Consider the following 127,236-nt stretch of genomic DNA (forward strand, 5'->3'; position numbering starts at 1 on the left):
ATATCAGGAGATAACTTATCTCCTTCAGCTATTGAAAGTATGATATGTATACTGTTTTATTTAGTTTTAGAAATATTTTTATAAAAAATGATAAAATATGACATATGTATTGATTTTAGTAGTTGAAGAAGATAATTCTTTTCCTTGCACCGTGAGATACTTTATTCTGAAAAGAAAAAAACTTGGGAGTGTTAATAGTCTCCTCTCATTAAATTATATAAAAATTCTCAAAATAGTCATTTGGGTTTAATGATTTTATATTTCTACTCAAATTGTTTAAGTAAATAAGTATATTTTGATAACAAATTCATTTATTATATATAACACTTTGGAAAGGGTGGAATAAATAAAACTAAAATAAAAAACTTAGAATTAAGTTGGTAAGGAAGAGGGAGGTGTTGAAATTTGAGTGAGATAGAAAAGAAGAGAGAGATTAAGAAAGTGCATAAATAAATAAATAGTGTCATTCTTTCAAGCAATTTTTGAGATTAAAATTAGCTGCAAATTTATCATGGAAACACCATCGACTAGATAATGGTAAAAAAGTTACAAAGTTGATTTTGATAATTCTATTATTAAAATTAAGAAAAAATGTACAAAGTTATAAAAATGCATTAAAGCAACCACTTTTGTAGCTCTAATCCTAAGCCATGCTATGAAATACTCCTCAATCATCATATAAAAATCATACCTCCTTCATCTAATTTTGATTTCAAACCCTATATATATATATATATATAACTACATTATTCTCATTTGAGAATAAAATATCTTATGTTATAATGGGATAAGTTATCTCCTCCAACTACTAAAATCATAACATGTGTTATATTTAATCATTTTCTATAAAAGTATTTCTAAAACTAAATAAAATAGTATGCATACTATACTTTCATTGGAGTAAATTATTTTCTGACCTTTTTTGGGTACACACTATTAATATTAATATGTACTTTCATAAAATGGACATGAAAAAAGAGTACCATAAATCAGAGTCTGGAATAGATAATGATGGAGAATAAAATTGATGTAAAAATATAAAGATAAGTATAAAATCAAAAGGAAAATGAAATGCACGGTACAATCAAAGTGAAGAGGCTTTTTGACGAAATTGAAATATAAGTTTTTTCCTTAGTCCAAATTTTCCCAAGTGGTAATGAGAGAAGCTGCTAACACATGAAATTAGAGTATACCATAAATCAGAGTTTGGAATAGATTTTTGAAATGATTAACTGTTACAGATACGGATGGCACGAGTAGTATTTACCCGCTACCTGTTTTAAAATAGAAGAGTAATACTCATACCTGCCTGTACCGTACGGGTACCCGTGAGCAGGTATTTATGGGTATTTCTGGGTACCCGCGGGTTTCTCTATTATAAATAATTTTTTAAATATTTACTTAAATTGTGTTTTAAATAAGATAAAACTTAATTACTTTTGTACCTTTTGATTGAATATTTGGCAAAAATGCTAAATTTATTGGTGGTTTCCATTTGTGTGATTTTTTGATTTCATTTTTTAACAAAAAATATATATTTTCTTTGTAAAACATGTGTGTTTTTACGCATGTAATAATATTTGTAGGATGTTTCACCACCAAACTCAATAAAATATGTAAACAAAGTAAAAGGAAAAAATATACATAGTGTAGTAAATGTTAGAATAATATATTTTTTATTTTAATTAAATATAATACATTAATTATATAAATAACGGGTACCCGTAGGTACGGGTACTATAATACCCGTACCCTCCCGTATATACTACATGTATTTTTAAAAACCCATTTATAATACCCGCGGGTACCCGTTTATGACCCGTACCTGTGGGTACCCGCGGGTACGGGTTTTTTTGCCATCCTAGTTACAGGTACCAAGTTTTAATAGAATTGGAGATTTTTGGTCAAGAAATTATATGCAACCCTCAATGTAAAATAAATCATTTTAAACTTCGTTGCAATTCTATAGAAGTGTTCATTACTACATCAAAGCTTAATTATGTTTTTATCCCTCAGAATAATCCAAAATTTGATTTTAATTCCCATAATTTATTTTTTCATCTTGATCTTTATATTCAAAAATTTTAATTCCCATACCATTCTAATTTTGGTTTTACTACTAAAACCAAATCATTAAACTGAAGTAATGATTAAAAACATGACATATTTTTAAGAAATAAAAACATTTAAGTATTAAATGAATATAGAAAGGATTATGGCTTGTAATGCTTATAATAAGTAGCTTCAGCACTAATTTATCCAGTACAATTTGAAATGCATGCAAAGTTCAAATACCAAATCTTTGAAGTATATAAAAAAAACATAATTTAGTCAAAAATATTATCCTGCTACATGAGGAATGATAATGGTTAATCTCTTCAACTCCCTTAACTTTGAGCTGATTCTAATTTCTTCTTCCTTTGCTTAATAAGATCATGTTTTGCCTGCTTCCTATCATTAGATATCTGAATCCACACGTAAAAATAAGTCAGAAACTAATAAAAATGATGACTCCTAAATAGTAGTTAAGCGATATCAAATGCATACTACAACAAAGTTCGGTAGCACAATTCGATAGGAAAAACGGCGGCTTGGTGGATGAGATTCCCACATAGTGGGGTTAGGAAGGGCAGATATACGCAAACTTACACACACATCATGCCCCAATCAGAATCGGCCAAGTTGTCTACCCAAACGCAATCTAGCGTGTTTCGGTGAAGTACTTGATTAAACATTTATGGACTAAACTATTTTGGAATAAGTTAAAAAAACTAATTTTCTTAAATTTGTCAGATGAAATTACTAAAATTAACTAATAAGGGCTTATAGAAAGGTTATAAGCTATTTTCATTAGGCTACTTAGATAAGGCATTCTTAAAAAGCCCAAATAAGCTTTTCTAATAATGAGAAACTTGGTTGGAAGATATAGCATATTCAACATCAAACTAAAAATCACTTCAAAGCAATAGCATTTCAACAAATAAACTCAAGAATCTGTGGATCAAAAGAGGTACCTGCATAGCTTCCAAGAGCTTCCTCTTTTTTCGTGACATCAGAAGTTTACCCATGTCATCGACATTTTGTACATCATAACTTGACTCTTCTCCAGTTTTTGTCACTTCAGTAGGTACTTGTTTATCAACGGTGGAATCCGATGGAGTATATGTCACATGCTGAAGCTCCTTTTTCAAATCCTCGTGGTATTGCTTCTCCAACATCATCATCTGCAACCATAGAAATCAATTAACATACTAAGCACGTATTTAGGTACAACTACAATCGTCCAGAACAACTGTTTACAGGCACAAAAGCTGTTTTAGAGTGTAAGATAGTATGTTTGGGGAAATTGATTAAATCATAAAATAGCTTTAATATATATTATAAACTCTGTACCTTTTGTTTTAATTTACTATATATAAGTGATATCTTTAAACAAACCAAAATAATGATAGTGAGTTTAAAATATTAATGAACATAACAAGATCCTCTATACTCATTCCAACATTGTGATGCAAGTTGGTTGCAACATTCTTAACAAAGTAAGCATTACCTTTTGCTTTCTCTGAGCAGCTTCATTAGCTTCGGCTCGATCAATAACACCTTCTGCCAGCAGATTCTGAGGATCTTCCAGATCCTTTCCAACACCTGGAAGCGGTAGAATTTCTTTCCTTGCAGCAGCCTGCAAGTGCTTAATGGTCTGCGCATAATCAGGAACATAGGCTCCTTCTTCCTCATTGTCAACAAAAGGTGACAAGTGTGGTGGAGGAATCCTAATTACAAAATAAACAGTTTAACCAATAACATTTAGTAAGCACACACAAATTGTAACTCATAATGCATAATACATCTACACATACATACCATAATTCACAAACATTAAACATTTATACACACATACATAGGTATTCCTTTACTAGCAAGTGAAAGGTTTACATTGAATTTGCTTAAATGGACGGTCAGTAACAGAGTGAGTAAATTAAACAGACAATATAAAAAAGGATAGTTTGGTATGACAACTGACAAAGGAAATTTATTGAAGAAAATGATAGATATAGTTAGAACTTACTTTCCGACCACGTAATCCATTGTCGGCAAAATGATCCGTGCATTGACACAGTCAAATATCCATTGTGGTTGAACATATTCTCTAGAGAGGAACCTATGTCCTTGTGAATCTCTGTCAACAACCTACACACATCACAGCAGTAACTAAGTGAACTTGAAAGGAAGGGTTAAAAATTGACTTAGAAGATGGATTCTTTGACGCAAACCTGATGTGTGATGCTTTGATCAGATTCCCCAAAAGGACCTCCCTCCCCCTCCCAGGAAACAACCCCACCAAAAGCTGGAATAACGAAAAGCAATGATTCCCTTGGTACCTGAGAGTCGGAGCAAAATTACAAAATTAGTTTTACACTAGAAAGATATAACATCACTTCGTAAAAAATCGGATAAGATATGTTGTGTATATTATAATTCATATGACATCCATCAACTTAAAGTCGATGAGCTGAGTGCTGTTAAAAATTGTTCTTATTGCACTCAAAGTTGAGCCTTATTAAAGCATGAAAAATTAACCATGCCAGGGGAGTACATGTTTAGATTAAATAATTTAAGCTAAGAAAAGCTTATGATCAAAATGCTACAAAAAGAGCTTAAGCTGAGAAGCGGTTTTTGTGCAAAATTGAATCCAAACCAAACATGGCATAAGCAAAGTTTTTTGTAGTTTATGATAGGCACCTCCTTTTCAATAATGGAAACAGCAATAGAAAATATCAAAACAAACAAATATAGCACCAACTGCAATAGCTCTTCAAGGGGCCAACTTCCTCCCACCACATATCCTCTACATGGAACTTTCAGTTTTGACCAGATACCCAAACTAATTACACATTTCCACTCTCTCCCCTAACCTGCCATGTGGGCACATCACAAACCGATTCCCTAACAAATTCTCTCCTCCTTACACATGTGAGTGTGCAAATCCCTGCTGCTCTTCCATTTATGTGCTAAATCTTAATCAAACATCTAATATGCATACTGAACAAAATTAGCAAGAGTAGCCATACTAGTCCTAACCCTATACAAATTAAAATATAAACAGACATTATATACTAATCGTCTATTTCAATGAGACCTCAAAATGATTTTTCAAGTATGTTATTAGCATTGAGTTAAGTATAAATCATGAAGACATTTTGTTACCAAGTTACTAATTAGTTCTAATGTCATTAATCATGTCCTTTTTAAAACGTTTCCAAGACTAATTTCAAAACAACAATATCAAGTGACCAGATTACATACTATTCAAGATACAACAATTCCTAGCTATCACTGTTAACAGTATAAATCGGATTTTGGTCTGACCTCCCTGCTCAAGAAGAATTTCATATTTTCAAAGAGTTTTCTACATTCCCTTGTATCTTGATCCTCCTCCTCCTCATCTCCGGCAGCTTCTTCGACAAGGTGCATTAGTGCACCAGGTCCATGCTCATTAGATGGAAGTTGATGATGAAGTTGAGCAAGTCTAAGTTCAGATTTTTCATCTTCAGACTGTGCCCCACTTTGCTTGGCCTCAATTTGCTCGTGTTCAACTAAATCAACAGATTCAGAATTCACTGCTGAACGTCTGGTATCACGCCCGACATATCTAGATAATGCATATAGATCTGGAATATTTGAAAAGAAAATTAATGCATCAAAATAACAGCTTCTTTGGTTCAATTAAAATGAAGAGAATGGTACCTGCTGCCAAAGCTTCCAAACGAGGATCAAGTAACGGTGGATATTTCAAATTAATAGAGTGATAGAGACGGAAATTCACAAAACCAAGAAGAGGCTGCATCAAACCATTCATTAAATTAAAGAATTTAGTGAAAATTTCAACCAAATCAAATATGAATGTTTGCAATCTAATGATAATGGAGTGCATATTAAACAGTAAATTACTAAGAAACAGAAACGACGCAAAGTCGTGTGGGTAACTAAACGTTCTAATGAATATAAGCTTTTACATGATTAAAACACACACAATTACACTTCAGACGAGTACAAAGCCAGCTACGATGAAGTGAATATTAACGAGTTAAAACTTCTAAAAATAACACTATAGTATATATAAACATGAAAATAAAACTAACCTCATACAATTGCAGAAAGTTTAACATGGTAGGAAGGTCAACTTCTTCAGACACGACTTGCTGCAGGGAGTGAGGAGTTAACCATGTTATTGCCTGACCCTCAATGGCAGCCTGCACAAACAACAAATTTGATTCATAACATGTACAATTAAGATTAATGACCATTACAAATGCATCAATTGATACCTGGTAGTATATGCCTTTCACAGATACAAAAGCTTTTCTTAACTTGTGAGTGCGGGATATGAATGCTTGCCATTCATGTGCCAGTCTAGCATACACAATAAAAAGGAACAAATTAAAGAGATAAAAGATAATAACAAACGAAATTATATATTTTATAAGAAAGCAGGCAAAATATGCTAGTAACAATTGAACAAATCCGTCTCTTCGAGAGAGAGAGAGAGAGAGAGTATAACAAAAGCATATAGATTTCCATCCAGAATTTTAATATATCAAATGTATACCTCCGACACTTGTGGACACACTCCACATCAATTTTTTTGCTCTCTGATGCAGGTAATGCTGCAAAAAGATGTACCATTGAAAGACAATCATCCAATTCTCCAAGTGCGTCTACAAATCTTGGGTACCTATAATTCAAAGAATAATTAAATACATTTGAAATTCATATCTGGCTGTAAGACTTCAATTTAGACACATCTGTCAAACAAACCTCTGGCGGATAATCCTATCAATCTTGGGTTTTGGCGTCTGATCCCTCAACCTGTTTGCACGTTCAATGTTTTTCTTTGCCTCAGCTTTCTTTATCTTCCTCTCGTGCGTTTTTATTGCTCTATGTACTTCGAGCAAGGGTTCATGATGAAGAAAGGCAATATCCTTCACATGGTAATAAGTCTGATGGGTACCCTTGAACTTCTTTTTGGGCTCCCGAGGGGTTACACCTTTCAAAATGCATAGTTTCCTGAAATTTGCAAAGTCAACATTAGAATAACATCATCTTCTTTTACACCAAATCTTTTCCAAAATTTCATAGCCACACTAAAAACTGTGCAATTTCCAAGCAAAATCAAGTCTAGAGTACAACATTTTCACTGCCATTTCATGTCTTGACCGGATAAAGTTGATACTGAATTATATAAACAAATAAGTTAATAATGGAACCTGAAAAGAGGTAGACTGATTTGGAGCAGCTTGAGTGCTTGTGACCTAGTGACAAACTTCGCAGCATTTCCTTCCTTTTTCTTCCCCTATATAAGAAAACATGTGAAACACAAAAGCTTAACAACTTAAACATACCACTAACAAAATAACACAATATAGGTATGAGTTTTTTTTTGTAGTAACAAGGGTATCCCCTCAACTTTTTGGGTAAGGAACTAATCCCTTCCGGGGTTTACAGCTGCCCCTCCCAACAAGTGTCGCTCCCAGGAATCGAAACTTCGACCTTGGAGATATAGTGAGGCCTTACACCACTAGACCAACGTCTTGTTGGTTAATATGGGTATGAGTTAAAAGAGTGAAACTTAAACAAATTAAGCTAAAAACAATAACTTTGAAAAATGGGGCAAATTAGGAAAAGGAAGCATTAAAATGAAAGAGAGTAATCACCGGAGGTCTGTAGTGCTTTCCCACCATTGTTTACTGTTGAGATGAGTGAGAATCTGAAGATGCAATTGTAGAAGAGAATAAGACACTAAATGATTTTATTTTATATATATATATAGTCTAACAAATAATTTCAAAGACACAGGCATATATATACATGGTTTCTGAGACCAACAGTGGCAATAATTTTCAGTTAGCTTATTAAATTTGTCTCAGGCTTTGTATCGAACACCTTGTGTGCATAATGAATACGAAGATAATAACACAGAAACGAATTGAATAAAGAAGAGTGGGAAAGAGATTTTGCAACGAACCTGTGTTAGCGGCTACGTACTTCAACAACAAACTCAGTCCCAACTTTAAATACTAGGGTTTCTTTTTCACCTATGTCACATAGTTATAACATAAATATATACATATGTAAGAGTTTAATAATATCTTATCTATTGACAATATAAAGATTTATATAATATTACTATATTATTTATTATTCAATAATGATTAAATATGAATAATGGATGCGTATAAAACTCAAAGACAATCAATGCATATTATTTTTTTCTTAATCAATGATTCAATAATTAAATAGTGAAATTAGATTGATATATATATATATATTGATGAGAAATTTATTTAAGTTTCACCCCAATGATACCTAAAAGAGGTGATGAATGAAAAAAAGATCAATCTTAGATGACTTTTAAGTTTTATCACTACGATATGTTAGATTTAAGAAAATGAATAACTAAGACTTAATATAATTTAAACTACCCTTCCTCATATCTATATATATATTGATTTAACTTTTTTGTGTGTCATGTGTAAAAATCCGAGTCTACTATCGGAATTTCGTGGTCTGTCTCATTCATCATTCATTTATATTTTTAAATCGGGTCATACAAGGAATGGGTTTGGTCAAAGATTGAATGAGAAAAGCCCAAAACAAAAAGAGAGGGAAACACCTTTTCAACAATTTGATATTCCCGCCAAAGTAAGCTCATACACTATCTTTCACATTCATTCATCTCTTTTCTTTTCTTTCCAAATTCATATTCTTCCAAAAACTCAAAACCCTAATTCCATTTCTCTCTCTCTTATTCTCTCTCTCTTATTCTCTCTCTCTTATTCTCTCTCTCTTATTCTCTCTCTATCGCTCAATGGAAAACTCTTCTATTCCAAAACAATCTCAATCAATCTTCACCCACGTAGCTTCAAGACAACTCAATTCATTCCAATGCCGAAAACGACCTCGTTTCGATGGCTTCGTTTCTGGATTCAATGAAACTGCAGCAATCGCTGTTCAACATAATGCTGAAAACTCTATTCCCCTTTCTCTCTCTTTCTGCAAGGTACTCTATTTCTCTCTATAAAGTTTTCATTTTGATCACACCCTTTTTTTCTCGATCACGAAATATTAGATGGGTAATCCTTGATTTTTCAAATTGTTTCGCAGACTTCGAAATTTTCGCACATACTAGCTTTGTCTGATGAGGATGGATACATGAACTTGTTTGATACTCGCCGCAACTTGTCCAGTTCTACATCCTTCGAAGATAATGCAGGTTTGTTATATTTAATTTTAATTTTTTTATTTATTAGACATTTATTCCTTAAAAAATATGAAAAATCCCAATTCGATTATCATAATATGGTGAGTGTCAAGGTTTTAAATAGCGGTTGTAGTTTCTGAGATTGTAGCGTGTGCAATTGTAACATCTATTTAATACCTTGCTAACAAGACTAATGTCTGTAAAATCTTTACTAAGAAGAACTATTTTGACTTGCATTTGAGATTTTGAAATATCAAAGTTATTATTCTCGTTTTCAAGGGTTAAACTTGGGTCTTTTCATTTTTTTTAAAAATTGGGTGTTTGAAGTTTAATAATATAAAGTAGGAATTAAATTGATTTGCTTGATTACACTCTAGAACTCTTGTATATTAAAGAAGTTAAGGAATTAAGTGTAATTATATTCACATTTCTTTCGGGCTTCAGATGAGATATGTTTAGTGTTAATTGATTTTAGATGAACGTGAGTACATATTTCTAAACAATAGTTGTGTAATTAAGACAAATCTTATAAGAGTTCAATGTGATTTCTCCTATTTACTAATATGAAATTCATATTCTTTTGATATCAGAGAAATCTAAGATTTGCGAATGGGTTACGCATCATAATGCTGTTTTCGATGTCTGTTGGATTAAGGTAACCCACAATTTTGTTACTATTTCAATTTTTCTAGGTATTTGGATTCTTTGTTATTAATTTGACTAAATGATTTATAATACTCTGCAGGAAGATACACAGATTCTCACAGCTTCTGGTGATCATACAGTAAGTGATAATGCAATGATTAACACTTGTCACACAATTTACCATTGCTGACTCTAAGAATACTTGCATTATTGTGATTGTAATTTGGTACATTTTTGCTATATTACAATCAATTTATCCTGTTACTGGCTCTCAATGTGTACTTCCTAGACTTCGACTCTAAAGCACTGTATTCCTATTTTATTCAAGAACAGTAGTTGACTATTATCGTAGCCTTTTGAAAAACATGATTGTATTTCTGTTCATCTTTCATTTTTAGAAAAACTTCTGGTTCATATTTAACTGAGGTCAAGTCAATAGATATGAATTTCATGTGATTCAATTACAAATTTTGTTTTTAATGAATCATGTACCAAAAAAGTTGATGATATGTACCCAAAAAAATTATAGTTGGACAAATATTCACAAGACCTTGTAACTTGATATTAGTAGCTTCCTTCAAGCTAATTTCATTTTGAACATTGTTATGTTTCACATTTGCAGATGAAGGTATGGGATGTTCAAGAAAAGAAATGTATTGGAGTGTTGATGGGGCACACAGGGAGTGTGAAATCTATGTCTTCTCATCCAACCAATTCTGGTAATATTTGAATGCCATTTTATTTGTATCTATGTGTTTGTACACAACTCTGGATTTTCCACAACTGTAAAGTGATATTTTACAAAATTAATGTTCCTTTAATCTGCCAATCTACAGATATAATTGTCTCTGGTTCAAGAGATGGATCTTTTCGTTTTTGGGACTTAAGATGCAACTCCACTGCTAATAGGTTTGGGGACCCTAACATATAGTAAGTATCAGGTTTTCATTTACAGCAATCCTGTAATTTTCATTATCTTGATCTGTCGATCATTAGTTATTTATTTTAATTTATTATTTTTTAAAAACTTATTATCTCGTTGCTTCAGTACTTCGACGGAAGTTGTCAGAGGAGCACATATTTCGTCTCAAGCAAAACGAGTTAGGAAGAGCAAGGTGGGTTGCTTTTAACATATGTTACTTAGCATTTTGCAAGCTAAATCTTTCTAACAATTCTATCTGTCAGGCTGCTTCCATGAGCATTACATCTGTTCTTTGCCTCAAGGATCAAGTCTCCATAGCCACTGCTGGGGCGGTCGATAGGTTAGTTGGAAGCATTTGTCATGAATATAAATTTCAACTTTTCTGTTGTTTTTTTTTGTAGCTGAATTAACTGATCTTTAATGTCTTTGGTTCATTTCAGTGTGTTGAAGTTTTGGGACACTAGAAACTTGAAAACTTTTGTCACGCAGACATGTCCTCATCCTCAGTCGACAGAAAAGGTTCGTTGGAACTGCACTGTAAAGTGGATGTCTTTGTTTCTTTATACAGGCAGGAAGTTGCTAATTAATGGTCTTCTTGTATAAATTGAACCTTGAGAATAAGTTTAATATGGAATTACTAATCCGTTGTTTTTTGCTTTACCTTTCAGCGAGATGTTTAGACTGTTTATTTTCTAACCGATTTTGTTTAGATGTGTGATGACATGAAATGTTATTGTCGTATGTACCTTGACAATATTTGGCATTGTTATTTCAGAAAAGATTACATGGTATATCGAGCTTGTCCCAGGATGACAGTGGACTTTTTCTATCAGCCTCTTGCATGGATAACCGGTATCTTCCTTTAACCTTTTACATTTTTGATAAATTGAACCATGTTTGAGAGAGCACACTAATTACTTAAAACATATTGTTTCTTCCTTTTCGCAGAATATATTTGTATAACATCCTTCAACTTGAAAAGGGACCTTTAAAATATTTTTATGGATCTCAAATAGACACATTTTTTGTAAAGGTGAGAGTTGCACTTGTATCCTCAACCTTAAATTTTCGGCATCCAGTTTCTGTCTTGACTCATGACCTTTCTGATATTTGCAATTCCAGGCTTCAATTAGCCCTGATGCAGGTCACCTAGTCAGTGGTTCTAGTGATGGAAAAGCCTATGTTTGGCAGGTTAAATTTCTTACTTTTAAAAAGCTATTGTAAGCTTGGTACTTATGTAGCAGTCGGAAACAATTTAACCGATTTTTCAAAAATCAGGTTAACAAGCCTCAAGAGAAACCACTTGCTTTGAAAAGTCATGATGGAGAAGTTACAGTAGTTGACTGGTAAAGTACAAGTCTGGAACAACTTTTAAAGATCAAATTTTCAATGTGAGTTTTTAACAATATATTTTTGACAGGTGCCCTTCTGAAATTGGCAAATTAGCAACTGCTTCTGATGATTTCACAGTAAGTCCAACTAACTATAAATATTTTATTCACTCGAGTTGAGACCATAATTGACTTCTGAACCAGATTTTCTTGCGTGTTTTTTGCAATGTCTTCCAGTTCAGCACTGTCTTCTATATCACTTTTTTTGTTAATGTTGTATCATTGTTTGTTTTAGCACTGTAACTGTTTTCGTTTCCAGGTTCGAATTTGGAGTAAAAACAGTTATGTCTGCGATAGAAAGTTTCCATATTCCATCCGAAGAAGAGTGATGGCAATGCCCAGAACAGAACGTAAAGTGCTTTTAAGTAGTGAAGAAATGTGTCTGAAGTCAGAACACAAGGCTTTTTTATCCAATGAAACACTGCACCAACCAATTACATCAGACATTCCAATAACGCCACCAAAAGTACATACGTCTGAAGACCGTAAGGACCAACTTTCTTCAAGTTTCGATCCTACTGAATCATCCGAAAAAACTCCACAATCTACTTTGAAGAGCCCTTCATCTGTTTTGAGCCCTCCATCCTCCCTCAAAAGAACTATAAGAGACTACTTTTTAGCTTCTTCATGAATCTTTTAGGCTTATTATAACAATTAAAATCTTTTATCAACTAACAAGTTATACACATGTTGTATGGAGGGCATGGAATTCTTCAACTATGTTCTAGGGTAAGGTTATTTTTCCTCATCTTTTAAATGCTTCAATGTGTATTTAAATGTTAAACTATACTTTTGGTCCCTGTATGTGACACTTGTTGTATACATACCAATGTGAAAATAAAATGTAGGGACCAAAAAAGTACATGCTTTAGTCCCTATATATGACAATCATTTTCCATCTGGTGCATATAATTTAAGAAATGGTGTTATACTATAAGTAGTAAAGACCAAAATGAAAATAATTGTATAATATAGGGACTGGATTGATATTTTTTAATCTATAGGGACCAAGTTCAAAGCAAATAGCATGTTGTATGAGGACTAAAAGTATATAATTTAACATTATTTTCATTGTAACCTTGTTGTAAAGACATTTGTTATTATTTCTGCAGGTTAATTGAAATATGAAGTGCACAGAAGGGTTTGTTATATAGCTTTGGAGCAAGAACATAATGCTGCATAATTGTTTGCTTCTGGTTTATTTGATGAGGTTAGGAATTTTGGGTGTTAGAAGATTTTGAGCATATAATGACAAATGTGAAATGTAAAGCATTGCTTTTAATAACTGATGATTTGTTTGTTAGTGCATCAAACCCCTCTTGCTGAAGACAATGTACAGAGATTAGAGAGTACTATGATTTGAAACCTAGTTTTATAGTCATTGCATGAGTAGCTACTATAGTGTGCTTTATGTAGTGATGTTGAATGTTTTTCTTCCTTGATGATATATAAGATTAAAAAACATGGGTGAAAGGAGGTGGAACTAACATAATGAACTATGGTGAAAATGACATGTTCTTGACTAACTATGGCCGCAAGTTGGTCATGATATTTCGGAATAAAGTATTTCCTCATATGGAGAGATAATTATTAAATATGACACATGTCATGATTTTAATGGCTGAAGAAGATAATTTATTTTCTGATGATGAGATATTTTATTCTCATTCAATAATCATCATATTTCATTTTGGGAGCACATCTTTTGTCCTAAAGTTTATATCACTCTGTACCGTATGTTTCTCATTATTCAAAAAAATATAAAGTTAATATATATTTTACTTTTTTGACGAAAAATAAAATTAAAATAAAAATTAAAATGAGAATCCATCACTATCAACACCTTTTCATATCATAAATACATGAAAAACATGGTTCTCTAGAATCATGGTCTTATTCTAACTATAGTATACAAACCTAACAACCATAGTATAATATAAAATTATTGGTTAATATACAACTCTTGTTTAACTATGTTGTAGCATCCAATAAGGGTAGTTGGTTCCACAATAAATTGTTCATGAAATGTACCCATTCTCTTGCTACTAATATCAATACCAAGATCCTTAAAATTTGGCAAACCCTCTACTTGAATTCCATCTCCACATATCAGGAACTGGTTACCAATTATGAAGGATCCCGATACCCGGATCGCGACTCCGTCTTCACCGTGAGCGCGGCACTGAAGCTTCTTGACCACATGCACCAACTTTTCAGGAGGCCAATCACCAAATAATGTACTTCTAATACTTGATAGTGTTGTGAAGATGTTGTTAGGACCAATATGTTGTTTCCCTGAGAAACTGCAACATATAGAGAGACAATGTTGGTTAGAGTTCGAAAGAAGGTTTCGGAAGTTCACAAGGAAAAATTAATTGATCATATTCTAAATTGATTGATCATAAAAACTAAGAGTTAAGCAACCTATTTAGTCCCTCAAATCATAAGTAATCATCAAATTAGTTCCTCAGTTCAAGAAATTCATTTTGGTCCCGGAGTTTATAAGTATTAGTCATATTAGTCCGTGTTGACCGACACGTTATAATTTCAGAGACTAATACGATTGGTGTTTACAATTTTAAGAACTAATATGATGTTGATAATTCCAGGGACTAAAATGATTGTTTTTTTTACTTTCGGGACTAATGTGGTAACTAGTAATAATTTGAGAGACTAATATGGTGGTTCCTCTAAAAATAAGGTGCCAAGTTTGACCGATTGAAATTTCGTAACAGATTTCAGGGAAAAGTAGCAGCAAAGTGTTCGAAATGACGCATTTTTCCAGTGCGGAATTAGAACATACGAAAGACAAAATACCTGAAAACGGAGCTTTCATTATATAAGTTCCTTGTATGTTGCCACAAATCAACCGGTCCATCAAATAGTAAATAATAATGTATTGTCAACATCTGAAAAGAAAAATGCAAAGTAAAACATTGACCAATAATAAGAGAATCGATTGTTGTAACATCTCTAAATTCTTGACATAAGAAGCTACCATGTTTCAAAACCAATGTATCATTGTGAAACAATTGATTTAATGTTTTTGGTTTGAAGGCTTAAAATATATAATGCAGACTTAAGACTTAAAATAGGCATTATAACGTTTCGACTTTAGAGTGAAAAAAATTAAATGTATCCTAGAGAAAAAATGTACCCCCAAATTTCATTGCCGAGAAATGAAAAATCTCAACCGAGTCCTCAAGAATCTCGGTCAAATTAGTCATTTTTAAGACAGGTTTTAGAAATTTATTAGTCACTAAATTAGGAACTATTGACCCTCATTTATGATTCTTAGGTACCAAATTATGTTTTAAATTCTCAGAAACTAGATTAGGATATTTTGTTAGGGATGATCTTCGACATTGACTCTAAAATTTATATCATATTCTCGGAGAACTAGTCGACATATGTGAAGTGCAACATAACGCTCTGATGACCACTCATTGCTTGTATGGTTTTCGACTTACAGAACGACTTAAGAAAATAAGCATGACTGCTAAAATAATATAACGAGACAAAAACAAGTAGCTACTTACATCGGCCAAGTCCTTCATTCTTTGCGTAGGGTCGAAAACGCTTCGAACAAATCCTGCTAAATCTACCTTGGCAGTCTCATGCTTTGTAATAAAAGGGTGCAAAAGAAGCTGCAGGAGGACAATAACAAATAATTATGTTCGAACAATCATGTATATACCTAATGGAGTGTCTAAAGAAAACATTCTACTTTCTACAAGGCCATAATGCAAACGACAACAGAAAGTAAATCGAAGGTAATAAAAGCATCTGCACTAATGCATTTGTGCTTTAGGTAGACAAAAAGTTCAATTACTTGTAGGTCCTAAACTTTTTCGGGGTATCCCAATAGGTCCCTGGATTTCAAGAGTTCGTAATTGAGTCTCTAATCTTATATATATTCGTAGAACCGTAACAGATATGAGTGCAGAAACCATTTACAAATTTTAATAAGTTTAGGACCTGATTCCAAAGTTTTAAAGTTAAAGGACTTGGTTGAATTTCCCCAAAAATTGAAGGACTTACAAAATAAATACATGTATACAAAAACATTCAACCGATGGTCACAAAATTCCAAACCATAAATACTATACACCATGCTCATATCATACTAGGGTCTATGCATTTCTCTCACCTGTTCTGCTGTCGGCCTAATATCTGGATCCTTTTGTAAGCATGCATCAACAAAGGAGCAAAATTCGGGTGAAAATGTTTGCTTTGATGGCGACGGTGATGGATCATCCAGGATCTGCCACAAAACCAGGTATAATTATTTGCAGACATAAGAAGTACATGCATTCAATCCGATTACTATAATGGTATAGCATAATTCATCCATAGAAGAGGCTCATGCATTTTGTACATCACTGATCACAATAAGTGTCATGAACTATCGGCTCCGATAGTGTGCAATCATATCAATTATCTCATTCAACCATCAATAAGCATTGGCACATACCTGCAACATAAGATTGACGGGACCTTCGCTCGCCGTATACGGGAATTCTCCCGTCCCACACTCGAGGAGAGCAAGACCAAGGCTCCAAATATCAGCTGGATAAGAATAGCTTTCATTTCGAATTCTCTCAGGTGACATGTAAGTAACAGTTCCAACGAATGTAGCGCACTGCAAAGTTATATTAATTCTATTAGCATAGAATTAGCAGAAACAGTGAAGTTAAAATAGAACCTAAATTCTAGTTTAAAAGTTAGAAAATAGTAAAGGATTTATTTTTGACATAAAATACTAATTCTATTTATTAGCATAGAAATTAATATAGAGAAATAGAATCTTAATTCTTGTTAAAAAGTTAGAAAATAGTAGAGGATTAATTTTTGACATAAAATGGTTATATCTGCAGATCCTGGACTTCGATCTATAAATACAAATACGACTAAACATGAAATTGGAATTTGTAAACAAGTTTATAGAAGCAACAAATGACAATAAACTAAGACCGATGATCCATACTAACCATTGCCACGGAATTCTCTAAGCCAGCACTAATACCAAAATCAGTAATTTTGGGCTCCCCTTTGAGATTTACGAGTAAATTAGCAGGCTTTATGTCTCTGTGAACTAAATGTCTCACTCCGTGCAGATAGCTTAGACCCTTCCAAACGATAAAACACAAAGTCAGCATATCTCGAGTGGTTTCTGTAATGAAAAGTTTGAAATGAAAACATTACGGAAATTTTCCTCACATGTAGAAGCTTTTGAAACATGGATGAAAGGATAGGTTCGGGTATTCTTCTATGCTTTCTCAGTATATCTACAAGCGATCCTCCATCCATGTACTCCAATGCTATGCTTATTTGTCCAGAATCTGGAGTGTAAAATGCACCATGAAATTCTACAAGACCCTCGTAACAAGGTGCTTCACACAACGTCCTTATCTCGGTAAGTAGCTGCTGCCTTTTCTCCTATTTCGCACAAAGAAATAAAACAGTTAGAGGGCGTTTCGAGGAACTTATAAAGGGCTTACTTATAAAGGCCTTTTCTCGAGGTATTGATCTTCACTAAAAGAAGCACAGTTCTATGACACATAAGATTCAAAATAAAATCATAAGTGGTGAATTATAGCAAAATGAAACGAGAATTAAGTTGAAAAAGTACCTTCTCAAAGATATTGATCTTCTTCAATGCTAGAATCCTATGAGTTGGTATATGTATAGCTCTCTGCACAACACTACTAGCACCACTACCTATTGCCCCGAATATTCTCATCTCATTCGAAGCACAATTATATGTTTTCTCACTGTGTTCGCTTTCATCTGATGTGCACTTTTGCAACCCAAGCTCATTGATATTGTACACTCCATATGATCTGCTCAACAAGTTTACGGTTCCACCATCTGATAGCTGTGAAATTCCAAATTCAGATCAACCAATCAGAAATGCGAAAAAAACGGCGTTTGGTGAGAGGACAGAGCAAGATTAAAAAAGGGTATTCAGTTATGTTCTCTTTAGGTGGGACCAAAATGTGTACCAAACACTAACAAAATTTAACATCATTAGTCACAACCTTTACATCTTATTCAGTGTTTTGGATAGGTAGATTAAGCTAGTGTGTTTGGCAAATTAGACGAATAACCGAAAAAACTGTTTTAAGCTAAAAAAAGTAAACAAGAAAAGCTATTTCTGCTCCATCTTATATGATGTATATCTCTATCAGATTATAGATTATTATTTCATAATTTACTATATCAGGGATATTTTTGCAGACAACCCAATCAAAACAAATTATCTTACAATCACTTTTCTGCAAAACACATTTAAACAAAAACTGATTCTATCACAACCATTATAACAATAATCAACAAAAACTGATTCTACCATCATCATTGTAACAATAATTTAATATACTTTTAATTAATTACTGAAATAATCGAGTTTAATAACTAATCTAAACACACTCTTCATATATATATATATATATTATACTCTGGAATCTTCAATGCCTAAAAGAAAAGAGAGAAATAGAAAGAGAAAGGGTTACTAACAGTGTAAGAATCAGAAGGGTCTAAAGTTGAAGTTGTAGAGAAACCCTTATCAGCATCAAACAAAGGTGCAAGCTTTTTTCTCAATTCCTCTAACCCCGCCATTGTTATAACTCTTTCAAAATCAAAATCCAAAAGGGGTTCCAAAAATCAAACACACCCCAGATGAATTTTTCAATGAATGATAGAGAAAAAAAGAGATCTTTTTCAAAAAGGGTGTTTGAATTTATAAGTATCAAAGTGAAATCTTAAACAAGGTTAGTGTTTTGTTATTGTGGAAAGAGAAAAAAGAGAAAGATTGAGTTCGTGAAATTCAAGGTTTTGGTTTCTTGGTGTACTTTAAAAGTTATTTAAATTTTAAAATAAAACTTATAATATTCCAACAAATTAATTTGTTTCTATTTCGCTTACTATTTTTATAATTTTATTCTTATCGTATTTATTAAAAGAATAAAAGTGTAGTTATATTAAAGTAGTAATATATTATATTAAAAAATAATTAATAAAGTAGTAAAATATTACATTAATTTAATAAAAATATATATACTTTTTTTATTTTTTTATTTATCTCTAACAATTTTCAGTTAAATAAGAATACAGATAATACTTTGAGAAACAATTAATTTGTTTTTAATGTATATACATTAAATATCTTGATTTTTTTCATCACAATTCCTTGTGAATGAGATTACATATCCCTATTTTTAATCTTCACTAATTTTTTCATTCTAAATTGCACTTTTGGTTGCTAACATTTTACTATTATGTAACTTTAGTCACTCTATTTTGTTTGATGTATTCTAGTTCTTAAAAAGTATTAATTTGTATATTAATAGGGATAATGTAATATTTTTATGGTTCATGTTTGAATTCAATACTTATCTTATTATTAGTTAGACACTAATTTGCAAATTAAATTGTGTTTTACCCTTTTAGGGTGTAGATGAAGTCATAAGTAAATTCCAATTAAGGCTTCATTGAAAGCCCTTTAGCACAAAAATTGGAATATCATTATTAGTTGAATTTGTTAGTTAGAATATTTGCATTAAATTATATAAAAGGGTTGTTAATATTTATACAGATGAATTTACAACCATTCCTTCATACACTTCATCAACATACCATGATTAGTTTTTATTGGTATTATACTAAGGGTATTTTTTCACTCTTTTCGATAAGGAACTAATTTACGAATTGAATTCTTGACATTTTAATCATTTTAAGAAATTTAATAGAACCTTACACTACTAGAATAATACATTATTGATATATCGATCAGTTTGGGGAGATACATGCATCATGGAGAGGTCCTCTTTAATTTTGTTAATACAATAAAGTTGCATGTGGTATTGCCCCATACATGCCCACATGCATGTAAAAAAGAACATCATGCATAGTTTGGAATAATTAAGAACATCATACATAGTTTGGAATAGCAATTAATAAACTAACTAATTCCAAAATCATACATTATTTATAGCTTTAATTCCAAAATCTTGTGTACCGACACACTTTAATTAACTAACTTAGATACAACAATAGCAATTAATAAACTAAAAAAGCATTGTATTGTTGATGGCTTAATCACAACATATGGGTGGGAATTTGAATAATAATGGTAATGATAACAAAGAATAATGATTAGCATTTGAGTATGCTCATATCATAGACTAACGAACGTTGGTTCAAGTGGTACATACTTGATTTCCCTTAAGTAAGTTCTCGGATTTGATTCTTGTGGATGAAAAAATATTTTCTGAGAGAATTAACCCCATGTACCTATGGATGTTCTCGACTTAAACAAAATTGCCTCCAGTACAAGGATACCTATAGAAAAAAATATTGATTGTATTCTTTTGGGCTTTCGGCAGTATGAGTATGCTCATATGATAGAGAAAGAATAATGCTTATATCACATCACTTCATTATAGATGATAAAATAGGTATTGCATGTGGGTGTCCCTACACGACCCACATTTTTATGTGGACAAAGCATACAAAATTTGCCCATTATTAACAAGCCTACATACATTTACATTGGACAACAATGTTATATAATTTTTTATCTATAGAAAAATTATAATCTAGTGTGATTTATTCAATATCATATAAAATATCGAAGTTTTTGTCATTTTTTTTTTATCTTCAACTATTTTATTTAATTTATTTTTAGTTATTATATTAATTTTTTATTTTTTAATTATTGAACAATGCCCGTAGGCCGCCTACACATTCATTAGCCCATTTTAAAATGGACAAGATATTGAATTTTGTCCAATAAGACAATGCCAGTATATCCGCGTTCGCTTAAATTTTTGCGGCACATACAAAACCGGTCAGGCAGGCCCGTTTTACCATATTCGATCTTGACCCATCTCATGAACACCCTTGTCCTCTACTTAGACTTATGCACCATATTCTGTCTTTCACTAAGTTGAGGAATCCGCGTGCTAGCTGATAGATAAACCATCAATAATCAATAATGGAAGCTAGACGCTTTTTTCTCTGCTTAAGAGGTTCAAGAATTCACATCACTATGCTGTCCCATAATTGAGGAGGACACAACAGTGTATATATATATATATATATATATATATATATACCTTACATTGATTTGGACTGAATGTATTTATCCCTGACACACAGCTTTATGGAAATGAATCCTTAAATGTGGGTTATACAATAGATTATGTTCGAGAAGGAAGCACATTAATAATAAAATAATATGATGTGACACTTTTATTCTTAAAATTAAGGGTAAGAATAATAGCTTTTCTCTTTGATATTGGACAAGAACTATTTCCTTCAAAAAGAAGGGACTCTGAAGGGGAAGAACCTACTAAGCTATGTTGAATTGAAATTTTGGTAAAAAGTTAGGTATCATTTAGTTTAAATTTGACCAAGTTGCACCCCATGCAATATTATGTTGACCACCAATCTCAAGAATAACTTAAATTGAATCTGCTTATCCTGTGTCAATATCAAAAATCTGAAAATCAAATTCAGTTGGCGAATAAGTCAATTTTAATCATGTTCATCAGGAATTTCTCAAACTAATGAGTCAGTAACATATGCACACAAAAAAACATGTCTACCTTAAAAGGTGAGTTAGACTGTTAAAGTAGTGCTACTATAGAGAAACATTTGCATAGATATAGCAATGGATGAGAATGAGGAAGGTTGGAACGGGTTAAGGTTTGTCCTTACTGATCTTAAATGTTAGTTGAGTCATTTTTTGAACCCGGACTCGACCCTAACTCGAAGCTAACCTGATCTTAGATCCGACTAAATATCATACTAATTTTAGATAAAGTATTCTCAATATTATTTATTATTATAAATATGTAATTTGATATATATATATATATATATATATATATATATTTAATCATGTATATATGATAAAACATTTAGAGAATTAATAATATTTTTGATCAAAAAAGTGTTATAACTTTGTATATATTTGAATAGAGACACATACAAATATGATGAGTGAGTGATCATGGGTCGGGTTAAGCCGGGTCATGCTTGATCCCTACCAGCTCTAAATATCGACCAAATCTAATTTTTAAACCCAAAACCCAACCCTATTCGAATTCGATCATGATTGAGTCATACTGAATAAACGGGTAGGGTTGAGTCTTGGACACTACTAAGCAATACACACTACACAACATATATAAAGTAGTAATTATTGTGGTGGATTATACAAGTTAACCTTAACTATTCTTGTATGTATGTATATATATATTATTATTATAAAGGTTGTGTCATAGTCATTCTTTTTGACTTTGTAGCACCATTTATTGCACTCTTGTCTTTTGCTTTCTCACCAGAAATGCTCTCTGCCTCCTTATTATGCTCTCGAGTTGCTTTTTCTATTGTCATATATCACTTTATATTTGCGGGTTTCTCTCATCTTGTCCTACAATTAACTAGGGTTCATCCTTCAACTCTCACATCAAATAGTCTTTTCCAACATTTCTCTCTCACCCTTCTTCTTCTTCCTTTTCACTTTATTAATAACTAGATCTTCAAAATAAGGTAGTCTTCTACCAAAAGAGGGAGAAAAAAGGTATATTTTGATGCAAAAAAACTAGCTTTGATTCTATAAGGTATATGGTTTTTATCTCAATTATGCATCATTTCCTTTTTCTTTTATTGCAGCTTTGATTTTATATAATATATTAATGTTTTAAGGTTTATCACTAAAAAATGTTGTATATGGTTTGATCAGGAATATGCATAGGTTGAACTGAAGTGAAAGGAATCAAACTAAACACAATAAACTGTATCCACAGTTTTTTTTAATAGTTTTTTATATTTCATTTTCATCACTAATTGGTTGATCTGTCCAAAAAGAAAAAAAGACAAAAGAGGAAAGGGTTTAGGTAGTAGTAGTAGTAGTCTTGGAATCTATGAATATTAATATATATTCGGAATCAGTATAGATTGTTTAGGCAGAAAAAAGGTTAAAAATAGCATAACCCTAGTTGTAAAAATGCTCATGGAAAATTAATCTCTCAAATGGGATGAATTTATACATAAATTTTTATATTGATTGGTCATTAATTTTAAATACACTTTTTTTCCAATAAATCTTAGCATTTTCTTAATTGTAGTTTGAAGAGAATGGCATCTTCATCAAGCTATTCAAATTGTCCATGTGCAGCATGCAAGTTTCTAAGAAGGAAATGCATGCCAGATTGTGTTTTTGCCCCATATTTCCCACCAGAAGAGCCTCAAAAGTTTACAAATGTTCACAAGATATTTGGTGCAAGTAATGTGAGTAAACTTCTGAATGAAGTTCTACCTCATCAAAGGGAAGATGCAGTGAACTCTCTAGCTTATGAAGCTGAAGCAAGGATAAAAGATCCAGTTTATGGTTGTGTTGGTGCTATTTCTGTGCTCCAAAGACAAGTTATGAAGCTTCAAAAGGAACTTGATGCTACAAATGCTGATTTGATAAGATATACTTGTAATGAAATGCCAACAACAACAACAATAATTACTACTTCTCAAAGGGGTAGTGAAAGAGGAACTTCCTCTATTGCTCAATCTTCTAGTTTTTATTATCATTCTACTTGGAACAATGATCATCCATGAGGGGATAATTATCATAGTGGTGATAATTAAGAGTATAGAGTTTAAAATCTGTGCACTAAGAGTGTAAAGTTTTTTATACTGTCAACCCATCATCCACCATTAATTTGTATTACTCTTGTTCGACAGTCAATGATGATTAATAAATCAACAGGGGATGATTTGCCGACAGTGTAAAAAATACTTACACATAGTCAGTGTATACATATTAAATCCTCAAGAGTATGTGATTATAAACCTTTTATATATGGACTTAATATGTATACACTGACTGTATAAGTGTTTTTTACACTGTCAGTAAATCATCCCTCATTGATTTATTAATCATAATTGACTGTCAAACAAAAGTAATACAAATCCATAGTGGATGATGTGCTCATAATGTAAAAAACTTTACACGGTCAATGCAATGATTTTAAACTCTTTCTATGTATATATATATGAATTGTCAATGGTATTGATTGATAAAATTTCAAAGTAACCCATTTTAATTTAGGGTTTCTTATTGTTAAGTATTTGATGCAAGAAAGGGTATGATAATCCTCTCTAGGTTCTCTATGTATGGTTTCTAAATTAGTATTATATTTGCATATAGAAAAGGTTAGATACACATTTCAATCCCTCACATTTTCCTTATTTGGATATGTATAGAGTTTGTATAATTGATTGGTTTGATTAGACTTCATAAGTGAGTAGGCTTGGACAATGGAAATAAGTAAAAATGTGCCTCTCATCATATTTTGGTTGAGCTCAATAAAAATTCATGTTATGAAAAGTTCACTCTATCAAGTATAAAAGTAAGTTTGATACAAAATTTATACATTTTATTTTCAACCCATTTTGACTCCGTGTTTTCTTATTTATTTGTAAAGTCAATCTTCGAGTCTAAAATGGGTCAATCCAAGTTGAACCGAACCGAATTTTTTATAATTATAGTTACACTTGTAACTGAATCAAAAGTATATGTAAAAAATTAGGTGGACTAAATAGTCAAAACCATATTACCAAAATTATATAAATATGAAGTAATATGCATATAGTACTCAATTTGTTTCATTATTCTTCCTCAAATTGTGACCAAATCACACACCTTTCTCCTTGGAAACAAGATCAATATTTTTTTAAGAGAAAAGACATCAACTGAAGTATATACCTATACTCCAACCTATTACAAAATGAAAAAAAATATATCCTCTTAATAAATCAATTTTAACTTTTTTAATCATAAGAATATGACATGTATTACGTTCTATCCAAATGAAGTTAACATATATTAATTAAAATGACACATATCACCTTTATATAATTATAAAGATTTTTAATTAGTTAATTGTTAGGAAGATATAACATCATTTTTTCACAAAATATATTCCTTACCTATAAAACTACTTACAATTAATTGAAGCAATTCATATACCCCAGCAAGGCTCAAATCTAAGCACTTAGCCACTTACAAGATTAAAACAATAAAATAAGAACTGAACTTGGTCCTACCACACCTAACACAGCTGGAGTAACAATAGTAATAGTTGGAGTAACCTTATATCCTCGACACAAATTCTCTTACTAATTCTTTTATCCATAAAAAGTAATGTAACTTATATATCAATCATTAAAAATAAAGTATTATTTTATGGTATAAAATAATTAATAAGAAGATTTAGTAAGAATATATATCATTTTGTGTAGAATGCAAAATGCATACTAAATTAGTCTATCTCAAATGGCCCCCACTCATTGCATTCTCATATACCGACTATTGCCATAATTATTAAAGTCTGAGGTTGTTGAATAGAATCTCACATATTGCTATACTTTTTTAATTAAAATGGCTCATTATTTTTATCTTCCAATGACATTTTTATATTTATTCTCACCTAGCTACCTTTTCAAGCATGCATCCATCTTCCATGTATCTACTTATTCCTATTTCTCTAGCTGATGAAGATCTAAAAATGGCCCCTAGCTAGATACCTAGCCACCCATGTTAAACTATCTACATCTATGTTAAAGCTATATATATATATATATATATATAGGGATGATTAATCATTTAAAAAATGTGAGAACAATAAATCTAAGCCTTACAACTCATCATAAATGGTTAGGATTCAAAGTTAGTTATTGGTCATAAGATAGTTATGTGCATGTATATTTTAATCTTAATCATTTAATCAAAATTTAGTAGTCTATACTAAATGCTCTCATTTCTCACTATACTTATTTTTCTCACGGAGTAGTTCAATATATATATCGCAATCAATTCATCACATAGAGGGGGTGTATATAAATTTACCTCCTTTGTCCTCATGTATGTTCAGCTTTACCAATCTTTTTCATCACATAAAAGCATCTACAACTTTATAACTATAGATGATTATTCATTGCTCCAACATAACTTTTTTATATCATTTGATATTTTTATTGACTTAAGCAATTCAACTAAAATTCGATTCAAACCCTATAATGAGCCAATGAACTCACAATCTGAGGGTGAAGATGGAGGATATAAGGAATAGATTGAGGAGATTGTGGGTTCGAATCCCACCATAAAAAAAGGAGTTATAAAGTAGTTAATGAGTTAGGGTGAAGGAGGTTGAAGTGGAGTCTCACCCACAATAAAATATTAACAATCTAACGTACTAACAATTGTCGATAAAAAAAATGTGGAGTCCAATTAATGACTAAGAACTTTTAGAAAATGGAGCTTGAGGAAGCTCATGTGCTTCTCAATGCAACACCTTGCTGATACTCGTCATGATCAATGTGCTAAGAATATGTGTTGGAGTTGTTCTAATTAATTCAGTGGTTACACAAGAATAAAAGAGAGTGAGAAAAGATTGAAGTGCATTTTTAGGATATTCATTCACCTTGGATCAAATTCGGTTGTTTTTGCATAATAGTGTATAGAACATTCGTCTTACATTTTATCTTCATGGAGACATAATAGGTTTCAATTGTAATCCTATTTTAGGAACAAGATCCTCTGTCCCTTAAGTTCATGTTTCTCTGTTTTAGATTAATAATTTGTCAACAAATAAAAAATAATACTTTATTTTAATTTTATTTTTTCAAAAATAATACATTAAATTAACATATTTAGATATAAATGGACGTAAAAGGATCGTGAACATCAAGTTAAGACAGATGATCTTCATCCCTTTTATATGCGGGTAAGTTTCCTTATACTCTTTTAATACATTCTTTTTTGCTTAGCAAAATAAAATATTCATATTTTATGTTTTTTTTATTCTACCTCACAATCAAATTTAAAAAAGGCTTAATGTTAAGAAATATAAGAAGTGGCCGTAGGTGATTATTAACCTACTATATGTCTTATTGTTTTTTTTTTCCAAAAAAGAATTTTACCCATGATGTTTCCGTGAAAGCATATGAATGTCCACTCTGCATTAGAACATTATAATTATGAACATGAAGTATGAAATATGGATGTGAAGGAGAGTTATTTATGTTGAGGAATGAAGCATGTGATCCTACAATTATAGGGTACTATTAACCTATTTTGTCAAGACAAGTAACGTGCATGGTGCATATATACCGGGGAACTTCCTTTACTATTATTTGCTCCTACCTTCTCCATCTCAATGCTAATTTTATTTTAAGTAAATACTCATTTCATTCTTCATATTTTTTTGATATTATCAGTTTGATCCCTTAAAAATTAAAAAACTCAAAATGGTCCCTAAATTTTTTAAATGTGAGTCAAATTAGTCTGTTTTAGCATGTTTTATAATACTTGGTATAGACTAATTTGACATACATTTGAAATTTTTGGGACTATTTTGAGTATTTCATTTTTTGAAGGACAAAACTAGTAAAGTCGAAAAACATAAGGGACTAAAATGAATATTTATTATTTTATTTTTTATAACCAAAATTTATATTGAATAAGTGTGAGGAGGAGTGCTAGCCCCATAAATAAAAATGGGTTCAAACCCAAAGAATTGGAAAAACAAATATGTGGAATTCATATTGACCATATTTTCTCACAATTTTATGCAAAATGATCACAATCGTGACCACAATTTTTAAAATCATGGCCTTGTTGGGTATTCCAAGTGTGAATGAAGAAAATTTCATATTAAGCAAAAAAGGATGAATTAAAGAGCATATGAGTGGATGGACTCATAGACCTAATGTCTTAAGGTTTTTGGTCAAGATGTAGTCTCAAGTTCACTTATATGCTTCTTTCATTTAGCTCAGAAAAAAAATGTTAAAACTCATGGATGAAGATCTCCCAACTGAACCTTTGATATAAGGCGGAGGAAGGACAACACACTCTAAGTTTGTAATACCAGTTCATGTCCTAGAGAATTCTACTTGCAACATTCATGAAGGTCGAACTTGTAGAGCTATTAAAAAATAAAGTTAATAATATGGGATGAAGATATAGTGACATACAAGTTTTGTTTTGAATCATGGGATAAAACGTTTTTAAACATCATGTACTTTAAAACAATGACAATTTCAGTTTTGGTGGAAAAGTCGTCATTTTTTGTGGGGACTTCCGGAAAATTCTTCCATTCATTCCAAGAAAAAGTCGTTCCAACGTTATCAATGCAACAAACAACGACTCATATCTTTAGGATAACTATGAGGTATTAACTTTAACAAAGAATATACCTCTAGAAAATAGTATCCACAACAAAATGAAGTAAAAATTAAACAATTTGCTAAATGAATTTTAGATGTAGGTCATGGAAAATTGTCTGAATCAAATCATGGTTATGCATCAATTGAGATACATAATCAATTTCTAATAGCTGGTTAAGATGATCACATACATGTTATCGCTAAAAATAAGGGTGTTCAAATTCAGACCGATCCAACAAGTCAACAATAAATCAAAAATCGATCTAAAATAGTCCGAAACTGTAAAAACTGAATATGTTTGGATTGTGTTGGACTTATTTTTTAAAGACCGATTGGTCCAGTCCGGATTTTGGTTTCACCTCTTTGATTCAGACCAGACTGAAATAGTATGTAAAGTTTAAATGTGTAATACTTTTAAGATTGCTCTTATTTTGATCGGATTGGACCTGACATCTTAATATAAACAGACCAGACTGAACCAAACAACATGTTAATTACGTGTTTTGATCAGATCATTTTTTGCCTAAAAATCGATCCAAATGGACGTCGAACACCCCTAGTTAGAAGTACACATCCAAATTTAGCATATTGGTACTTGTATGAGAATTTCCTACAATGTAGAGCTATTTTTGCATCAATGTTTGAAACAATTGGTGAAAAAAATGATTATGTTATGTTATGTTATTGATTTCAGGTTAATATTTCAATCTCAAATTCTTTACATACAAATCCATGTTAGTACGAAACCATTAACAAATTCTTTGTAAATGCAGATGAAGAAATGGGGCAATTAAGTTCAGATTCTATTGTCAAATCAAAGTCTAATGGCAGTCATGTTATTGAAGCAAACCACAAAATTAAATTGAAAATTAGAACTTCAATAATGCTATTGATAAATATAGATCAATCCAAAGGATTATAAAACCGAACAATGATGATTATCAATAGGATGGCAAACCATGTCATCAAAGCAATGATAATGACAGATAAAAATTTTGTAAATATTTTTTACATACCATAAATAAGTTTGTCTCAATCACAATCATTATGGCCTTTCAAACTAACAAGGAGAAAATTTATGTTGGTTGTTCTATATGCTATGACAATCAACAAGTACAAGGTTAATCACTAACAAGAGTTAGGTTATACTTATCTCGACCTCTTTTCAATTATGGTCAATTATATGTTGTTTTTCTAGAGTCCATAATATGGAAGGACTCAAAATATTGATGTTTGACAAGGAGTAAAAACCAACTAACACTACAACTAATATTGTGTTTAATATGAACAAGTATATGTTATTTGTTCTACTTTTTAACCATACCAACCTAATTTTCTACATTTACTTTGTTTTCATTGCAGGTCTCCTATAAAGTAGTAAATGCTAAAAATGCATGTACTTTTTTTTTTGTAAATTGAAGTTTAATATGTAGATGTTAAACTACATAGGTAAAGAATTGCTTGACCTTGGTTTTTAATTAAATAGAGTCATGTATTAATTTAATTTAATAAGACAATATAAATATTAAAGTTATATGAGCTAAAACAAAAAATAGACATGTAAGTCAAAATGTTTACAACATAAAAGCATATAATAACTTTGAATCAACAATTTGAAGTGATAAATCTTAACAACATAAACTATATTGTTGATGTTGAATCTCAGTAAATCAAACTTCAGTTCATAATCATGTTCAAAATATTTCTTTTTATTTTTAGAATTATATTTATTTTACTTATTTAGTTAGTAACAATTTTTAGTTAAATTTTGTTTTAATAAATTAATATTTTGTATCTTAATTTTAGATCATTATTTTTATTCTATATACGAATATTTTTTATTTTTATCTATAATTTGCTACATTTGAAAAATATTTGTAAAATGGAATATTTGAAAGTTTTTCAAACTTTAAATCCCTTACACGTTACAAAAATATGAAATAGATAGGATTATGGTTCAGTTCTAATAGTTATTTGATTTTTAAATCCAAATATAATTATTTAAACATTTTGAAATTTGAATAGCATAAAAATAAGTTAGTAACATTTCTCAGACACAAATTCAATTTTCATGATTGCAGTTGTCGTAACCATATAATATATAATCAAACATCAAACTCACCCAACATTATTGTATTACAAAAAAATTATTGGTATATATGTTTAAGTCTATTAAGTATTGTGCAGTATACCTTTACATTCATTTGAATTAATACACATTATTTTAATATACATAATTTATATTAAAATTGAATTTATTGAAATTTTATTGTCTCATTGCTATAGAAATTAAGATACTCATGTATTAATGAAACTAAATTTATTAGAAATTATAGTTCCACCATTATTGAAATTGTATTTTATTTTAATGAATAAAGATACTAGTGTATTACTTTATTGTGCAACATTAAAACCTTAAATCTAATTTTCACATTCTCATTTTTTACCGTTTCTCTCTTCTAACCTTAGCACCCAATCCCAACCTCTATATAAAGCAACATCTGATTCGCAGTCAATTCCGTAATGCCTTATTTTTTTTTTTTTTTTGTATTTTTATATCTTCTTTTTCATTGATTTAGTATTACTTTTTTTTATTATTCACACTATTAGATTTAATCAGAATGCACAAATAATATAAATATATTTTATAATGTTAATAAATCATGTATTGACAGAATTATATTTGTTACTTTCATAATAATTATTATATAAGTCATATATAGAATGATATAAAATTAGTTGTTAAACAGAAAAAATTTTATATTAATAATGTAAAAAAAACTAAACTACATAAAATAGAGAAAAATATTAGAATTATTCTTTATTAATATTTTATTTTTAGTATTATATTTATTAACGTGTTGACAGAAACTATTGTGTCTATCAACCAACTTCTTATTGTTTATAACATATAGTTCTATTATTAGTTTAATAATTCACATTAATATAGTTTTGTTTTATTATACTATAATGATTAGTTGTCATGTTTCACATTCCATTGAGAGAAATAAAAACAAAATAAATTAAATTAACTATTTGTTTGGGGAAAGTAATGATTATAATGTAGGAAATAAGAATAAGTTAATCAAATAACATGTAAGATGTATTGAGTGGAGAAACATATTGGGTTATATATTTTTTTGGAAACCATATATTACACCATAGTAGGTGGTTAAAATGAGTTTTGACTTTATTAACTAGTATAGATTTTATAATTTTACTTATTTTTATTTTCTAAATAGTAACTATTTTAATTAAAATTTGTTGGAATAATTAAAATTTGTATCTTTATTTTATATCATTCTTTTTAACTTTTATATGCTTATTTTTTATTTTTATCTATGTTTTTCTATATTTTAAAAATGTGTGTAGCACATGAAATATTCGGTAGCTTTTTTAACATTGAATTCTTACATGTTATATAATTATGAAATAGATTTGATCATGTTTCAGTTTTAATAGTTATTTGATTTTTAAATCCAAATATAATCATTTCAACGTTGTGAAAATTGAATAACATTAATGACAAAAATAAAATAGTAATATTTCTCCTATGAAAATTAAATTTTCATAATTGTAGAACCATAATTGTGTAATCAATAATCAATCATTAAATATGTAATATATTGGAAATAAAATTACATCAGTTCAATTCTTATCATTCTGTTAAAGTTAATTGTTAATGAATATACCTAAATTAATGATTAAAAGGAAAAAAAAATTGATAGAGTTAAAGTTGATTCCTAAACAAATGCTAATTGTTTGTTACATGTGAGTGAAAAGAGAATAAGCAAAAACAAAAAAATGGAATGGAGTGGGTGGTTGGATCACACCAATTTGCTAATGATGTTGTAATTCATGGTCTTTTTAAATTTATTTAACATAATATGTTTGTGTGGAAAAAATATAATATGTTTATGTAAAAAATAATGATTCCTAAATTAATTGATGGTTAAAAGAAAAAGTTGAACACAAGAGTGCATTGTAACAAAAAACTAACCATCACTAAATTAAGACATGTGTTACCTATGTAGTCTTTTTGGCAAATTGCATTGCTTCCATCACTTCCTTCTTTTACTCATTTAATATCTTTTTTCAATTTTTATATGTTTATTTTTTATCTATGTTTTTACATATTTGAAAAATATGTGTAAAACATGAAATACTTGATGGTTTTTGTAACATTGAATTCCTTATATGTTACATAATTATAAAATAGATATGATTATGTTTCAGTTCTAATAATCATTTGATTTTTAAATTCAAATATAATTATTTCAATATTTTCAATTTTAAATAACATTAATGATAAAAAAATTAGTAACATTTATTTAATTCAAATTTAATTTTCATAATATCTATAGTCGTGTAACCTATAATCAAGCATCAAATATGTGATATATTATAAACACAATTACCTCAATTCAATTTTTATCATAAAATTAAAGCTAATTATTAATAGACATAACTAAGTTAGTGGTTGACTCCTAAATTAATTAATGATTAAAAGAGAAATAACGATTCATATAGTTAAAGTTGATTCCTAACACAACGCTAATTGTTTGTTACATGATTGAGAAGATAATAAACAAAAAATATAATGGAATGAGTAGTTGGGGTTACACCAATTTGCTAATGATGTTGTAATACTTGTTGTTTTTAAATTTATTGAACATCTCCCTCTAGTTAATCCATAATATGTTTGTGTGAAAAAAAAATCCTAAATTAATTTAAAAGAAAAACGTTAAACACAAAAGTGTTAAAAGAACTAATAAAAACATCAACCCTTTCTATTCATATTAATAATACAGTTGTAGATTATATATATCATTCTTTTTTTCAAATGAAAATTGAGTGTTATTAACCATACGGCAAAAAAAATAAAAATGATTTCCTAGTTATATAATAAAAATCATTCTCACAATTTTGCTTGAGCTAGAAAAAAGTTAATATATATCCTTCTTAATAATATAATTTCAAGAAACAATTGCTTCTAATAATATGCCACATGGTATATCAAGAATTTTAAAAATAATTTACTTATATATCTTAATTTTTCAAAGGATGAGTATTCTTAATTTCATTAATGTACCCAAAAAATATTCCTTATTCACGTCAAAGAAATTTAATGTCATTGAAATCCATTAATTTCTATATCAAATGGTTACATAATCAAATTAATTTCTATTTAAAATTATAAACAAAATAATAGTACATCAATCATCATTTTATTATTATTATTTCAAGCCTTATATCTAGAGATGACAAAACTGGTCGCCTGACCCGTTTAACCCGCGCCTACAAATGCCCGCAAAAATTTAAGCGGGCGCGGGCATGTCCATATTGGTTAACAGACAAAATTCAATGTGCTGCCCGTTTTAAAACGAACTAAAGGGCGGCCGGCAGGCAATGTTGAATAATTAAAAAAAATCATAAAATAAATGAAATGAAATTAAATAAAGTAGTTGAAGATAAAAAATTAACAAAATTTTTGATATTTTATATGAAGTTTAACAAATCACATTAGATTACAATTTTTTAGGGATTAAAAATCATATTACATCATAACTTATTTAAAATTTTTTTACTTTTTCCTTAAATTATGTTTATGGGCCGCCCCACATGCCCAACGAAAATGCCCACAAACTTGGCGGACAAAATGAGCCGTGCAAATAGACAAATTTTATATGTTCTGTCTGCAAAAAAATGCGGGCTATGCGGGCGCGCCCGCGGACAATACCCATTTTGTCATCTCTACTCATATCAGAGATTACTAAATATAAGTTAGACAACTCGAGATCTAATAAAAATTCTGTATTTTATATAAAAAAAACATGCAATATTATAAATATGTTAGAATTGTGTATTTTTAAATTAGAATATCATTACTAAAAAATAATAAAACATTTAAGTTTATCTTATTATTCAAATATTTGTAAATTAGTTTGATTAATATGTTTTGAAAATATTTTAAATAATAATAAAGGGGGATATGACTTGATGTTTGGTCCGACTAAAGTTAGATATCAACTTCTCTATTAAGTTGTAAAAATATAATTTTCATATTCAATAACTTCGTATGTATCAAAATTTATCTCATCATAACCGCCTAGATGATGAGTGACACATAGTACAAAGTGAAACAAAAATAAATTAAATTATAAAAAAACTCATTTTGTTTTGTTACAAAATATATCAATAATTATAAGAATGTTGTTTAAATATACAAAAGAGAATAATGATTCCGTAATCAATTTCTATATCGAAATTTATAAATGATCATTTTATTCTAGCTAATGCATAACCATTTAAGAGTTTATTACACTTGCCTCTAGAAGTTTAATTTAAAATTAACCTAATCACATCTTTTCTTCTTTAAAAGATTATATTCATTACTCCTACACGAATAACCAGTGTAATGTATTTATATAAATTGGGGAATTGGGGTAAATATGTGCAAAAAAGATGAGTTATTTGCTTAGTTTCACTAAAATTTAGAGAGTACAAATGTAATCCCTCTTTAAAATTTGGTTGTTTCACATTTTTCAATTTTAACATGATTTTATTTGAATATTTGATTTGATATTTAAATTGATATAATCATTGGATTTTTTTACAAATTTAAAACTAGGTCATATTTTTATATTTGGACACATCTTTTCAAAAATTGAAAACAATTATTTAAGAATTGTTTAATAAATATCAATAAAAATGTTAACTTGCACATTAAATGGGTAAAACTTTAGTAATTAACATAATTGAATGAACCCAATGATTTGACTTTGTTTTAGGATATAGATATAGTAGGTTATTTTGGTTCTGTATAGTTTATCGAAACATTAATTCCTTATTAAAAAGGGTAAAAATAACTTTAGTAGTACAAAAAAATATAGTTCATGATAATCACACCACAATTAAGTCCGTCAAAACCAAAGAATATTAGTTAAATTATATCATGCAATACTAGTCAAAATCGGTTTATTTAAGGTTTATTTCATGCATGGCTTATACCTCATCCCTCAACATTTCACAATATCATTCATCCTTCAACATGTCACCTTATCATTTTCTTCTTCTTATCATATCAATCACATTATCATTCATTTTCATTTATGCACACAATGATGGGTTTAGTGTTGAATTAATCCATCGAGATTCTCCAAACTCTCCACTCTATAATCATAATGAATCTGATTTTCAAAGATCTACCAATATGCTTCATCGTTCTATCAACCGTTTTAATTCATTAGCATTAATACCACAACCTATAATAACCAACTCAGGAGGAGAGTATCTCATGAAATACTCTATTGGCTCACCACCGGTAGAGATAATGGGTCTACTCGACACGGGTAGTGACCTTATCTGGTTACAATGCGAGCCTTGTATAAGTTGTTATCACCAATCTTCTCCGATATTTGATCCAATCGATTCAGATACTTATGAAGATATCCCTTGCTCATCGGTCCAGTGTCGTGAAGTACTAGGTAAAACTAATTGTAGCTCATCGAGTTGCGAATATGGTATCACATACACCAACAATGGCTTTTCAAAAGGAAATCTCGCCTTCGACACACTTACTTTACGTACAAGTGGGTCAAGTTCGATCAAATTTCAAAAAATGTTTATTGGTTGTGGTCACAATAACAAGGGACCTCTTTCACCCGGTTTCTCAGGAGTAATTGGTATGGGGTTCGGTTTGACCTCACTCGTCTCCCAAATAAGTCTATCAATTAACTACAAATTCTCCTATTGTTTAACCCAAACCCAAACCACAAGTAAATTAAATTTTGGAGCAAATGCAATTGTGTCTGGTCTAGGGGTAGTGACCACACCTCTTGCATTTGGACTAGCTCCTACTTTTTATTATGTGAGTTTGGAGGGAGTGACAATTGGGTCTAGAAGAATAGAATATTTCATTACTAAGAAAGAAAATTCAACCACTATTAAGGGTAACCTTAATGGTAACCTTAAGGGTAACATGATTATTGACTCAGGGACAGCATTGACTTTTATATCAAAACGTATATTCGATGAAATACAATCAACAATAAGATTGTTATTAAAATTGAACACTGTTAGAGATCCATTAAACCTTGGGAGACTTTGTTACAACAATCCATCACTTGTACTACAAAGAACACCATATGTTACTCTACATTTTGCTGGTCGTGCAGATGTAGAGTTGCATCAATCTAATATTTTTTTCCCTATGTCCCCGAGAACGTTGTGCCTTGCTTTCGCCCCGACCGTTTCCGATACGGGCATATTGGGAAACATAGCACAAACCAACTTTGTGGTTGGTTTTGATAGGAAGAAGAGGACCGTTTCATTTAAGCGTGCCGATTGCACCAAATATTGATCATATGTTAAATGTAAATTAATCATTAATAAATAATAAAATATTATGTTATAAATATTATTTTTGTAGAAGAGTATTTATTTTTCTTACTAGCAACAACATATCTTCCTTTTCAATGTTAGTCATTTATAGTATTATTTATTATTTGAAATGCCTTATGAATGAAAGTTTTTAATCATTTATTTGTTACTTATAAATAATTTGAATATACATCAACTATCACAATGAATAACTTTATTTTTATGGTAAGATAGAAAATAAAATACTTTTATGGTAGCTTTATTTGTATGGTAAAATAGACAAATAAAGTTAAGAATATTTTATATTCCAATATTATATCCTCTAGAAGAAATAATACAATAATCCTTTTTATTTATTTTTCTTAATATGTAACTAAATTAAAATTAATAGCAAAAACTAAAATAAAAACCACATGCCATGAGTGATGTAATGTATGAAATTTTTAGGTGAGATATCATGTAAGACCATCATGTGACTTCTCAAAGGCTTAATTAATATATTTTTTAACTCAATTAAGAAGTTGTTGGCCCAACACAACTTCTAGAGATACATTTTTTATAAATGCTCATCAATATAATTTTTGAGGCACCATTTTTTTTCATTTCTAACTCAAAAGTTGTATTAGATCAACATATAGACTAGTGATTTAATTGTTTATCCCCAATTAACATGGGGTCGATTGTCAATGTTCAATGATTTTATTTTTAAAGGTGAGAAGTTTATGAAAATTTGAGAAAACCACATGCTGACTTGTTCGAAATTTAGAATAGAGGGGAATTGTCGGGTATAAAAGTTTGGGTTAGTTCAATTTTGGTACAATTAAATTACTGAACCAATTAGTCGTAAACATAAAGACATGGTTTAATTCATCTTAATTAATTCCAAATTTTATTACAAGAACCAAACCAAACAGCTCATGAATGAGATTTCGTTCGGTTCTATGGTTTTTCTACTTTTTAAATTTTTTTTGCATATGTTAAAAGTTCAAAATGTATACAAGAGACATTATTTGTCCAAAAAAGGAAAACACACCATTTGTTATTATTATAAAATATAAATTATAAATAGATGGAGAAAAAATTATGATTAGTAATTTACATAATAATTTAGTAGCATATATACCAATTAGTAACATATATAATAATAACTTATATAGTATTATAATTCACAATTAATAACAAATATAACAATACATGTGCAACAACTTATGGTATATGTTAGTTTCAAACCCAATATCTTGAAAATTAGAAAATATGATCCAAAACATCAAGAAGTTAGGAAAGTAGCGCATATAACATTTAGTAAGTAATAATATATAAAAGTATCATAATAACATTTTTTTCCGATAGTAAACATGATAACAATTTAGAAACATATATAACACTACATTTCACACAAAATTAGTTGAAGAACTCAAATAAAAATATAACATTATTCTATAATATCCATTTCTTGAATATGTGGTTCAATTTGGTTCTAATTGTTCCTAAATTTCAAAAATCATGAACTGATCCGAACATAAATAATTCCTTTAAAAAATAATCAAACCGAACTATAAAATCAAACCATACCATATTTTACGGTTTGGTTCGATTCCATCAGTTTCGTGGTTTAACCCGAAATGACCTTACCTAGAATAGTTTGTACTTTATGTTCTTAATCCATAACTAATTTGCTATATAAATATTACACCAAAAAATTTACACTAAAAATGTATAATACTAAATTATATAGAAAAAAGAGAAAGATACCATACACTAGCTAAAATAACAAAAAGTATGTTTCCTATGTACCAAAAAGAATAATATATATATATATATATATATATATATATTAAAAATAGTCATATTTCTATTAACTTGTATCTGTACAAGGCATGAAAATTATTGTTTTTACCTGAAGATAAAATTTAAGGATTTTGCTAGCTCGGACGGAAAGCTATAGAACCTTAAAAAGCACTTTTTTCCTTGCCGTTATCCCCCTTCTAAGAAAGCTAAAAAATTAATATTATATACCTAACATATATAAAATAAATTTTTTCGCATGAAGACCCTATATTTGACAAAATTAACTTAAAACTATGAGAATAAAATTTATCGTTGTGAAGTTAATTGGAAATTATGACAAACAGCTAATAGGGATATAATGGTTAACTCGTTGAATTATTGTTTTTTTACAAACTAGTTGGTTAATTAATTGACTTTAATTTATTAAATGGTTTTAAAACACATGATATTATCTTATGTTATTATTTTGACAATTAATTTTTTTTGTACTACTAAGAGTATCCCTTCACCTTTTTGGTAAGGAACTAATCTTTTTTTGAGTTCGTGGTTGCTCCTCCCAACAAGTGTCGTTCCTAGGAGCCGAACCTTCGACCTTAGGGATTCAGTGATGCCTTACACCACTAAATTAATGCCTTTTGGTTTTTGACAATTAACTTTTGATAATTTTATATTTTCTTTTGGGTTTTAGACGAATTGTATAAATTAAATATAATTAAAAGATAAAAATAAAATAAAGTAGACAAAATTTATTTGTCATAGGAGTTTGTTAATTTTGATTGTTGAAATAACACTCTTATGTTTATTTTTTGATCACCCAAACTAATTTTTAGTTAAAAGTGTGTATGAGGTACAAGAGATTTATAAATATAGTGTAAGATCAAGACAAAAAAGTAAGGCATACCCAAGGGTTGAAAGTCTAGTTAGGATAACTTATTAAAGACATTTTGTGAAGCCTAATAATCTAAAGTTATGCTTTTATTTTCATTGATTCAATGATGTGCTGAGTAGAAGCCTCATGAGAGTTGAAGATGATATCATTTTACTCGACTATTTAAATGGACCTAATTGTAGTTAACCATATGATACTGTAGATTTTCCTACATCTTTTCTTGGTTGAGAGCCACATAAGCATGATGAAATGACTAAATGTGTCTATTGGGAGGACAATATTGAAACTAATCCAGTTGTAGAGCAATTGCCAAATTAAATAGGTGAACTTGCAAGTTGATAAAAAATGTTGGGAGAAATTTGGTTACTCTTTGCAAATAGTATATAAAGGTTCGCTTCCTTGAGATAGAATTGCCCTTCTTCTAAACATGACTTCTAGTATTCGAACTCTATCTCAAAAAATCTCGACGTGAAAGAAGTGACATTCATCTAGGCTTTTGATTCCTATAAAAGATTGCAAGGATGGTTCTCCTAGATCTAGTGAGAAGTTTGTCCAAGCTGGAACTTGTATGTTGATTTGATAGAATATTGGTTGGATTTATCATGTGACCACCTCCGAGAGTCAGATTTGTATCTCTAAAAGATGCACTTATGGATATCTTACAAAAAAACTATAAATAAGATCGAGTTCCCAAGTAAAGCCATTAAAAATTTCACTCCCACTCCCCTTCAAACCATCTTCCAAGATCGGTAGTAATGACTTCTTTAGAAGAACTAAGATTATAAAGTCTTCTATACCTATGAACGAGTTTCCTAGGCCCTACCTAGTTATCATGACAAAAGGTAATGTTCATCTCATCCCCTACTTGTCGAACAACACCATCCCAAAACCAATATGTGGTACCCACACCTCTTGTGTTGAGTTTATGAAGGTTTGGAAATCAAGGAAACCTTACCTATATGGTGATCAATCACAAAATAATTTTCATTATTAGGATATTCTACTTTGTGTACTCACCAACTAGTATATCATCACCATCGAATTGGAGTAGAAATATACCAACATCCTCCGAGCCTAGTTGATAAGGTGTGAATAAGCATTTGCCAATAGCATGTCTCATTACACTATTTCAGCCTCCAACTACAAGTAAAAAAAGAAAGGGAGATAGGGGTGAGCAAGACCCGTCCATAGTTACTCATCAGGCTTGATTCAATCATGATCGAGCCCAAATATGGTCAGGTTTAAAAATTATATGTAGTCATTATTTAGAGTCAGGTAAGGGACAAACATGACTAGGCTCATACACGTCCATGATTACTCACTCGTCATGTTTGAATATGTATCTATTCAATTATGTATATAGTACAACATCTCTTTGTAAAAAATATCATTAATTTTCTAATTTTTTCATCACATGTACATGATTAATAATATCTATACATATATCATTTCATATGTCAAATTACATATTCATAATAATAAATAATATTGAGAAGACTTTATCTAAAAGAGGTACGCATTATATTTAATTGGCTCTATGGTCGGGTTCAAAGGTTGTCACGATCGACATTTAGGTTCGGGTTAACTTAGGGTCTAGGGATAGGTCCAAGTTTAAAAAAATGACTCAATTGACATATAAGGTCGAATAAGGGACAAATCTTACCTAACCTAACCCGACTCATGCTCACCCCTCACCCCTAGTGGTGATGTATTCCACTATACAACCTCACCAAGTTTGGAAAAAACCCATACGATTCATCATATGGTGCGAGAAGCACCAAGAGATCAACTCGAAAGCTTTTTTCAAAATCAATCTCAAAAAGAATACATTATTTTCATGTTCTCTTTGCATGATCGATAATTTCATTGAGAATGACCACTCCCATTAAGAACTTTATGTCCTTTAATAAAAGATCAAGGATAACTTTCCCTAGCTATCACCTTCGTTTGCAAGCAACTTCACAACAATTTTGTAAAAGTTGATTTTCTTATGTTTATGTAACCTATGTTGATAAAAAAATTTAAAGACACTATGATTCAAGAATTATTGGGTGTTCTTATCTTAAAAAGAAGTGGAAAGTTAAGTTTCGAAAAACACAATTTCTCTTTATTAATAATTCATTACAAACTAATTAATCGAATCTATATACTATAATTGAAGAAATATGTTAAAAAAAGTTATATATATATTTATGTCTCACAATATAAACATGATTACAGTGGTGGTGGAGATCCCTCATGCATAGATGCAGCTGTATCCACGTAATGAGCACAACACAACAACTCTTCAGAATATTGCAACACTAATGTGTCAATACTAACCCCTCTCTCTCTCTCTTCATTAAGATAATTAAATCTACACCAAACCCAACTTTCATATATATATATATATTCCCATTTACTCTAATCTTTATATTTTGATATTACCTCAAAAACAACATAAAAAAAATAATATCTTTATTATTTAGATATAATAATATGATATTTTTATTCTTTAAATATAATAACATGAAGTTGGGATTATCTTTATTACGGGAGAAAGAAATAATATTTTTACATTAGTTTTAAGGATAAAATGTCATTATAAATATAAATAAAATAATATAATTGTCATTTCATTTTTTTTTTGCTTGTCTTGTACAATATTTCCCTCTACATTTAGTCTCACTAATTAATACAACATTTTTATGCTTCAATACAAGTGTAAAACAACACCTCACACTTAATTATTTTCTATTACATTCATACTGTAATATCCGTGCACTATTCCTGTAAATATTTATATATAGTCATTATATCATTGGCTATTTATTTATATTATGTTTTTTGAAGAGTCAGTAATAATAAAATATGATTAGTTTGTATAATATAATGATAATATATAAAACTCATATGCGTTTATTGTATTGACTTATTTTCTGTTATAACCAAAACTAAGATGAAACATGTATCTCATGCAAACCTCCAAGTCACCCATGCACGTGTCATGACTCTCCAACTCCACCTTTCTATAAAACACAAACTCATCACATTCATTCTCTATAATTATTCTCTTTTTCCACCAAATCAAAAAAAACAAGTATCAAACAAAAGTATAACAAAGTTTCTAGGTTTCTCTCATGGCTGCAACAACAACAGTGTCTGATCGTACTGCAACACCACAACATGTCCAAGTCCACACAACAACCACACAACGCTATGAAGGTGCTGCTACTCACCCAACACACCGTTATGAAGGCAGTGTTGGTCGTCTTGGTGGTGGTGGTGGTGATAATGGTGGTATTCTGTCTCTTTTCTCCTCTGGAAAGGGAGGAGGAGGGGGACCATCAGCCACGCATACCCTCGCGGTTGTTATCGGCGTACCCATCGGCGGTATGCTCCTTTTCCTAGCCGGACTTTCCTTTGTTGGAAGCCTAATAGGTCTGGCGGTAGTGACACCACTTTTCATCCTGTTCAGCCCGGTTTTGGTCCCGGCTGCCTTAACCATCGGCCTAGCGGTGGCCGGAATATTAGCCTCGGATGCTTGTGGTGTGATGGGGTTGATGTCATTCTCATGGATGGTGAACTTCATAATGCAAACACAAGGAGGAGGAGGGTACACGTCGGTGCCGGAAATGGCGAAACATAGGGTGGCGGATGCGGTGGAATATGTAGGGCAAAAGACAAAGGATGTGGGGCAGAAGACAAAAGAAGTTGGACAAGACATTCAATCAAAGGCTCATGAAGTTAAGAGAGCAACATGAGTTTGAAGAAGATGGTTGAATTTAAGGGTTAGATATGTTATGTGTCAAATGAGAAAATAAATGATGTATGTCATGTGTATCTTTTCTATGTTGGACCTTGATCTTTTTATTGTGTGTCTTGGTTCCTATGTTTGTCTTCTTGTTTCATTGTGTTGTTGGTGTATGTGTTCTTGTACTTGTGGACTCACATTGTTCAATTTATGTAATAATTAAGTATTGTATTAGTCCAATTTTCTTTGTTGATGAAATAATTTGTAAAGAGAAACTAAAGGGGTGATTCATCATATTTTGATGTTCACAAAGAATAACTGAGGGAAGGTGTATTTTCTAAAGAAGATGTATCCTAAGAGCAAAACAACCTTGCTGGTTATGCATGTTGTCAACGAATTCATTAATGAAATCAAAGGTTTTGATTCATACTCGGAATATTCCCTAGAAACCCATTAGGAATTATCTGTCTCAAATTGTGTCTCAGAATTATCTGTCTCAAATTATGTCTCATTCTCTGTCCTAATCATATATTGACATGTGAATAAAAGAAAAATTTTAAAGCACTTTTATTAGTTTGGGATAGGGAATGAGACATTGTTTATGACATTATGTTTATGACATTATGTGTTCCATATCAATCAAAATTTGCACAAATGATCCTATTGAAACAAAATGGTCCATAGGATGTAACTCCTCAAATATGGATTTGATGTAGAATTATGACAAATGTAGAGAATGAAGTTTATGTAAATATAGCTCCAAAATAACAGATCCGGTGTAGGCCCATCATGTGGGGTATCCAACACAAGAAGCCATTCCATATTTAAGGTTCTTTAGATTTTCCATTCTAAACACTTGTTTCATATACAACCTCACATGTGTTTTTTCCCAAAATACAAACTTAACCTTATGTCACCAATAAATGAGACTTATGATTTTAGGATAATGGGAGGAAGAACCAGAAAAACAAAGGCAGCATTTGCCACAGGTTTTGTCATGGGTTTTTATTATCATAATGATGTAATTTCATATTTTTAATTGTATTTCTTCTAGATATTTAGGACACTCTTTTACAAATGATTTATTATCACAATGGATAAATTATTTCATGTCATTATACATATATGTAATTAATTTAAAATATATATGCATATATAATTTTGTGTCAAATTATTTATCCATAATAATCAGCAATATTAACAAAATTTTATCTAAAGTGAAATGCATTATATTTAATAGTGTTTAGGGACGAATTCAAGTTCAAAAGTTAACTCACGTGATATTTGATGTCGTGTTAGTCATTGTGTCTAGGCCTAGATTAGAGTTCAAAAAATAGTTCAATCAATAATAATTGTCAAGTATAAGACAAACCTTACTCGACGCATATTTATCCCTAACGCAATTATGATTACAAAATGCAATTTAAAATGGTATTCATGCCCGTAACTATTTGGAGGATGAGTTGGACATAACAAAGAGGATTGTTACTTGTAATTATGAGGAGCACATTTGCTCCCTCATACCGTGTGTCCTGTCACTCCACGTATAATTTATTTATTGTGATTGATTGAAAATGTATTCTAATTAAAATTTTAATAATTAAACATTTTTTGACCAATTACAAATATTAATACATGAAGCAATACCCTCTTTTGCAACAGAAAATGTTCTCCCATGATTATGACATCACAAGTTGTCAAGTTAAGTATATCTACTTTTCAAGTAGGATAAACATGCAATGAGATGATGCTTATTTTCTCCATGGTTGGAAGTATTGATTGATTAAGATGCAATGTAATGGTTCACCTAGGAATGGTAATCCATAAAAGCCATATGTATCGGTGATCCCCCTTTTGAAGAAAAGAAAATATCCAAGATTTTTAGGATTAAATATAGGCTAACTTACCAACTAGAAGTTTGTCTAGTGGTGTAAGGCTACATTAGATCTCAGGATAATCAAAAGATCAAGGGTTCAATTCTTGAGAGCTACACTTGTTGAGAATGACAGTCACAAACCTCAAAATGAATTAGTTTCTTCCCACAAAAGTGAGATGATACTCTTGGTAATACCAAAAAACGTAAGCTTGTTTCGAATCCTCCTTTTAAGGGTTTAGTGATCATAAAAAAAGAAGGTGCAATTCGTCCCCTTTGAGTAAGGAATGAAAACATACTCATACACACAATAAAAAATCCCACATAAAAAGAAAACAATATTTTTACAAATTCATGGAACCGTAAAACGCAACATCATGGTTCAGATTTTGAATCTGTCATAACCCAAGAAATAAGTTCAATCCGATATGGTTTCTTCTAGAAATAAAACATAAGATGCACCATAATAATAATAGTAATTTTAATCTATTGATTAATGGTGATTATGCTTAATGTCACATTCGGAGTATAATAACTACTGAGAATAATTTCTCACTTTTATATATTATTCAGTTTCATTAAAAGAGTATTAAATCATCTTAATTTTTAAAATTACCAGTAACAATGAATCAAAGCAATGTTTCAACTTTCATGGACAATGGAGTTTAACTAACCACTGCAATTACATTTACTATATAAACTACAAACATAAAGGATAAGAGGTTCCCAAATTTTTGTTACATAAATTTTAACTTCAAAACTTTAATCCTAGAAGTGAATCAAAAGAAGGAATTTTACAAGTCTCAGACTCAGCATTGAGAAAAGGAATGTATGTAATAATAAAATTTCAAGAAATTGCAAAAATATGATCCTGAAAATTAATGTTTATCAGATTTAAAATTTTACCTCACTGTACAATTCTGAACATCACTAGATTCCTTAACAGTCATTGCTCTCAGGTGATTGTTTGGCACAGTGCAGATCTTCAACTGGCTCCATTTCCGTATGCTCCACGCCATTTTTGGTTTCACAACTTCTATGCTCATCATCTGACACGATATTTGCTTCTTGGTTTACAGAACTTGCACACTTTTCATCCGAGATATCATCAGTATCTAACGGTTCCTTCGGTGCAGATAGAGAATGCTCGCTGCTACCGGCAGCGTTGCTAGAGTTACTAGGTGTCAGCCACACAAATTTCAGATTATTGTCTTTCCAGACTTTACCATTAGCAAATGCACTCTCAGCTGCACCACGAGTAGTGAAGATTATACGAGCCTCTTGTTGGCTACTATCGTTGACTTGCACATCTTCTAAATCCACCGCGGAAAGTTCACCATATGGTAAGAAGTGTTCCTTTAAAACAGCAACCTACAAGAAAGTAATTAGTTAAGCAAAAATATTTTAAGGTGAAACTTACAAGATGATCATATAAATTCATACACTTCAACTGAATCAACTATTAAAATTCACTTTATCTCATCTAATAAAACAACAGACCTTTTCCCACTAGGTGAGGTCAGCTAATTAGATCATCTAACGACATCATGATGTTCTGTCTTAAATCATAAACTATCTACATCTCGTTATTCCATAATGGTTCAAAAGGACGATACACGAAAATTAATAGACGCAAGAATAAAATTCTTGTATGATTTTTCTCATTGGACATCGATTCTACAGGATGATATATTTCACTTGGCCTTTTAGCTTATCTCCTTATTCCTCTAGATCAATGAACAATGAACAATTATCAACTTCAAATGGATCATCACAACTTAAGGTGTATACTACATTAACTTTCATTAGTTGATTTTCCTTGACTTCGCTAATAAAATGGGGAAACCAAAATAAGGTACAGAAAAAAAGCAAGAGAGAATACAAATGCTATTAACTGAGACCCAGGACTGCACAGATACTGACCCCTTATCCTCTATTTATGTTAATAATGCTCAGCTAATGAGTGATACTTGTACACATTACTTGGAGTTCATTACAAGCAACCATTATCTTAAACCAAAGAAGTCTTAAACAGTTATTCATACTTAAGGTGTACTATAAGTATCCTTTCATGATGCCACAACTCAAATGTATGGGCTTATAAACATTTAATGTCGCTTTCTCCAATTGAGAAGGAATCTAAAGCTTGGAAGGGAATGTAACAGGCTGTGCTAAGCCTTGACTCACTTTGTTTTTCTCCACCCATTTCTGAGAGACAAGTGAACATTTAGAAAGGATTTAGATCTAAATGACCTCTCATAATTTTGGTTTATGATAGAAAAGAGTGGCGTTGTCTGATCCATGTAACCATCCCACCTACAGAAAAGGCTCTGATTGTTGTATTAATTGACATGGGGACTGGTGCTGCCACTTAAGTGGTGAAGCGTGAAAAGTAGAAAAGACAATATGATGATTTAGGAGATTATGCTTTGTTCTCACAATTGAAAATGACCAGAAGCAAAAGAAGGGCCGAAACCGCTCCTCCGCTATCCCAGTGCGATAGCACGGGATTAACTAGTGAGGAAAAAATACAGTCAATCAAAAGAAGGGATAACAAGACTATGAAATTTCAGTCTCAACCAGTCTGTATCTCATCTTTATATCTACAGTTACTAGTATCTTTTTCTTCATATGTATCCTAGATGGCTGAGACTTTAGTCAAAAGAGTAAAAACAAGTAAACAACTAATAAAGAATACAGAGAGACAGACTGCAAATTGATGGGACATTTTGGGTCTTCATATTTAAGAAACTAAATCACTATCTAATATATATGGACATATATGATATATCTGAACTCATTATTGAGTATTCTCACCGGGGATGTGCCTTAGTTAAATGGCAATACTAAAAACAAGTTAATAAACAAGGTGTCATTGCGAAATTCGCCTTTCTACAGTGATAGAAACACAGAGAGAAGACTTACATTTGCTAGACCAGCTGGCAAAGGTGGGATGACCCTAAAGGCAGTGGGCCGATTGTCCAATTTGTATCTATTAACAGGCATTGATGGTTGAATTGGCTGCTTTATGCCTGAAGGTTCTTGCGGTCTCATTGTTTTACTGGCTTTAAGGCTTTGGGATACAATATTTACCAGCTCTCCATTCTTATCAGATGTTGTCTCTTCATGTGCAGATGCCATACCAAGATCAGCATCGGACGATTGAGAAGAGGTCAATTTGGCAACATCAGATGTCGTGCCTATTTTAGGTCTCTTGGCAGCTTTCTCAGTAACTACTTCACCCTTGAGCCCTGAAGCCTGTGAATAATCAGAGTTTATATGATGAGAAGACGGCATCAATAAAGGAAGATAATAACAGGAGAAAGGTGATTGTCCCTAACTTCTATCTATATTTTTTAATAGTTATATAGAGCAAAAACCACGAAAACAATTTTATTAGTTGCTACCAGATATCATTGACTTGGACTTAAAACAAAAGGCAGCATATGCATAATTGATACGTTTTACCCAATACCAAACTAAGCATGCTACATACTACTAACTAAAGGCAAGGACGTTAAGGTTTTACTTGTTTCTCAAGTTTGTTCAACTGGCGCTTGAACTCGCTACGCTTTTGGTCCAACATTTCCTGCTTCTTGCGCAGTTCTTCCTTTAGATGCTCTAAGTTTTCAAGTTTTTTTTGCTTAGGAGGTGGAACCTTGGATGGCCCATCTGCGACGACAAGCTTAGGTTGATCAGGCGGTGATACTTCAAAAGTAGTTTTTGCAGCATCACCATTATGGATATATTTTCCCCTATCAGTGACACCAGGATGTGGTGGAGCTGATGCTTGCTGACGAGGAGTTACAATCACACCATTCCCACTGGTAGTGATATCGTTGCGAATGTTATCACGGTTAGCCCACCAGAGCTTGATAAAACGATTACCCATTACTGCATCCGGTGCCTTCAAAGCGGCTTCAGCTTCTTCCCTCTTGGAGAATTGTACGAAAGCTCTCTCAGTGTTTGATGGAATATAAATGTCAATAACTTCCCCAAACTTTTTAAAATGTGCAAGAAGATACTCCTTTTTGTTACTTTTCTGAGGTATCCCATTTACGAATAGAGTGCACAATGCCTTTTGCGATGATTTTCGTATGTGACGCATATTATCTGTATGTGGCCTGACAGAAGCATCCAAGGCTTTTAGATCAGCATTATCTGATATGATACGCTTTCCCTGAGAAGAAGCACTGTGAGCACCAACTAACTCATCATTATCTTCCGTTAATTGATTCTCAGAATATTGAAAGGAACTTACTGTAGAGTGAGTTTTTCCCTTCATGTCAAATCTGTTTTTCGAACCACTAACTCTGCCCCAGACAGATGAACTAGCACCCTGCGAGCTAACAGAAGTCCTGGTAGTTCCATCAGGACAGTCACTACTCACATGATGATGGCCAGACGTGTCACAAAATAATGGCTTGCTTTCATCAATGTTGGATGACTGAATAGTTAGGAGAGCATTTGATGATGCCAGACCACCATCATTCCAAAGGGGTTGATCAGGATCATAAAGATCCGCAGCACTTGTGCAACCAGGACCGGGATATGCACCATCCAAGGGAGAACCATCATCACTGACTAAAGACTTGCGAACTTTTCCAGGTATAGACTTGTTCATTGAAGTGGTTGAAGGATTTACTGAATGTAGAGATCCAGATCCAGCAGGTGCTCCGATAACAGGAAGGTTGAACTGTGAAAGACTCTGAATTACGAAAAAAATAATCAGTGAGTTTAACAATGAGACAAACCCTATAGAAAATAAGTATGCATCTGATCCAAACAAACAGACACTGTATAACCATGATACAGTGCAAAGTTTGGGAATGTAAACCATAATTCAATAGAATGCATGCAATAAAAGTAATACTTAATAAGCACAAGTTTTATGACATGCAAGTTTATGTTGCAAATATCCAATTTCACATAATACAAGCACTCTATGAAAAAATGTATGCAAACATGTACATACTAGGAGGAATGATGAACATAAGTCCAATGCTAGCTTTTTTTAATGAGGTTCTTAATTTAGCATGAATTTGAACCACTTCAGCTTAGCCTTATGATTTGAGTTTGACATTGAGTTTTATGATTGGAATATTTAATATATAACTAATATAATGTGGATCACGCTTCAATGTCAGACATGCCATTGATCTATAAGCTCTTGTTGCAGCAATGTACCTTGCAGGATAAGTAATAGTGCGAGGAAAGATTGTTTTCTCCTTTGATAAAACAAAGTTCGATTCATATTCAAGAGACATAAGAAACACGTAAAGGAGAAGGGAAAAAAGCTCTTAGAACATAAAAAAAAGTAGGAAATACAGCAGTAAGTCATCTACAAGTTTTGCCCTAACCAAGCTAGCACGCCGTAAATTAAAACATCCTTGGCGTATCAACAACTGAAACATAGTTTTTATTCAATAATTCTAAATTAATCTCCCCTACAGTCAGTCTATTCTTCATTTAAGAGAAATGATGAAATACAACTAAAATATTCTACTTTATAATACAATTCCTCAGGCAGTTTGAACTGTAAACTTCAGTTTACTTGGCTAAACAACAGGAAATATCTTAAAGAAGAAGAAAAAAAGGCACCTGAACATCTTCGATGACAATCCGATTAACACCATGTTCCATAGGGCACATGTCCCCTCTAAGGCAAAATCCCCGTTCCTCAAAATCTCTACATCGCTGACGAGGAATATTCGCACTTAAAGATGAGGTAATAGGTTGTCTGAGTTTTCCTTGTAAACCCATTGGATGAAGCATATCTAGGCCACCATTGGGTACTGCTGGAATTAAACCAAATGTATTCCAGGATGCACTTTGTGCATTTGAAACATTTGGTAACCCGTGTCCGGTATAAATACTTGGATGAATGGGCCCATGCTGAACCATTTGTGAAGTAACATCAATTGAGCTGAACCTAGAGTCACGTTGATTCAAAAAACCAGATTCCCTGCCTCTTCCCCTGCCAGCACCAGGACCTCCAGGAAATGGTTGGTTTTCCCATAATCTTTGACTCATATCCAAAGGTGTGCGAGGACCTGAAGTCATGCCAGGGTGCCTTCTATCAAACTTGGGGTAGAAATCTTTATCTGCAGGGGCATCACTGTAATTTTTCTGTGTCCCAAAGGCTAGATTTTCATTTACCCTGAAAGGATTGTGATTCCCATAAGGTTTGGGACGCTTTCTGAATGGCCTGCTAATAACAGGTTCTGAAACATCTCTCTCCAAAGATTGAGAATGAGCTTCCCGCCTCCGATGCTTATGATTCCGATCATCATCATCATCTGTCACTTCCTTTTCCTCGGGATCACTGATGCCATCAGATGGAGCAACAGACTCAGGTTTTGGAGATAAAACTTTCAGCTCCATCAATCCTCAAATGATGCAAGTTTTACAGTATCCTCTTCCAAACCCCAACTATAGATCAGCTTCTGTTGTGTGAAACAGCTCCTGCACCAGTAGAGAATTTAGAAGATCAGATATAAGAAAATTTGATGTACCCACAGTAAAAGCACAAGGCACTGGTTACTTATATATATATATATATATATATATACTTGTTATGTGCTTTTGAAGACTAGTTTCATAGTCATGTATACTAGCAAGTAGCACTTGCAAGGAGTATGTGGCATAGACAATTTGCAAATCTCAATTTACTAGTTGCTGGAAATTTGTAAATATACTCTAAATTTCTAAAACGCATTAAATAAACATCAAAAGATTATCACAATTGGGAGTTACATATGCAGCAAATCATTGATGTTATTCCTATAAAGCACCAAAAATGAAGAACAGGGTCAAAACCTTTGAAGTCAGTTTACAATTTCAAGAAAATAAGCCAAATGGGAAACAGTGTTCAATGGATAACGAGCAAGAAACTCAACTCGAACAACTACTTGCAAGAGAATAAACATATATGAAACTCACGTTCTTTTGTCCAAATGTAGGAAGAAAGCTTTCTAAAGACATACATAGATAAAAAGACCTGGTTATGAAACACAAATGTGGGTATTGAACACATCAAAAGACATAGATAGTAACACAACAATATCAAATACAACCCGATACACAAGTATGTGAATACAGAAAAGCTGGGATGTGTTGAAACCACGGTTATCATATTGTGGATAAAATAGCAAATTGGACGGCTTACTTTTAATTGTGAATCATAATTTCATGATTAAGCATTAAATAACATAAGTTATATCTTTAGCACAATGAAATGCTAAAATTATATAGAGAAAGAATCGTTTCTTTATATATTTAGTATGTGAATTAATTATTGAGATTCTTTTCAATTTTATATCTTAAAGTTAGTTGACATTTATTTACTCAGGTAAAATTAATCAATTGCTATTTATTAGAAGTTTAAAAGAACCTCCACTATTGGTGTTTCTCAAGAACCAACTTTCCCCAAAGCTTGCTATTCAGGTGAAGACAAATGTATGGTTCTATATATGTAACAGTTTTTCATATTTTTCACTCACACACATTGAATCGCACGAATCGAATCAGAATGCATGTGATTCTGACTACCATATGGATTACCTATGCTACTAGGTTTTACAAATTCAGCAAAGTCAAACAAAGAAATCTATATGCTTGAATAGCTACATTGAAAGGAATGACAGGTTATTCATGAATTGCAGCAGAGATGTTACAACAATTGCTGAGGAGATCAAGAATACTATCATGATACGACTACGAAGTTGTTTACCTAGGAAGATTAGACAAAATGAAATTCATTATGTTTCTAATTTAGGATTTCTTCTAGTCTGATAGATTTAATGATTGTCATTATGATTGTAGTTTTTCCAATCAGATTTTTTTTCAGATTACATTGAGGGAACCCTTCATAAATGGTGGCTCTCAATGTTAGTTTTCGATTGTTATTGAATAATGCAATGTTCTATTGGTAATACAAGTAAACATGTTTACAACAACAACCAAACCTTATTTCCACTAGGTGTGGTCGGCTACTTGTATCGAATGACGCTTATGAGGAACTTTTCCACCCTTTTCTTTCCATCTTCTCCATTCCACATTTTTGTGAACCGGTAAGGTGTTAAAGAAAATAGTTCATGAGTATGATTAATATTGGCTTTGGCACACTTACAAGTAAATCAATGGAAATAGTAGACATCACGATTAGGAAGAAGACTAATTGTATGTGTCAATAAAAACTAAATGGGTTGGAGAAAAACACATAGAAAGTAGACACTTCAGGTTTTAAGCATTGGTACATTGGCAAGGCAAAATCTAGAAACATGTTTTAGTCTCTTTTGGTAGCAGAATGTGAGACAAAAGTATAACATAGTGGTTCCATTAAAAAATGGATGGAACCAAAGAAAACACTATAGAACATCTTGTTCATTGTTATGTGCTTTTGAAGACTAGTTTCATAGTCATGTATACTAGCAAGTAGCACTTGCAAGGAGTATGTGGCATAGACAATTTGCAAATCTCAATTTACTAGTTGCTGGAAATTTGTAAATATACTCTAAATTTCTAAAACGCATTAAATAAACATCAAAAGATTATCACAATTGGGAGTTACATATGCAGCAAATCATTGATGTTATTCCTATAAAGCACCAAAAATGAAGAACAGGGTCAAAACCTTTGAAGTCAGTTTACAATTTCAAGAAAATAAGCCAAATGGGAAACAGTGTTCAATGGATAACGAGCAAGAAACTCAACTCGAACAACTACTTGCAAGAGAATAAACATATATGAAACTCACGTTCTTTTGTCCAAATGTAGGAAGAAAGCTTTCTAAAGACATACATAGATAAAAAGACCTGGTTATGAAACACAAATGTGGGTATTGAACACATCAAAAGACATAGATAGTAACACAACAATATCAAATACAACCCGATACACAAGTATGTGAATACAGAAAAGCTGGGATGTGTTGAAACCACGGTTATCATATTGTGGATAAAATAGCAAATTGGACGGCTTACTTTTAATTGTGAATCATAATTTCATGATTAAGCATTAAATAACATAAGTTATATCTTTAGCACAATGAAATGCTAAAATTATATAGAGAAAGAATCGTTTCTTTATATATTTAGTATGTGAATTAATTATTGAGATTCTTTTCAATTTTATATCTTAAAGTTAGTTGACATTTATTTACTCAGGTAAAATTAATCAATTGCTATTTATTAGAAGTTTAAAAGAACCTCCACTATTGGTGTTTCTCAAGAACCAACTTTCCCCAAAGCTTGCTATTCAGGTGAAGACAAATGTATGGTTCTATATATGTAACAGTTTTTCATATTTTTCACTCACACACATTGAATCGCACGAATCGAATCAGAATGCATGTGATTCTGACTACCATATGGATTACCTATGCTACTAGGTTTTACAAATTCAGCAAAGTCAAACAAAGAAATCTATATGCTTGAATAGCTACATTGAAAGGAATGACAGGTTATTCATGAATTGCAGCAGAGATGTTACAACAATTGCTGAGGAGATCAAGAATACTATCATGATACGACTACGAAGTTGTTTACCTAGGAAGATTAGACAAAATGAAATTCATTATGTTTCTAATTTAGGATTTCTTCTAGTCTGATAGATTTAATGATTGTCATTATGATTGTAGTTTTTCCAATCAGATTTTTTTTCAGATTACATTGAGGGAACCCTTCATAAATGGTGGCTCTCAATGTTAGTTTTCGATTGTTATTGAATAATGCAATGTTCTATTGGTAATACAAGTAAACATGTTTACAACAACAACCAAACCTTATTTCCACTAGGTGTGGTCGGCTACTTGTATCGAATGACGCTTATGAGGAACTTTTCCACCCTTTTCTTTCCATCTTCTCCATTCCACATTTTTGTGAACCGGTAAGGTGTTAAAGAAAATAGTTCATGAGTATGATTAATATTGGCTTTGGCACACTTACAAGTAAATCAATGGAAATAGTAGACATCACGATTAGGAAGAAGACTAATTGTATGTGTCAATAAAAACTAAATGGGTTGGAGAAAAACACATAGAAAGTAGACACTTCAGGTTTTAAGCATTGGTACATTGGCAAGGCAAAATCTAGAAACATGTTTTAGTCTCTTTTGGTAGCAGAATGTGAGACAAAAGTATAACATAGTGGTTCCATTAAAAAATGGATGGAACCAAAGAAAACACTATAGAACATCTTGTTCATAGTTACATGGTTCACTCATTTAAATTACGTACCACACAATACATACAGGGTTCGTTATAAAGAAAGTCTTGTAATAATAGCCTTAAAAGTGGCGAAATGGTACAAACCAGTCACCAGAACTGATACCATATACCATATAACTACGTCCTTTTACCAATAGGTTATGTTCTCACACAAAATACTGCCTAAGCTAACACAAGCTGAGTCGACTCCAAAACAAATTGATCAATAGCTCAAAGTTTCTAGTTAATCAAACATTAATCCCCAACAATGAAGGAAATTTCAAAAAAACAAAAACAAATTAAGCATTTAACAATATGTAATGGCTTAAATATGTTTTTCTCCCTAAAAAGGTACCAAATTTTGGTTTCGACCCTTATATATTAGAAATGGTTTTAGTCCCTAATGAGATGTGGCTCACACCCACATCTCATACTAATTGATGAGGTACCCAATTGTGGTGTAGACACATCATCAACAGGGATTAAAACTAAAATGGTCAACTAAAGTAAGGACTAAAAACAAACGAAAAAAAATTGAGGGGCTAAAATGAAAATCACCTATATTTGCATGGATTACACTAATTAACACAAGTAATAACCTAATTTTGAAAGATCCATGAGTTTGCCCTAACTATTAGTTCATCATTCATTCCCTCTTTTAAACCCTTACATAACCACACTCTATTTGTATCTTATGTAGTGAAATCATCAATAACCAAAGTAATGAAATCATAAACCTCCTCAAATCAAAACACACACACAAAATAAAAGCAAAACATGAATTCATATAGCTATTACATCTAACACGTGAATAGATATAGGAATTAACGAATTACAAGAAATATATCGTGTTTTATCGTATAGTGAGAAATTGTAATTGAAATTGAAATTGAGTTTGAGTATTGAGAGAAAGGGATAATGATAACCTGATAGGAGTGAGTTATGGAGTCTACTACTGTATCGCGAACGGCGATGGAGGCCGGAAAGTGCGCGGCGGCGGCGATGATGAGGTGCGACGGAGAGAGAGAGAGAGAATGAGAGAGAGAGATTGAAAGGGGAAAAAGGAACACTGCTTAATCAATTTTCCCCTCTTTCTTTTTTTTTCTTCCTTCATGTTGTTTGTTTGGTATGGCCATGTTGGACCTTGTAGAGTAAAACTGTGGCCCAATTTTCGAGGTTTTTATCGGGTAGATGTATATTGTCTTATTCTTACAAAGTGAAATAATTGTTTATCAACAAAGCGTTGATCAATGCCTACTGGATCCCTATAGTCAAGAGTTCGATTCTTGTAAACGACAATTGTTGGGAATGGCAGACACGAATCTCGAAAGAGATTAGTTCTTTAACAAAAAATGTGAGAGGATATATTTGGTAGTTAAAAAAAGTGAAGTGATTGTTTTCAAGATTTGAACACGAGATTAAAAACAATTTTAGTCTTGTGTCAAGTTCACCCTCTTAACCCTTGTAAAATAATTTAATTATTAAATTCAAAAAATTCATTTAAAACATGTTAATATCTTTCATGGATTTACTTGCTTAATCCTTTTGATCATCCTTTTCTAATCAATTATCTTACTCAAAATTATTTTCTTATAATTTTCATTCCTTTTTAATAAATATTATTCCCTACATCAACCCTATTGTAATAATCTTTATAATATGTTAATTATTACGTTAAGGCACTATATATTGCTAAATTTATGACATTGTTATGCATAATTTAACTTATTAAGTTATGCATGTATTAATTTAATTTATTACATTTTGTCATTTCAGAATTCGTTTAGTTTTATAGTAGTTTGAAAACAGAAATCATTTCAATAAAAAATGATAATTAAAAACTTTAATTGTCATTTGATGTTATAGAACAATTTGAAACTATATTAAAAGAACATATTTGAGAATTAAACCATTAATTTAAATGCTTAAATGTAGTCTATTATATATTGGTTACTATATATAAATTTTGTTTAGTTAACATAAGATGATAAATTGATCATAAAGTTCTATTGATATTTTATTGATCTATTTGACCTAATTGATTCACATTTTATAAAATTATTATTAGGAATAATTTTAAAATAAGTTAATTTAGAATGAATGTTTTAGTTCATTGTCAAGTTTAAACTTTTTTCATAAGAAGTTAAAATTAATTAATCACGTGAATCATCTACTATTAAATCAACAATGTGATGTTTAACTTGTCTTGAGTCCATAATAAGCCCATGCATTAATAAAACTATCATCACAAATGTTAACTAAAGATTTCAACATTCTCTTAAAAACACTACAATATGGGAGGATACTTTGTATATACAACTTCTCGTACCAGAATATAACTTATCTCCTCCGACCAGGAAAGATATATGCACCGACAATATATCAATTTTATACACTATCAATACATCATCTATTATTCATTCATATTTACTCATCATTGACTTGTCAAAAGAAGTAATACAAATGAATGATAAATGATATATTAAGTGTGTATAAATCTTTAATCGAAAATGCATAGAAATTAATAGGTTACATTTCTACCACTCATAAACTAGAACAAACTCATGATTTCTCATGTATATACTCAATGGTTAAAATCTTCAAATACTTTTAGCTTAAACTTCAAAGTAATTTTGAAATCCACTTCTATTTATTGTGAATATACAGAACAAGATCAAGATAGTCATAAAAAAGAGAAAAACAAAGCACACCACTTCCAAATTTCCAAGAAACAAGAACAATGGCAATAAAAAGAAGAGTTAAAATGTGAAATTTTGCACAATCATATCATAAAGTAACCTTCATCAGAGGAATAAGTGATCCATTCTTCATTACATAGTTCAATGAATCATCACATGCTATCTCCCACCAAACCAACCTCTTGTAGGCTGATTTTCACCTTCAGTCATAAGCTTATCCAGCACTGCATTTAAGTCAACCGACTGACCGTTATCCGTCAGCTTCCGAACTGTTGCCCGGACATAGTCTCTAGGGAATCCCATACTAGCAACTTTGTCAACCACGTCATCGATAGAAACTCTGTTTCCAGCTCCAGGGGAACCTGGAGCACTGCTTGCCGTGGATGCAGTAGGCAATGCCTGTGGGAGCACTCGAGCGGTTGGGAGCTGTGGGTAACCGGTTCCCCCACTTGAAGCAGTAGGTAGTTGTTGTTTCGGAGCTGAACTGCCACCATACTGGCCTGATCCACCATAGCGATATTGATCAGCAGGCCCGGATACAGTACCGTATCCAGAAGAAAAACCTGAACCAGGTCTACTCGAGGGTGGTTCATATGCCACATGGTGTGGTGGTGGTGGTGCACCATAGAACTGTTGGGAAGGAGGAGGTCCACTTGGCAGTTGAGAAGGTGGCTGCCGGAGATTGGGAGGATAATTCTGAGAAGTAACATAGGGCGTTGGTTCCTCCACAATGTGACCACCTAGGGAAGATTGTAGCTGAGGTGGATTTATCGGTGAATGCGATGGCTGCTGTTGAGGTAGATGAAGTGGCGGCTGAGGAGGGTACTGAGAATGAGGGGTCTGTTGATATTGTTGATTTGGAGGAGGTGCCCCGGGCTGAGGATGCGGCTGCTGAGATAAGGGCAGTTGGTATTGCTGATTCACGGTTTCCTGAGATGGAACAGGTGGTACTTGTTGTGGGAAGTATGGATCTCTCTGAGGAGCAGCCGGGATTTGGTTCTGAGGGAAAACTGGAGGCGGCAAGCCCTGTTGAGAGGGAAGTTGAGGTGCTGCATTCAGGGGAGGAACCGCCAGTATCGACTGTGGAAGATTACCAATGGAAGGAAAGTGTTGTTGAGATTGCAGGGGTGCAGATGCAGCTTGTTGCAAAGGATCTGGAATCGCACTAGTTTGAGTGTCTGATGGTTTGTCCGTCTCGGCCGACACTTGAAGCTTCGCCAGCTGCAACTGAGCTTCCACTATATCTTGCTTGTCCTTCATAGTCTGCACCCCTGTTTGCACCTGTATATTTTGTGTAAAACGTAATAGTTAAAATAAACAAAAACAAACAGAGAATCAACAACTATAATACACCATGAACGAAAGCTTAGAGCTAAAGTTGAAGCCAAATAGTCAAATTGGGGAGATATTTTAAGCTTATCCTTTCTGGACTACAGTGTGGTCAGCAACAAATAATCGAATTCAGATTAACATCCTCATCGATAAAGGGTCTACTTAGTTATAGGATGTTGTTAGATATATAAAACTATCGATGTGCCTTTACCAAACAACTTAAGCTTTTGGGAATTGGGAGAGCTGGTTCTTAACAGATGACAACTTTCAACCCTTGTTTTCCAGCAAGAGTCCTAACTGGGTTCATCGGATTCTATGAAAACACACTACACTCCAACATGGTGAGAGGGAAGGGCTATAAAATCAAGAATCGGGAGAGAACAAGCTAAAATAAGCTAGACTAGAGGGAGCAAATGAATCCTATAAACTAAATAGACGAGTTAGCATGTTAAGGTTGTTGCCTTATGACCTAATTCTCGAATGTTCTAGTTGCAGAAACAATGCAACACGAATAGTCTCAACACTTACAGGGATAAGTCTGTATACATCTAACAGCTCTATAATGCAAACCGCACAATGATGGACGAGTACTGTACAATAAAAACGGTGCCTAGTGCGCAAGACTCCTACCTAGTGAGGTCTGAGGAGGAAAGATGTAACATAGCCTTACCCTCACAAGTGAAGATGTTGTTTCCAGTATTTGAACTCAAGACCTCCAGGTCATAAGGCAAACAACCTTACCGTATTTGTGAAGTGTACCAGGCTTTTTTATTTCACTCAGGAAAATTTATCCTCGAAACTTCGAATACAGAAAAGAAAAAACATGAAATAAAGACCCTATGGCTATACTGAGAGATCGTCCTAACATCTGGTGCTAATAAAAAAATGTTAGCATCAAATAGAATAGTTGAACCACAAAAATTGTTTATAGGGTATAACTATTTATGCTATTAATTATATATTTTATTTTGATATTTGAGAAACCTTATATTATATATATACAGAATAAAATAAATTTTGATAGAGGATTACGAGATAGCATGATAAGAAAACAAAACAAAACAAAACACTTAGGAGCTAAGATATTGTGTCATGTAACAAAGAAGGTTACCTCTCTGCATATATATAAAAGAAACACCTCTACGGAGACTATGGGAAGAACAAAATTAACCCTATCCCATATTATATATACACAACAAATATTTACATCAACCGTAATACCGTATGCATTCATTCAACATTCCAAACGATGTTGGCTGTTAAAGTTAGAACAAAGAGAAGACAGAGAATGACTGAGAATGACTGAGAAAGTACCTCTCGAAGAATATTCTCCAACTGCCTCAATTTTCCATCAGTGCTACCATGATTATTTCCAACAGTTACCTTCAAATCATCAACAATATTCTCAAAACGGTGAGTTCGGCTTTCCAGTTGTGTTAACCGTGCACTAAGACCTTCCAGAACATGAAGCAAATTGTCTGTATGTTTCCTCATGGTCCGATCAATTTCAGACAAGATTGTAGACTCAAAAGCATTTTGGTCCTTTTCTGCAATGACCTTTGCAGGTTCAATAGAATCCAGTGAACTGTAACTCTGCACAAAATAAGGACGAAAGCTTAATATTTACGAAGGAATGTACACTATGCCAACATTGTACAATAAATTAATAACGCCTCTTTTTTTGTCCTTGCTAGGGTATCCCCGCCTTTGGACGATGGGCTAATCCCATTCAGGGTACTGCAGATGCCCCTCCCAGCAAGTGTGCCAAGGATCGAACCTTGGCCTTTGGCCTGGTACGATACTTGGTTATCTAGCTTTCCTCAACCACTAGACCAACTCCTTGTTGATAAATTAATAACACCTCTTACAAAACACTACATATGATCACCAGATTATTCAAATACATGAAATTTTAATGCAAGAACAAAATAGCATCACAATTCAAAATGCATGTTATAGAAGTATGAAAAATGTAAACACAATTCAAAATCAAGAAGTATAATGTTAAACAAATATAACTAATAAGATAGTATAAGCTAACTCTTATTACTTTCACAACAACATTCGGAACCTTAGAAGACATGTATCCCTATATCAACAGTATTCTACCGACAAAAATAAAGAAAGAACTTAAACATGAATTTTGACTTGCCTACAAAAGCCCACAACACTGAATATAAGATTTCATGGTCAATCACTCAATCGGAAGAAGCGCTCTTTAGTAAAAACCACAAAATATCGTGTTGAAGTTAAGGCTTCTATAAGGAATACCCTCGGATCTTACAAACTTATCTTACATTTTCTTTGTCTACTTGCAATTATGAATATAATAAAAATGCATAAACTTAAAATAGTAATCATCAAAATAGAGTGAAATGCATATAGATGATGTAGTTCCACATTAGATGCTCATGAGTCTAGTGCAAAAGTCCTACATTGGTGTGGTTCTCCTAAGATTCTTCTAACAACATGTATCAAATGATAAGAACCTTAGGATCCTTAACATAATTTTGGCATAAAGAAAAATGCCAAAAAACCCTTAGGGTAGTAATTTTATTGATTGAAAATTTCGGACTTTATATTGAATTTCATTGGTCTATAACACACTGAAATAGATAAACACCATGCACTTATTCAAAATTGAAACAAAAACTGAAAAATGTAAACTCAATTCAATAAATACTGAATAACCCAGATCAGGAAATAATAAAAAGATTGAATTTTGATGGCAAAAAATAAGAAAAAAACATACTTTGATAACCGGATTCGAAGAATTAGGAATAGGGTTAGAGTTGGAATGATCAGAACTATTCCATCTTGGGTTAGAAAAAGTGGTATCGAGATTAGGGGCAGAATTGTAATTTGAAGCAGAGAGAGGACGAATAGGTTGAAAATCATAGCTTGGAACGATGTCGTTTTTGTTGATCTGATTCTGTTTGGTTTCTTCAATTTCATGATGTTGTTGAACGTCGTCGTTTTGGGTTTTGATGAGATCGATGAAATCCTTTGTTTGATGATTGTGTGAAGAAGAATCGTAAGTTAGATCCATTATCTGTTTGTCCATGAACGGCGTCGTATTCATGGATAGAGAAGATCAACACTCAAAGAGAGAGAGAGAATAAGAGAGAGAGTGTGTTTCGCTGTTGTTAATATTGTTTGTTGTTTTTCATGAATTTATATTGTTATATATATCTTCAAAAATCGAATACTCGATAAGATAAAAGTTTATCCTACTCATATTCTATTATATTTTTATCGTTTTATTATTGGGTAATGTCTCTTATTTTGAAGTGATATTTAATTGAATAGATAAAATATAATTTTTTAACATTTGCATTAGAGTCTTATTATTTGAATAAGATTTATGTTATCTTATCATATCTTGTTTTTTTATTCTTATCCTTTGAGATAAAAATATATTCTTTTACACTTTGTGTTAGTAAATTGTTATCGTGATCATTTCATAATTAATCTTGATTATTTAGAACAAATTAGTTAGAGGAGGATGCTTAAACAAATAGAAATAATGAGATAAGAAATTGGATACATTATAAATTTATAATCAATGAAATACTCCATTGACATTTAGAATAAGCATTGAGTAATTTGATATCAAATTTGAATTCATTTCAATATAAATAAAAATCAAATATTTGATTAATAGGTTCAATGAATAAAGTGATAAGGAGGTTGAATATTTGAGTCTCACACATTATATTTACTAAAAATATAACAATAATAAGTGTGGAATAAAAGAATATAAAGTGGAAAAAGTGAATTTCTAGTGAACACTTTTTGCTTGTGAATTTGGTTGTTGGTCCATTTCTATTTAGGAAAAGCAAAACACAATTCATTTACCACTTCCATGACACCATTTGTCATATCATTTAATTTCAACCCTAATTATTTTCTAATCAGTTAAGTGGAAAAATATATTTTCTTCATATAATAATTAACTATTTGATAAACAAGGAAGATGAGAAATTTTTGAATGACTTGTATTCTTGTTTTATTTTCTAGGATAATAGTTAAAAGTTAAAACCTATATCTAAAATATTAAATACCAAATATTGAATAATATGTCATAGCCATATTTATAATATATATACAACTATGAATTATTGTGTGGACAAAAATTAAAATAATGAGCTCATGGAGAAGTTAGATCACAAAAGTAATTTAAGGAGAAACATATATAGTTATAATTAAAACTAAAATTAATATTCATCCTAGATAAAATAAAATAATACCATTTATTAGATTAAGATAGAAACATGCCCTCACTATACTAGTAAGTATGTTATCAAACACCAAAGGGATAAAATAAGTCCCCTTAACACCATTTTTTAAGACAACGACAACCAAACATTTATCCGAGTAATCGGGATCGACTCCTTAACACCATTCTATATGGACAATAAATAAAAATATGATTGTCATAATTCCCATGCTTAGAATATATAGTGAACATTGGACAATTTTGAAGAACTAGGCCATGGAACTTGAATTACAACCATGTTATCTTCATATTCAAAATCAACTTCTTCACCATCAATTCTACAAGTTCTTGGTCTCTCTGAGGCAAAGACTTTCATTTCCCCTTTCCCTCTAACTCCAACTTCAACCAAATTCTTAGCTTCATCAAAAGCTAATGATTGAATTGCTCCACCATTGTTCAACATATTTACCAAACCAATAGGAGCAAATTGCACAACAGATGATGATGGTGACTTGCTATGCAAGAAAGCCACCGGCGAAACAGTTATGAGCTCGAAATTGAAGGGCTCTAGCGAAATTTCTTCGCTGTCGGATTCCGATGAGAGGACTAGCTTGTTGCTCTGGCTGAAATACAGGGCAAAAAGTTGCACTCCTTCAATTGAAATTGGATTCTTGGCTCTGTTCCACTCAATGTCTTTGATGTTGGTATTGGTTGATACCGAATGAGAAAACTTTGCAGCACATTTGTTTGTCCTTGTTTCGCGAAACCAACCTCCTCCTTGACAGTTAAACACTCCAATGACTCCAGTGTACTGCATCAAAAAGAGAAATCATAAGATATATGAGTTATGTTCAATATTTGGTGTATTTTATACATAGAACTAGACAAGATATGAGAGTAAAAAGTATAACATTTTGGTTTCATCTTAACATTTCGGTTTTATGTTCTATATTTGGTGCTCTTGTTAAGGTTGTATCTCAAAACGAATTGCTCACGAGAGAAGTAGTCCATTCCCGAGAAAATGGGTAGGCAATGTGTAACTTACTTTCCAACATGCCATATTCACATAAGTCTGTCGGATCAGGCAAAGGGTTACCTTTGACCCATAACTAAAGGACATCTTTTGGCTCATGACAAATGGAAAGAAGTTGAGCTTTGACCCTGATACCGTGTTAAGGTTCCATCTCAACCAATTGGTCATGAGCATGTAATACTTGCCATATATAGATATAGAAAATGTTATGATTGGTAAGGATCAATTAAATTATGAGACATAAGAGAAGGGTAAGTGACCTTATTGAGGTTCCATATTTTGAGCATTGTTTTGCCATCATGAAGAGGGTCAGAAAAGAGACAGTCCCTAGTTGGAAGGGCATAGTGTTGACATCTAAGTATGGTTCCATCAGGCAAGACCAAAGTCTTAAGAAGGTTAAAGTTATGGTTCCCAACAGTGTCACTAATGTAAATAGGACCACCAGAAATGGCTCTAGAGGCTGCATGAAAAGCAGCACAAGGGTGTGTTGATTGGAACATGTCCCAATCTGGTTGAATGAAGTTACCCATCCATAAGCTGTTGTATGCACAGTGCACCATGTGACATCCTTGTAGCCAAAATGTTCCATTTGGATCACCATATGGGTCACTGCACCAGAAATCATCTCCTGTAATAATAATTTCAATCAAAGTCATCATCTTTTTTCATATCGGGTAAAAGGGCTCAATGCACGTAACTTCCACTTAATGGAGTCCGAGGAGAGTAAATATATGCTCCCTTATCTCGCAAGAAAAGAGGTTGTTTCCAAGAGTTAAACTCGTGATCTCGTGATCACTAAACAACAATCTTACCAAAAGTATATGTTTAGTAGGTTGAGCAGGACCCAAATAGAGTCGGTTCTCATCAGATCTAAGGCCGAATTCAGGTTTAAAATTTAGACTCAGTCAATATTTAGGACCGGGTTGTTTACTCAGTCATCATATCAGTATGTGTCTCTGTTCAATTATGTATGCAGTAATGACATCTCTTTGGTCGAAAATATTATTAATTCTTTAATTTTTTCATCACATATACATGATTAAAATATATATTGAAAAAACTAAATAATATTGAGAAAACTTTACCTAAATTATGTATGTATTATATTTAATCAGACCTAGGATCGGGTGCATAGGCTAACCTAATCAATATTTATAGTTGGGTTAGCTTCAAATGGTCTAGGCCCAGATTCAAAAAATAATTCGGTCAACATTTAGGGTCGGGTAAGGGATAAGCCTTACTCGTTGCAACCCAACCCTTGCTCATTGTAATGTTTAGGTATACAAAGTATAGTTTTAACATAAAAATATGTTATGTATTATGTTGTGTCCTAAATGTTAAGGTAAGTGACATACCAACACGACCAAGAGATATAGCTTCAGTTCCCAACAACATGAAATCATTGCAGTGTTCCATGCTGGCAATAACACCATTCCCATTGAAATGTTTTCTCACTGAATCTGTAAGAGCCTTATAATATGCTTTTGCCAATTCTACTCTTCCTCCATATTTCTCACACACCATCTCTAGTAACTGTTTTACACAATAACAATTAATCAAACATAACTAACACAAATTCAAAGTTCAATCAAAAACATCATCATAGTAAAACTTACATGAATAACATCAACCTTAACCCCATCAATCCCACAATTCTCCAAATGTGAATGAAGCCCTTCATACATTTCATGAACCAAATTTGGTGCAACCAAACCAACACCATTATTAACAATCTTATCCACAGCAAGATCCTCCATAGTTGTCTCCAATCCAATACTTAACTTTGGTTTCTCAATAACAGCCTCAGGCATACCATAAACATTAGGTCTTATTCCACCCCAATATCCACATAAAGCATGCCAAACATAAACATAGTCCAATGTTTCAAACTCTTTTAACTCATTAACAAATGCTTTTAAACCCTTGTCACCTTTGGAATTAACATAGTTTTTGAACTTGTAGTTTTCTTTATAGTTGATTAATCTACATGGCATTTGTTCACCAGCTATAGTATGGTTCATGCCTTCTTTGGTTATAGGATCTTCATCATGGCTTATTGATTGCCAACCATCATCAAGTAGAACTAGTCCTGGTGGAACACCACCATCCACTAGCTCCTTTACACCTTTTCAATCAATAATAATAATAATCATACCATCAAAAATCATATTTGCACACTAAATTTTATCGAACAAGTATCATCCGTCTTATAATCTTTCGTTGTTCCGGGCATTCAAATGTTGACACGTGGAAAACGATATATAATTTTATTTTATAACTTTAATATTATTAAACAATTTTTTCAATTTCTGTGAGCGACAATTGTTGGGAGGGGTAACGCGAACCCCAAAATGATTACCTTTAGTAGTACAAAAAAATAAATTTTCTATTATGTTACTCATATTCTCCTTGTGTCTTCTATGTGTCAACATTTGAATGATCTGGATAAGAACATGAGTAGAGTCATGGGACTGTTGATCCCCATTCAAATTTTACATGATCAATAAAAATACATAGCAAAAACGATAAGCATATTTATCAAGGAAAGAAAGAAGAGTTTTAATTTCATGATATGATTATTTTAGTGATGATAAGAAATAAATTTGGATAGTAAAATTAAGAAGAAAAAATGATAAATTATTTGACTAATCTTCATACATAAAATATAAGAATTGTAAATAAATTTTATACCTTCCAAAACTCCACGAGGGTGTACCGTAAGGTAAAATGCGTCCCATGTGCACCAACCAAACTTGTCCACAATACCCGGTGGATTCTTCTCTTCAAGAAGGTTGAAAGTTCCTAAGTGGGCCCTTACTACTTTCATTGCATCATTCACCAAAACAAAAGGATTCTCACCCGCATGCATGTACACGACACTCTCGTAGGACCTACCCTTAACTTTGCTAGAACCACTCTCAACACACACATCTATGTTGTCGTCTATACCACCTTGTAATGAAGCCCTAAATTGTCCTTCTATGATAGGAAGCATAAGTACATAGGGTCGACTCGAACCATAACTTGACTCCGAGTTCTCGATCATTAGAAATTGGGTCTCGATTTCAAGGTCTCGACCATTGGAACCGACCCAGTGAGTCGTCCACCAAACCTTAAACCTAAAGATACTCATAAAATTTAAGTTTTTTAACTTTCCTAAAGATGCTACATGGCGGCTTTGAGGCTCTAGAGCCTCAAAACCGAGGAAACAACCTGTGGTAGAGGTGGTGGTAGTGGTGAACGTGCATGGAGTGATTTTTATGTTTTGAGGGACTTCTGAGAGGATCACATGTTGATTGACATATAGGTTTGACCCAACTAAGGTAAAGGGTGAAGGGTTGAAACCATTAACATGTTTGGTGATGTTGTTGGAGGATATTTTGCTTAAACTTGGAGCCATTATGGTTTGATAACTTTATGAATTACAAGAATAATATTTTTGTGGAATGATGGAGAAGGGTGTTGGTATATATATATATATATATATATATATTGTGTTGGTGTAGGAAAAAGAAAGATAATAATGTGATAAAACTTTGCTATAAAAAACTACGTAAAACCTTAAGAGATTTCTTTGATGACTCTATAACGAAGGGAAGTGTGTTAATGTGGTTAGAAATTGGTGTTGACATTTATAGAGAATTGCATGAGTGGGGACCACTTTAGAGGAAGGTGTTATGATGAAGATTGGGTTTCAAATTTTGTATGGTTGAGTTTTTTTTTATTGAGGAAAAGGTTAACAACTTTCCTAAGATATTTTTTAAGGAAATCTTATTTTTGTTCTTAATCAATATAGACATTAACACAAGTTATGTTTTCTTTTGTCTTTTTAATGTTTGATATTTTTATTAAAAATAACATATTTGATTTTTATTTGGGGAAGGTGTGGTGACTGTTGGATCTTAGAATATTTTGGTAATGTCATTTCATAGTAAAAGAAAAGCACTATTATGTGAGATCATGCAAAAACTTAGTTATTAATTTTTTATTAGTTTGCAAGAAAATAAATAAATAAAATAGTATGAGATCCTAATAGGGATGACAATAAGTACCGGACTCGCAGGTATCCATGAATCATATCCGTAATAGATCGGGTACAAGTTTTTTGGACAAGTAGGTAATTAGGATAAGAGATTTTGAGACATGTTGTTAAATGAGTCAGATTCCACATAATAAAGTATTCAGATTTGCAAGTGTTCAAAGTGGTTATTCTTTCTTAAATATGTATCCAGGGAACGACTCACATGAGAACAATACACTATTATGATAAAAACAATTAATATTAATCATTATATCATATTTGGATAAGGAATAAAATATCACTCTAAGACCAAAAAAAAACGTAACAAAGTGTGAGGAGAAGGAATAAGAATCAAATTAAATGCAGTTTGGTTTAGATATGGTTATTAATTTTTTTTTTGTTTTTGGTACATTATGTATAGATACTAATCCTTAATTCTTTTTATAATATATGTGGCCCTCAAACCATTACTACCCCAAATTAGTGAATAATAAAGAAAGACGTGCACCGACATAACTGTCACGTGTATGTTTTTATGGGTCCCATCAACCGACATAACTGCCTAATTGTTAAATATATATATATTATGGGCGACACGTTTTGAAAATACATAATACTCTTTTTGAATATCCCAAAGATAAGAAGATAGTATCAATACTAAAAATTATAAGACTGCATCACAAAGTTTTATTTCTAAATACTAACAAAACGCTATCTAGTTATATAAGTTTGTTAGATTCTAAAAAAGATCAAAATGTCAAATGTTCGATTTATGAAAATGAGTCTTATTAGAATGGATAATCACAACTTCGAAATAGACTAATTTTTTACTCATGAGGTAAGAGAATATCTTTGGTAGTATAAAAAATATTTTATTTCTGAATTTTCCTTTTGAGAAAAAAATGTACGCAACAATGTAAGAATTTTTACACCATTACTGAATCGTCCATCGTTAAAATTTAATCATCATTGGCTTTTAAATGTAAATAATACAAACAATAGTAATTACATATAAATTTTTACATTGAATATATATATATTACACTCATCTTAACATCACCTTACTAATTACCCTGGATATGTGAGATTAAATCTTTACATATTGATCCAATTTAAACCCAATGCTAATGTAACATCCTATAATTTTTTACTATCACATTGTGTAACATATGACATTTAACAATGTGACAGTAATAATCCATTTATATTAAAAGAGTAATATTTATATATTATCAGTGTAAAAATTTATACACAATTAATATATTATTCATCATTCACTTTATTGAAGCAGTTAGGATAAGTTGATAAGAGTTGTTGAGTCAAGAGTCAATGCTGAATATACATGTTACAAACACTAACTATAGCGTGTTGGACCATTATCCTAGAACAGATAATAATAACAATTGGTTAGTTAAAAGCTTCTAATTATGTCTCAAAGGATTCAAACAAAAGGACCCTTATCTTATGCCCAAAATAACGGGTAACGCTTGGATTATAGTTATAGGACGGTCACCAACTATACTAACGTCATTCTGTATGCTTTAAATATACTTCTAATAGCAACAATATGTTTGTTTAATGGTGTAAAATTTCACTATATTCCAAATCGGCTAAAAGATCAAATATCAATTTCTGAAAGTAACATTTGTTAAGAAAGACAGTTATCTATCCCAAAAGAGATTAGTTTCATACACGTTGGATGAGAGGATACCCTTAGTTATTATACTAAGAAATATATACCTAACCAAAGTATTGAATATTCATTCATTTGGAAATATAAAAACATACAATTCTTTTTTTACTTAGTATTAGAAGCCACATATACCAACAAGGTGTTGGTATAGTGATATAAGGCTCCACTAAATCCCTAGGATGACCAAAAGGTCAAAAGTTCGATTCATGGGAGCGACACATGTTGGGAGAGACAACTACGCAACCCAAAAGGGATTAGTCCAAAGGTAAGGGAATACCCTTGTTGGTTAAGAAAAAAAGCCACATGTCTCTTCTCTTACATTTCTACATTCTATCACCATCATGTAGTGAAATAGTTGCAACTTAAGCTTAAAAAAAAGCTTAAATATGTTTTTGGTCTATGAAAATTTATTGAATACATTGCATATACATCACAAGCACACTTTATAACTTCCTAAATATATTATTCATTACATATAGTATAATGTAAATAATCTTCAACAACTTTTACTTTCTTTTCTGCATTTTATTTCTCTACTAACCACATTTTCTGCATGTATCAACCTTTGATAATGAGCATTTTGTTCTCTTAGTTGAAGTCTCCTACAACAAACTGTGTCCAAATATTAGAGCAGAGAATAATTAACATTTAACAAACTGGATTTGTAATAAAGAATAACCCTCATTGCATTTTCTCCGAAGACATAAATCGCGCCGGTTAGCTCATTAAAAGTTTCCTGATCGCCAATTTAGTCGTTCGAAGATTTAAGACGTCGGAACATAAGTCATTGAAGGACTTAATTGGTGACAAAAGCTTTTAATGATCCTATCTGACAACAAATTTATCTTTCAATGATAGAATTAAGGTTTCTACTAAAATATTTGCAAGCTCGCGATCACTCGTTAAGAAGATTTTTCGGTATATGAACTTACCATGTTAATAAGCCGCAGAGCAGCCGGCCGTGTAAATTTTCTTGCAAAAAGGAAGCAAGTAGATGGTTTACCCTTGCTGCTGCACCATTCTCTTCGGTATTCGGTCTCGTAGTAAATGTTGTCTATTTCCTGCATAAAAACCATCAAATTTTACATATTTTCTTTGATGAAAGTAGAATACACAACACTTTATATGCTTGTCTTAAACTAACTCAATTATTTTCTTTGATGAAATTGTGTCTTTATAGTTACTTGAACTTGTTTTATTTGCTGTAATGAACCGGTTATGCATGCGAAACCGAGTTAGTTGGCTGATAGGAATGATAAATTAAGATGTTGCATAATTCGAAGACGATTACTTTAATGAGAAACTGAAAAATTCTATATTACATTACAATATTTTTACAATTACAACATGCTAAGGTTGCACCTCAAAACCAATTGATAATGAGAGAATAGTTCAGAAGGTATTTAAACTACGCCTAGGAAAATAAGACAGGTAATGTGAGACTTACTTCCGAACACGACAATTTCAGACCTTTTCGTTTTTAAGTATGTCGATATACCAATGTGTAGTAGTAGTCAATAGCCTAACACAAATGCACAATACCTACCCTTGGTTGCTTTTGTTTTGGATATGAGAAAGTAATCACACAATGAAAGTAGCTTCAAAAGAGTGATTTTGGAATAGGAGTGAAGTAAGAATCAAACCTTTATATATTTTATAAGCATTGGTGTTGCATCTGAGTACTTATAAGTCACTGGATGCCATCCTCGGCGGTCACGAGCCTTGGAATTGGAAATATCCCAGGCAGTATGTGTCAACGATCTCCGTGTCAGTTCTCCTTCAAGGCCTTTTTGCTAGATTTCGGAAGGCAAACACACAAAAGTGTAAATTAAAATGAATCTGGTGATCACAAGTTTAATTTAGATGCCACAAACTTGGTTCAATTTTCTTCAACCGTGTGATTTTTATGTCAATACTTTAGCAGAATATCTTATGCCAAAGTGTGATTCTAACTCGGGATTAGGAGATAGGAACCGTAGTTATTAGCAGCTAAATCGTAGGAACATAGACGGGATCATTCTCTTTATCTCTATATGACACACCAAGGTCAGATTCTAATAAGCACAGATATTGCAAGAGTGTGAGAAAGGAAAAGATTCTTACAGTCAGTAGTGTCTGAACATAGTGTTCATCCGGTATGCAGTTATGTATCTTAGACGTGTCAGCAGGCTGTATGAACGAACATGACATCACGTTAATGATCACAATGAAATATTTGAGTTACTTCACGACATTTTCCGAGCAGAAGATATCATTTCCGTAAAGCAAAGAATGATTGGTTGAAGCTAATTTTTTTGCATGCTATTAGAGCACTTACAATGTGCTGATCCCTCCAAAATTCTGGTAGCGGCTTTTTCTGCATTATTAAAATCACAGGTGAAATAAATGGAGATTAAAAAAAAATGAGTCTGTCAGCAAAAAAGAAGAAAAGATTATCGACTTAAATAGCGTTCGGAAGAGCTTATAGAGAGATTATGAAAATAACCTTATGAAAATAGCTTGTGAAAATACCTTATGATCTTCGTATAAGTTCTTTTTAACTTATTTCAATACGCTAGTCCAAGTAGTTAATGAAAATAAGCTCTTTTTTGCTTATTTCAAAAAGCTAATTGAATAAGTGCGGAATTAAGTTGTTTACCAACCTTAAAATACTATAAGGGAGACTCGAGATCCGAAAAACTACACCTGGATTCTACCCAGTTAGGACTCTAAAATTTATCGGCCTGGGGGATAACGAAAAGAACAAACATAGAAATAACTTATACAACTTTCCGATGACAAATTTGAACATTTTGTAAGGTCATCACCTCATTTGATGTATAACTTTCATTGTAGAGGAGTACAACAATTAGAGGAAAAGTTTACATGGGATTAAGAATATTTTTATATTCGCGAACACCACCCGGAAAAGAGAGACTATCAATGAACCATGATGTCACAATTACCTTGCAATATTTTTGAAACATCGGAAAGACCGTTTCATCCTCCACTACAACAATGGCATGCTTTCTGGTCAGAACACCCCACTGCAAGAGAATACATAAATAGATCGGAATAAGCCGCATTCTTTGGTAACACATGTCGTGTATTTTAAGTTTCAGAATGAACAGTAAACTTAGCACTATATTAGACCTTTACCTGAGATCCTTTCCTCCAGCTACGAACGGGAATAACAGGATGCATTTTCGGATTGTAACGTCCGTCTTTCTTGTCAGCAAAGCTGCTCAAATTTGATAGCCATAATCATAGTAAATAAATTGTTGGAAAATAAAGAGATAACTACACATGTATGTTGAACTTCGGAAAAAAACATACCGAAGACTAAAAAAAACTTAATAACTACCAATTTAGAAAAAAATGAGAACGATCTTATAATCAATCCCATCATTTTTGCGTCCTTCTTCCCATATTTTCCATTTTCTTCTTATTTGAAACAAAGGATTCTATTCTAAAATCTTTAAAGATTTACTCCAAAAAAATCGATTTGAGCTCTCAAGTGGCTACACAACCCGATAGCATGTTGCCAAGAAGGTTCTCCGTAGATGCCATGCAATGGAATCATGGGTTGCCACTGCCAGCATGGACATGAAGGTTCCCTATAAGTTGGAAACACGTAATATCTAGCATAGTTTTGATAGTTTAAGATCCGACCGGACATTTTCTCGGCCGTGGATGTAGTAAACATAAGGGGCCCCCGATTTATCAAAAACTTATTTTTATTAACAATAACAATTCAATAAAGAGAAATTCATTTACATCCAATCTCCAAAACAAGCCAAAAATCCAATTCATTGCAATTGCTCTTCCAACTCAAATCCGAAAATGGATTCGCTACGGAGTTGGTCCACACACCTTTTGGCAATTAGAATAGCAATAATAGGAAAAGGTATACAGCTGAAAGGAAATAAACAAGTACGCATCTTCACCTGTCGACGAAACTAGTTGGTGTTGACATGATGTAGTCATATGTATAGCTGAAGTTGTACAAAGGTATACAGCTGAAAAGAAATCAATCAACTGAAATCTAGTGAGGTATTCGGCTCGGTAATTAGAGTAATATCAATATGGTTAAACTATACTTTTGGTCCCTATACATGACGCTAGATTTCAACCTGGTTCCAATACCTTCAAAAAAATCAATACGTTCCCATATGTACCATCATTTTCGACATGGTCCCCGTCGTTTATTATTGTTTTAACGCTGTTTCGTTTAAACAAATTACATATTAGGACCAAGTTGAAAATGAGTGTGATGTAAAGAGACCAAAAGTATACTTTAACTTATCAATGTCGTTTCTTCTATCAAATGATTAAGCAAAATGAAGTACAATCAAGTGGGGATCATGCTTCCGAAACTGTAAACTTTGGTCCAAAAGTTAAGGTAAAAGGATTAAAAGTTTATAGATGATAAAAAAATTAAACCCTCACCTATCCGAGAGAAAAACAAAACGGTCATTTAAAGGATCACTAAGCGCATGTCTAAGCAAAATGCGCTCAGCCTCTATCATGCTTGCTTCTCCCCAATCTACCTGAAAATGTGAAAATAGATTAGATGAACATAATATCATTAAGTCACAGATTTAATATGGTGGGAATTATAGGTTTGTAATAACTTTTCCGTGACGAATTTCTAACAAGTTAGAAGAAAGGGCGGCCCAGCACACGAGCCTTTCAGCTGGAGGGGCTTGTGAGGGTAGTAACCTTAGTTCACTTTTCGAAAAACAAACAAAAACTCGGAGACAGTCTTTATTTTTATTAATGAAATTAAAGTTCGTCTCGTGGATCTGTTTTCTGCCAACAACAGTCAAAGCCTTTTCCCGCTTCGTGGGATGGGCTACATGAATTATACGCCAATGTATTCTATCAAGAACCAAATTCTATGATAGGCTGTTTTCAATAATTTTTCGATATTTAATAAAGAAACTAGACAATGTTCTTTGACAGTAACATGGAGATTAACCACTAAAAAGCACCATCGAATCCAAAATATTCAATAAATGCTGCTCAAGAAACTGAGGACATTTTTAACATAACTTCAACTAACGCCCCCTCACTCTTTAGAATTACGGGTCATGTGTGGAAAAAGAGAGAGAAGAGTAACCTGTATGCTATCATTCACTTGACGATTCAAAAAATATGTTGACCTAGTCGTTGCATTGTTGAACAGAAACCCGGGCCTTGAGTGGACGAAAATTGAGAATTTATTATTACCTCCCTGAAGAAACGGCACAAATGCATCATTAAGCATTACAAACATTTCAATTGTAAACAAGAAGCATTCTGTAAAATCACAATGTGAAAGAACTAACTAATATGTTTTATTCTCACGACTTTTCAAAACATGAATGGCAAGATAACGACACGTCCATTATGAAGTTATATAAACTTGCAATAATGACGAGGAAGGTTGTTATCATAAGCTAGGTAAATAAAAACTCTTACTAATATGAATTTAATTGTTTTACATTTACACTTTAGGACCACTACAAATCTAGAATACTCGAGTTTCTATAAAATGATGCTTGAGCATTTTTGTGATATCATATATGCTTCCCTTAGGCAACATCTTTCTTATTCATCCGGAAAGCATGCGGCAGTGTATTAAAACGAAATTTCGATTGAACTCCATGGACACGCATTTAACCTCTCAATAAGGAAGATAACTGCTTCAGAAATACTGTTTTGTTTTTCACCAAAAATATTTCCGAAGCTTCTCAAATACTAAGCCAATGCCAACAAACTTAAACTACCATCTCTCTATAAGTAATCGCCCTCACACTAACTAATGGTTGCAGCATGCACATCATGGTTTAAAACCAATTATAGAAATCGCTAAGTTAACAACGCATTCATGTAACATCGACACCAACTTCTTGTACGAGTAGCAAGGAGCTCGGTTCCCCTTAAGCAAAATTTCGGGTTCCAATCTTGTGAATGAATTACTACAAGTAAAACTCCTCTAAAAAATTATTCAATAGTAGATCAAAGTGTTGTAAATAGGAAAAGGGAACACATAGGCTCTGATTAATCATTAAAAGTCGAAAATTACCGCAATTATCGCACCCTCCTTTATCCTCCAAATAATTTGGAAATCCACACTCCACACACACACAAAGACATTGAGATCAATAACAAGTCAACAACAACAATGACAATAAAAGTTTAATTTTGATGCACTATGAGCTAAAGTTTTTTACATTGTCCACTAAAGAAATCACTAAGTTTTAAAGTAGTTATGAACTTATCATACAAGTCAAACATTTTCAATAATGATGAGGAAAAAAGACAAAAATGAAAAGAAATTACCCTAAAGAATGCATCCCAAACCATTTCCAAAGGAAGCCTATTCCTTGCAATGAAGAGAAAAGCAATCTTTGGGATCTGAACTTGAGATTGAGAAACCACTTGGTGTTGAAATGAAACCAACCCAAAAACATCATTGTACCTTGTTTGAACAAACAACAATGTTGCAAAACAAACTCCAACCACAAAGATCAAAGTCAAAATCTTTCTCTTCCATTTATGCTGCTGAGATTTCTGCTGATGAAGAATCACCTTCCTCTTCATTTTCAAAATCTAACACTGACCCACCATTTCAAACTGGTTCAGAAGCTAAATCACAGCATAAAAAACGAAACTTTGAACCAGATCCATTGTGTAATCCAATAATCACAACAACCCACTTGAGAAATTCACTTTAAAATACAAAAGATGTGATTTTGAAGAGAATAGTAGTGGTAGTGTGTATGATAAGTGAAGAATGAGAGACTCGTGAGTGAGAGAGAGAAGTGAGAAGTGTTTATGTTATTTGTTTGTTCCTATAACTGAGTTTCAGTGTCGTAAAGTAAGCTTATTTGTCTCTGGTTGCGTGTGATTTGAGTAATAAGGGAAATAAGTTAGAGGATAAAATGTAAAGATTTATACACATGCATCTTATTATTTATTATTTATTTGGATTTTTATTTAAAAGTCAACAATATTTAAGTATTGATCGTGTATGATACAATTATAATATATAAAACTCATACACTATCAATATATACATCTTTCTCTCAATAAATTAACAACTATATACAAAGGGAATCTTAAACTCAAATATAAAATGAGTTAATATTGTAAGTTTAAACATTAAAAAGATTCATTTTTTTTTTGTTTGTTTTTAAGTCCAAAGTCACATCTTTTTATTCAAGTGTACATGTTTGATTCACTTTAAGTAAAGTTTTTTGTTCGAGTTTTGTGGATGAGAAAAAATATGTGTTAGAATAGTTAGTCACACATACGTGTAGATATTTTTAGCTTGGACAAGATTACCTTCAATGCGAGGATAATATGTGAGAAATAAAAAAAAATCATTTATATTATTCTCTAATTTAGAACTCATCTTTTAAGTTACTGAAATATAAGAGTGTAGAGATAATTTGCAAGACTTATACTTTTTATTTTAATAAAGTTAATTGCTGATAAAAAATAGGTTATTTAATACAATCAGTTATATGATTATAGATTTTGTTTATGTTAATTAAGATTATCTCTTTACCTTATGGATACAAATATAATCATATTCAAATTATAAATCATAGCATGTTGAACTTTAACCTTTGTTTTCCATACAATACCCAAGAATACATAACAAGTATGTATATTATATTTTGATTGGTGAACTATTTCACATGCTAATATTTTTTATTGGAAAATACATCATAAGCATAATATCACAAGCATAATGTTTTATCCATAAAATAGTGAGCTACATGCATGATTTATATAATATTTTAGAACAATAACTTATTTATTTACTTAATAATATTTATTTATAGGATATGGTTAATTCTTTTTAAAATGCATTTTAATTTTAGAATTTAAAATACATCAATTTAAACTAAAGAATATGATAAGTGTTAAAGTTATTATACCTTAATTAATAAATATATACTAAAATTATTTAGAGAATTTTCTCTCTTATTATAATATTTCTTTCACATTCTACTCCATCTCTTGGTCGATATTTATTACAGAAAAAAACATGGAAATGTCACTTAAAAACCGAACGAATTACACGTTAAATTAAAAAAGCATTTGATAAAATTTAAATACCCATCTTAATATGATATTACATAATACACCTTGATAGATAGGGGCATGTTGACACAATAAAATACTATATGTTATGTTATGCTTTGGAATTTGTTGAATTATTTTTAGCCAAACTTTTTATATTACATGCTAACAAATTTTGATTGGGCATTAGAGTATGGTTGATTAATACCCAAGATTTTTATATTTGTATGTTTGGTGGGTATGTTGACTTAATGGATTTGGGTGTTTGATGGGGGAATAGTACCTAATGGAGGTTGTGTAACCAATCACTCATCATGGCAATTTCATGTGGCTACTTTCATTAGATGCTATTAGTCTTAACACAATAATCTTTTGATAATTAAGCTAAGTGAAATATGTGTGAATAACAAAGAATTCACTTTAAGATCTTGTTTTTTCTTCATTATTGTTGGACTTGGATTATTACTATATTGTACAAATTTAATTTATAGCAAAGAAGTTGTTGAATAATATTCAAGTTTGATATTAATATGATACAAATCAAATAGAAGTTTTAACCTAGATTTTGATCCTAGTCCAAAAAGAGTTGGAAATATAGAAGTTTTGTTTAATGTTCATCCATAATATGAATCCTGAAATGTGATCATGTTAACAGTTTAATTTTATACTGAACATTTTCATTTATCAAACACTTAATTGTTCTTTTTGTATTGTTTGTTTATGTCTTCTCTAGGAATGATTTTCAATTCATTGAGAAAATCGTTGAAGATGTATCGCGAAAGCTGTATTTGCAATAACCGATTGAACAAGAGGGTGAAGGCCTTGATAAAAAAATTTCTTTTAGATTCAGGTTTAGTTCGAACAGATATCAACATATGATAGTGTATGCTTCTTGGAAAATATAAGAGAAGAATCGAAAAGGTTTGGACTAACATCATTACATGATAAGCTTCTATTCGATCTACCAAATGATGACAATCCCAAACTTAATCGTATCGGATCAGCATTGATTGCAAAAATGTCCTAAGAGGGGTATGAGGATCTCTTAAAAACTGCAGTTCATTATGCAGGGGTGTTCCTTTTAGCCTTAAAAGTTTCCGGTTCGAATCTTCATTCTAGAAGTATTGAATTTTGAGACAGTGAATTGAAAAAACTCAAGAACTATCCTTGTCACAACATTCAAAATGTGTTACAAGTAAGCTTTGATGGATTAGACATTCCACAGCATAAAATATCTCTATACATTGCATTTTGTGGAAAGGATCCACAATGCAAGTGATTTCTATGTTACTAGTGGAATAGTTGTTCTTGAAGAAAAAGCTCTTATAACTGTTTCAAAAGGCAAGAGAATACAAATGCATGACTTGATTCAAGAAATCGGTCTGAACATAGTTCGTCAAGGCATCAAAGATTCTGGAAAGCATAGTCAATTGAGGGATATTCGAGAAGTTTACGATCTACTTGAAAATAAAAAGGTAACAAAAATACATATACTTTTACTTAACTTGAGTGCTGACACATTCAATATGATGACTTATCTAAGATTTCTGAAATTGTTATCCCTTCGGGTAAGAGATCAGGCAAAGTGAACTATTCTCGAGCCCTTGATAAACTATCGGATTAACTGAGGTACCTTGAGTGACATGGATGTCGTTTGAAGCATCTTCCATCAACTTTTTGTGCAAAGATGCTTGTTGAGATTCGCATGCCGCATAGCCATGTTTCGGAACTTTGCCAAGGCAGTTCACATATGAACAACAAAATCCTCATTCACTATTACTCCCCTCACCTAAAGATAGATTACATGACATCATGTTGAGTGTGGTTCTTTCGTCTCCATCCGAGGAATTGAAGAAGCATGGTGCTATAATTTGGTGTCAATGCTACTTAGATGATGGTACAAAGCTCGAACTTCCATCATCGACATTGGATCCGAATACATGGTATCATAAAGCTATCACAAAGTTGAATTCAGATCATGTTTGTATAAGGTGTGACACAAATCATTTTGACAACATCTATGAAGGTCATGGACATGATGTTACATTTAAGTTCTATGTTAGAAATGATAAGAAAGAACATGAGGTTTTGGACATATGTCCTAAAGAGTGTGGAGTTCATTTCATATTTGACTCACAAGGTTTATACCAATCACAACATAGGGAAACCTTAATGACCAAAATAATCAACAACAGGATTTCAGCAACAATTGTTCTTGTACTGTAAACTGCTTTGCTTTTCTGGTAATTCTCTTCTCTAACACCCTTTTACACCAACTTTATAGTCTAATCACTTATTAAAAGATTTCCTTTTATTTTTTACTTTTCTCCATAAGTTTGGTAAAGAAGAAGAATAACTAATACTGTTTTCCCCCAACTATAGTTCTCACCAATTTGGATCATAATGATACCTTAAATAAAAAATGAAATTATTTGTTCCTATAAGTCACAGTTTTAGGAAATCTGAACAAAGTAGAATAACATTGTTCTGGTTATTTAGGGATCTAATTAGAAGATTGTTGGAAATATAGCCTAGTTATTCCTTGATACCCACACAAGCCTAACTCAAATTTAACACGTAAAACTTGCTTCGACTTTGTTCGGGATTTCCTCGAGTTAAAATACTAGGTTCAAGGTCATGTTTGGTATATGTGATACTTGACCATGAACCCAATTTATATATTAAAAGAAAAATGATAATATTATCCTATAACAGATGTATAACACTCAAGGGCAAAAAAGTTCAATTCGATGATAAGAGTGTATGCTTCAGGTCGAGGTTGTATGACCCGAAATCCGACACAACTCTATAAACACTTCGAGAAGTACTTACAAATTACTCATCAACAAGGTCCTCACGGTAACATCAGGATTTGATTCACAACCTCCAGGACTAGGAGTCAATTCCTTACCAAAACTTCGGTAGTGAAAAAATAATGTGATAATGAAATGCTTTTGAATGAACGCAATCAATTTAGATGCCAAAACCTAACATAAGTTAATGATGTATACATTTATTTCCTCCTTTCCTCAACGAAAAAAACTGAACAACAATCGGTTAAATAGACTTACACCAATCTTGACTTGTTAAGAAATGATGATCGCGGTGGGAAAATTTGCATCAAGCATCACTTAGAGCCATTCCAGCATTCTCAAGCTTTCATATCTTCGGGGAAGGAGCACAAAAGTTCAAGAATTGCATGGACACATTCTGCAGCTCAATGGTGATTAAGCATTTTCCCACTAAATGAAGTTATAAACCCATTGATGTCATTAGGCTCTGTCAATAACTTCATATTCAATGAAATCATTGGTTTTGTGCTTTACACAGCTGCGAGAATTTCTTCGAACTCATGGCGGTGTAAATCTATGAGCTCTCTCATGAAAGGAATGAACACAAGGGAAGTTATTCGTTGTCGACCAAAGACAATACTGGAACTCCCTTGCTATTAAAGCTTGAGCACACAACTCGCAATTCGTCACCGATGTTAAAATCACTTTTGTTGTTTTCCTGTGTAACAAAACAAGAAGAGGTCAGAAACTCTGCAATTCTCTTTGGTCCTTACATTATAGGTGACATTCATTTTCAACATGATCCCTTTTTGTTTGGTCCCTAACTATGACAAGTATTTTCAATTTGGTGTTATAACAATAAACAAAAATGACCAAATTGAAAATAATTGTACAAACAGACTAAAATGAAACTCCTACGAATAGGGACCAAGTTAAAAAACAAGAGCGATCTATAGGGACCAAAATAGATGGTATGAAAGTAAAGGATTCTTAATTGTATCTGTAAAATGTTCAAGAATTGGAAAGGAAGAGGAAAGAAAAAGAAAGAGGCGTCAATTTGTAAGCATGAAAACTCATGTGTATCAATTTGAAATCAAGCAATGCCAATGAGAAACATATAGATAATGCACAACGAATATGTCATTCTGGAACACTAAAAATAATCAATTTTTGTTTGAAAAGCTACTCATAAGTAGCTTCTGATTATAATGAGAAGTAGAAAACAAGTGCATTTGTTGGTATGATAAGAAACTATATGTGCTAATTGGCAAGACAATATCTCTTCAACAGAAGATCATGAGAAAAGATACAAGGCAAAACATACTCTAATAAGAAACTATATGTGTCCTTCGTTTGAGATTATTCCTCGACAAAGTCACTTGTTTTTTTTTGGTAAAAATCACTTATAATAATTGCTGTATGTTAGGTCAAGAGTCAAGACTTTTTCAATAATCAGAATCTCTAGATAATTAGACTTCTGACAACAATCAGAAGCTACTTTGAGTACCTTTTGATTAATGAGTAGATTTTCAAATAAAAATTGATTATTTTGATTTTAACCAAACACAAATAGATTATGCTTTACACCAAAATCTATAAAAAGTTAATCATTTTTTACACAACCTAAAAATCACTTTTTTAAAACGTAAAACAAAATGGCCCTATGTCACACAGGAATAGGATAAAGAGAAGATGAGTCATACCTTGAACCGGTACATGCCTCGAAGCCCTCCACCCAATTCCAACACCAAGCCATGTGCACAAACTTGATAAACAGTGGCGGTAACTTCGGTTCCAAGTTTCAGATCTTTGGCAGTTACTGTTGCCTTATCATCAGCTTTTTGTATTGAAGGTTTGGACACCTTAACATTTTTATATGGTAAAGGACCTGAATCAGAAGATGGAGAATCAGCTGTATTTTTAGATCGACGAGATTTTGACTTGCGATTCGACTGTACCCCATTATTAACGGTAGTACCCTTTGAAGACAGATCTACACTGTTAGACTTCTCCTCATCATCACACTCTGCAACACTTCGTATTAAAATAACCGGAATTTGGGAGGCAGCAGATTTTGATTTCGCTTCACTTGCTTCATGTTTGCTTCCTATAGGCAACTCGGAAGCAGAATTTGATTTTTCTTCAGTGCTAGGCACATTCCATACAGGTGCCCAAATGTTGGCTTTCTCTTTTGCAGATGCAGCAGATCGTTCAGCTACAACATTAGTCTTGAAACTGCCGGGAGAAGGCAAAGTTGCTTTATGAGATAATTTAATGTTACCGCGAATATCTTGGCCTATGCACATCACATCAAGCTGCTGGCCAACAGAGACAAGATCCGAAATTTGGGAAACCTAAGGAAAGGGTATATAGAGTTATCATAGATGAATCAGGCTACAAAAAACATTTTTTATTCCCGTCGGCAGTGGACATGACAGCAATATAGCTCTTAGTGATGAGCAATTAAGATATAGGTTTAACTGTACTTTTGGTCTCCTATACGTAAAAAGAAAAAATCAATTCGGACTCTATATTTACAATCATTTCAATTTGGTACTCACCATTTATTGGAATTAAAATGTTGGGACCAAAACTGAAAATGACTGTTACGTCTAAGGAACGTGAAATTGATGTGACAAAAGTATATGTTGGTCCAATATTTGACAATCATTTTCAATTTGGAATCTACATTAACTCCACCAAACAGAGCTATAACAAACTCTGAAAGACCAAATCGAAAGTAATTGTACATAGAGGGATTGAATTAGAAAAAAGTACATATGGAGACCAGGTTAAAAATGACTCACTTATAGGGACCAAACGTATACTTTAACTTTGAAGTATTTAGTGATGAGCAATTAAAATATAGGTTTAACTGTACTTTTGGTCTCCTATACGTAAAAAGAAAAAATCAATTCGGACTCTATATGTACAATCATTTCAATTTGGTACTCACCTTTATTGGAATTAAAATGTCGGGACCAAAACTGAAAATGACTGTTACGTCTAAGGAACGTGAAATTGATGTGACAAAAGTATATGTTGGTCCAATATTTGACAATCATTTTCAATTTGGAATCTACATTAACTCCACCAAACAGAGCTATAACAAACTCTGAAAGACCAAATCGAAAGTAATTGTACATAGAGGGATTGAATTAGAAAAAAGTACATATGGAGACCAGGTTAAAAATGACTCACTTATAGGGACCAAACGTATACTTTAACTTTGAAGTATTTAATTTAAACATACCGGTTCATGTGACAACTCAGAGATGTGGAGAAGGCCCTGCTGGCCACCATTTAGCTCCACAAAAACTCCATATTCTTTTACAGAGGTGACAACACCTTTGTAAGTCCCTCCAACTTCGATTTCTCGGCCAACTATAAAATCAATCTGACAAACAAGAAGGCCACACATCAAAATGTAGAGATTAAATTAGCAGTACAAATATGTAAGGAAAACATTACTACATGTCACTCTCAGCACATAAATTCCTAACATAGGACTGAGATATTTGTCCTAGGACTACAAGAACACAATTCTGAAACGGAAAGCATCATTACATACAGATTAATGGTGCAGAAGAATAGAAGAACTACCTTCTCTAGTATTCTCTCCATTACAGATGCGTTCTTCGCAACTATTGTAAGAGTTCCATCACCTACAGACAGCCTGGCACCTGATTATAGTACATAATAACATGGTCAGTAGGCATAAAGTGATATGAATTACTTTTTCTTTGGTTCAATACAAATTTGTTAGGTTCCACAGTATATATATATATATATATATACTGTTAAAAGTGCACCTATATTTAAAAGGCAAGATATTACAGTATTTTAATGAGTTTCTTAGAGAATTTAGATATGAACATTGCAAGAAATTTTATAATTGACAAAACAAGGTCAAAAACTTAATATCTAGAAGGCCACAATAATGTGAAAAAGTGAGAGAATCTCAAGATGTAATCAAATAGTTAGGAGAACATGAAATCAAATACTTAAAGATGGAAAAGGTTAAATTACAAAATAGGAGAATGATTACTTATGAGTATTAAACAGAATTTCATTTATAAATGAAGTGTAACGAAATTCTAACTAAACCACACTATTTTCTTGGTAAGAAATGTTTTTGGGGGCAGAGGAGGCTACCAAACTACTCCAAGGCCATGTCATGCCACAAGCCTCAGCTATAGATTATAGAGATATCTACTACATATGTTTATTTCAATCCTTACCTGTTCAACCAACCCATTGCCGATCCACATATCACTTTCACAGTTTTACATCATCAATTGAAATTTTAAAAAGAAAGGGCCAAGTTTCAATGACTACATGTACGAAAAAGAACAACCAAAATATTAAAGCAAAAAATTATTTGATTACAAGAACCAAAAAAGGTGATACTCAAACACTGTTAATAACAAGACAATAAAAAACTGTTAAAATAACTTTTTAAGACACTTCAAATTTAAATTTACCTGTTTCCTCTTCCAATTTTCTCTTTAGAACACCCATTGGCCCAACTAAGCGACGAAGAGCATCATTGCTGTACTTTAAAGTGACTGCATCGTCGATGATAAATTTCAAACTTAAAATGGTATCATAAATGATCAATGAACGTAACTGAAAACAATGCCAAAGAAATAAAAATAAAATAAAAAAGTAACAGATCTATACCTAGTCGTGGAGAAGTACAGTCATTCTTGATGCGAGGTACGGTAACTTCTTGTTCCATGTGATCCAGGATATGAAGACGAGCTTTACGAGCAGGTTCTAGGCATTCACATACAATATCTATAGGAATTCCAGCGGGCTTCATATCCAACTGAATAGCAGTAACTCCTTTTCGAGTTCCAGCAATCTTGAAGTCTATGTCACCCAAATGGTCTTCCAAGCCCTTGGAAAAACTAAAAATTAATACTTATGCAAGAAACAAATAACCTCTTTTTTTATTCAATTTGTGCTTTTACTAATATAGAAACACATCAGCATTACATGTAATTATGTAAAGAACATGTCAAAAGAGCAACTATGTAACTTCCAAAACAAATATTTGATAGTCCAAAGTAGGAAACTAGATTTATCAAAAAAGTAACATGTACACAGTCTATATAGAATTATATTCTCAATAAATATATAAGTAACTAAGTTATCACGAAGCCTACCAAATATTTTTTAATAACAAATTCAAGCCAATCAAATATCCCGGCTTTTCTCTATCTCTAACTATTGGGCTATCCTCTGTCTTATCTACTAACCTGAGCTTCTATGGTCTTCTCACTTGACAAATTATAAGGCAAGTAAAATACAAATTTTAATTCAATGTTGCATGAAACAGAAAAACATGAAGTTCAAGAAAATACCAAAATATCAGTCAATATACGATAGTCTGTTATTTTGCCAGTGGATGGATCAAGTTCAGTAACAAGACCCACAGAAACACCGGCAACATGTTCACGAACTGGAATGCCGGCATCCATCAAAGCCATACTACCTACAAAACAGAAAAATCATAGTGATTTTATCTATTTATTTTGCCCATAGAAACAGGCCTGTAACATAGGTTGAAAGAGTACCTCCACATACTGTTGCCATTGAGGTGGAACCATCTGAAGCCATGACTTCTGAGTTGACACGAACAGTATATGGAAAATCATCTTCAGGAGGCAACACAGCAAGAAGTGCTTTCTCAGCAAGAGTTCCTAAAGAAGTAAAACAACAAAGTCAACATCTAATCGGTGAACTTTTTTTTTGGAAAAGCAAATTCCGAATTACTTAGATTTATAAGTTCAAGATTATTAACAAACTTGTTTTTGTAGTTTACAGTAAGGCCATTTGTTTAATATTTTATAAACCACTGTAGCTAAAACTAAAAGATGGGGTCTGGAAAAGTCAATTGGTGTAGTGTAACCTTGTTGTTTCACATAAACTATTTTATTTTTAATCCTTTCTATTGATAACTTCAGTGCCCCTATTTAAAATGACAGATTAAAGCCATTTATAAAACTATTGCATTTATACTTAACAGTTAACACTTCCATGACATGAGTACTGAACAAGGATAACTCATACACAAAGAAATGGTTTCTAAACAAAAAGTCTTCTGTTGCTCGGTGAACATGAGGTCACAACTTCAAATCCTTGAAACAGTCCCTCCGCTTGCAGGGGTAAGGCTGTGTAGATCTAGTCTCCCCAAACACCACTAAGTGAGAGCCTCATGCACTGGGTCTCCTTTGTTCTTTACATTAATGTACTCTTGAGACTTGAAAACAACGCATTCCTTTTGTTCTCTCTCTTCTCACCCCTCCCCCCATACTTTTTGATTTTCCATCCCCAAAAACGATAACTAGGCACAGATCTGCAGCCAAAGCCAGCCTCTAAGGAGATAGAAGATCCAACCTTCATAGATTTCCTGTATTCTCTCTTAATCAGCAATGGTGCATGGCCCAAACTTCCATACAAAGACACCATGTTGCTAATTAATTAAATGACAGCCGATGAAATCTTCCATTCCTATGCTATGGCCACAAAAACTCATCTTATAACAACGAGGGAGTACCCCTCTAGTAATGCCCTAAAGGAAATTAGTATTTCTGCAAAATGTATTAATGAACATTTTGAGGGAAGATGATTTTATAAAAAGAAAATATAATTGCAGAGATATTGCCATTTGGAAAACACATGAGGTATCAAAGTGAGTAAAAAAATATTATGGATAGTCTGAAGAAGTTAAGACAACAAACAATTTTCACCAGGAATTTTGTGTAACTCATTTACCATGTCCAACTTCACGTCTGTTCAGACCACCACGTTTTCCAACTTCGTTGATGCAGAAAGGTGGAAAACTATAGTGAAGCATGAATCGCTTTGTTGGAGGACCAACTAAAGAATCCAAGTGTTGAGCATCTGTTGGTGCTCCAAGTGTTACAGTACAAAGGACCTGTCCATGATATCAACCTACATCACCTCATATGTAACTAAAACCTCTAAATTGATTATTTCACAATTATCTAACTTCCAGCAACAAATGGCAGAAAAAAACATAAAATGCAATTACCTGTGTATCTCCACGGTTAAAAAGTGCAGAACCATGCAACATGGGTAAAATTCCAGATTCACAATACAAAGGCCTAACTTCATTCAGGTGTCTTCCATCAAGTCTGAATCCTTCTGCTATAATCCTTTTACGGACCACCTATTTTTAATGTAAATATAAACACCAATCTTCAACAAGTTCTCTTGAAATCAGCATGAAAAAATATATATATATATAAGTTACAAAGCAAAAAGTTGACAAGTTATGTTAGATTACATACACAAGAATATGGGAATATTTACAAAAAAGAAAATAAGTTTCTATATGGTTGGGATATGTCTGCTAATATAAAACATCTCGTACAGATTTACAAATAATGTCACCAATAATACTCTGATTAATAGACAGCACAGCACAATCATCAATTTTCTTTAAGTGCCTTAATGAAAACGAAAAAATATATATAGTAGTACTAAGAAAATCCATAAGCGAAACAATAAGAATGATTTAGAGATTAACGCTTTTTCAATGTCTCAATAAATATGATCTATGATAGAGCATTATGACACCATTTGATCCATATAGCTGACTCTACCTAGTGAGAATACGGCTTTGTTGATGTTGTATATGAGTTACCAAGAGCAAATAAACTTTTCCCTATGCATTCATCTTCAACTTTAGCACTAAAACTTGATGAAAGGAACAGTTTTTAATTCGTTGGAAACTTTAGAAGATATGAAATAGACCAATATCTCACTAGAAATCCACAAAAATATTTAAAAAGATAAATTTAATGCAAATAATTAAAAATAAGTATGTTAGTCTCTAAGTTTCTAACTCACTTATCACAATGATCCATACCTTCTTCCTCACTGTGTCTACAGCCTTTGGCAAAACTTTTAAGCTTTCTTCATCACCTTCTTCTTCAAAAACTTTCCTCACATCTTGTGTAATATTTTCTAATGCTTCTCCACGTTCAAACTGAAAGTAATAATAACACAAAATCCACATACAACATTTAACTTTCTGAAAACATAAAAAGCACACAGCAAAAAAGAGCGAATAAATAAAAGCACCTTTCCATAAGCAGGATCAGTAAAAACTTTTTCAATGGATGATTCTGCTAATTTAGCAACTTTCTCCACTGTTTTGTCAGACAGCATAGACAATTTGTATTCCTTCTTAGACTTACCAGCTTTAGCAGCAAGCCTTATTTGAGGTTCAATATACTTGATTGCCTGAACAATCAGAGCAGGACATCTTGATGAGCAAGACATCTCAAAAACATTTGATTATTGAAAGAGATAGACAAATGAAAAGTATTGAATCACCTCTGGATGAGCCAGTCTTAAAGCAGACTCAAGGTCTTTCTCAGTTATCTCACGAGCTTGTACATCAATCATCAAAGTCTTGTCCCGTGTGCAAGCATATATCAAGTTAAGATCACTTAAACTTAGCTGCATTGCACAATGAGAAACCATGAGAGAATGGGAAGAAGACTATTCAAACAACGAATTATAGCCATTGAAAAAACAATATAGTATAGTCTTCCAACACAATGGATATTGCTTAAAATCAAACTAAGGTACAAAACCTACACATGCTTCCAATAAAAATAATTCAGTAGATAATCACTATCATTATAAAACATCAACAATGGCTATACAAGGAACTCAACAAAGAAAGCAGCATTGGCAATTCAACTCGTATTTCAAATTTAAAAAACAAGATTAATACAGAGAATTGATAAAGGAGTTTCTAGATAAACTATCAAACATACAATATCCTTTCAATTTTGAAAATCTACCAAAATAATATTGAATTTTGAAACTCCAAGACACACACAAGAAATTAAATTTCAAAATACTGACAAACAAAAGCAATGTAAGCGCACAAAAGATCTTGGGATTTGGATGAATCAGTAAAATTGCGAAACACAACAAACGATGCTTCCAACCCATGATGTAATAACAAAGATGCAGTTAACTGATATAGTCAAAGATGTCCAAAATTACCTCATCCATGGTAGGATTTACAATAAATTGGCCATGTATCCTCCCAATTCGAATCATTCCTATAGGACCACCCCAAGGAATATCTGATAACATAAGAGCAGCTGAGGTTGCATTAGCTGCGAGTACATCTGGATCTTGTTTCCCATCCGAAGAAAGAACGCTTGCCAATACCTATGAATCAGCCATTCTTTTTTTTGTTATAAAAGGGCAAATAAACGGAACACCTAATTCACAAAAAAAAAATAAAAACCTCATTACCTGAACTTCATGATAAAATCCAGGCGGAAACAATGGGCGAATCGGACGATCAATAATTCGACCACATAATAGTTCACGTTCCTTAGGAGCACCTTCCCTCCGCATATATGTAGCTGGAATCAGACCTTGTGCAAATTGCTTCTCTTGATAATCAACCTATTCAACATCAATATCATCAAATAAGCATCTATAAATCACGGATACAACACGAGACACGAAAATCATATAACGTTAATGAAAAATGACAAATCATAAGATTAACATAAAAACACAAATCTCAAAACATAAAAACTAGTTCAACAAAATCAACAAACCACAAAGCATGACAATGAATTATTCTTTTCTATTGCATCACTACAACAAAATCATAATGTTGATGAAAAATTGAAAACTTACAGTGAGTGGTAAAAAATCACGAACAGCATCTCCTTTAGCGGAACAAACAGTGGAAAGAACTTTGGTTTCATCGATTCCTAAAACGACAGCGCCGTTAGCGAAACGCGCGATCTTACCAGTTTCGAGAGTGATCAAACGTGAACCGATTTCGAATTGTTCATTGAAAGTTTCTAGAACCTTCGTAGTTGAAGAAGAGAAGATTGTACGGAAACGAGGAAGGGTTCGAAAAAGGGTTTGGTTTCTTCTGAGTCTAAGGAATAACGACATTGTTGTTGCTGTTAGAGAAAGATGAAGTTAGGGTTTTAGATTAGGGTTTTAGTTTTATGAGCTTATTTTCAAATCAATATATTTTGCTTTTTCTTTTAATTTAAATTTCATGCAAAGTAGTTTTTTTTTCATGCTTATTAATTTGTTTTTGTTTAAGATTCAGTATAATAATAATTAAAATAGTAAATTACACTTAAACCCGTGAATATTAATAAAGTTATATAAATCACTTTTTTTTTAAACCTACACAAATTCAATAATTTATATACATATATTACACCACTGATTACTCATGCTAGGGATAAGAGTAATTATTGTTATACTATATTGTAACAAACTAAAAATAATGAAGAGCGATGGACTCTTATCCTACTTATAATATATCATATTTTTTTAACTTAATTATGCTTATTATCGGTTTTTGTTTAAAAGATTATACTTATTTTTCATGTAGAGTTAGTTAGTATAATGTATATTTACAAACTAGAGTGATTTGTATACATACAAAAATCACAGGGGTGGTTTGTATAATTTAGTCTAATTAAAAACATAAACAATATTATAGAAACTTATACAAAATAACTAATAAAGATTATTTAATTATTTTTGTGGCTTATGTTTTAGAAAATTTGTAATTTGACATTTTAACTATGTTTTATTATCTTGTTAAGCTTTCACTCAAAACTATTTATATGTGCTCAATGTCATAAGTTATCAATTTTAGACCCATACAAAAAAATAGATATGGTATTAAGCAATTGATGACTCACGTAAAACTTCATTAAATCTATATGATATAGATGATGTAATAATATTAATACTAGGTTGTTGTTAGGAAGTAACATCATGCATCATCATAGTACATTGTCATTTAAGCAATGGTGGATGCATTGATGTTTAAAACCAATAGTGCTATAGTCTCAAAATAAACATACTATTTTTTCATTTTCCCATATGATTATTATCCCTTATGATAGCCAAGGGTCCTAATTGAATGATGGTGTTTGAAACCATGATTCTAATCAATAGTATAGTCATTTGTAGTTTACATGATCTCATATATCTTCTTGATATCTCTTAGTATAAGGAGATAAGTTATCTTCTTCAGCCACCAAAATCGTGACATGTCTTATTTAATTATTTTCTACAAAAATATTTATAAAACTAAACAAAAAAGTACACATGTCATACTTTTATTGACTGAATAAAATAAGTTATATCCTAATACGAGGAGATATTTTATTCTCTTTTTTAAAAGCAAAAGTTTAGACATGGAAGGAAGAGGGAAAATTATGTAGTTGTAAGTTTGAACCTAAATGTTCATATTTTATGCTCAACACATTATCTAGGTTAATACAAAAACTCATCACTACAATTCTAGCAAGCAAAAATTTAACAAATAATTCCCAAATTTACTCAATGAGGGCACATGAATAAACTCACAATCTTATTTGCCAAAGTTGTTTACATATATTTCCATTTTCATTTTGCCAAAGCTCCTTCATTGTGAGGGGCACATATCTTAAGCCTGAAATCTTTTTACCCTTCAAATCATGAGAGGAATTTATTGGATCCATATGAAATATAAAGTTTAGCAAAAACTAACAATATAAAGGGAAATCATAAAGACTCATCTAAAATGAATTTACTTGTGCATTGAACTAGTAAGAATATATCTACAATTACATTATTTAGTAGAGTAAGATCCTTCTATACACTTTATTAAACCATGAGTGTTACAATCCCACTCAAGTAAGTATCCAAGAGGATAACACAACACAAACATGAAGATAAATCCAACCATTTTGAACTACCCACAAGAGCAACCAACAATTAAAGATTAATACGGCACTGATCTACTGGTATAAAACTCCGCTAGATCACGAGAAAGACAAAAACGTCAAGGGTTCAATTCTTAGGAACGATACTTGTTAGAAGGGGCAACCACACACCCCAAAATGGATTAGTTCTTTTTCCAGAGGAGATCTACCAAAAAAACCAACAACTAAAGGTTTAGAGGTGAAGTAGCCACTCTAAGGAGGGTTTTATGCAAACATTATCCTTGGTCTAAGCTTATAACCCATCAAAGAACAAAAAAAGATTCTCCTATCATGTCTTTTTGGTAAGAAACTAATATCTTTGGGGGTTTGTGGCTGCTCCTCCCAACAAGTGTCACTCCCAATAATCGAACCCTTAACCTTGGGGGTCTAGATGTATTGATTAAACACACAATATACACTAAATAGTAATGGATTAGTAAAAGAAATCAGAAATGTGAAAAGATAAACAAAAATTATTGAATCTGTTGCTTTTCCTTAGCAACAAAAATGAAGAACCGTTTGTTTCTCTAATGTTTCAAGATATATAAAAAGATCCTACATGTTTGGATTAAATTTAGATACAGATAAACAGAGACACATGTTTCTTCACAGAAAAACTCATTCATTTTTTACCATCATATTCTTTACCAAGTCTAGAATACGAAAGTAATCGAAAAAGAGGGAAGACTCTTTACCCTCAAGTCCATCCCTGCTAACCCTATTGCTACCAGCCAGGTTATTACATGGACTACCACCGACAACGAGATCAAAACCACCAAATGTGTTCATCAGCTGCTCCAAACGCTCACCGTCTAGCTGCTGCACATCCTCCATATCAATCAAGTTACCTTTCTGGTTTGTTTGCTCCCACCAACTTCTTACAATGTTCCTATTCACTTCTGATTTTTCTACCGATACAACAGTCTTGAGAGGGATACCGAGCCGATGAAGGGCTACTTCAGCACCACCAATTCCAGAAAAGAGGGAAAGAAGATTGATCCCATTAGGATACATCTCCTTCAGAACTGACAAGTGGTATGCCACTGTGTCAACCTGAAATAAACATAACCCATAAGGAAAGAGAAATGTATACTAAAACCTAAATCCATAAACCACAAGATTTTTAGAGCAAATCACCCTAATTAAGTTAAAGTTCAGACTTTAGAAATCAGCGTCTAAGCATGAATAACATTGAAAATGCATATAAGTTTCATATAAAACAGTAAAAAATTATTAAAACAGCATATAATTTCTGTCACCTTGACAGCATTATTCTAAGTATGAATAACATTAAACATAAAGGTTAAAATATACTTTTGGTCAAGTTGAAGTTTCATTCTGGTTTTGTTGCTGGTTTGTCGCAATCTCATCATCCAAATGGCATTTATAGCATCAGTTCTAGGGACATATGGAACAGAGGGACTCAATCTAAGATGATAATGGCAGGACTATTATGAAATTAATTCAATGTACATAAGCACGCTTTCATCACTTGACTAGCAGTTAAGAATAGATTCCTTCCGATGGATAGAATGCTTAGGATGGACCTAGGAGTGACAAGTGACCTATGTGTATTGTGTGAAGAAGTTCTAGAATCCAGAAATCATCTATTAAATCACAATAAAAAGGATGAAGAGATTATTCTCATACCTGGAATGAATTGCCGAGAGACTTGTATCGGTCAGTCCTACTTATTCCACCTCCCCTTGTATGGTTCCTTGGGAAACCCAACAATGTTTCTACCTCATCGGGTTCTAATGGAGCAACCTTATTTCTTCCCACCCAAACCAGATTCCATTTCCGACATTGATCGAGAACATACTTCTGGACATGTTGAGGTGGCTCTCCATCATAGTTTTCTACAGCTTTCCTTATTCTATCAGTTAGCTTTGCACTGCCGATACACGTTTGCAAGCAATTGAGTTTGGTCCTAGGGTCCCACGATGGCCACCACCTCCTTGTTAGGGGGAATGCCTCACTGATTGTGCGTGGTGGAAGAGGAAGAAGAGGGAACCTATTCTCGATCGGGAGATTGTGAATATAGCCCCGCTTACGGGCAGCAGCACAGAAATACTTTGAATCCACAAACTCAGGCTCAACATCATACAAGAATCTTGAGATTGTTTGCCAAACCCCTTTTGGCGCAAGGGCCACATTCTCATAGTAGAAGTAAGGAGGTCCCATGGCTTCTCTTGGAATTTTTCGGTGTGTTATGAAGGTTGAGTCGGTAGGAGTCCCGAACCCAATCATCGGGTTTGGGAGATGAACTGCTGCATCCTCATCATCTTCGTTGTTTAATATTCTCTTTTCACGTATCTTTGGCTTTTTCCTTCCCAACACTTCATACTCATAATATCTTTGCTTTTTTAGCTTAGCATGGTCACCGTACTGTGGCTGTGAAAATAAAGTTTGAAACTTTTATACATCTGATAGATATTGAAACAAAAATTAAAAGATATATGGTACTATGGGAGATCATCATGATTTTAAAGTAGCAAACAAATTGCAAAGAAACGGAAAAACTAAGTGCATCCCAATGCACAAGGCTCCGACCTAGTGGGGTCTAGGGAGAGTGAATGCAGCCTTACCCTCACAAGCAGATAGACTTTTTCCAGGAAAAACAAAAAACTATAAGCATTAAAGTTTTATTTTATTCATCTCAAGACACTAATGTGCTACCTGATCTTCGGGGGGTAGAAGAACATCCTCTTCCTTTACTATTTGAGCAACACTTATAAAATCTACCAATTCTTCAAGTGAGGACTTCAAACCTGCAGTATTTTATTAGAACAATGAGGCCAAAAGCATGATGGTAAAAACTTAGGAACAAAAAGTTCTAACGTAAGATTGTTATTGTGGTTGACCATGTTCATTTCATTAAGATGTTATTAGGCAGAACTACAGAAGAAAAATAATTATGATCTATTAATTTGTTATAAACCTTAGCAAAAACTTGACCAATATACTGAAACAGTAAAACTATTTAGAGATTATTATATAACATGATGTGTTGCTATAAGTAGAACTAAGATCTAGCCAAAATGAGGCACAGATACAGGAACAGTCCGTCCAACAAGAAATGGATACTGCATCATTTTAATTCTTTCTTCCATCCAAAACTTCTGATTTGCATCAAAAAAATTGATTCAAGAAATAAAGACAAACTCAGTTTGTGAAAATGGCAAAAGGAAAATTGCAACAAAGCATGCCGGTCCCTATGCATGTCTAACCAAGAAACATCACTAAAAAGCCCATGTATAGAGCACCAAAGGCATGCCAAAAAGGGTATGATTGTCCTTGGACCAAAATACAGCAAAAAATTGCACCACTACAGAAATTCAGCATCCTTAGAGATGCCAAAACCATTAAATTCTGTAAGATAATAATGTTTATTCTTCATTCTTCAATTACATCCCAAGCTACCATTCTTGTTCATACTTCATACAATTATTTATCAGGATGCTGAATGGAAAAGAGCTTCTTCACATGTCTCAATCAAACATAGAGAACTAAGTATGAAAGGCTCATCCAAAAAAACACTTTCAAGGAAAGCATTTTAGAAGCATGACAAAGTTTGCACTTAGAATGCATATAAAATATCAAACAGCAGACAATAAAAAGAAATTCAAAACAAATACATTAAAAAAGTACAAAATAATACAGCGAGTCTTTTTCGTACTTTGATTCTGGTTGCCAATGAGACACAAATCAAGAAAGTGGAAATTAAATTAAGTTGGTGAATCAGTGATCTAACATTCTAACAACAATAATAAGATAATAAAGGTCTGACATGTTTTGCAAAATAACAAGCTAGCTAACAACAATGACTACAAGAATGAATCAGAAAAAATCACCTAATCTTTCTATGGCAATTAAAGCCTCCTCCTCCTTGTACCCCATTTTCACCAAGGACAGTAGTTTACCATCATTTACAGAAACAGATTTTGTGGTTTCCTGCAAGATAACCAATAAGCCCCTTAATGTCATATGCATAACAACAACAACCAGAGCCTTTTTCTACTAAGTAGGGTCAGGTACATTGATCAAATGACAATAATGCATTTTATAAAAAAAACCAGATCTTCTGAGAGGCCATTTAGATCATCAAAATCGATTCTATGGTTTCACCGACAGATTTCCTACAACTTAATTGGTTCCTTGCAAGTTTAAATCCAAACGTCTCATAAATGCATGAAAATGCAAAGAGTTTTCTATGAAGTAAGCAAAAGAAATTTTTTACAAGATCCAAGGATGCCCGACAAAGTGAAAGAAGCCGTACTATTTATCTCATGTTTGAAAATAATTGTATGTCAATAACAGTACATCTTATTGCAGAAACCTCCCCAGTAGATAACAATAGAGACGTAACAGCAAGATCATAAGATGAATCAAATCATACAAACTCTAAACACAAAACATCAATGAAGAAAGAGCAGAGACTACCTCATAATCAGAGGAAGTATCATCAGAATCTGATAAATCGCCCCAGGAGCTAATTGCACAGTCTGAAGAGCAGGGATCTGGCTCAATTTTCACTGGTGGCTGAGGAGCACTTTTTAGAACCTGCAAACAAGAAAACCAAAATGTCAAGATAATTGTAATCTGTAACATCATTAGTTAAAATTTAAAATATGCAGACAGTATATTAAATATGTCAATGAAAAGTCACCTAGAAAATGTCAGCAACATCAAAAGACCCAAACTAAAAGAAGAGACAAGGGGGAAAGAGGTTCTTCGTGACACAATCATTTACAGAATTTCTTGGTGACACGATCCATAACCCCTTTTACATAATTTTTTTATTGAAGGGAATATAGAAGGTTTGAAGAATAAAATCCTACTCCATAAGGAAGTAAAACAACAACCAAGCCTTAATACATATTGGTTACAACACGGATATAAATATAATGATTCCAAAAAACAGAACTGTATCTAAAATTTAGGAAATATGAGGTCAAACAACTATGGCATAGTGAGGATATAAGATATTGGTTAATACTATAACATATAGTAGTTCCATAAGACAAGGTCAAGACAGAAAACAATATCAGCTCACCGAGTACGTCAGAAGTTCTTCAAGTAGTTTATCTTCGTTTTCCTCACCTGCATGTTCATCAGAGCAATATCATTCATGAAGCTTATAGATCAAAATCGATACAGAAATGGAGTAAAGCAGTGCTTTTACCATGCTCTTGAATCACTTTGCAAACCATTTCTACAGGAAATCCCATACCAACAAAGTGATCAGATAGCTTGGAACTAGATGAGCCTGCAGATGAGCTTGCCTTAAGAGAGAAAAGAGAATTAAACATTAGTAATTTAGTAAGAAAAACTCCACTTCCTCTGTAGAGTCTTGTCTCTACATGTTCGTTCCTCAAAATGCTTTCATAAATAAGGGTACTTGAATAAACTATCAAGATTTAGTGACATTAGTTAAAAATAACAAATGCATCTTTATCCATAATGAACCTTTAATGAAAGAGAGCAGTAAAAAAATCTTCCATATTTTGATGTGTAGTCTCAAGTACAAGAAGTGGCAGATATAAAAAGAAAAATAACAGCATGAAAGAATTTTAATAATACATCTTATATTGGAATATTCCACTGTAGCCTTAAAATATTGACCAGATAAACTATGGTTTACGCAAAAAGGGAAGGAGGGGAGGTTAAATCAGTAAATAAGTCTATATGAAAGCTATAAAAAGGAAGGTAATTGATTCATGAAGAAATTAGCTATAAGAAACAAAAAACTACAAAATCCAAACAGTAAATACATATTGTATAACTAACATTGTAAGATCTCAACTTTCATAACTTTCTTTTTGCATTACTAGCAAAGTTAGTTAGTTCGATTCCTATCACTCATAACAAATCACATCAGCAACATTTGTGATGAGACAGGGCCAAAACAAAAATATAATTGTGTTGCCCTTGGTCTTAGAAGACAATTGTACTTTGCTATAAAGACATTGTATTTGGTTTATCTTTTAAATTTCAGGATTCTTTTATGTGTCATCCATACTCTGTGTAATTGGTCCTCCAATCTGATTTCTTAATGTTCAACAAGCATAAAAATTACCCCGTACAAATGTAAGGTGCCTAAAACCCTACCTCTCCAGACCCTGTAGTAGCTTCGCCATTAGGAACAACAGTTAAACATGAAGATGAAGACTGAAAGTTCTCAATTTCAAGCTCATCTTCAGTGTTCCAATCAAAATTGTCACTCTCCACACCAGAATCATCCTGCAACAATTGTTAGACATTAGAAGGAGAAGAATAAAATTAAGTTGCAAAAAGGAAGATATGAAATAATTAAGGAAAAGGGAAATGAGAGAAAATAATAGTTTTCTAGAACTATATTCTAATTCTCCTAAAAATCATTGCAGTTGCACTTGAAAATGAGGATCCATAATGCAAAAAATATATACAAATACATGGCTGTGATTTTGAAATAAAAACAAAACATACCATCTTCTATCTCTCAGCTTTGCAAAGAAACAGATCCTCAGGCTGCACAAGCACAGAAGGAACATCAGTCACTGCCAAACCAAGCTATGCAACAGGCCTCATAGGTTCAATTCAATAAAAACTCAAGCAAACTACAAAAGAAAGCAGGTACTAGGCATAGTAAAAAACTGAACTCGTATTTTGATCAATATTTGAAACTCAAGAAGTAAATAGAAAATGACTTAATGCTGAAGGGACTTTCCTTATTTTAACAAGGACAACCAAGTTTTTTCCCACTAGATGGGGTCGGCAACATGGGTGGATCAAAACACCCTAATGTCATGTCATAACTCATGTTTATATACAAGCCATTTAATAGGCATTTGGAGGAGCTTATAGAGAGCTTTAGAATAGTTTACAAAAATAAACTTATGACCTTCGTACAAGTTCTTTAGTTAATTGAATAAACGCTTAACTGAGCTGATTAAAACACACCCTTAAAGCTAAATCTTTCTTAATGGTTTAGTTTATAATTTTTCATGGCTTCCCTCTACCTTTGACTACAGAGGCAGTACCCTCTATCTAATATAATCTCCTTGCTTCTACAAGTTGCTTGCACACCCAGGTTTTTTCTACTACTGTATTACTATCACTCGAGCACAAATAAAAATTATGCATAAGCGCTGGTATGGTTACAAAAAAGTCCTCAGGAATAAAAACAGATTTTGCACATTTCCAAAGCAAAACACACAACAATAATCCTTACACATTATAGTAAGACTAACTCTTTCTGTGTGGATTTCTGGTTTTCTCCATACACTGCAATCGAACTCAGGTCTTATTAAGGGAAAACAAACATATACCACTTAACTATAATTTAAGACCAAGCAAACCAAGAAATGAATACACAAATACTAAAAGGTCGACCCAGTGCACAAGGCTGCCACTTGGTATGGTCTGTGGAGGGTAGATGTATGCAGCCTTACCTCGCAAGCGGTATATCACTCCGGCTAACTTTTATGTGAGAAGTTGAAACTTAAAAGCTGATCTTTTTAAAAAATTCGAGACAGAGGTTTCAGGTAAGAGCCAAACTTAAACCAACATAGGAATGTCAGAATTAGTTCTTTCATAAAAAAAAGTTTTTTTATAAGAAAAAACTACTTTTTAAGAAAGAAAGAAAAATTAAACAAAAACGGCTCTTCATAAAATCAGACAATCATAACTCTTTAGATGCATGTTTGGTACAAGCTTAAATTCAAAGCTCAAAGTGCTTATTTTCACATATTTGAACACAAAATAACCTAATTCAAGAAATTCACAACCCATAATGAAGAAACGAAGAAAACAACAAACATAAATGAAATCTCCACCTTCCCAATTAGTAAAATGCAGAACCTGAGAGAACCCACCGCGATTCCAGAATCAATTCTTCCTATATCACAAAACCCACAATAATCCAGAATTCAAACATTCACTAGCAGAAACGAAACCCTAATAATTTAAATTCAAATTAAACCCTAATATTTCCATCTTCACTAGCAGAAGGAAAACCCTTCAGCTGGTGAAGAAGACAAGGAAGAGAGAGAAGTTGAAGAGAAAGAAAGAAAAGAAGAGAGAGAGAGTTTTGAAGGAAACTTACAAATTACCTGAGCAAGAGAAATGTTTGCAATATCACACCAACACGCTTCTTTTTAACATAGTCGGGTCCACGTAATCGTGGATCCACGAAATCAAGAAGCGTGTTAATATATTATTTTATAATTATTAAGTGTCATATTGTTATTGGTCGGGATCACGTGTTCTACAAAGAAAGAATGAAGTCATGAATGGACGGAAGAGTGCAAATGTGTTTTCCACACTCGCGCACTTCCTCTAATGAACTTTCACTTTCTCAGTGGGGACCACAGTTGAGAGAGAAAACTGATTTTTGCATGAATTAATTCTCAGCCGTTAGATCAGATGTATTTTTATGTTTAATTATATTTTTTTTGTACTAACATTGTATTTTTCATTTTTTGTTAAAAAAATATTCAGTTTTGGGATTCATAATTGTTTATTCCAACAATTGTGACTTTTAGAAATTAATAATATTTTAGATTTTTTTAAGATCTGACATGACCTTATATTTTGTTTATTTATATGAGAAAGAGTTTTGACAACATATTTGTTGTCTCACAAAATGTGAGACTTTATGTACTATTAGTTGTAATTGGTTAAAAAATATATTTAAATTAAATATTTTAGTATTAATTATATTTATGAACAATTACAATTGATGATATGAAGTGTTATACTTTATGCATATGAGATGTGCTCACTTTGAAGACATTTTTATGGCGAGACACCCAATTAAATATTGATAACAAATAAAAAAATTAATAAAATATATTTCTAAATGACATTAACAAAAAAATATGTATACATTTGTATTCAAATATTAGGTGGGGTGGATCAAGACAATGAGCGCTAATAGTGCTTTCTCATTCCCAAACTTGTAATATTGACACTACATGTGAGGGTAACAGATATTAATGGATAACCCAACGATTTTTAATTTTAATTATATATTTGTATAATTTATAATAATTAAATATGTAAAAATAATTATTATATGAATAATATAATATTTATAAGATAAATTCACTATCATAATCAAATATATATAATTTATTATGAAATAATAATAAAGTATATGATATATAATCTTAAAATAATAAAAAAAAATTATTATATATATCAATTTAATTAAAAACTAAATTTATAAAGTTATAGGTGCCTATAGGATGAGTATCATAAAACTCATTCATAACCAAAAGTTATTATTGCATATTTCCATTGTGAGTATATTCAAGGATACTTATATGTTCGACTTTTTTCCCATTCTTATAGTGGATCTAGAAGTTTTTCTATAATTATATTTAGGGAAGAGAAATGAACGGTGATGATGTGAGCGAGTATGATACAATTTCATACTATGGAGCGTGTGGGTTAAGTGAAAATGGGAATCTCAACTTTTTCTCATTTTCATTTAACAATGAAACAGAGTCTTGAAGACTGTGATGTGATGTTGACATTCGGATGAAATTCATGTCAAATATTATCATTTTAATATATTAAGTTTAATTATTCTATAATTTTAAGAATTTAATACATATCTACTTTTATCATAATGTTTTTAGTAAATCATTTATTATTTATATATTATTACTTTATTTAAAATTAATATATAAAAATGAATAACATAGTATAATATAAAAAATTGTGAGACTATTATTACATATATATTACACTATGATTTTAAAATATTTGGTTTCCATATCCGTTTTTAATCTTGCATTAGTTAAGCTTAATATGTTGTGAGAATCCAAGCGTTCCGATTAATAACCGGACTTGAAAATGATTCTGATTTAGAGTTTTAATTGAATTAAGGGTTAAACCATTTTGAATTGAGAAAATTCTAGTCCAACTATGTTAAGTCCGATTAAACTAGACGATTAACTTAAAATTAAAAGAACAAAACACTACTCTAATGTTTTGTTTTACTCCGATCTAAAACAGATGGAGAGATGTTACTTTGATAAAACTATACATAATTATTAATTATATATATTATGTATTTATATATAATTATATATTTATAGATAAAAATTATTAATTATAAGAAAATATTTTAAGTTATTATATTTTTACTAAACTATCTCTATTTACTTTTAATGCAAAGAAGAAAAATAGAAATAATTAATTGTAGGTTACTTATTAATTGGGATAATATTAGAATGGAAAAAAGTTGATCAACCCTTAAATATTATAAAGTAACAAAACTTTTAAAATAAAATTAAAGAAATGAGAAATACATAAAATATATTAAATTTGAATTCTCTTATTTTGAAATATGTGATTTCTATATACTGAATCTAGAAAATATATGTTTTCTTAGTTTTTTTGATCTATTGTTAATAGACCTCTAGATATTTATCTCACATAAATTTTATATAATTTGATTTCTATCCATTAAATTGTTTGCTCTACTTTCTATACTAAAGTATAGTTGTGTGTTTGTATGGATAGTTCCATATAGCTTCTTTTGATCTTAAATTAAAAGTACAATACTATAAAATAACTCACATTGAAAAATTTGAAATGATAATAATGAATTACATAACCAACATTTTGAATCTTATTATTTATATTTATGTCATCTATAAAATTAAAATATTGTGTAACTACCACCAAGAATTAATTTTTATTCCCTATTTTACTATTAATATTTCTTAGTTTATAAAAGAACTCATATCATCATAACTAACTACCATTAACACGATAGCTACATATCTCACCTTAAATTGACGTTATAATAAATACAAAAAATATAACATAAAGTACGTCCAATATAAAAAACATTCTAATTGTCTAAGATAAAATATATAAAAATTGAATATTTAATACCATAAAATAAGAATGTGGGTGAACAGAGATGAAGTGTCTGTTGGCACTCTAGTTAATAATAATGGAGAAATTGTGGGGAAGAAAATATGGAGAAGTTGTGAGGGAAATAGAAAAAATATTAACATGTGACAAAAAGTAAAATGAGTACGTGGAGAAAAAATGTTAGAAAAACCTTAGTTGTGAATTCTTCAGTTTGTTAAAATTTTATCTTAAAAAATTCTACATGAGAAGTTGTAAGGAAGTTAGACAATATTTAACATGTGAAATAGTAAAATGAGTGACTAAAATGAGAAAAAAATGTTAAAATAGTATGTCATAAAGTTAAAGGATGTTTGAGTTTGAAATTTGATGAAATCAAAGAAAGAGGTATGAGAATGTAAGAGATGAAGATAGAATGAAATATGAAAAATATGTAGATGAAATTAATGTAATTAATAAAATATATGTTAATTGTAATTTAATTGTGAATAAAATTAATAAGCATTGTAAATTTTGAATCACCTCAATTGTATATAAGACATGTGCACAACAACTATCGTATCTAAACTCATCAAATAATAAAGATACATATATGCTTAATTTGTATGATGAGATTATTATGCAATAAACATAAAAAATCAAGAAGTGAGAACAATAGGAGTAGACCAATAATGGACACAATAAATATATTAAGATTTATCACATAAAAATAGTGTTAAGAGTAATGATAAAAGAGTTTGTGTGATTGATATTAATTGTTTCTTCCGCTATGAATATTGCAAAATTAATTTATGGTTGATTGTAATTTATTCCTTATAATCTCATTTTGTATTACATTAATTTATTATATTTGATTCAATTATTATATAATGTCGTTGAATAGTTTTCTGCTTAGGAATATAATATCAGTTTAATATTAATTGTAATAAATTATTATTATTAATTGTAACCAAGTAAATAAAAATAATATTTTGATATAAAAAGATAACGTGATAAAATTTAACCTAATGTAATTTTAATAAAATAAACAATTATACATCAATACTATGAACATAATGTATACATTGCACTGTTAGATACAATTCAATGAATAGGGAAAGAGTCAAATTATTATTTTTAAAATTGAATATATGATATCAAGTAGATTTAGTGAATGTGAATAAAGTTAAAAGGTTATTATGTTTTTTCACATAATAAAAAATAACACATAGCATAAATAATAATATTAGAATCTAATTGATGCTTGGATATGTATAAAAACTACAAATGCATGTAAAAAAATTAAATCTATCATATCAAATAAGTTTAGTTAACATACAGATACAGAGAGTGAAAAGGTTATTTTTTTATAATTGAATCTATGATATTTGTTGAAAGAAAATAAAAAGACGTGAGCATGAGTTACCATTAATAATTAATGTTCAATAGGTTAAGTTGAAGAGAAAAATGTATTTTTTTTTGTATTACTAAAAGTATCTTCATATTTTTTGGGTAAGAAACTAATCTTTTTCGAGGTTCGTGATTGTCCCTCCCAAGAAATGTTGCTTTTAATAATCAAACGTTCAATGTTGACAATCCAGATGAGTCTTATACTACTAGACCAATGTATTGTTAATATAGATGTATTGAATAAGAAAAGAATAGAGAAATGATGTTGAGATGTATTTAAGAATAAAGTAAGAGAAATGATGGAGAATAGTGAAGAGAGAAACAAAGAGTGAGAGAATAATTTTGGGAAGAATAAATGAGAAACAATTTTATGAAAGAAATTTTTGAATGACGAAAACACCCTTTAGTTTACATTTGTCCAACAATGAAGGTGTCCTTTGTTGTAATATCATCAACCCATTTCATTAATTTAATAATAAGATAGTAATAGTAAATATTAAATTTAAATTCTCATTATATTGTTTTGAAATATGTGACTTCTATTTATCAAAAGTTAGTGTATGTTGATAAGCTTTTGGGATTCATCTCAAGTCAAAAAATTTATATCTATACTATATATAATATATCTATACTTCTATATCTATACTTATACTATATATAAAGCCAAAACTTGAAATAACTTTTCTCATGGTGTAATTTTCATTTCCTATATTGCCCTTAACATTATTTAATTTTTAGAAAAAAACTATATAATCCTAAGCAACTACCACCAATACATTAATTAACCACATATCTCACCTTTAATTAAACATTATCATAAACACACAAAAATATAATATAAAGTTCACCGAACACAACAAATACATTTTAATTCAAAAAAATGAAATATATAAAAATTGAATATGTAGTACATACAAGTTATATATAAAGCCAAAACATCTTATAACTATCTACATATGATATAGTTTTTTTGCCTATTTTATCCTTCTAATTAATTATTACTATAATGTTTTCTCACATAATTAAAAAAATATTAATGAAAGTTAGAGCAAGTTACATGCACGGAAAATATCAAACCACCAACGCAATTTTTAATGTAAGTTTTAGTAATATCATAATTCATTATCATTTTTTATATTACATAAATTATAATATAATATCTATACTCAATAAAAAGTAATATAATTCTCTAAAAAGAAATATATAAAAATTAAATATTTAATACTATAAAATAAGAATGCGGGTCGACAAGCACGAAGTGGCTGTGGACACGCTAATAATAAGAAGTCTGAAATACAATATTCTTTTAGCTAGTCAAATAATTATATTATATTTTATTATGAATTAGTCAATTTCAAAAATTCACCAAGTTTTATATGTACCTAAGCTGTTCATAATTTACTATTTTAATTAAATTTTAACCATTCTATAAAAAATATTCAATAATTGTATATCCATTCTCACACGAGTTGTTTTTAATTTTTATTTCTTGCCTAAAAGTATTTTAGTTACTCTCTACTAAACATTTTTTTATCAACCTCTCAGTTAAATATTACAGGAGGCAAAACAAATTCTAAGTCTTAATTAAAAAATAAAGTTGGCATAGAAATATCAAATGTTGATTGCGCATAATAGTATGATTATTTGGCAATTGTTTTAGATGTTATCATTTAATTTTTTATTTATCAGAATAAAGATAAATTTTGAGATTTTAAAATTTAATTATTTTCTTTCTCGGGATAAATACTTTCTAAAGAAAAATTCAGTAATATTGATTTACCAAAATAGTTCAATAGATTCTTTATCAACGTACATACGAAATACTTTTTCGATTATTTTCATATTGTATTCAGTCACGGTTTTTAATATTTAATTATACTATTTATATAATATTTTAGAAAATGTGAGCAACTTTCTTCAAACTTCAATATATGCACTTTTTCTTTTAATTTTTTACTTTTAGAAATTAGTATCTCGAGAAGACATTGGCTATTTAAAACATTTTTTGACATAATAGTATACATTAGAAATTGTCACAATTATTTTTTATTTGAATAATGTTATTATAATTAGCATGAAAGATTTTATGACATTAACTCAAGATTTTCCACTTTCAAAAATATATGTATATAAATTATAGATCATCATGATATCCAAAAGGTCAAAGGCTCGATCCCTAAAAGTGACACTTGTTGGGAGAGACAGTCATAAACCTTGATTGGTTTCTAATCTAAAAGGTGGGAAAATACCCTAATAGTACAAAAGATTGATTTTTTTATCATTGTCATTATTGTGAGATATGATTGAAATATTTGTTTTGTGATAAGATTTAGAAGTTGGTAATTGTTATTAAAGATTAATAAATCATTTAGAGTAAAAGATCTTAGCTTTAATAAAAATAAGTCAAGATTTAGGTGAGTATAAGAAGAAGAATATAATAAGAGGGAAAAGCCTTTGACATTTAGAATGTAGTCTCCAACTACAAAAACTAGTAGCCAAAGAAGATGGAAGAGGAGGGAGATTAAAAAAAATAGGAGTTGAAAGCAAGAGAAAGGATAAAAATTCACCATCCATCATAGGTAATACTATAACCTTAAAACTCTATAAATTGATAATGAGAATTAATGTCTTAACAAACTTCTATATGTGCAATTATATTTCTTCTAATATATTGAACTGAGAAAATATTATTGGTCCAATTGTCTTTAACTTATAAATAAGAAGCAACAAATATCATATATAATTATAATATCTCATCTTATTTGATTTGATTGTAATTCAAATCATCCTTCAAATTTTATTAATATTTCACATGGATGAAAAAAATATATTTATATATCTATTTTTTCGTGAGTTAAGAAAGACTTTATTTTTGTCCTTTTTTATACATTGCTATATACATATACTTGTTAATATATATAATAATTTTATATTTTATGTTTTATATTCTTTCTTATTTGATGTTCACTCTCCATATATTTAGCATGTTGCATCATATATATATATATATATATATATATATAGGTTACATTAATACTGATTGGTTGTTATTGAGGGTATATATGATTCAATTATATTATTTGACTAATGATTATTGAGGGTATATATGACCTAATTGTAGTTATTATTGTTGTGATCTTAGGATTTGTTGATCGATCTCAGCACAAGCAAACTAATTCATAGTCACATGAAGACGAGTTTATTTTCCGGAAATGGAGTAAGACATTTCCTACGAACCCCAGGCGTGGGTGAGAGACATGCACCTTACGTAGGCGTGTCGTTTAGAAACCTTTTATCATGGAGAGTGAGTTCGAGACAATTAATATCACATATGTAAATTGAATGTGTAATTATTTGTGAGATATCTTCTAATTGAACTTATATAAGTTATAAGTTATTAGTCATGTGGGAAGATGATGTATTGCAATTATTAATCTTTATTACTATTCTTTATGGAGATTTTATGTTCTCGTGACGACTAAAAATATCATAGTTTAAAAGTTTTTATAACAGTGTTAGTATAATTTTTATCTCACTATATTTAAGTTTTCTAATAATTATAGGTAAGGTGCCTAAGGAGATTATCATTAATTATGTAACTCTTAAATCATATTGTATAGTTTTGATGAAAACTAGGTTTATATATTACCACATTTTCTAGAATTGGTTAATTTTCATGAGAATGAAAATTTATTTGTTTGTGCTCAAGTCAATCATTATATCCTAAATCCCTTTGACAAACATCCCCTCAACAATTAAAAAATTTGGATCATAGTTTCTCTCAACATTCATCATAATTGGGTGATAACCCTCTTATCTATAATATAATTGGGTCAAAGACCCAACAATCCTCAAGATAATTATTTGATAATTGTTCTTGATAAAAAAACATGGTGATACACATAAATGTTAACATATCAACTTCTCAAAGCTACTATATTTGAGTTGGACAATATATACATTATTAATATTAATTACTAAATAACAATAAAAAGCAAATGAATATAAAACCACTAAAAGCGCCTCCAAAAATAACCAAAGTTATTATAGATTATTAATCCCTTACGGCAATTGTACTAAACCACATGCTAAAAGCAAATGATCGTTGAAGAGAAATTTAAAAGTATGTTTCAAATAGCACACATGCTAAGCAAAAACCACGTGGGGGAGTAAATATAAAAAGGTGGATGAATAAAATGTCATAATTAATATGTAATCTCTAGTGATATAAGACTTTACTGGATTCTTAAGGTCGATGATTCGATTCTTGGGAGCGACACTTGTTAAGATATACAACCACGAAATTCGAAATATATCAATTCCTTACCCAAAAAGGTTACGAATACCCTTAATAGTACTGATAAAAATATGAGATGGTAAGTGTTAAATTAGTTAATAGTATATAATTAAGGGATTGGTGACTTGATAAAGAAAGTGTCCTTAGAATACGTTAGCTAAGAGTCGTGGATGCTCTTGTTTTTTCCACTAATGTAAGTCTTTAACACAATAATTATTAATAGCATATTGTAGTTGTCCCTTTAAGTCAACTCACACACTCAAAAACAAAATTCAATGTTACAAAATTCTTTCTAACACACAAATTTGCTTGAGCCTTTTTCTCATTATTTTTTGTTTTTCACAACTACATTGCAATTATTTATAAGCTTTCCTATTTGTAGGACTTACAAGTAGGTTAAATGATACTACCTATCATATTAAAAGACAAGTAATACAATTTAGTTAAGATTGATATCTTGACCAACTAAGATAATTGGATTATATCTACATATCACTTATTAATATGTGTCCATCTAATCTTCTGACATATAGATAAAGCTGAAATGAGTGATACAATTTCTTTACCTAGCTACGATCAAATAATGTTGGAGAAATCACAATTTTTTTTGAAGTGTTATACTCAATCATGGACTTGGTTTTTTGGCAAAAACAACCCAAGTTTGTTAGTTTTTATAAATTGGTATAATAGCTCTAAAACTTGTATTTCTTTAGTTTCTAAAAAGATCAAATTTTGATCTTTTTTTGTATTGAGTTAGTACCCCTTATATTGATTTAATGTAATTTGTTTATAAAAAAAAAATAATGTTGATATTTGATGTCAATGAACTTGTCGCATCTTTGAAAAATCAGATTCATAGTGAAAGCAATTTTTTATTTGTTGCCACTTAATATTGTCCATAACCAAATTTCATGAGTAATACAATTTTTTTTTGTTATACACTCTAAAATGATGTTGACAAGTTTATCCCTCCATTTTGGAATTGTTGTTAACTCCCATGTGTTTTTCTTCTAAATTGCATGAATTTCTTTATACCCATTGATTATTAAATACATCTTCATCTTTGCATTTCCACAAGGAAAATTAGATCAACCATCATATTTGGAAATAGTTGTTTGTACCTCATGAACTTTGTTTGTGCATGTGCTTGTTCTTGTTACCATTTTCATACAACTAGCTCTTTTATCAAAAGTTAGCAATTAAAAATGACCACTTGTTGAAATTCCATTTGCTAAATCTGACCAATTCCTCATCATGTATGGTTATCAAAAGTTATGGGAAAAAATGTGAATGTGAACCAGTGATGTGAGAATTGGATCAGATTGGGCAGTCCGACAGGTCCATCGCCAACTGAACTTGAAAGCGGTTCTGGTTTGCAGTCTTAATCGAATGAGGGGTTGAATCGCTCTGAACCAGAGAATTTTTTGTCCGACCGTGTTAAACCCTATGAAACATGGATAACGCAAGAAGTGAACCAGATATTTCACTTAAAATTTTTAAAAATGGAATGTTACTATAATGTTTTGTTTTGATCTGGTTCAGAAACAGATAGAAAGATGTTATTTCAATATAATTATATATAACTATTAAATATTTAAAATTTTGTATTTATAAAGAATTATATGTTTATAGATAAAAATTATTAATTATATATAAAATCACCTAGTCCGACAACCGATTTAACCGCTTAAACCAGTTACACTTAACACAAGACTTCTTCTGGTTTGATATTTGACTCGGTTTCACAACATTGATAGAACATCCAACTTTGTATGGCCCATACTTTTAAAATAAATAATAAAAAATATTAACAAACATATAATAAAAACTTTGATAAAAAGATTTATAACCAACATTTGATTCCAAAAAATAATAATAAATGAAAGATTTAAATTTGAAAAAATAATTCGAGGAAAAATATAATTTTAGATTTCTCCCTCATATAAAAATAGAATTAAATGACTTAATTAACATTTATTGACTCAATAGTGATGAGGTACCACCTCAAAACAACTCCTTTTCCAATTTTTTGTTTTCCTTTTAAAATAAAAAGTGTTCAATGTTAACTTAATTAACTCAATAAATGTGAGACATTATTTCAAATTAAGTTTCCCCAAACAATTTCATTTTCTTTTTAAGTGAATCAATGAAGAGTATAACAACATAAAAATTAGAATATTTCATTTAAAAAAATATGTGTGATTTATCTTTTATAGTACTTTCTTTTAATAAATTATAAATATAAATGGCAGTCTAGTAATTTTTCCAACTTTATAAAAATCAAATAATTACTTTTACTCACATGTGGCTAATGCAATAGTTTTTAGTATTTTATAGAGCCCATATGAAATTTCTGAAAAATATATCCTAGATGCCTTAAAATTTTAAGGTCAAAATCATTATTTTTAATTATGTATTGGTATCATTGACAATTTTTTATGACCCTATAAAGTTAGAAAGAAATATTTTAAGACGAATTTCTTTTTACAATCTTATACCCTATGTTCAAATTTCAAATAAAAAAACAATCAATTGCAGATTAGATTGTAAGTAAAAATAAAAACATTTTAATTAGTTGGACTTATTAATAAGAGGTATTACCTTTCATTTTTCAACATGTAATAAAACACTCTTATAAATAGAGGCTTGGACATATTCATAAAACGAGAACATATCTCCTATCCTAAAGTGTGTCACTCCATACGTTATTTCTTTTAATTGATCAAACAAATAATTTATTATTAACTTTTTAACTTAAATATACTTTGTCCAATGAATCAGAAAAAGTAGCGCATAAAGTAACATATTTCCGTGGAACAACAAATATAAACCTTAACAAAACACACTAACACAAATAAGTTTAGAAAAAACACATAGAATTCCAAAAAGCAAGAAAATAACAACACAAAAGGAGGAGTGATATAGCAAAAGTCTTTGGAATATAAAATTGTCATGCTAGTAATTCTTTCTACTCTATAATTATTTTTCAAAGCAAGCTCATATCATATAATCCTACTATTTACTTTCTTATCATCACAAGTATCAACTTTTTAAAACTCAAACACTAATATATTTAGTGGATATAAGATTTAATTCAAATACAAAATGTTTTATCATCTTATTTAATTTATGGAATTTGAATAGTTTGGTTGTGACTTGCGTCTCTTCCTTTCTGCCTCAAGTAGAAAACTGATCAACGACTAATGTTGACTCTTTGTTATTTATTCCATTTATTTTAAAAATATTTTATCCTTAACTTTGAAATTTGAATAGTCCGATCGTGACTCATGTCGTATCTTCATTTTTGGCTAAAGCGAAAGTCAATTTTATGAACAATGTTGTCTCATTATTATTAATTCCATTTATTTCAAACAATTAAATATTTTATAATGATTTGATTCACTATTGATTCTATCTTTTACAAAAAAATCTTTAACCCAAACCAAATCAAACCAATTGATTTCAAATTCAGAACCACATAATCTTGATTACCTAATACCTAATGAGATACGTATGAGTAACATTATTTCTTGTCACACATAAAAAGAAAATAAATATCTATTTGTTTTAAAATTTTAATTTTTAATAAAAGAAGTCAATGGTATATTTAATCCGTGCAATTAGCGAGTGTATAATCTTAGCATGGGAACACGAGATGCTTATATATTCATGATTGATCCATAATCGACTCTTGAATACAAATATCTCATTTAAAAGAACAATTATCTCTATTTTGGGCTAAAAATAGAGTTTTATGCATTTTGACCATAAAAACGTAATGATAACTCCAAATAAAGTATGTAAGCGAAAATTGGGAACACCAATATTTACAATCTCACAAAACTCTTTCTCATGAACAAATTCGCTTGAGCATTCACTATGTTTTTGTTTCTCACAAGTACATTACAATTGTTTACAAGCTCTTCTATTTATAGGATTTATAAGTCGGTTAAGTGACCACCTACCATATTAAAATTATCAAAAAGAGTTAACATACTAACTGTTGGACCAGACTACGACCGGGGAGCCTTCCATGAGTCTTTCCTTCTTATAAACTCTTTCACTCCTCCCTGCATATCCAATGTGGGACTTCACACTTGAAAACCCAACAATCTCCCCCTCAAGTGTGGGTACCACACACTTTCCGGTCCGCTCCCCCTTGAGTCCACCATGTCCCAGCCGAACCATCGGCTCTGATACCACTTGTTGGACCAGACTGCGACCGGGGAGCCTCCAACCACCGGGGAGTTCCATTGTTACATGGGTATGAGAAGAGTGAAGAGTCACAAGTGAGACACCACGTCTTGAACCAAAACCTTAAGACATTAGTTCTATGAGTCTTTCCTTCTTATAAACTCTTTCACTCCTCCCTACATATCCAATGTGGGACTTCACACTTGAATAAACCCAACACTAACAAATCAAGATAATTAGATCTTATCTATATACAACTTAAAAATAGTTGTTCATATAATCTTCAATACAACTTCATGAATTTTTTATAAATTTTCCAAGTTTTAAAACTAAAAAAAGCACATATATGCTCCTCACATCTACATTCTCTTCTCCCTTCTTCCATTATGCATAAGAACTCTATAAGCCAAAACTTAGAAAGAGAAAAAGCATAGTATATGGTACTAAATATATTAAGTTATTAAGACCCATATCATGGATTTCTAAAAATGGAAATGCTTTTATGTAACTTTATTTGATGTCTAAATTGTGAATACTTATATCTCTAAAAAATTAAGGAAGAATAGTCATTGATTTGATTGATAATGAGTGACTAATACTTTTATTGAAGTTAGGAAATGGTCTCTTTAACTAAAAGGTTTTATTTATTTTAGTCTAAACCATAGATCATGATGCAATATAGGGTCATTATTCCTTCTTTATCCTATGTTGTTTAGAGCCACATATAATTATATAATTGTACATTATGATATCTAACATTGTGTACCTTGTTCTATACTTTTGAAAAGAATCTACCCACTCCTGAAATTTTAGTTAAGGATACGAGGAAATGGAAGAACATAAGCTAAAAAATTGACGAGGGAAATGTATTATATACCTTTCTTATGTGTTTATTAAGAGAACAATAGAGCATTGCACGTTAACCTGTCAAATTTAGGTTAAGAATGAGATAAAAATCAAATGCCAATTTTTTTATTTGGGAATATAAAACAAGAAAAAATGAACATTTTATTAAGACATAAAATAATGTACTAGTGTTCCGGTTCATAAACTTAAAGTATAAGTTCAAACTTTTTTTATGGGTGAGAGCTTCTATAATGTATATTGTGCTTAGTTTAAATAAATTGAGACTATTGATATGCATTATATTCTAAATATAATAACAAAATATAATATAATGAACACCATATAAATAAAACACAATTTATTTAATTTTTTACTTTATCAATATTTGTTTATGGGGGGTGAAAGAATTTGAAATCCTCATCTATTTGCTATGACATTTTTTATATATTATATTAGAAATCAAATAAACTAATCTCATATTATATTTTAACTCAAAACCTTAAGATGTTATGTATTTAGTATATCCCTTAAATGATTTTCAACTTATGTTTTCCTTTTGGTGAAGTACTTTCTTTTTATCGGCAAAATAATAATTAAAAATGAAGAGAAATCCTCTTTCCTTAACACAAAATGATATTTCCTTAATGCAAAACCTTAAGGTATCATGTATTTAGTCCCAAAATGCTCTTGTTCAAGTGGGAGTCCTTGGAATCCCAATAATTTCCCCTAAAGTATGAGTTATTTACATACATTTAATTTTCTTTGAGATCCATCATCTAAAACAGAACATGTCGCTTAACCTCCACATTCTTAGGTAGAGTTTTGACCTAAGAAATCATGCATGTGGATCCACGAAATACTTTCTTTCAAATTCTTTGGAAGGATTTCGATACAAGTAATCCCCGACCCACATGGATCCACTACCAACTACCTTGTTCTCATTGATACTTGTTTGAACCAAATCATCTATTCTAATAAAGTTGTTGTCTTAGTGCAGCCCAAAGAATTGGGATGTCTTCATGAATATATAGGCTATCATGAGAAATTAACATAAGTAGGATTGACATCAAATCTTATAAGTGTGACTGACACTAAATCTTAACCTGTCCATGAGAAATGTAAGACTTTTTTCATCAACATCTTGCTCGCAAGAGTTAGTGTTCTCAACATACTCACTATGCTAGAATTGACATTTAATAATGTTCATTCAATAATGTTCATATATTGAACGTTGTTAAATATAAGGTGAAAGGAAATCACTAGCGCTCGGTGAAGTAAGCATTGTTAAATATGATAGGTAGATATACATTCAAGGTGTTTGTTTCAATGAGCGTTGTTAAATGTATGAGTCCAAGATTTAATAGCGCTCAATGAAGCGAGTGTTATTGTTTCTCACACATTCAAGAGTGCTTATTTCACTGAGCAATGTTAAAAGTCATATATTCACACATTCAACAATGCTTGCTTCAGTCAACGCTATTAAAAGTCACACATTCAACAACACTTACTTTAGTGGATGTTGTTAAAAGTCATACATTCACTAACAGTATTTGCTTCAATGAGTACTGTTAAAAGTCATACATTCAACAACACTTATTTTAGTGAGCGCTGTTAAAAGTCACACATTCAACAGTGTTTGCTTCAGTTGCACTATTAAAAGTCATACATTCAAACAACGTTTGTTTTAGTGAGCGCAAATATTTGAAGATTTAAAAAGAAAATATCACACACCATAATACACATATCATTCAGTTTTCTATTTTTCTTATTCTTCTTCTTCTCCATGGTTTTTTTTTAGTTTCTTTCTTCACCCATCAGTTTTTGGGTTCTCTCTTCAAGCATAAGGATAATCATAATCTTATTTTATCCCATTTACTTCTCTTTGATTTACTCTTGTTGCTTGCATTTATATCTATGTTAACTACTTATTTTATAATATAGGAATATGTCAAGGTTGAATTTAGGTGGGGTCATTGATGATTTACCAAACTTGCAAGGTTGTGTTTGGTTTTTATTTTCTCATCCTTATTTTCTTATTTTCTGTATAAATTTTGATTTGATTCTTATTATATAGAATCTGAACTGACTTTTTATCATTGACAAGAAATCCTTTTATTTCTTCAGTTAAGGGAGACAAGAAATTAATGGATTAGTCATCTACATCTTCATCACCTTCGTCCCTTTCATTAGTGCATATAATCTTCTAGGTTAATGGATTTGAACTAAGAGAGACATTTTCAAGCAATAGTTTATGAATTGAGTTTTCAGAATGATGTTTCTATTGTCAAATCTCTTGTAAATGTGGTGGGACTAGACATATTTGTCATGTGTCTGATAGAATGTATGAGAGACATATTGCCTTACTTAAAAAGTAGACATTTAACAGCGCTCGCTTCAGTAAGCATTATTAAATGTCTATTTTCTACATCATATCAAAAGCGCTGATTAATCTAATCCTATATTCTACTGCGCTTACATAGACAACATCTGAAAGCACTATTGAATGACAACTTTAAGCATTGTTGTTTTGCTATTTGTAAGCCATGTTAAATGTCTATTTTCTATAGCACTTCAAAAGCGATGTTGAATCTAATCCCATATTCTATTGCACTCACATAGACAACATCCGAAAGCATTATTGAAAGACAATTTTAAGCATTCTTGTTTTCCTATTAGCGTAGGGACTCTTATCAATGTAAGAATAGATTAATTTTCAATTATATTTCTATATTTGTTTTTATAATCTATACCTTGCACCTAATATTTCTATATTTGTTTGGAAAATTGTTACATGCACTCAAGTGGTGAGAACATGAATTACTCTTGTCATATTTGACCCATCAAATTTCTTATTTGAGTGTTCATTGATCTCCATGGACCGCACTGCCCGCCCATTTGAAATGCACATGGGTGAAAATGACATGTTGGGCGGACATTTTAGGACGGATAAAAACAATTTTTATGCCCTGTCCGCCCAAAACGTGCGGGCGGGCGGGCCTCATGGGCTTTGCCCAAATTGCCAATGATAATTTCAAACCATCAACATCCTTATCACTATATTTCTTAAACGCTCCACCTTGAGTACCCAACCTCTTATGGCAAGCATATCTATCGAATCAATGTAAAAGATAAATAGGCATTTTAATACTCAAGTTAATGTTGGTAGTATGTTATTGTTTATACTCCCAAGACATTTTAATACTCAAGTTAACGTTGGTAGTAGGCATGGTTGGTACTCACAAATTTTAGTTTCCATGAAAAAAATGAAGGCCTAGGTAGTTTATCAAAAAAAATTTAATTACAGAAAGTTTAGACTAAAGTTTAAACAAAAGTATTAATTTATATATCTTAAATTTAATGAAATTATGGTAATATTTCCCCTAGCATGAAGATTTTCCTAAAATATTACTAATACTCACAAGTCCATAATGATATAGCTAGCCAACAATAGGACCACTTAATTTTATAATAACTAATAAGAGAATCAAATATATTATGAAATTTAATAGAACCATTAGGACTTTAAAAAATAAACATAATAACAAAATATAGTATAGCGAAAAGAGAACATTCCATTGAAGTTTTTTTTAAGAACCCGACTAACATTAATTTCTTACAATGCATTTAGAGAGTGGAGTGAAGAGACTTGGGGAGTAAGTTAATTACTATAGCAGAATGGTCTTTATTTTCTTTTTATCTTAGGTAAAAATAAATATTAGTAAATATTCTAAACAACACACATGGTAATATAGAAAGATAGGCATTTTTAAGATATAACTTTTGACTCAAATAATTGACAAAATTTGTAAATAATTTCACCAAATAATAGGAAAATGAAATTGACTAATCCTTAAAGCCTTAAACTTGCAAGACAAAAAGGAAACAATTAATATTAGATATAGTTGATATTGTTGGTGTATGTGTGGTAGATTAAATTATATATTCCTTTTAGATTGTGAATTTTATAATGTTTATTATATTATTATTGGATAATAATCTCATAAAGCATCCTTTATTATATTAATGTTAAGTGGTTCATTAAATAGGCATGATAAACTCTTTAAGATAGTAGGTTTAATACTTAGAACATTATTCTTAAACATCTCTAATGGAGTGTTATAGTGAACAAGAAGAATTATAATATATTAAGATTGTTATGTGGTAGATTGATGATTGTATCTTATTGGTCATGGATATGAGATATCAAGTTTATAGGTATACATATATGGTCCTTGAATATGAAATCATCATTGTTCTCAATGTGAGAATTTTTATATTTTCATAAAGGGTATATTTGACTTTGTGATGAACAAAAATTATAGAGATTTCGAATGTGTAATCATCACTTTGAATTCAAGGAAAAGATAGAAAGGTTATAATGTTATACTTTAAATGAAATTGTATGATTTTAATACAATTTATGATTTTATTTAACTAATTCCGTGTAAGTAAGATAAAAAATTAAGAGTAACTTTATGTTAGGAGTCCCACATTGAGTATAATAGCAGACTCAATATGGTACTTAAATCATGAAGCTCTCTCACCTAATAGACTAGTCTTTTAGATTGGACTCTCATCATGCACTTAAGTCCTAACAATTGGTGCTTTCATTGAGAGTTGTGCCACAGAAAAGGCTACTTATAGGCTAGAGTAAGGTACATTACCGAATATTGGTAGGTGAGTGAAGCCGCAAAAAGAGAAAGGGCTAAGCAGGTCAGTGTTGATAGAGTGAAAGCCGTCGTGGACGTCGACCCTTAAAGGGGGCGGCAATGTTAGGAGTCTCACATTGGTACTTAAGTATGAGACTCTCACACCTAATACTTTATCATCACAATTAAAAGTGGTTATGATTGTATTAAAATTGAGAATAGAACATGCATTAGACTATAAGTAAATATTATTATTTATTAAATTGGATATTTATAAATGTATGGTTTACATATATTAAATTTCTTATGCATCCACACTGTATAAAAAGTTATTAAACAATAGAAGTTTATAACTATTGACCATTGTGTCATGGTTACATGTGCAACTACAATTTAACTTCTTTTCGCTCCATACCACTGAATTCTTCTTTAACATGGATATGTTTGCTTTACAGAATATATTCCTTTTAAAAGTAAAACATTAATATTATAATATTTATTTATGCACTATTAGTGTAAGCATTTATATACGATGTATACATCATTCATTGTCATTTTTATTAATTTTCTTAAGAGTTAATGAATATTAAATATAAATTATAAATGATACAATGACATATGTTACACGGTGTATATAAATTTCATATGTTATCACTGTATACATTTTTTCTCAAACATCAAACTTATCCGATAAAATATAATAGATATTAAGTTAGTCTTCCAAATAAAATGACCAACAAATGAGCTTTGGATACTTAAAATGGTCACCATATTTTTTCTTATGAAAACTTAATTAGTTGGTGACCACTTAAATTTTCCATGAACTTATTTTTAAACTATGTGGTACCAATTTTAAACACTTGGGAACTTATTTATGCAATTAGTAATCATTTTTGAATGCCAAGCTTAATGACTAATACATATTTGGAGAATTAAGTAGTTTTTTACTCAAAATTTCATTTATAAATTTAATTGGATTATTTTAGAATGAATGTATTTTAATAACATAAGATATTACCATTATTAATTAAAATATTTTTTTATTAGCAATGAAGCTTTTATTACTAAAGAGATAAAGAAATTAGGAGTACAAGTGATACTCTTATCCACTGAATACCTAAAATTAATAAAGAAAAAAAGATAATTTGACGGATGTCTCATCCATTCAACAAAAGAGTAAGAAAAGAAAGAAAATAAACATTGAGAAGACTCCAAGAATGCAGAAATATAAGCTCCGCCATCTCATCTAGGTGAAATCGCAAATTCTCAAAAAAAATATTAATTAAAATAATGAATTATTTAAATATAATAAAATAATGAATTATTTAAATATAATAAAATAATATACATCAATAAAAATAATAAGATGTTGAAATTTATCTTTTCATTTGTTTTTAGATTTATAGAAAAATGTACCTTATATATTTACTTTATCGAGTACCTCATAATATACTCTATTAATATTATACTTCAAGAGTTAGTATAGTTGGTAAAGTCATGGAACATGAAGTATGATCCTCTAAGTTCAAGCCCTAATAACTACATTATCTCCTCTCTTAAAAAACTTTATCCATAAAAAATATATTTTACCTTGGCTTATAAATACAAAACTAAAGACTTTTTTTGGGTATAAACAAAACTAACTTCAATATTTTTTACATTTATAATGTTATATTGATGATATTTTTTAATCATCTTATGTCAAAAATTTATCTATTAACTTATATATTATACACACACCTTATATATGCTCATGCATATATTCTCCTTCATAACTCAGTAGACGTAGACATATTAGTTTCTAAACTATAGTTTGTCGATAGAAACAAAAAAAAAGGCCATGCATGCAAACATATATTAATTTTGTTATTCATGCATGCATGCATGTTAATATGATAAGCATAGTTAGGTACGTAAAAACCTTTGTTATGACTAATAAAAAGACTTTAATATAGAATTTAACAAATCATCTTAGTTTCTCTTTATTTAAACCCTCCAACTCCTCTTATTATTTCTATCTGTCTCTCTCCCTCTTACCCTCTCTACCTTCATCTTTTTCTCTCTCTCATATGCATTCAAAAAATGGACAAAAGACCGTGTAACTCATCTGAAGATCCTGAAGTGAGAAAGGGTCCATGGACTATGGAAGAAGACATGATCTTGATAAACTATATAGCAAATCATGGTGAAGGTGTATGGAACTCTTTAGCCAAAGCTGCTGGTAATTAAATATATATATATATATATATATATATATCCTTCATAAACCCTAGGATGGTATTTAGTGATCTAGCATCATTTTCTTGAAGGTCTTAAACGCACCGGAAAGAGTTGTCGGCTCCGGTGGCTAAACTATCTCCGCCCTGATGTTAGAAGAGGAAATATTACATCGGAGGAACAACTTTTGATCATGGAACTTCATGCAAAGTGGGGAAACAGGTGAAGATTTATATGATTATCATTACCTTTTATTTTATTATTATTATCATTATTAATTAAAAATAAAAAAATGTACACTTCATTTGGTCTACCTTGTAGGTCTAAAAATTTGTAGAAATAGTTTTGTTAACTAGAAATAATTTTTTAATAATTTTATTAAATTTCTCTTTGTCTTCAAAAGATGGAAGAAGTTATTGGATCTCTTGTAAATTGAGATAGCATTATACAATCTTGGAAGACCATTTGAGGGGAGAAAACTTTGTGTTGAGAGAATTCTAGCCCAAAGAAATATTTCAACACATGAGGACTTGTGAGCTTATGGCCAAAAAAATCTTTATACAAAATCCACTTTTTAATGATTAAACTAAAATAAAATGAGAAGCCAAAATGATTGTTTGTGATGACTTCAACTACATAGAAGAATTGGAGAACTTTCCTTTAAAGTTAAATGCTATATGTTTTCGTTTTTATTCTATTCAATCTCTCTAGATCCCTTGCTTTGAGGTATATTATAATGGAGATTGAGCATAAGTAATTACTCCATGGACCTCCATATGGCATAGATCTATCAAGAAAAAAGGAATCATGAGTCATCAATGTTAATTTCATGTCTTTTTTTTTTCATTTTTAAAATTTTTACTTTATTATTTTCTTAAGAAAATTTCATGAAAACCATTGACTATGCAAAGTTTTCCATTCGCTATTGTGTTTTTAAATTATGAATATATTAATCATCGAGACATTGGTCTATTATTGTAAGACTTCATCTTCACGTATTATATTGTACTAGACTAAAAGTCAAAGGTTCGATTCTTGTGAGATACAAACACTCACCTCGAAAGAAATTAGTTCTTTGTAAATAGGATGAGGAGATACTCTTGACTATATAAAAAATATATATGAGATTTTAAGCATTTATTATGTTAATATTTTATAGGTTTGAGGTTGATTGTGGAAGGAAAGTTCAAGGATTTCTAGCTATAAGCACAAGATACATAGTTTTTGGGTGAATATAATTCATATTAAGAATAGGATAAGATCAAAGGATATAAGCACTACATACATAGTTTTTGGGTGAATAGAAATGCGAAACAACAAGATCAAGTTACTTTAAACTTTATACAATTTTTAATATTAAAATAATGACAATGGTAAAATGTAGATGAACTTTGAAGGTAGGAAAAAGAAAAGAAATTGGAGGCCTTAAGGAAAGAGAAACACAATAAATATAAAAAAAGGTAGATAGATATGAACTTGAATAAGTTATAGGTCTCAATAATATTTTTTACTAGTACATAACAAAAAAAATCATATTTTATTTCATATAAGCCTTTAATTTTACAGCTGGATATCTCTATAATGAGAAGCAGATAGTTTGTACAAGATAAACTTCTATTTTAGGTTGAGCTCATAGAAGTGGGACACACATTTAAATAGCTCTCTAGTTTATATGAAAGAGAAATTTGAAGTTGTTTTTGAGGGCAAGTGCATAGATAAACTAGCTATAGATCCACCTTTGTATTTAATAAAGTGGATTTTTATTGAACAAAGAGAAATGAAGTAAGTTTATGAGAATCAATAGAAGAAAAGGAAAAGCAAAAAAAAAGTTATAAGGGGTATATATATGTTTTTTTTATAAAAAAAAAACTAGTTAAAAAAGTTGTAAGGGTTTAAAACAAGACACAAAAGTGTTTTATGAAAAAGCAAAATGCAAGTAAAAGCGATTTTGAGATGTTTGAAATGAATGATAGTTTCTACCTGTGGCATGCATTGAGAAAAAACTAAATTTGGTGACTTTGAAGCCCAACCTTGCAAAGCAAAGGCATGATTTCATTTCCATGTACCAAAGAAGGGACCTTCAGCATCTTATAACAATGGTCTTTTTATATGGGTGAGTCTAACATGTATATAGCTTTTATTCTCAGCCAAAGAACATGGTTTTCATCAGACACAAGAAACGTATTTAATTTTTGGGATTGCTACTTTTTTCTTATCAATAAAATGTGACACCCATGTCCAGCCTTTTAATGTAAGAGTTTTCAATTTTTGTATATTTATTCTAATTTTTTAAATATAATATATAGGGTATATAGTATATGATATCTGACTTGCATAAAAATATGGGGTCATTATAGTCAAGTGTCAAATTTAATAATATTATTTAATGTTTTATTGAAAACGGGTTACAGTATATTATCCGAGTTTGAACTCAGATACTCACATTTTATGTTTCATTATGGACAGGAAAGGAGAATATTGTTAATGTTATGAATTCATGATTTTCTTTTTCAAGAAACTACACTCATATATTTAAGCTTACCCCTCTCTCTATCTTTCACAAACATACACACTTTCTCACCACACCTTTTCCATAACGTAGTCGTGTTTCACTTGTTTTCAGCATATACATACATATATATATATATATACATACATATATATATATATATATATATATATATATATATATATACCATGGTTAATAGGTCTACAATAATTAATATGAATACAAATGATAAGAGTTTTAAGACATAGTTCATAGTTATGTTTGTTTGAGAGAATGATTAAATAATAATTCATTTTACAAGCTTAAATGTGTTCTAAACTTTGTTAATATAAAACCAAGACAATGAAGTAATTAATATTAAGTGTTATGTGTAATTGATGTAATTGTACTTTACAAAACATGAATTTATCACCAATTAATGTAGGTGGTCTAAAATTGCAAAGCATCTCCCAGGAAGAACTGACAACGAGATTAAGAACTTCTGGAGGACTAGGATTCAAAAACACATTAAACAAGCCGAGAATTTCCAACAACAAAGTACTTCTGATCCAACAAACGATAATCACCATCATCATCAAGCAAGCACTAGTCAAATGTCGACAAACATGTCTCAACACGAACCCATGGAAACAACTTATTCACCATCTTCATACCAAGGAACAACATTGGATCCTATATTTCCAACTCATCAGTTTCCAACATTAATCCCTGATCAACCTAGTTGTTGTCCTACCAATGACAACACCGATTGGAGCATGGAAGATATCTGGTCAATGTGATTACTCAATAAAAATGAAGATTAATCAAAACCTATGCATATATATATATTTGATATAATATATATTAATATATATTTTCATAAGTTTATGTGAGCTAGAGTGTACTATCTAGCTGAATAACTTTATTAGGCCTGTTTATATATAAGTAGTTGAACTTTGGTTTTTTAAGTACATGATGAGTTGAGAGGGAAATTAGTTATGGGTTGTAATATAGGAGCTTATATATATATATATTATCTGCATGATCTTGTTATAGTAATTTCATGTTATTATCTCTATCATTGCTTTTTGTGGCTTTTATGTCAAGCTCAACCTAATGATTAGTTGTACTTGCATAGTTTAAAAAAAGATTTATTCCCACTTTAGAAAGTTGAAACTTTTGATTATTAGAGGATAAAGGGATCTCAGAATCAGACATAACTAATGTGAATTTGTCTAGGCCATAATTTAGTCACGAGACAAACAAGGTTGTTAAAAAATACATTAAATTTAATTTTTCATGTATTATCCTATTGAAAAAAATGTTAATGATATCTTAGCCATAATATTAATATAAAATATATATGTATAACAATATTCTCTATTAGCAGGGACAGATCCAAAAAATATCTAAAGGAGGAGCTGGATAAGGAGGACAAGAAGACACTAACACTTTAAAAAGGTTATTCTTTTTTATATACAAATAATATATATAATCTGTTTTACAAATTATGATTATCCTTCTTTGAATATGTTCTTGCATATTAGTGCATATAATTAGTTAATTTTCTCCCTTAACAAGTTATATAAAAAATAATAATGTTTTTCCTTGCATATTATTTTTTTAATAGGCAAATACTACTATGTTAATATTTTATGGTGAGTAAAATTTCAACTGTCAACTTTTTTTATCGATACTCTACTCTTCAAGTCCTCTACCTTGACCATTTGATCACATTATGACTCCGATTTCGTTCCCGATTATTAGGTAAGGAAGTTTGTTTGAAGATGAAATACACTACTCTCATTATTATATATGGAAAGACAACTAAGGAAGTATGGAGATGCATTTGCATTTGCATTTTGGAAAAAGAAATTGGCCATACATACATTGCCTAACTAAAGCCGCAAAAAAAATGACACATGGTGATGAAATAGCAACCAACTATCTATTTTTGTGAAAGATTCACTTCTACTTTTCATAATTACCTATTTTAGTGCATGGCCATGCAACATATTGGACTCGGACGTAAACCTAATTTCTTCAACATGAGTGCAATTCAAGTCTTCACATGCACCTCTTAAATTCACACCACTTATGTCTTCACCATTCCATAAAGTCACTTCCTTCATATCCTTAGTCATTAAGGAAGTTCAATAAATTAATGTTTATTATTCTTTTTATTACTATTATCATCCATCACTAGTAATTGATTCATTATTCATTATAGAGAGAGAAATAATTGAGTGACCTCATTGGCTCTTACCTCTATTTTCATTGATTTGTTCAAAATAAACCATAAACAAGTATCAAAGATCATTCATCTTAAATAATCTAATAATTTATCCATTGGCATGTGTCTAGTTGGAAGATTTTCAATGAAAAAGGAATAGTTAATCAAATAATGATAATCATAACAAAAGGTGCACCTAGCTCCTTAGTAGTGTAATCTAAACCCCATTTACTTGTTTTGTATACTTTCTAGATATAAAGTAAGATCGCACACATTACGTTTATCCATCGATCCTATGTTAGGACTTAAACCCATGAGGAAAGCCCAACCCAAAAGACTGGTCTATCAAGCGGAGGAGCTTCATGACTTTAAGTACTACATTGAGTTTACTATTCTACTGAATGTGGGACTCATAACATCATATTACATGAGAGTCTCGTATACTGATTTCGAAGCTTTAGTTATCGGTTATTGATAATGATGAATGGTGGATTGTTGGAGAAGTGAGATAAGGATTTAATAAAAAGGAGTTGTCATTTTGTGAGTACCAATGAAGTTAGGCGAGTAGTGACGACACTAGAGTAACATTCATGGTGTACCAAACTTCAACTTTAACCTCACAACACATATTCAAACAAAGGGTTATAGAGGGTGACTTAAGAGCCATTGTCCTTGGTTTGTGTTATATCTTAGAAAGGAAACGAGGACAATTACTTGTGGGCTTTAACTGTATGCCCTATTTTCACCTCATAGCATCTATTTGCCGTTCATTTTATTTAGTCACGTTTTTTATGTGCAAAATACTCATTTTTCAAAACACCCATGTGATCAATAGATAAGGAACATTCACGTGGAGAGTTTGCCACTCATGGAAAACGTGTTGAGATAGCAATTTAAGATGAGACATAAATAATAATTCATTTCTATTGTCAATTTTATTCCTTCCTAGTTTATTCCGATAATATTCGATATATAACTATACAACCATTGCAAACGATGGTGAGAGCTCAAAAAAGAAGGGTTAAGTGGGAATAATACAAGTGGATTTGTATATCATATGCAATTAAAAACATTAAGAAATCAA

General features: G+C 31.2%; 13 protein-coding genes across 28 annotated transcripts; 5 read left to right on the forward strand and 8 right to left on the reverse strand.

Moving 5' to 3' along the window:
* Positions 2,221-8,077, reverse strand: LOC109347265 (pescadillo homolog). The gene is made up of 14 exons (XM_019586979.1): positions 8,024-8,077; positions 7,713-7,765; positions 7,266-7,351; positions 6,817-7,065; positions 6,608-6,733; positions 6,327-6,411; positions 6,141-6,251; positions 5,746-5,839; positions 5,368-5,669; positions 4,272-4,379; positions 4,067-4,188; positions 3,551-3,770; positions 3,015-3,224; positions 2,221-2,465 (listed from the first exon to the last, which is right to left on the reverse strand). Exons 2-14 carry the CDS (start codon positions 7,737-7,739, stop codon positions 2,388-2,390), a joined length of 1,818 nt encoding a protein of 605 aa, XP_019442524.1. The 5' UTR covers positions 7,740-7,765; positions 8,024-8,077; the 3' UTR covers positions 2,221-2,387.
* Positions 8,824-15,888, forward strand: LOC109347267 (denticleless protein homolog). 4 transcript variants are annotated; one of them, XM_019586983.1, is made up of 16 exons: positions 8,824-9,058; positions 9,163-9,271; positions 9,850-9,914; positions 10,005-10,043; positions 10,527-10,623; positions 10,741-10,834; positions 10,953-11,019; positions 11,090-11,166; positions 11,267-11,345; positions 11,602-11,678; positions 11,775-11,859; positions 11,949-12,017; positions 12,105-12,172; positions 12,247-12,295; positions 12,477-12,946; positions 15,786-15,888. In XM_019586983.1, exons 1-15 carry the CDS (start codon positions 8,867-8,869, stop codon positions 12,846-12,848), a joined length of 1,539 nt encoding a protein of 512 aa, XP_019442528.1. In that variant the 5' UTR covers positions 8,824-8,866; the 3' UTR covers positions 12,849-12,946; positions 15,786-15,888. The 4 variants fall into 4 exon arrangements, with proteins under 4 accessions (XP_019442528.1, XP_019442530.1, XP_019442527.1 ...); XM_019586982.1 differs by lacking the exon at positions 15,786-15,888 and adding an exon at positions 13,330-13,499 and having other exon boundaries at positions 8,825-9,058; XM_019586984.1 differs by lacking the exons at positions 10,005-10,043; positions 15,786-15,888 and adding an exon at positions 13,330-13,499 and having other exon boundaries at positions 8,825-9,058.
* Positions 14,128-19,060, reverse strand: LOC109347266 (mitogen-activated protein kinase kinase 3). Its single transcript, XM_019586981.1, has 9 exons — positions 18,737-19,060; positions 17,850-18,095; positions 17,438-17,656; positions 17,209-17,346; positions 16,692-16,859; positions 16,368-16,481; positions 15,757-15,864; positions 15,035-15,126; positions 14,128-14,520 (listed from the first exon to the last, which is right to left on the reverse strand). The coding sequence occupies exons 1-9, from the start codon at positions 18,836-18,838 to the stop codon at positions 14,160-14,162; spliced, it is 1,548 nt and encodes a 515-aa protein (XP_019442526.1). The 5' UTR covers positions 18,839-19,060; the 3' UTR covers positions 14,128-14,159.
* Positions 22,491-23,911, forward strand: LOC109347269 (protein LATERAL ORGAN BOUNDARIES). Its single transcript, XM_019586987.1, has 2 exons — positions 22,491-22,848; positions 23,356-23,911. Exon 2 carries the CDS (start codon positions 23,366-23,368, stop codon positions 23,837-23,839), a length of 474 nt encoding a protein of 157 aa, XP_019442532.1. The 5' UTR covers positions 22,491-22,848; positions 23,356-23,365; the 3' UTR covers positions 23,840-23,911.
* Positions 35,498-36,812, forward strand: LOC109346918 (aspartic proteinase CDR1-like). Its single transcript, XM_019586657.1, has one exon. It carries the CDS (start codon positions 35,502-35,504, stop codon positions 36,810-36,812), a length of 1,311 nt encoding a protein of 436 aa, XP_019442202.1. The 5' UTR covers positions 35,498-35,501.
* Positions 42,551-43,476, forward strand: LOC109347268 (P24 oleosin-like). The gene has a single exon (XM_019586986.1). The coding sequence runs from the start codon at positions 42,629-42,631 to the stop codon at positions 43,250-43,252; it is 624 nt and encodes a 207-aa protein (XP_019442531.1). The 5' UTR covers positions 42,551-42,628; the 3' UTR covers positions 43,253-43,476.
* LOC109347272 (zinc finger CCCH domain-containing protein 41) lies at positions 46,027-56,468 on the reverse strand. Of its 3 annotated transcripts, none has more exons than XM_019586996.1 (6): positions 56,249-56,468; positions 50,860-51,580; positions 50,717-50,823; positions 48,645-49,823; positions 48,041-48,373; positions 46,027-46,486 (listed from the first exon to the last, which is right to left on the reverse strand). In XM_019586996.1, the coding sequence occupies exons 2-6, from the start codon at positions 51,497-51,499 to the stop codon at positions 46,055-46,057; spliced, it is 2,691 nt and encodes an 896-aa protein (XP_019442541.1). In that variant the 5' UTR covers positions 51,500-51,580; positions 56,249-56,468; the 3' UTR covers positions 46,027-46,054. The 3 variants fall into 3 exon arrangements, with proteins under 3 accessions (XP_019442541.1, XP_019442542.1, XP_019442540.1); XM_019586997.1 differs by having other exon boundaries at positions 48,645-49,295; positions 49,377-49,823; positions 50,717-51,580; XM_019586995.1 differs by having other exon boundaries at positions 50,717-51,580.
* Positions 47,855-68,060, reverse strand: LOC109347273 (probable galactinol--sucrose galactosyltransferase 5). 2 transcript variants are annotated; one of them, XM_019586999.1, is made up of 6 exons: positions 67,297-68,060; positions 66,222-66,730; positions 65,961-66,138; positions 64,866-65,233; positions 63,770-64,383; positions 47,855-47,866 (listed from the first exon to the last, which is right to left on the reverse strand). In XM_019586999.1, the coding sequence occupies exons 1-5, from the start codon at positions 68,003-68,005 to the stop codon at positions 63,805-63,807; spliced, it is 2,343 nt and encodes a 780-aa protein (XP_019442544.1). In that variant the 5' UTR covers positions 68,006-68,060; the 3' UTR covers positions 47,855-47,866; positions 63,770-63,804. The 2 variants fall into 2 exon arrangements, with proteins under 2 accessions (XP_019442544.1, XP_019442543.1); XM_019586998.1 differs by lacking the exon at positions 47,855-47,866 and having other exon boundaries at positions 63,707-64,383; positions 67,297-68,059.
* LOC109347275 (bromodomain-containing protein 4-like) lies at positions 57,972-62,481 on the reverse strand. Of its 3 annotated transcripts, none has more exons than XM_019587006.1 (4): positions 62,106-62,481; positions 60,668-60,946; positions 59,117-59,302; positions 57,972-59,080 (listed from the first exon to the last, which is right to left on the reverse strand). In XM_019587006.1, exons 1-4 carry the CDS (start codon positions 62,433-62,435, stop codon positions 58,181-58,183), a joined length of 1,695 nt encoding a protein of 564 aa, XP_019442551.1. In that variant the 5' UTR covers positions 62,436-62,481; the 3' UTR covers positions 57,972-58,180. The 3 variants fall into 3 exon arrangements, with proteins under 3 accessions (XP_019442551.1, XP_019442550.1, XP_019442549.1); XM_019587005.1 differs by having other exon boundaries at positions 57,972-58,121; positions 58,158-59,302; XM_019587004.1 differs by having other exon boundaries at positions 57,972-59,302.
* Positions 70,836-77,164, reverse strand: LOC109347276. The gene is made up of 11 exons (XM_019587007.1): positions 76,626-77,164; positions 75,421-75,534; positions 74,748-74,848; positions 74,246-74,317; positions 73,458-73,539; positions 73,265-73,345; positions 72,637-72,675; positions 72,423-72,488; positions 71,963-72,112; positions 71,252-71,380; positions 70,836-70,931 (listed from the first exon to the last, which is right to left on the reverse strand). Exons 1-11 carry the CDS (start codon positions 76,884-76,886, stop codon positions 70,908-70,910), a joined length of 1,119 nt encoding a protein of 372 aa, XP_019442552.1. The 5' UTR covers positions 76,887-77,164; the 3' UTR covers positions 70,836-70,907.
* Positions 81,280-91,160, reverse strand: LOC109347270 (polyribonucleotide nucleotidyltransferase 2, mitochondrial). Of its 6 annotated transcripts, none has more exons than XM_019586989.1 (17): positions 90,881-91,160; positions 90,485-90,640; positions 90,227-90,397; positions 89,543-89,668; positions 89,288-89,449; positions 89,073-89,192; positions 88,233-88,370; positions 87,953-88,115; positions 86,752-86,877; positions 86,539-86,669; positions 85,853-86,072; positions 85,654-85,737; positions 84,773-84,852; positions 84,423-84,566; positions 82,873-83,523; positions 81,795-81,887; positions 81,280-81,396 (listed from the first exon to the last, which is right to left on the reverse strand). In XM_019586989.1, exons 1-17 carry the CDS (start codon positions 91,145-91,147, stop codon positions 81,391-81,393), a joined length of 2,838 nt encoding a protein of 945 aa, XP_019442534.1. In that variant the 5' UTR covers positions 91,148-91,160; the 3' UTR covers positions 81,280-81,390. The 6 variants fall into 6 exon arrangements, with proteins under 6 accessions (XP_019442534.1, XP_019442536.1, XP_019442537.1 ...); XM_019586991.1 differs by lacking the exon at positions 81,280-81,396 and having other exon boundaries at positions 81,509-81,887; positions 89,288-89,321; positions 89,367-89,449; XM_019586992.1 differs by lacking the exon at positions 81,280-81,396 and having other exon boundaries at positions 81,509-81,887; positions 87,953-87,986; positions 88,050-88,115.
* Positions 93,426-101,027, reverse strand: LOC109347274 (DNA (cytosine-5)-methyltransferase DRM2-like). Of its 3 annotated transcripts, XM_019587002.1 has the most exons (12): positions 100,785-101,027; positions 99,436-99,477; positions 99,079-99,210; positions 98,153-98,252; positions 98,024-98,070; positions 97,411-97,530; positions 96,822-96,921; positions 95,647-95,738; positions 94,618-95,361; positions 94,263-94,415; positions 93,793-93,954; positions 93,426-93,685 (listed from the first exon to the last, which is right to left on the reverse strand). In XM_019587002.1, exons 2-12 carry the CDS (start codon positions 99,436-99,438, stop codon positions 93,680-93,682), a joined length of 1,659 nt encoding a protein of 552 aa, XP_019442547.1. In that variant the 5' UTR covers positions 99,439-99,477; positions 100,785-101,027; the 3' UTR covers positions 93,426-93,679. The 3 variants fall into 3 exon arrangements, with proteins under 3 accessions (XP_019442547.1, XP_019442545.1, XP_019442546.1); XM_019587000.1 differs by having other exon boundaries at positions 93,441-93,954; positions 100,785-101,020; XM_019587001.1 differs by lacking the exon at positions 94,263-94,415 and having other exon boundaries at positions 93,441-94,020; positions 100,785-101,017.
* Positions 121,212-125,017, forward strand: LOC109347277 (myb-related protein 340-like). The gene is made up of 3 exons (XM_019587008.1): positions 121,212-121,435; positions 121,524-121,653; positions 124,365-125,017. The coding sequence occupies exons 1-3, from the start codon at positions 121,297-121,299 to the stop codon at positions 124,717-124,719; spliced, it is 624 nt and encodes a 207-aa protein (XP_019442553.1). The 5' UTR covers positions 121,212-121,296; the 3' UTR covers positions 124,720-125,017.

This window comes from Lupinus angustifolius, chromosome LG05 (genome assembly GCF_001865875.1).
Source record: "Lupinus angustifolius cultivar Tanjil chromosome LG05, LupAngTanjil_v1.0, whole genome shotgun sequence".
Taxonomy (NCBI): domain Eukaryota; kingdom Viridiplantae; phylum Streptophyta; class Magnoliopsida; order Fabales; family Fabaceae; genus Lupinus; species Lupinus angustifolius.

Excerpts from the sequence above, each read along its gene's own strand:
- LOC109347265 (XM_019586979.1), bottom strand. The coding sequence starts at position 7,739 with ATGGTGGGAAAGCACTACAGACCTCCG. Across the intron at positions 5,670-5,745 it reads TTTGGAAGCTTTGGCAGCAG|ATCTATATGCATTATCTAGA; the intron begins GTACCATTCTCT and ends CAAATATTCCAG. Across the intron at positions 3,225-3,550 it reads CTGCTCAGAGAAAGCAAAAG|ATGATGATGTTGGAGAAGCA; the intron begins GTAATGCTTACT and ends CTATGGTTGCAG.
- LOC109347267 (XM_019586983.1), top strand. The coding sequence starts at position 8,867 with ATGGAAAACTCTTCTATTCCAAAACAATCTCAATCAATCTTCACCCAC. Across the intron at positions 9,915-10,004 it reads TCGATGTCTGTTGGATTAAG|GAAGATACACAGATTCTCAC; the intron begins GTAACCCACAAT and ends AATACTCTGCAG. Across the intron at positions 10,624-10,740 it reads TTCTCATCCAACCAATTCTG|ATATAATTGTCTCTGGTTCA; the intron begins GTAATATTTGAA and ends GCCAATCTACAG.
- LOC109347266 (XM_019586981.1), bottom strand. The coding sequence starts at position 18,838 with ATGGCGGGGTTAGAGGAATTGAGAAAAAAGCTTGCACCTTTGTTTGAT. Across the intron at positions 16,860-17,208 it reads TAGAGAATTCCGTGGCAATG|TGCGCTACATTCGTTGGAAC; the intron begins GTTAGTATGGAT and ends ATAACTTTGCAG. Across the intron at positions 14,521-15,034 it reads AATGAAAGCTCCGTTTTCAG|TTTCTCAGGGAAACAACATA; the intron begins GTATTTTGTCTT and ends TATATGTTGCAG.
- LOC109347269 (XM_019586987.1), top strand. The coding sequence starts at position 23,366 with ATGGCATCTTCATCAAGCTATTCAAATTGTCCATGTGCAGCATGCAAG.
- LOC109346918 (XM_019586657.1), top strand. The coding sequence starts at position 35,502 with ATGTCACCTTATCATTTTCTTCTTCTTATCATATCAATCACATTATCA.
- LOC109347268 (XM_019586986.1), top strand. The coding sequence starts at position 42,629 with ATGGCTGCAACAACAACAGTGTCTGATCGTACTGCAACACCACAACAT.
- LOC109347272 (XM_019586995.1), bottom strand. The coding sequence starts at position 51,499 with ATGGAGCTGAAAGTTTTATCTCCAAAACCTGAGTCTGTTGCTCCATCT. Across the intron at positions 49,824-50,716 it reads TTGTCATCGAAGATGTTCAG|AGTCTTTCACAGTTCAACCT; the intron begins GTGCCTTTTTTT and ends TTCGTAATTCAG. Across the intron at positions 46,487-48,040 it reads TGCCAGCTGGTCTAGCAAAT|GTTGCTGTTTTAAAGGAACA; the intron begins GTAAGTCTTCTC and ends ACTTTCTTGTAG.
- LOC109347275 (XM_019587005.1), bottom strand. The coding sequence starts at position 62,435 with ATGAATACGACGCCGTTCATGGACAAACAGATAATGGATCTAACTTAC. Across the intron at positions 60,947-62,105 it reads CTTCGAATCCGGTTATCAAA|AGTTACAGTTCACTGGATTC; the intron begins GTATGTTTTTTT and ends TATTTTGTGCAG. Across the intron at positions 59,303-60,667 it reads TGGAGAATATTCTTCGAGAG|GTGCAAACAGGGGTGCAGAC; the intron begins GTACTTTCTCAG and ends CAAAATATACAG.
- LOC109347273 (XM_019586999.1), bottom strand. The coding sequence starts at position 68,005 with ATGGCTCCAAGTTTAAGCAAAATATCCTCCAACAACATCACCAAACAT. Across the intron at positions 66,139-66,221 it reads TTAAGGTTGATGTTATTCAT|TTACTAGAGATGGTGTGTGA; the intron begins GTAAGTTTTACT and ends TGTGTAAAACAG. Across the intron at positions 64,384-64,865 it reads AAATATGGAACCTCAATAAG|TACACTGGAGTCATTGGAGT; the intron begins GTCACTTACCCT and ends TTTTTGATGCAG.
- LOC109347276 (XM_019587007.1), bottom strand. The coding sequence starts at position 76,886 with ATGAAGAGGAAGGTGATTCTTCATCAGCAGAAATCTCAGCAGCATAAA. Across the intron at positions 73,540-74,245 it reads CCAACTAGTTTCGTCGACAG|CTTTGCTGACAAGAAAGACG; the intron begins GTGAAGATGCGT and ends AAATTTGAGCAG. Across the intron at positions 70,932-71,251 it reads CTCTGCGGCTTATTAACATG|TTTGTTGTAGGAGACTTCAA; the intron begins GTAAGTTCATAT and ends ATTTGGACACAG.
- LOC109347270 (XM_019586988.1), bottom strand. The coding sequence starts at position 91,147 with ATGTCGTTATTCCTTAGACTCAGAAGAAACCAAACCCTTTTTCGAACC. Across the intron at positions 90,641-90,880 it reads GTGATTTTTTACCACTCACT|GTTGATTATCAAGAGAAGCA; the intron begins GTAAGTTTTCAA and ends GATGTTGAATAG. Across the intron at positions 88,371-89,072 it reads TAGACACAGTGAGGAAGAAG|GTGGTCCGTAAAAGGATTAT; the intron begins GTATGGATCATT and ends CATTAAAAATAG.
- LOC109347274 (XM_019587000.1), bottom strand. Across the intron at positions 94,416-94,617 it reads CTCTCGGCAATTCATTCCAG|TCCTGCCATTATCATCTTAG; the intron begins GTATGAGAATAA and ends ATTTCATAATAG. Across the intron at positions 93,955-94,262 it reads AGTATATTTTAACCTTTATG|TCCCTCTTTTCTGGAATTGG; the intron begins TTTAATGTTATT and ends ATCAATCTTCTT.
- LOC109347277 (XM_019587008.1), top strand. The coding sequence starts at position 121,297 with ATGGACAAAAGACCGTGTAACTCATCTGAAGATCCTGAAGTGAGAAAG. Across the intron at positions 121,436-121,523 it reads CTCTTTAGCCAAAGCTGCTG|GTCTTAAACGCACCGGAAAG; the intron begins GTAATTAAATAT and ends ATTTTCTTGAAG. Across the intron at positions 121,654-124,364 it reads CATGCAAAGTGGGGAAACAG|GTGGTCTAAAATTGCAAAGC; the intron begins GTGAAGATTTAT and ends CAATTAATGTAG.